Raw genomic sequence first — 144,179 nt, 5'->3', positions numbered from 1 at the left:
AGGTGGATGGATGTTTGACTAATCAAAAGGAGAGAATGAGAATGTGTTACAAACATAAAAGTAGAAAAGGTACAAGGACTGCCCTGTTTGATGGTGTCCATGTGCCATCTGGGATTTTTAAGGATGCCTGGCATAGAAAGGGCACTGCGCGGGCCATGGCCAGTCATAATGGTCTGCGGATTACAGTCCTTATTGTATGCTAGAGGAAAGTATTTGGGACAGAAAATTGTTTTTGTCTTTTTTTCTTTTTCTCTAGTATACAATTGTCCATTATTCCATTAGCATAGTACAGAACGATAATGGAAATGTTGGAGAATCTTATTGACTCTAATTACTTTACTGAACAATGTAAAGCAGATTGAGTCTCTAAGATTCTTTTTTTTAGTTCTATATTTTAACTGAAAGGTGTCTCCAAAAGGAAACTTTTTGTGGTGTTTTTTGATTTTGTACTCTTTTCTTTTTTCCAGGAGAGGCAAGGAAGTAAGGTGCGTAAGGGAAGTGGGGAAGGGACACCAACCACATATTTCGGAGGGGCAGGTGGACAGGAGAAGATGTTGGGAGTGCCTTAAATCTAAGGTATGGGGCAGCTCATGCTCCTTGGCTGCAGCCTCAAAAGGACGTCGAAATCCCCCCTGCAGAGAGGTGTGTCACAGTATATACAGAGTACTGTTGTCCTGGAAATATATGGATCAACAGCCTCTTTTATGTCCTGCAAGGCAGCTGGTGGGATCTTCTGTCCCACAAGAGTAGCCTGTGTTTTGGCATGATCAGTTGAGGAAGATGAGGTAGAGGAAGACCCACTACTACACCATGAGAAAGGAACAGCTTTTCTCAGAGCACCCGGGAGGTTTGAGATGTGTGGCGGTGCATGGAGGTGGTAGCAAAAGAGTACTGTCCATGTTGTCCACAAATGAGTATGATTCCACACTGAAATGCATTCAACATGGGCAGCCTGGGATTTCGCTACCGCTCGTACAGTCTTAAAGAACTGCCACACACATGAGTCTCTTTAAATGCTGGATGTAGGCATTTCCTTTATATCATCTTCCTGGTCCTGTTGTTCCTCCTCTGCTCCATCAAGCCTACTCCCCTGTCCAGGCATCTCCAAGTGGTGGTGTTGGCCCTTGGGGTGGAGGGATGGTCATGACTGCTGCCATTTTTTAAGTTAAATAGTAGGTGTGCCGATAGTTTTCGAAGCTGTAGAAGGGTGAACTTTCAACTTGAAACATCCTAGAACGGCCGAAAATGCAGCTTGAAAATGACAACCAAGCATGGACACATTCGTGGACACGTCGTCATGCCACATGCAGGCGGTCACGTCACGCTGACCGGGGAAGTCTGCGATGTCTTCAGACATTCACGAACATCAGTGAACAAAAAAACAGCGTAAAAAGTTGTTGAAAGTTGATAGAAGTGTTAAGAATGTTGCTAGGAGGTGGGGAATGGCACAGTTTTCACTTGAAACCTCCTGGATTGGCAAAAAACACAGTCTCAAAAAGTCAGTCAAGCATGGGACACATTTGCAGACAAGTCATTACACCTGACAGGCGCAGTCACATGATGGTGTCTGCGATGGAGTGATGACGTCTGCGGACCTCAGCGGCAGAAGATGCAGGTCGCATGCGCCGGATGGTGTACGCAATCGAGGGTGTTGTCCATGGACTTATTAACTACTTAACTGCAGAGGACGAGCTATCTTGTCCAGCGCAGTACTTACCTGTGGGGGGTGACCCCCAGGAGCTGCACTGATGCACCCAACTCCCAGGATTTGAAGGAGAAGACTTGCCCTTCCATGCCTCGGGTTTGGGGGTCATCAGGAAGGCTTCAGCATGCAAATATAGCACTCACGCTTTTTCAGGCTGCGCAGGCATTTCTAGCCTGATTTCCTTCGGTGAGGGCTTGTTGGAAAGGGGACTGTCCCCTTTCTAACGTTTCCTCACTCAAGGAAATTGCTTTTAGAGGATAGTTCGATCCTCAGCCAGCAATCACCATTGGACCACCAGAAAATAGATTTTGGGGGTGCCCCCCCCCCCCCACAGGCCAAAAATCCCCCCAACACATTTATTTTAAATGGGGCACAATGTTTTGCCTTCTTCTTTGGGGGCAGGTGGGTGCTGTTTTGCACCCATTTTCCCCCCAAGGAAGGCAAAACAAGCATTTGCCAGATTGGCCCATTTGGGATATTAGGGGGCTGGCCCTGTGCAAGAAATCCCCCAGGAAGGGGCAGAATTTTCCTGATTCCCTGGGGGGGGCAGAATTGAGGGTCTGACCCCATTTTGCCACCCCAGGAAAGCCGCAAGAACCACTAGGCCACCAGGGATATGATCTCAAGGTATGGGGGCCCATGTCAATCAGCCCCCACCCATACCCCTGAAAAATGCCGACCAGATGGCATAATGTTGTTTTTGCCTTTTTGGGAGGAAAATTGGTGCAGTTTCGCACCAATTTGCCCCAAGGAAGGCAAAACAACATTACACTCAACTTATAGTGAAGTGCTTGGGAGGTATCGGGGCGCTGGCCCCGTACTTGTCGGCCTGCCCCCTTAGCATTCCCCCCAAAAATAGGCAGACCCTTGCTGCTTCACTGGGGGGGGCATCATTGGGGTTATGGACCCATTTTGCCACCCCTGGGAAGCAGAAAGGACCACTAGGCCACCAGGGACATGCTTTTGGGAATGGGCCCCCTGGGTGGGCCAATCCTCGATCCACACTCACGCCCAGAAAATGCCAACAAGATGGCATAATGTCATTTTGCCTTCTTTGGGGGAAAGGTATTGCTGTTTTGCACCCATTTGCCCTCAAGGAAGGCAAAACAACATAGGGCAATTTGCCAGAGGCACACTTGGGGGCCTCCGGGGGCTGGCTGTATGCCTGTATGGCCAGTCCGCTCAGGAATCCCTCTATGGAGGGGCAGATCTTTTCTGCTTCCCTAGGATGGGGCAGAATGGAGGGTCTGCTCCCATTTTGCCAACCCTGGGAAGCATTAAGGAGCTCTAAGGCAGCAGGGAAAGGATTTTGGTGTTGGGGGCTGTTTTGCCCATTGCCAGTCGCAGTACATCCAGGATCTATGGCCGCGTCACGTTAGAGCTGTTCCATCCAGAGAGGGATATGGACCCTGTCGAGGCTCACTGGGACCATCGCCGGGATTGGAGATGGTCGACCAAATGGGAGACAGACACCCAAGGCTGGGGGCAGCATCCCCAGTCATCCTGGAGCTTTGGCTGGGCTGTGTTACAGCTTTACCTTCCGGGGAGGGATGGTCACCCTGCCGGGGCTCCCTGAGGCTGCCCCTTTACTTGGGGATGATCAGCCCACATGGGAGACAGATGCCCACGTCTGGGGACGTCATCCACAACCATCCTGGAGCTCTCGTTGGCTGCACTACAGATTTTCCCTCAGGTGGGGATAGGCACCCTGCCGGGGATCCCTGGGACCGTTGCTGGTCTTGGGGGCGGTTAACCCACATAGGAGATGGGCACCCAAGACTGGGCACATCACCCCCAGCCATCCTAGAGCTGTGGCTGAGCTGCATTACAGTTTTTCCCTCCAGGGAGGGATGGGGACCCTGCCGGGGCTCCCTGGGACCGCTGCTGTACTTGGGGACGGTCGACCCACATTGGAGACAGTCATCCAAGGCCAGGGGAAGCACCCCTGGCTGTCCTAGAGCTATGTCTGGACTGGGTTACAGCTTCTCCCTCCAGGGAGGGATGGGAACCCTGCCAGGGCTCCCTGGGACTGCCTCTGTGCTTGGGGACAGTCAACCCATATGGGAGACAGACACCCAAGGCCGGGGGCGGCACCCACGGCTGTCCTGGATCTCTGGCCATGCCGTGTTACAGATATTCCTTCTGGGGAGGGCTGGTGACCCTGCCAGGGCTCCCTGGGGCTGCCGCTGGACTTGACGACGGTTGATCCGCATGGGAGACAGGCACAAAGGACTAAGAAATCAAGCCTGACCATCCTGGAGCTCTGAACTGGCTACAATAGAGATTTCCCCTCCAGGGCGGGATGGGCACCCTGTTCGGGCTCCCTGCAGCTGCTGTTCAACTTGTGGATGGCCAACCCACATGGTAGACAGGCGCCAATGGCCGGGACAGCACACCTAGCCACCCTGGAGCTTGGTCTGTGCTGCATTACAGCTTTTCCCTGCGGTGAGGGATGGTGACCATGTAAGGCCTAGGACTGCCGCTGGACTTTGGGATGGTCGAACCACATGGGAGACAGGCGCATTAGGGCAGGGACATTACCCCGACCATCCTGGAGCTCTGGCCTGGCTGATTTACAGGTTTTCCCTACAGGTAGGGATGGGGAACCTGCCAGGGCTCCCTGTGACTACCGATGAACTTGAGGATGGTCGACCCACATGGGAGACAGGCACCGAAGGGCGGGGATATCACCCCGACCATCCTGGAGCTCTGGCCTGGCTCCTTTACAGGTTTTCCCTCAAAGAAGGAATTGGGACCCTGCCAGGGATTCCTGGGACCGCCTCTGGACTTGAGGATGGTCGACCCACATGGGAGACAGGCACCCAAGGCCAGGGGCAGCACTCCCGGCCGCCCTGGAGCTCTGGCTAGGCTGCATTACAGATTTTCACTCCAGGGAAGGATGGGGACCCTGCCGGGCCTCACTAGAACCGCCGCTGGACTTGGGGACCGTCGACCCACATGGGAAACAGGTGCCCAAGGCCAGAGGCAGCAACCCTGGCCGTCCTAGAGCTCTGGCCATGCTGTGTTACAGCTTTTCCCTCTGGGGAGGAATGGGGACCTGCAGGGTTGCCTCATGACTGCCACTGTACTTGGGGATGGTCGACCCACATGGGAGACAGTTGCCTTAGGCCAAGCACATCACCTGACCATCCTGAAGCTCTGGCCAGGCTGCTTTACAGGGTTTCCCTCCAGGGAGGGATGGGACCCTACAAGCGCTCCTTGGGACCGCCACTGGACTTGAGGATGGTAAACCCACATGGGAGACAGGCACCAAAGGCCGGGGACATCACGCCCAGTGGTCCTAGAGTTATAGTTGGGCTGCATAACAGCTTTTCCCTCTGGGGAGGGATGCAGATCTTGATGGGGCTCCCTTGGACTGCTGCTAGGCTTAGGAACGGTCAACCCACATAGGAGACAGGTGCCCAAGGCCAGGGGCAGCACCACCGCTGTCAGGGAGCTCTGGCTAGGATGCGTTACAGATTTTCACTTCAGGGAGGGATGGGGACCCTGCCCGGGCTCCCTAGAACCGGCACTGGACTTGTGGACAGTCAACCCACATGGGAAACAGGTGCCCAAGGCCGGAGGCAGCAACCCAACCATCCTGGTGCTCTAGCCATGCCACGTTACAGCTTGTCCCTTTGGGGAGGGATGGAGACCCACAGGGTCGCCCCATGACTGCCGCTGGACTTGGGGACGGTCAACCTACATCGGAGACAGGTGCCCAAGGCCGGAGGCAGCACTCTTATCCATCCAGGAGCTCTGGGGTGGGATGGGAACCCTGTCAGGGCTCCCTGGAACCACGACTGGACTTGTGGATGGTCAACCCACATTGTAGACAGGCGCCCAATGCTGGGGGCAGCATGACTGGCCGTCCTGGAGCTCTTGCCATGCCGTGTTACAGGTTTTCTCTGCAGGGACGGATGGTGACCCTGCAAGTTCTCCCAGGGACTGCTGCTGGACTTGGGGATGGTCGACCCACATGGAAAACAGGCACCCAAGGCCAGGGACATCACCCCCAGTGGTCCTAGATCTATAGTTGGCTGTTTTACAGTTTTTCCCTCCGGGGACCTATGGGGTCCCAGCCGGACTTCCTTGAAATCCCCACTGGACTAGTGGATGGTCTTCTCCCATGAGAGACAGGTGCCCAAGGCCAGGGGCTGCACCCCCACCCATCCTGGAGCTCTTTTCCCTTTGGGGGTGGATGGTGACCCTGCAAGGGCTCCCAGGGATTGCCACTGGACTTGGGGATAGTCCACCCACATGGGAGACAGGCACCCAAGGCTGGAGGCAGCACACTTAGCCATCCAGGAGCTCTGGCAGAGCTGCATTACACCTTTTCCCTCTGGTGTGTGATGTGAACCCTGCCAGGGCTCCCTGGGACCACAGCTGGACTTGTGGACGGTCGACCCACATTGTAGACAGGCACCCAGTGCTGGGGGCAGAACCCCCAGCCATCCCGGAGCTCTTGCCATGGTGTGTTACAGCTTTTCCCTACGGGGACGGATGTTGACCCTGCAAGGACTCCCAGGGACTGCTGCTGGACTTGGGGATGGTCTACCCACATGGAAGACAGGTGACCAAGGCTAGAGGCAGCATCCTCAGCTGTCCAGGAGCTCTGGCTGTGCTGTGTTATAGCTCTTCCCTTCGGCGTGTGAAGGTGATCCTGCCGGGGCTCCCTGGGACCACGGCCCCACATTGGAGACAGGGGCCCATGGCCAGGGGCAGGATTCCCCACCCATGCTGGAGCTCTGGTGGTGCCGGATTACATCTTTTCCCTCCGGGGAGGGATGGTGACTCTAACGGGGCTCCCTGGGACTGCCACTGGACTTGGAGATGGTTGACCCACATGGGAGACAAGCACCCAAGGCCATGGGCAGCACCCCCAGCTGTCCTGTAGATCTGGTTGGGCTGTGTTACAACCTTTTTCTCCAGTGAGGGATGGAGACCCTGCCGGGGATCACTGGGACCGCAGCTTGACTTGGGGATGATCGACCCACATTCTAGACAGGTGCCAAAGGATGGGTGCAGCACCACCGACCATCCTGGAGCTTTTGCCATGCTGTGTTACAGCCTTTCCCTGCGGGGAGTGATGGTGATCCTGCAAGGGCTCCCAGAAACTGCTGCTGGACTTGGGGACAGTCGACCCACATTAGAGACAGACGCCTTAAGCCAGGGACATCACCCCTGACCATCCTGGAGCTCTGGTCTGGCTGCTTTAAAGGTTTCCCCTCCAGGGAGGGATGGGGACTCTGCCAGGGCTCCTTGGGACCGCTGCTGGATTTGGGGATGGTCGACCCACATGGGAAGCAGGTGCCCAAGTCTGTGCACATCACCCCAAGTGGTCCTTTATCTATAGTTAGACTGTGTTACAGCTTTTCCTTCCAGGGCGCAATTGGACTAGTGGGTGGTCGACCCACATTGAAGACAGTCACCCAATGCCAGGGGCAGCACTGTGTCCGTTCTGGATCTCTGGCTACACTGAATTACAGGTTTTCCCTCCGGGAGGGATGTGGGCCTGGGTGAGGCTCCCTGGGACGGCCTCTGTGCTTAGGGACGGTCAACTCAATTGTGAGACAGGTGCCCAAGGTCAGTGGCAGCAACCCCGGCCATCCTCGAGCTCTGGCTATGCTGTGTTACAGATCTTCACTCAAGGGAGTGATGGGGACCCTTCCGGGGCTCCCAAGAACTGCAGCTGGACTTGAGGACAGTTGACCCACATGGGAGACAGGCGCCAAGGCTGGAGGTAACACCCCCACCATCCTGGAGCCCTGGCTGGGCTGCCTTATAGCTTTTCCCTCCAAGGAGGGATGGGACACTGCTGGGGTTCCCTGATACCGCCACTGGACTTGGTGATGGTCGACCCACATGGGAGAGAGGCACCCAAGGCCAGAGGGAGCACCCCCAGCCATCCTGGAGCTCTGGCCATACTGCATTAAAGCTTTTCCCTCCAGAGAGGGATGGGACAAGCAGAGTCACTCCATGACTGCCGCTGGACTTGGGGATGGTTGACCCACATGGGATACAGACGCCCAAAGCAGGAGGCAGCACTCTCGGCTATCCAGGAGCTCTGGATGGGCTGCGTTACAGCTTTTCCCTCCAGGTTGTGATGGGGACCCTTCTGGGCTCCCTGGGACAGCAGCTGGACTTGTGGATGGTCGATCCACATTGCAATCAGGTGGCCAGGGCCGGGAGCAGGACCCCCTGCTGTCCTGAAGCTTTGGCCATGCTGTATTACAGCTTTTCCCTCTGGGGAGGGATGGTGACACGGCTGGACTTGTGGATGGTCGACCCACATTGTAGACAGGCGCCTTAGACCGGGGACATCACCCCCGATCATCCTGGAGCTCTGGCCTTGGCTGCTTTACAGGTTTTTCCCTTCAGAGAGTGATGGGGACCCTGCCAGGACTGCCTCCAACCTCCACTGGACTTGGGTATGGTCGACCCACATGACAATTTGGCGCCCAAGGCTGGGGACATCAACCCCAGCGGTCCTAGAGTTTTAGCTGGGCTGCGTTAGAGCTTTCCCCTCTATGGAAGGATGGGGACTCTGCCAGGGCTACCTGAGACTGCCACTGGACTTGTGGACGGTGGGCCCACATTGGAGACAGGCACCCAAGACTGGGGCAGCACCCCCAGCCATCCTGGAGCTCTGGCTGCTCTGCATTACAGCTTTTCCCTCCGGGGAGCGATGTGGACCTAGCCAGGGCTCCCTGGGACTGCTGCTGGGCTTGGGGATGGTCAACCCACAAGGAAGGCAGGCGACCAAGATCAGGGGCAGCAGCCCCTACCTGTCTGGACCTCTGGCTGGGCTGTGTTACAGCTTTTCCATCCAGTGAGGAATGGGGACCCTGCTGGGGCTCCCTGGAACTGCTGCTTGACTTGGGTACGGTCAACCCACATGGGAGACAGACAGCCAAGGCCAGGGCCAGCACCTCGGCCATCCTGCAGCTGCGGCTGGGCTTTGTTACATATTTTCCGTCCGCAGAGGGATGGAGGCCCTGCAGGGGCTGCCTTGGACCGTGGCTGGACTTGGGGATGGTGTACCCATATTGGAGACAGTATCCCCTACCGTCCTGGAACTCTGGCCATGCAGCGTTACAACTTTTCCCTCGGGGAGGGAGGATGAAACTGCCGGGGCTCCCTGAGACCGCGGGGTCTGTCGACCCACATGGGAAACAGGCACCCAAGGTTGGGGACATCACTGCCAGCCATCCTAGAGCTCTGGCTGGGCTTCGTTGCACCTTTTCCCTCTGGGACAAGATGGGGACCCTGCCGGTGCTCCCTGGTACCATTTCTGGACTTGTGGACGGTGGACCCACATTGGATACAGGTACCCAAGGCCGGGGGAACCACCCCCAGCCACCCTGAAGCTCTGGCCGTGCCACACTATAGCTTTTCCCTCCAGGGAGGGACGGTGAACCTGCCAGGGCTCCATGGGACTGCTGCTGGACTTGGGGACAGGCCACCCTTTTTCATGTCCACCCAGGTAAGAACACCCACACATGTGAGGTATTATTTCCGGTGGGAAACCTTTGGGAAGGTAGGACATGTAGCCTTGTGGGTAATAAATTGCTGCGCGATTCATACAAGTGAGACATTGTTGGATTCCCACCCATGTCTTCTTTTCATAAATGCATGGGGTTCCCTGTTTTCTTAGTGGGTGCGACAGCACAGGACCAAATCTGTAGGTTGTCCACAATACCAAATACAGTAAATATGTGGTCTTCCCAGGCCCTTTGATCTACCAGTGGTTTTGCTGTTTCCCTTTCTCCCGAGGTAAGTCCACCCACACATGTGAGGTACTGTTTTCATCTGGACCCCTCTGAGAAAGTGAGAAGGTAGGACATGTATTGTTGCTGTGTGTTTCAGGGGGTTCCTGTTGGCAAATGTCTCAAAAATGTGTTTTTCCATGGATTTTGGAGTTTGCCTGGCCTCATGGGTAATAAATTGCCATGCGACCCACACAAGTGAGCCCTCGTTGAATTCCCACTGGTGTTTTCTTTTCAGAAATGCATGGTTTTCCCTGTTTTCCTTGGTGGCTGTGACACCCCAGGCCCAAATCTGTGGGTTGTCCACATGCCAAATACAGTAAACATGTTGTCTTCCCAGTGCGTTAGGTGTACCAGTGGTGTGCCTTTTCCCTTTGCAGCCATGTCAGTGCACCCACACATGTGAGGTACTGTTTTCATAGGGAGACCAGCGGGAAAGTGATAAAGTAGAACATGTGTTGTTGCCCACGTGTTTCGGTGGTTTCCTGATGGCAAAAGTCTAAAAATGGTGTGTTTTTCCCTACATTTTGGTCTTTGCTGTGCCTTCTAGGTAATACATTCTAGGGCGATTCACGCAAGTCCGACTTCTTTGGATTCCCACGGGTGTCTTCTTTTCAGAAATGCATGGGCTTCCCTGATTTCCTTGCTGGCTGTGACACCCCAGACCCAAATCTGAGGGTTGTCCACAGGGCCAAATACAGTGAAAATGTGGTCTTCCCGGCATATTTTGTGTACCAGTGGTTAAGCCTTTCCCCTTTGTGCCCAGGTCAGTGTACCCACACATTTGAGTAACTGTTTTCATGAGGACAACTGTGGGAACGTGGGAAGGTAGGACATGTGTTGTTGTCCATGGGTTTCCGTGGTTTCCTGGTGGCAAATGTCTCAAAATTGTGTTTTGTTCCCTACATTTTGGACTTTGCCGGGCCTTGTGGGTAATACAGTCTAGGGCGATTCACGCAAGTCAGACATCTTTGGATTCCCACGGGTATCTTCATTTTAGAAATGTATGGGGTTCTCTGATTTCCTTGGTGTCTGCGACCCCTCATGCACAAATCGTGCATTGTCCACAAATCCTGTCTTCCCTAGGACGTTTGATGTACCAGTGATTTAGACTTTTCCCTTTGTGCCCAGATCAGTTCACCCACACATGTGAGGTACTATTTTTATTGGGCCACCTGTGGGAACGTAGGGAGGTAGGACATTTGTTGTCGCCCGAGTGTTTCTGAGGTTTCCTGGTGGCAAATGTCTCAACATTGTGTTTTTTTCCCCTACATTTTGGACTTTGCTGGGCCTTGTGGGTAATACATTCTAGGGTGATTCACGCATGTCAGACCTCTTTGGATTCCCACAGGTGTCTTCATTTCAGAAATGTATGGGGTTTGCTGTTTTCCTTGGTGGCTACGACACCTCAGGCTCAAATCTGTGGATTTTCCACAAAGCTAAATCTATATTCCCTATGGCGTTAGATATACCGGGTGTTTAGCCTTTTCCCTTTGCACCCAGGTCAGTGCACCCAGACATGTGAGGCACGATTTTTATAGGGACACCGGTGGGAATGTTGGAAGGTAGGATATGTATTGCTTTCCCTCGGTTGTGATAACTCTTGTATATATTTCCTACTGCGGTTTTCTACACAACACTTTCATTTCCCAAATGTGACCTACATTTAGTCGCTGCTTTAGTCATTGTATGCTTTTGTAACCTATGCAAGTCACATATCACCTGTGCTCTTTATGTCCTTGGTGTTAGTCTTAGCCGTGCATGGTGGTGGCACATGTTATGCTTGCCTAGCTTCCCATAACTGGCAAATGTATAGCGTTTTTCGATTTTACTTGTAACCATAACGTCACTTTAACAAAGTTTTTTCACTGAATTTCATAGGTTTTTATTAGCGAAACTTAACCATAACATCCCTTAAACAAAGTTTTTTCACTTATATATTTGTACATTTATATGGACCTATATCTATGCATACAGGCAATCATGCTTAGAAGGTGTGGGTGTGGGTGTGTGTGCGTTTTTCATCCATTCATTTAATATATTACTGTTTTGCTCTGTCTGTATCTACAGATGTCATTCCAGACTTGTGCTGTTCTCAATTTGTTGTTCTGCACTTCAATGCTTTGTCGCATTGGTGTGTAGTGATGTTTTGTGCTTTGTTCATCTGCCAGATGCAGTCATGTGTTTGTGTTTTTTTCGTCCATTCATTTATCACATGCATATTTGTTACATCACGGCATACGTAAAAAACTGAAGAATGTCTTCCTGTCAAATAAAATTGTACTGTTTTGTTCCTCACGTTGTGTTTGTTCAGAGCTAGTAGTAAACTAGCTCTCTGGCAAGGCCATAGTGACCTCCTGTCAAGCTATTGGCTTGGGAAGCCTTTGACTCAACCCCCCTATATCTCTGATTACCAGTTCAAGGCAAGCACTATGCGTGTGCCAAAAAACTCAAAAATCAAATGGGCAATTCCGAGATATGAGTCCCAGCAAGCTGATTTTCTTCAACATTGTTCATCTACATTAAATGCGTTCCTATGATGGGTAATCAAATCCTTTCCGGATCAATTGCTTGCCACAGTTGGTGAACTTTCGTGGACAAGGTCAAATGTTGCAGAGGAAACTGTTCTTTATCCTATGTTAATGTGTCAGAGAAACGTACCTATGGTGAAGGGGTCTGCAACACGCTAGTGGCATTTTAAAAGGCCATGCAAAGAAAAGTGTTTTCAGTTTATGAAAGGGGAACAGAAATACTGAGGTGAGAAATGAAAGGAATAAATCACAGTTTATGAAAAAAGTGAATTGGGATAAAAACAGCCTTTACTTCCAGTGTGGTTGTAACAAGAATACATAAAACCACACAGTGCTCTGATTACACTCCAGACATGGACCAGACTCCTAACTCAAGCCTTTACTGGATATTGCTCCTTCGAAGCAGGCCCTAGAATGAAGAGATAATTCTATCAGTTTTCAACTTTTAATTTCTCTGGTGACATGCAGTTCGGATCATGCTGTACTTTTTGCGGACATAAAAGTTCTCCAAAGTCCCATTGTGTCTCCTGCATCAATATCAGCTTGGCTGTCTTTCTTCTTCCAATGGAATAAAGGACATGGGCCCTCATTCCAAGTTCGGAGGTAATCATGGCGCTATTTGCGCCATGACTGCCTCCAATACCTGTACCGAGTCCGCCCTGGTTCAATGGGGATTTACCGGTCTATTCCGACCTTTGCGGGACTGGTAAGTCCCCATTGAAAAAGCCATTCCCCATTCCCATTTCAGCCCCTATAGGGCTCAATGGGAAGGCGCTTATAACGGTACCGCAAATTGCGGTACCGTTATTAGATCTGAAGTCCCTTAACGGGCCCCGTCCATGATGCCTGGTAAAACCAGGCATTAAGGAAGGGACCCGCTAAGGGACCTCGGAATAGGGCCCAAAGGGATTACCAGCACCGATGTCCTTAACGGTGCTCGGTATCCCTTTGCGCCCTACTCGGAATGAGGGCCCTGGTGTTTTCGTTCCAAAGCCAATAGTTTTACATCTAGATATTATCTGCACAAGTGTGTTCTGTGTAAGCACAAGTAAGTTACATGTAATATTACAGCCCTTGGGGCTGATTTGCAAAAAAGGTTACATAGAGTAATTTTACACCTGGAGAGGGGTATTCGATTCACACAAGTTACTATAAGTAAGTGGGCCTTACTCTTCACTTCTGAAATTCCAAGTCAGGAGTAAGTCAGGGATCTGTCAGAGTTTCTCATAAAAAATTCTTTTGTGAATCCAAGAGTCTTCTCCAGGTGCGAGTCAAGGGTTACTCAGAGTTACTCTTGGTAATTTCTTTGTCAATCAGCCTTTATCATCAACGTGCATTTTGAAAGCCGCTCAGATGAAAATCGTCAAACGTCCCTGGAATTGCACGAGTTTCTGAATTAATTCAGAATAACTCCATTTTTAAAAACTAGCGATATGACGCACAAAGCTCTGAGAATATGGCTTCTCTGCAGCTGCGCTGTGTCCCCTTTCCACGCTCTGTAATGTGAATGTCAGGAAATGGTAGTACATTGTGGGGCCTGTCCACACATGGAGAACATTAGGGTACATTTCGTAAGAGGCATGGTGACCCTTTCATCTTCTACCCCAAGTTTAGCTAGTATTGAAAACAGTATCCACACCTGTATACTCACCCGCTTTTGGAGGATGACACCAGACATACAGTCAGGTCACTCACCCACCAATCCTCTCACCTGTCCATCAGCATAAATGGGCTCCCACCTGCCAACAACACGATCCTCTTTTTTTCACCTGCTTTGGCAACTCAAAAGATTGACAGGTATCGGCATGGATGTGTATCAGTTCTAGGGTAACCCAAGCGCTGGTGCTGTGCTATCTCAAAAAGGCAGCACAAGCCCAGTAGTCACTTGCTGGAAGGTCCAGGATGGCACTGCTGAGCTCACAAATATAAATAAAATCCCTGAGGGCAGTACTTTGATTAAGAATATTGCTGGCTCTACAACATTCAATTGCTCACGTGACCAAAAGAAAATACAGAGAGAAGAAAAAAAAAAAAGTTGAAAAAAGATGCCAGGGTGACCTAACCAAGATGGCAGTTTCTGTTTGAGCTATGCAATACATCCTAAATCTACATCATATATCCACTGACATCAAAGAAAGAACTCTGCTGGAAACCTCAGATTTTCAGGCCACCTTTCGCAGGGCTGGTGTCATTGCTAGACAGCCAGCAGCATTGGAGCATGGAGCACAGTATTCCTCAGCATAGGTTTGGTGGAGATGCTGGAGCCACCATGGGGTTGCTAGTAATTGGCTATTCTGCATTGCCAATGGTTGCTTTATGGTGGCCCACCGTTGGTTGTCCCTATAGGTTCCCCTCCGAGGCTGCTGCTGGGTGGGGGTGCCATGTTGCACCCGCAGGTCCCCAACGAGCTTGGAGCCGGGACTGCCTGGTGTTCTGGAATAAACTGCCAGAATGTCCATGGTTGAGGCCCGGGTCATGGATCCTGGACGCGCTATGTTTTCGTGGTCAGGCTGACTCTGCTGGCAAGCAGTGTGATAGACTGGTGAGGCCCAACTTGAGCTTGTTGTGCATTGTTTCTTTTGAGCTTGATGGCTGGTTGATTCTGACAGTTGTGATCGTGGTCCCGGCATGGTGGTGTGAGACTGAATTTACAGGGAAAAAATGTTTTTGCTTTTATTTCCCCTTTTCTTTAAAATTGGTAAATAGATCAACATCAGGCACAACTATCATTTAAAGCAGGAGGGCACCTTAAGAAAGATATGGCCTTGGTCCCTGATTCAATCATACAATCTGATCACTTGACAACCATTGTTCCTAATGCTGGTTTATTCATTAGAGGGATGTACCTCCAGCTGCAGACAGGCATTATTACTTGGCACCCCAAATTAGATTTGCCGACATGCAAAGTAGACCTTCTTAAGGAGAGACTGGGTAAAAATGTGGGAAGAGATTTGATGCAGCCGAAGAAACGTTTTCCAAAGTGGAGGACCTGTGATTACCACATCTTGAAGCGTTCCTACCATTTTGGCCACATTGAAGAATTGACTTTCCTAGAAAGAGGATTTGGAGAGCTGCTCTAGGGGAAATAATCTATGAATAGCTGGTGTGGCTGAATCATTCAGCATGATGCTTATGGAAACATTTGAGGACTCTCTTCTTAAGGATACAGTTGGAACAAAAAAGTTCTCATTGTGGTTTGGGGTTGAAAGGCCCACAGAGCATTAGCACTTAAAGCAAGACAAGCAGCTCCTCCTTAGCCCATGATTGCCAGAATGTTAAACTGGAGAGATTGTGGCACAGTCCTCCATCAGGCTGCAGAGAAAGGTAATCTGCAATACAAGGACAGTTAGATTCACATTTATATGGATCTTTCGAGATCAGTAAAGGTTTCCTGGTGATCCTTTGCTGATGACAAATTTGCGCTAGGATAAAAATGTAAAATATGATGCTGGTTTCTGCTTTGCTGCAAGTAATTTTTAAGTTAATATGCATTTTTTACATCCCTTGAAATGACAAGCAAAAGTTGTTAAAATGGTGTAGCCCATGCTGCAAGATGCAGTGTCCTTTAGCTCCCGCGGGGGACAAAGTGGCTGAGGTGGTGGCCACTCGTCAAGGATTGACTCATGACAGTTTAAATATTAATACATGGAAGAGACCCATGAACAGCTAAGCTTTGGTACATGCCAAATCTATAAAGGGGTTATTTCATTTATGATATTGCCTATGGGTTGCAACTGATTACTGAAAAGAAAGCGTTAGTGTTTTTGTTCCTAGCCTTCCTTACAGAAATCTTTGGATTATAGTCATGGGTCTGCTTATTACCATGGATGCACATTTATGGCACTAATATCTCTATAATATTCTTGCACGATGCCTTGTCCTGCAGGAAACATTCTGGTTCCTGAATGGCGTGGAGGCGTATATCTATGTTATTTCAGGGCTGCTTCGTCCCTTTATAATGGAGCCACATTGAGTAATTGGTGACCTTCAGTGTGGTATTCCTGGAAATATAGTGGACTCTAATTACTTATGCATGTCATTTGATTTGTATGATGTTATGGAGTTAAGCACAGCCTTCAAGGATTGTGGGGGGTGCAAGGTCCATCTGAGCGCAAATCATGTTTGACCCACAGTTTGTTTAGGAATTAAACCACAATGAAAGGGGGGGTATTACACAATAGGATGTTGTTATCAGTGAGGGCGGAGGAAAGTTCGGATTTTTTAATTTCTCAATTGAAGGGGTTTACATTGAACCTTACAAGAGATAAAGCGCTATACTAAAAGAAAACTACATCATGGGGTGATTTGCATACTGAGATCAGTCTTTGAGCAGGCAGCAATTGAGGATGGTCCTTTCTTCAATTTATTCAAGAGGTTTGTTTGATATCATGATGTGATACTTAGAGCACAGTATAGAAGAACATGTGTTATATGGTAGTCAGACCTAAGTTGCATGGATTTTCATGGTAGCAATCAGAAAATTAGCTATCCTGGAATATAAGAAACATTAACCGCCCTGTGAAAGCAAGAAAGGTCCTGATGTATCATGAGAGACACCAAATTAATGTAGTGGTTTTACAGGAGATACACATGTCCGAACAGCGTAATCTGGGTTTGTTAGTAAATGTGATGTCCTTTTCTACCCATACTAGAGGAGTCACTGTATGAATCCATCGTTCATTAGAGTTTAAATTACGGGAAGTGATACATGATCAAGACGGCATGGCCTTAATTGTCTATGGGGATATCCAGTGATGTAAAAACATTGAACTCACCAGAATATCACGATTGGATTGATAATCATTTGTAGGAATTCACAGTCACTGTGATGATATTGGGGGGATATTTTAATATTATACTGTACACGAAGTTCGATCGGTCACCCATGGTGGTTCGAGGGCAGTCTAAATTGGCTCGGAGGATTCTAAAGCTATCTGGGTTTGACGCATGTCTGGAAATTCAGGCTTCCTAGGGTTGAGGATTTCACATTCTATTCTTTCATGCACGACGCAGCCTCAAAAATACATTTTATTCTGGTATCTGATGCTGGGGCACTCTAGGATGCTCAGACTACAATTTTAGCACATACTCTGTCAGTTCACTCTACTGCGTTTGGGCAATTGATGATCCGTTCAAAAATAAATGATTCAGTATTTTTCTTGAGGTCACATGTGGGAAACATCAGGTGTTTTATAAGACAAATTTGTATTTATAAGGGATTTGTAGTCCTACAAGCCATTAATGCATACTTGGAAAAATGTGAAAAGATGCTCAAGAATCATGAAAAGGTATATAAAGCCATAATGGATGAATTGCAGCTTTCCCTTCAGGACACAGGTAGAAAGATTAAGTTCTTAGCCCGTCCAAGTGCAGTTCGGCAGTATGGTGAAGGACAGCATCCCAGTAGGACCCCAGCATGACTGGCCAGGTCAGAAAACAAAGCACACTTATATAAAGCACTATAAGTGAGGCCTGCACAATGCTTCGTGACAATTCGCTCAAGAGATCCTACGACAACCACCAATAAGCTTCACATGTCATAATACAAATAGGTACACAAAGCAATTGGGATTCCCAGTTTACCTGTATTAATTCCCTCAATCTTGAAGGGGTCTCTCACTTTCATAGCCCATGCTCCCTATTGCTACAGCCAGCATACCCCTATTCTCTAATTCTATCTCTTGACCTATGGAGGCCTAAAGGTCATAGCCTTTTCTATCTGACTCTGACTCCCTCAGAGAATTCCTACAGGACCTAGCAGGGTATCATGGCTGTCCTGGTGCCTTTCTCTCAATGGCATCTCTCAGCCTTCTTCTTGCTTGCCTGTCTCTCACACTCACTTCACACTCTCTCCACATTCCATCCCTTGGTCTTACCTCTCTCTTTTCTATCTCCTGACTCCACCTGCCAACTCCCTTCTTTGTCGTTCGCTCATCCACAACTCCCCAACTCCCCACTCCCAATGTTTTTACGTCTCTACTCTCCTCTTTCTTCTTACATCTCTCTCTCTCTCTCTCTCTCTCTCTCTCTCTCTCTCTCTCTCTCTCACTCTCTCTCTCTCGCTCTCTCTCTATCTCTCTCTCTCTTTCTCTCTCTATCTCTTTCACACACACACTCACACACACACAGCCTCTCTCATACCTGCTTTTAGTCTCCCCTTTCTACTATCCCTCCAGAACTGCCTTCACTTATCCGTTCATAAACTCATAACCAAATTGGGACCACCCTCTCAGTCCCGTTACCTTCACTTTCTCAAAGCCCTCCAATGGTCTCCTCTAACTCATCCTCCTCCTGATACACCCTCCTCGCTAGTCAGTTGTCCCACCTCTGCATCCAAACTCATCTGTTCATCCTTAACTAAACCTGTTGACCTCTTATAGCCCTCCTCTTCCTGCTTATGATCTCCCTTGGTTCCCATTGGTTCCTTTTTTCAGCCACTCCTCTAGGCCAACCTCTATCTTAGCTATACAAAGGCAGCTGGTTCTTCTCCTGAAAGTCTTAAAAGCCCCACACCCTGGTCAGTCTCTATTTTACTGCAGCCAGACATGTGGTCAGGATGGTTGTTTGCACTCAGATTGAATCCTTTCCTGAGTGAGTCTCTTTTCAAACCGAGTTTGGGAAATGTTCCTGGAAATCACATTTTGCCATTTAGTCCCTTGCCATTTCCAGTTTTTCTGATGAAGCACTGTGACTCCCCTGTAAAGCATCAGAGGTTGGTGCGATGAGTGTTTGATGTTCCATTCATATTAGGGAGAGAAAAAGGCCTGTTCATTTCCATTTGGTAAAGTAGCCCATTCCTCCTGCTCCGAGCTGAGTATTGTCCATTGAACCCAGGAGCGTTGTGGTACCTGTGGTCCCATTTTTATTTTGTTTTGCACTGCATCTCGGGTTTCCTGATAGATGGCAGGTTTCTTAGGAGTCCGGTGCATGATGGTCTTCCTATTCTCTGCAAGAATAAACAAATAATTCTGGCACGGTCCGAGCTTGATAGGAATTGGCTCAAAGAGAAGGGCACATGGCTACATACATACTGGGGAGCTGGGGCAGGGGTCCCCCTCGTGCAACCCCTCTCCCATGACAGGGTCATACCCATTTCCCAGTTGCAGCATTATGAGGAATTCAGTATTCATAAGCTATTCACACTGTACTACAATGCACAATATTCTTCCAAAATGTATAGAATGGAAGAAGAACATTGATACATTCTCAAATCAATTAGATGAGTACCGGTCTGAATATGATGATACAGATTACCATAGTAATCCCATGACTGTTACAGATATGTGCTGGGATACCAATGGCTTAGCTCAGGGAAAATCACCTGATATTTTTGGCATGTTTGCAAATTTTTCGAAGGCCTACTTCAACAATCTTGCCCATATCTTTTTCCAGTGTATCAAACAATCATTAAGAAAGGAGAATTACCAGAGCTAATGAGAGAGGCATAAATATTTTGTTATTGAAATCTGATAAGATCATGTTCAATTCTCCTAATATGGGCCCATCTCACTTATAAACCTTGATAATAACATATCGGCAAGCATAACAACTGATTGCCTTTTATATATAATTCCAGACAGTGTGATCGCAGATCAATCCGGTTTTATCACAGGCAGATCCACATCCTGCAGTCTCAGACAGGTTTTTTGTCCTGCTTAACCTTCTTAAACCTGACCATCAAGCGCTGAGAAGGCATTGGATTTTATTGAGTGGCTTGTTCTATTTTCAGTGCTCCGAAAGAAAGAGGTGGGATCAGAGTTTCTCTCCATGATTAAGCTATTATATAATAGACCCTACTGAAAGATCTGCATCAATGGCCAAATGTCCATAATGATGTTGAGGGGATTGGTATGCATTTTGTTCAATGCCCCCAGGTGAACATAGCACTTATTATGCAAGATATTCAGCTATTGAAATCGCTTTAGCTCAAGGGTAAATACTACTAAATACATAATTTGTCCTCTTACAAATGCTGTTACTATGCTCGATGATTGTCTAGGAGTTTTGTGGCAGTTAGGAAGGGTTAAATGGCTGGGTATTCCGATTGAACATGACCATGACTTTGAAATCAATTATCTGGCCGCACAAGCCCAATTCGTATTTTACAGGTATTCTCCCAGGCCAGATCGTCCTCATATATAAGTGGAGAAAGCAATTGCTCCACTGGCTGTCCTTATAAACAAGGTGAGGTTAACACTGCACCTAGAACATGTCTGACCTGCACCAAATTGTCAGAGGAATTGGGCATTAATACAATTTACTCATCAGCACTCGCAGCTGTTCATATACCCTTCAGAATGTGTTTAGATAAGTATGTTGAAGAAATTATGAATACGTACAGGACTTTTTCCCTTCAAACCAGTTCATCAGACCAAGTTAAGCAACTACAAGGAACATCCTCCTTAGATTTAGTTTTTTTATTTCAAGATAAGCAATACTTTTTAAATTATGTTTCTAACCTTTCCTATACAACCACCGACCCATGCAATATTGCAGAACGTTTTCAAGGCTCATGGGGAAGGAAAATAAGTCTCTACTATTTATAGTAAAATTACTACAGAGAAAACCTATTTGATTTCCTGTAATGGATGGGCAATGGACATATATCTGTGCTCAGAGAGAATTGTTATTGTTTAATGCTCGCTTTAAACCTTTGCATTATACATGTATACATTAGCTCCATTGCTCCCCTGACAAGCTGCACAGATACAATTTGAATGCTTCTCTTCGGGATGAATAGGTGAATATTGATCATCCAGTTGGGATGTGTCCAGGTGTGCAGAGATTCTGGAATGATTTTTGCATGTGATATTCTTGCTGTGGATATTGTGGCTTTCTAGGGAATGCTGCACCATACCTACATATTCCCAATGATGTCCACATTATTATTCATACTGACTCGTAGATCCCTGGCTAGACCTTGGTGGACAGACCTGACACCTACTGTGAAAATATGGCTGCAAGATGTTGCATATTGTTCTGACACAGAAGGGATGCATGTTATATCTGTAATTTTCACTATCAGGCCTAAGGACATTGAGATTCCATACAGGAAATCTTTCCCCCACTCCACCATTCTTTCACATTATCCCTTACCCCACACCCCCATCAATATATTAATACAAATGTACAAAAATCCCTAACTAATTCGATCAAAATAAGTAGTATTTCTCATTAGGTAATTTTGGATTCGATTATTTCTGCGAATACCGGATAATCTAGCGACAATGCTAAAATGTTAATGACTGAACTATGAGCAACACACACATTTGGCATATATGTCTTTAGGTTCTGGTATGGTAAGAATCCACTAGAAAAATGTTACATTACATTGATATTGTTTTCCCTCTGCTAGAATATATGTAGAGTTGGCAAGTATAGGGCTTCATTTCATGTGTTGAACAATTGTTATTTTGCAAAAAGTTAAATAGAAGTAAAACATCAATGCCAGGAAAAACAGCAGGAGAAAGTCTGAATTAACCTTTATCCTTATAAAATTCTTCAAGATATTTAGCAGGTTAAAAATGGTATGTGGATAATGTCTAAGGTATACATGCTATAACCAGTGAATGTGTACTAGATAGGCAGGTATGTAATACAAGCATAAACTGCGTAATTGACCTCAAACAAGACGATAGCCTTGCACTTTACCACCTGTCATGTTGACAGTGGTTGGGTTGTCAGTGTTGCGCCTTACCTTGGAACTGGTGGAGGTGCAATGTGTGTGCAAAGCAGATATTTCCCCTTGGCTAGCCCCTGCGGCCTAGTGGTGAAAACAAAAGGCCTTGATTCTACCCCGGAGGCACACAACCAAGGCAGGAAAAACCCTGCTCAGGTGAAACAATCTGTGAGATGATTCGGAGGTTTTCCAAGTACTTGGAGAAGGCAGAACTGAAGTGCAGATTCAACGCACAAAGGTAAGGAGGGAACTCAGGAGTCACAGGGATGTCATTTCACCAAAATACTAGAGGTAGCAGAAGTGACATCAGATAACCATTGACCTCTGATGACATCACAGGAAGTGATGACCCCGACCCCCAAGTGACCTCATGGGAAGTGATAATTCATGACCTTTCACCCCTTGACAAAACAGGAAGTAGCATTGTTCCTCACTACACTAAGAAATTAATAATGGCGTACATCATATCAAGCACAATATGGTTACAATATCACTGTAATAGGATATACATTTCATACAAGAATGGATCAACATATAGTGTTAATATAAGTGTGTATAGACCCATATTACCAAATTAATGTAAGTGTAAGCAAACATCTGACACAACAACCTGGACGATTGTACATCATCAGACTAAACCTTAAACAGACAAAGCTTCTTGGAGAGGCCTAAACCTCAAAGCGCAGACATCCAGTGCTTGCCAAGTGTCTGGCCCAGATTGGAAACAGCAATTGACCAACACAAGTCCAACCATTAAAAGGAGGGTCTGGAGGTTTTGCCCAGAACTTTGCCAGTGGTTATGAATGATTTGATGCATTCCAGCCATCACCTTTCTGTTTTGCTTATTTGGTAAGTAACCCACAGTTTGTTTTGTTTGATGGGAGATTGAGGGGAAGCATGTGTTGCAAGTCACAGTAATTGCAGTTTTTTTGTTTTTGTTTTTAATGTTAGCAGCAGCTCCACAACATCACCCCTAGAAAAGCCTGCTGGGCTGTGGAAACAGAGAAATTGACATGAGGCCGGGAAGCCCAAAAGGAAACACACCAACACAGGTTACAAAGGACATACAAAGCGCTTTATTTCAAAGTTACAAAGTTACCAAAGTCAATTGACATGCGAATAGCTATTCGGCCCTCTGACTAACACACGAACCTTCAACGTTAGGTTCGCACTGAAAGTGGGAGAGACCGATCATCGGGATGCTTGGGTTTTTATACATTTAGTACTGCATTGGCCAGCCCTCTTACAAGTTAACCATTTCTGGAACCATGGCTAGGGTTCGTAGCCAGGTCGAACACACAATTTCCATACATTAGATCAGTTCCGCTGATACGGTTACATATTTACACATAGGTTAAACAGAGGACAGGGTCTTAGTTCATGACCCTAACAAGTAGCCTGCGGACATATTATTCATTCACGTGTGCGGAGGTCACCATGGCCGAAGTCTTACTCGAAATGTCATTCGGCCTCCATTTTGTGATTCAGGGTGACTTCCACACTGCAAGAGCACCTAAAATGGCGGCTAGATCCAAGATGGCGGCTTACACGATACATTAAGGTCAAGACCTTGCCGCGGAACCTATGTACATAATATCCTTTAGACAGCTTGGCGTAGGCCAACATACATTTAAACGATGCGATTGGGGTCATAATATTATATCGATTTCCACAGACCCTCCTTTTGGCCTATGCCAAGTGCTAAAACATTATTTCCTGATACTTTTGAAAATACTTGAAGGCATTAGCATCCATAGGTTCCGCATCATTGTCTGAAATGTCAATAGCCATAAAGTTGTTCATAAGAACTTCTTGCAACATGAATTCTTTAGAAGCTGTCTTCGGGGTATATATTCTACGCCCTATTGCGCTCATAACTTGGGCACAACATCCCCCTATCATTCCGCATATACTCGGGAGGCATTGAAAACAGCAGCAAAGGAATAACAGAGTCCCTAAAATACCTAAAATAACAGAAAGCACCTTCCACCCCCAAAATCGTAGAGAATCCCAAAACCAAGTACTAAGGCTCCAGTCTCCTACAGGGATATGGACTTCAGAACTAAGAGTGTGTAAATTCTGAATTGCTTTGAATATTGTTGGTGAAGAATCTGGTACGAAAACACAGCAAGCGGACCCCACTAATTTACATACTCCACCTCGTTCAGCTAAAATGACATCTAATGCCATTCGATTTTGAAGTGCTACCAATCTTATCGCCTTTTGCTCTAAGGTCATATTGTAAAGTATGTCCGTGGTCCGGTTGATTGTTTTCTCCAACACCCTCGCTAATCCCCTGATGTTTTCTGAATTTGCTATTTGTCCCCAGAAGGGAACTACTGATTTGGCTATATCCCCGAACACTTGTCCAGGGGTATCTCCATCATTATCCCGTCGCGGGCGAGCCTTAGATACCTCTAAGGTACTGGCTATAAATACACCTGGTAACAATATCCCTAAATAACAAGTCCCCTGCCAATCCTTGGGCAACCAGGGAAAAGCTAAACTACCACACACAAAATAAACCGGTCCCCCTACATACAAAGGCCTATTTTCCCCAGTCAAATTTACAATATTTATACAAGGCTCGAAATCTCCCATTGGCCTAGTGCCGTTTCTTTGTACACAGAAAGGGACAGAATCAGGACTATGATTTACAGAATAAGAAGGAGGCATGGCATCCTTATTGCCTATCGGAGCCATCTTGAAAGAAACTAGATTTTGAAAAGGAAAAGAAAGTTTATCAGACGGCCTAATAGAAGCGATATTAGGTCTACTCCTATTTGCGAAAAGCGAGCATCCCAGGGGAGTCAATTCACGTTTTTCAAATTCATTCAAATTAGTCCCATCGAAGTTCCCTGAGATGCTATCATTCCATCGGCCAAAAAAGAGTGCTCTAAGAGAGGCATAGCAAGAGGTTGTTAGAGGTAAGGGATGTATATACCATCCCAGTCCCTTGTTCCCATGTTGTGGTAAGTGAGTGCAGACCCAACAATTACTCCTATTAAAAATAGCATGCGTAGCATTCATCACTATCATCAAAGTGTTATTATAATATTTCTGTCTATGCCGAGAGTCCCTAGGGGACAGAGTGTGAAGGTGTACAGAGGGAGTCAAAACAGTTGGTACAATTTTGGTCGGTAACAGAGGCTTCAAAGGATAAATTTCTTCAAAGTACCAAAGTCCCACAGCAGCAGTTGCAAAACTAACAATAATCAAAACGAGAACACAACAGTACGTTTTCGGGGCCCAGGCACATTGTCCATTGTTCGAATTGGTCACCTCCTTATCTAATAGTTCAATACGAGGAGCAGCGTTGAAGGCGGCAGGCATCATGGTTATCCCGATCGACGGCCCCAATGTTCGTTGCTGGCGGCACTTCGGCCGCGCGACTTCTTAGTCCTTCCCAACCCTGGCCAACAGAACCCCCCCTTTTCTTTGTTCCAAAAAAAAGGGAAGACAATAGTATTTCAATCACTCCTTTTTCTTCCAGATGCACGATACTCGTGCAGCGATTTTATTTGCGTGGTCGAAGGTTGTACCGGATGGTACCCAAGTTTGTTGAATCCAAAAGCAAAGTATCGTCGCTCCCTGAGGGGAGCGTCGTATCAGTAGCGACGGAAGTCGCAGAGCTCGAAACAAGGTTTTCCGGAAGTGATTGATCAAGGGAGTGCGGAGACAAAATGGACGGCTCCCCGAGCTCCTCAGGCTCAGAGAACTTCTCCGACGCACTCACAACGCTGCCTGCTACTCCGAGATCAGAGAGTGTAGCACCAGCGAGGGGTTCTGTTTCTTCTGTAACGTGTGGCGCCGGGTGAGGGATCTTCTTGATATGTGTTGCATGTATCCAGTTCTTCTTTCCTGCCACCCGCACTGCCGTCCTGGTGACCAATAAAACCTGGTAGGGTCCCCGCCAGCGAGGCGCGAGACAGGAAGACCTTTCGTAGGCCTTCACCAGGACCCAGCTGCCGGGCAATATATCGTGTCCTGGGCCCGTAAACCGTACAGGTAAGGCGGCATTCACCTGGTGGTATATGAAATACAGATTTTTAGTCAATTGATTACAATAGTCTATGAGCAATACATTCTCCACATCCCTCAGGGCTTTAGGTTTAGGGAGACCCCAAATATTAGCAGGCCTTCCCATTATTACCTCGAATGGAGAGAGCCCAGTTCTAGTCTGGGGTGTGGTGCGCATAGCTAACAACACAATAGGTAAAGCATCTGGCCATTTTAATTTAGTGTCGGCACATGTTTTTGCAAGTTTGTTTTTCAAAATACCATTGTGTCTTTCTACCAACCCCGCACTTTGAGGGTGCCTAGCTGAATGAAAACGTTTCTCTATCCCTAAGGCAACACATATTTGCAACATTACGGCTGCGATGAAGTGGGGGCTGTTGTCCGACCAAATTATCCTCGGGAGCCCAAATCGAGGAAAATAGTCTTTTACCAAGATCTTTGCGGTGGTCATGGCGGTAGCATCTTTGACTGGGAAAGCCTCGACCCATTTGCTAAAAGCACAAATGATAACAAGAACATATTTCAAGTTATTACATCGCTCCATTTCAATAAAATCAAGGTGAATGGTTTCAAAGGGGACAGAGGGGGGGCCGAAACTTCCCCTTGGAGTCACTGTCCCTTTACCCACATTGTGCTGCAGGCAAATCATACAGTTCTGGGTGTATCTTTTTGCAGTTTCCAAAATTTTATCATTCACCCAAACCTGCTGTAATATCTTCGCAATTTGCTGGGCACACACATGTGTTGGACCGTGTGCCATCGTGACCATTGCTAATACATAAGAATCAGGAAGCAACCATTTCCCGTCAGATGCGTCCACCCAACACCCTTCGTCATCCAATTTCCCCATGCCTTCAGCCCATTTCCTAGATTCTTCAACAGAGGCATCAGTCTGAATATCTCGCACAGACCCAATGCCTTCATCTATTATACAACCATCTCTCACTTCCCTCGAGGTGTACATGTCTGTGCTAAGGTCTGTAGCTGTTTGTCTAGCTATCAAATCTGCAAAAGCATTTCCTCTTCCCACATTGTCTATGACCTTGCGATGTGCTGCACATTTCATGATTGCTAATTGTTCAGGGAGTGAGAGCGCTAAAAGTAGTTGTACTATTAAGGGACCATGCTGAATCTTGGTCCCGTGTGAGTTCAGAAACCCTCTTTCCGACCACAGTTTTCCGAAATTGTGAGCCACCAAAGGCGTACTGACTATCCGTATAAATGTTAACTCTATGCCCTTGGGAGAGCTCACAAGCGCGGGTCAACGCTATAATCTCTGCGGCCTGCGCGGAGTTATGCGGAATCCTTTTAGTTTCTACGATCTTGTTCAAAGTAGTAACTGCATAAGCAGCTGTAGATGTGCCATTCGGAAGTTTAAAACAGGAGCCATCACAAAACAGCTCCCCTTCCGCATTCTCCAAAGGAGTATCTGAGAGGTCTATTCTGCCCTTTGTTTCTTGTTCGGTGGCATACAGGCAGTCATGTGATCCGTCATCGCCGCAAGCAGTAGTTTGCGGGAGAGGCAAAAGTTCAGCCGGATTGAGAACACAACACCTTTTAATTTGGATATGAGGAGCAAATAGAACTAATTCGTACCTGGTCAACCGGGCAGAAGTAAGGTGTTGTGTTTGAGTTTTATTCAATAGAATATCGACAGAATGAGGTACCATCAAAATTAAATCGTGGCCTAGGACCATCCCCTCACTCTGTTTTACAGACGCAGCGGCAGCAGCAACAGCGCGCAGACATCGCGGCAAAGCGCATGCAACAGGATCGAGGGCGGAGGAATAATAGCCGCACGGCCTATTCTTCCCTCCATGTTCCTGTGTTAACACAGACAAAGCACATCCATTACATTCATGCACAAACAACACAAAGGCCTTATCGTAATTTGGTGTACCCAGAACCGGTGCTGAACACAGCGCGGCTTTGAGAAGCTCAAATGATCGTTGATGTTCCGATTCCCATGGCAATGGCAGAGAAATGCCCTTCTTCGTCAAAGCCAACATCGGTTTTACCACTAGGGCAAAGTTCGGGATCCACAGTCTACAGTAGGACGCCATCCCTATCAGGGCTCTGACTTCCTTCTGTGTTTTTGGGACAGACATGCCAGAAATGTGTTTTATTCGTTCAGGTGTCAATCTTCTCCCCTCCTTTGACAGGAGGTAGCCTAGATAGGCAACCTCCTGACAACAATATTGAAATTTCTTAAGTGAAGCTTTGTGACCATTTTCAGCTAAATGAACAAGCAACAATATAGTGCCTTCTTTACAAGCTTTCTCAGAGTCTGCAGCCAGGAGCAAATCGTCTACATATTGAAGCAGCGTGCAAGTAGGTGGTAATTCAAGGGTGTCGAGCTGCTCTTTTAAGGCTCTACTATAGATACTAGGACTTTCAGTATACCCTTGAGGTGCCCTTGTGAATGTAAACGAGCGTCCCCCCAAGGTGAACGCAAACAAATACCTGCTCTCCTCATGTATCGGAATACTAAAGAAGGCGTTTTTTAAATCTACGACACTAAAGTGTGTAGCCGTAGCAGGGATCATTGTTAAGATCGTTGTTACATCAGGCACGATTGGAAATTGTGGGGCTACCACCCGGTTAATAGCACGAAGATCTATTATAAACCGGTACGGAATTGCATTGTCGCCTTTCTTATATACTGGCAAGATCGGGCTATTACATAAGCTACCTGTAATCTCTTCGATCACTCCACGATGTACAAAATCGGAGACAATGCATTTCAGAGCGCGCTCTCCTTCAATTGAAATTTTATATTGCGGAATGCGCGGTAGCTTAACCCCATGTTTCAATATTATCTTAACAGGATCGATGTGCAATATCCTGACATCATTATCGTCTATTGCCCACAAACATTCTGGGACAATGTCAAATTCGGGAGGTAAAGGTCGGGTCAAGTATTGGGAGTTAAAGGGTTGCTGTGGTGAAACTGTTAATCTTATTCCGTCAGGGGAACAATGAATCACTGCATTCAGTTTCTTCAACAAATTCAACCCCAGCAAATTTTCTCCACAGTTTGAAGTAAGAAGAAAAGGGCACTGGTCTGTAAAAGGACCCAAAGAAACAGATACCGGCGCAGAAACCGGACAAACAGTTGGTATGCCAGAGAACCCTATAGAGACGTTTGTTTGCCCTGACAGTGGGATGTTTGGAACCCTCGAATGGTCGATGGAGCACTTTTGTGCTCCAGTGTCGATCAAGAACTGATGTTTCCTATTCCCCACCAATAATTCAACATAGGGGCCCTTCTGAATAACGGGAATAGGTAAAGGTTCCAAACGCTGCTTCGGGCAATCCTAGTAAGGCAGAATTTCATCAAAGGGAAGTTCCTCAGAAAGATAGGCGGCGGAAGGGTGATCAAATATATTTCTCGAGTCCATACTCGGAGTCTGATTTTCCCGTGAAAAAGGTTGCTGGGGATCTTGTAGAAGCTGACCCCTATCAGGGCCCCCTGCTCCGGGGCGGCCCCTTGGTCGCCTACCCATACCTCCAAATGTGCCTCCTGACCTCTGACGAAGGGCAGGGCACTGTGCTCGCCAGTGACCTTCCTGGCGGCAATAAGCACACTGATTAATATTTATAGAATTTGGAGGAGTATTTCCTCTTGGAATGTACTGACCTCTAGTCTGTGTCGTACCTCCTCTGGGGTTTCTGACAATTTGCTGCAACAATACCTTAGTCTTTAGGTCACCCCTTCTTTTTTCGATTTTCTCTTTTTCATTATTAACCCGATTCTCGTAATACTGAGCCATATGCAAGACCTCTGACTGAGATTTTGCCTGCCAAGCGCTCTCTGAGGACATCATTTCTGACTGGATGTCGGGCAACAATCCACGCACAAATTTGTCCACAAACAACCTCTTCCCCGACTCTGTACCTAAATCCTGTCCACTGAAGTCGGAGAACACCTGTTCGAATCTATTAAAGAATTCAGTAGTACCTTCAGTTTTCCCTTGGACGCAGGCCGTAAGCTTGTCCCAAATAATCCTTTTTTCTGGGATTATAGTTTTTAATTTGGCAACTATTCTATCGGGTAAAGTGAGTATTACCTGGGGTGGTTTCTCACCAGCTGGTCGTTCCCCATCTATTCTAGTTAAGTTTACCCATGTATCCCCTAACCCCGGCACATCATCTATTGTTCGTACCTGTTTCCATACATCAACAGGTAAAAGCACTGGAAACAATAAATCCATGTCACTTAAGGTGAACACAGAAGACTGCAAGACGGATTCTATTTCTTTATAAAACCCTGTCGGGTTTTTCCTAATATCAGGGACTGATTGTCTAATCATGTTCACTTCCTGTCGGGAGAACGGGACGTGAACAAACTGCGATACGTAATGTGCAGGGATATCCACCGCGGCAGCACCAGTCGCCACGTTGGCGGGGATTTCTAATTTTGGGACAAGGGTCGGAGGGACCTCTCTCATAGGCAACTGAGATATAGGGACCTCCGACCGCTTACTGAGCAATAAGGCCAGATCGAGCGCTAAAGCAGCTGTAGAAGTGTCGGGCGAAAAAGCTCTTTTACAAATACCCAATAACTCTATGGGGCAACCAACCTTCTTCCTTATACATTCCTCCTGTAAGTGCTGTACCATCACTTGGATTACCTTCCTTTGCATCTCTACCGTGTATTGACTATATGTGTCATACACCTCATCTGGCGGTATCGATGAATCCGAGATCCATCGAATCGCATCTCTAGTACAAATCCGTACTTCCTCAGGTGCTGATCTTCGGCACGAAAGGAACCGTTTCTGTGCATACATCCTGTCGTCCTCATCATCCTCGTTTTGTAACCTTTCAAAATCCCTCCTAAACTCAAACAATCTGTCAACATGTCCATATACTTTCTGCTCTGTATCCCTTGAAAGTGCCAAGGCATTCAGATCTCTCACCCCTTGTGGGAGATCCGAAGTCTGCAATCTACCCCACATTACACCTAAATGAATCCCCAGTCCTTCAATAAAAACATTTTTCTCGGGAAAATTGTGCAAATTAGATAATGTTGAAAGTACATCAGTTTGATCACCTTTTTCCATGCAATGTTTAGCCCAAGCAAATAGTTCCTGTTTCCTGCCCGCAGGAACAGTACTACGAGTCACAATTTTCGACCCTGCACCGGGATCTGATTTAGTGAACACGGGACTCCCCAGAATCGGAGGTGTAGGTGAACCTAACAAGGGGGCAGGGGAAAGAGGTAATGTAATAGACGAAATAGACAGAGGAGCGACAACCAAAGAACTAGGGGCAGTAGGCTGCGCAGGAGGAGTAGGAATAACGATAGGAGCAATAGCAGGAACGGGCAAGGTGCCCACAACGGGAGCATACGGAGGTGGCGCTGAAGAATCAGGCCTCCGTTCGTTTAATATTTTCTCAATAAACTCCTCGGAAACATGGAAATCTTTAGAGGGGTAAATTTTCTGGACCCCGAGCGAGAAAGCTCTATCCATCTTCTGGGTTTCGTCTAATCGTTTTTCCTTGTCATACAACAATGCCTTTTCGGCATTCGTTTTATGACGTCGTGCATGTTTATCCCTACTTTTAAGCTGCTGTAATGCTTCCTTTTTCCAATTTTGTAACACATCAAAGGCTGCTGGCCTAGCCTTCTTTTTAAGCAAGATCGACTCTAAGTATTCAATACGGGGGATCTCAAAGCTACCATTGATTGGCCACTGAAATTCGGAGGCATTTCTGGTCTGTCTGTGCCAAATGTCATTAAATACAATACTACCAATGCCATACTTACAGTACATAGTACACGCCGGCGACCCCTCCTGTGGTGCCGGACGGCTAAATTCCAAAGATTGTCGATCGCTGCGGAACAGAAGCCTAAAGCAGCTAGACAATTTCCCAGGCATTTCTAAAAAAATTGGTGTTACCTGGTCCAATAATTGTGTCTGCAGATACAATACGCCAAATTCAAATTGTCAGGGTTAAATTAAGAGCCGGGTCACGACTGCACCTGACCAAACCTAAGGAGGACCGTACGGTTTACAAAGGACTTCAACTAACAAATTTTACCTGCGTTCGGTGGTTTCGGCAAATCTGCCCGCCTCGGAATTGGACCCTCGTCAAGATGCCGTGTCAGACCGCACGACTATCGCCCAAGGATCGGATCGTGCAGCGCTGCCGAGGTATCGCGTCTCGATCGGTCGGGCCCACAGAATCACACCGTCCGATCCCGATTCGATAGTCTGCGTCAACCTTCAATGATCCGGCATCAATCTTGAGGGTCCCTATTCGGGCGCCAACTGTGGAAACAGAGAAATTGACATGAGGCCGGGAAGCCCAAAAGGAAACACACCAACACAGGTTACAAAGGACATACAAAGCGCTTTATTTCAAAGTTACAAAGTTACCAAAGTCAATTGACATGCGAATAGCTATTCGGCCCTCTGACTAACACACGAACCTTCAACGTTAGGTTCGCACTGAAAGTGGGAGAGACCGATCATCGGGATGCTTGGGTTTTTATACATTTAGTACTGCATTGGCCAGCCCTCTTACAAGTTAACCATTTCTGGAACCATGGCTAGGGTTCGTAGCCAGGTCGAACACACAATTTCCATACATTAGATCAGTTCCGCTGATACGGTTACATATTTACACATAGGTTAAACAGAGGACAGGGTCTTAGTTCATGACCCTAACAAGTAGCCTGCGGACATATTATTCATTCACGTGTGCGGAGGTCACCATGGCCGAAGTCTTACTCGAAATGTCATTCGGCCTCCATTTTGTGATTCAGGGTGACTTCCACACTGCAAGAGCACCTAAAATGGCGGCTAGATCCAAGATGGCGGCTTACACGATACATTAAGGTCAAGACCTTGCCGCGGAACCTATGTACATAATATCCTTTAGACAGCTTGGCGTAGGCCAACATACATTTAAACGATGCGATTGGGGTCATAATATTATATCGATTTCCACAGGGCCTACAGACCTAGGCTACACATCACTGAAGACCCCAAATGAGGCTGAAACATGTCTGGGGATGCTTGTGGTCTTGTGCAGAAGGGATGTGACCAAGCAGTTTGGGTTGGACTGCCCCTTTTGGGGTGGGTCCATGTCTGATATATATGCATGTGGTCTTTTGCCTCCTGTAGTGGCTTGGCAGGCTGAAAAACGATAGTCTGAAGGGTTGTCCAGAGCTGTGCCAGTGGTTGTGAATGATTTGAAACCTTCCAGCTATCACCTTTCTGTTTTGCTTATTTGGTAAGTAACCCACATTTCTTTTTGTTAGATGGGAGCCAGATGGGATGTGTTGGATGATGTGTTGCAGATCACAGTAATTGCAGGGTTCTTTATTTTAACATGTAAGGAATAGCACCACAACATCGCCCCTAGAAAAGCCTGCTGGTGCTAGAGATGTAGGCTACTTCTCACTCATGATGCCCAATGAGTCTGGAACATGTCTGGGGATGCTTGGGTCTCATGCAGAAGAGATATAACCTAGCAGTTTGGCCTGGACTGCCCCTTTTGGGGTTAATCCAAGCATGATTTTCATATGTTCTTTATTTTTCTGTAGTGGCGTGGCAGGATGAAAAACGGTGGCCTGGAGGGTTGCCCAGTAGTGTGTGAGTGGTTATGAATGATGTGAAACCTTTCAGTCATCACCTTTCTGTTTTGCTTATTTGGTAAGTAACCCACCGTTTTGTTTGTTAGATGTGACATAGAGGGGAAGTGTGTGTTGCACGTCACAGTAATTGCAGGGTTTTTTCATTTTAAAAGGTAAACAGCAGCAGCTCCATGACATCACCCCCACAAAAGGGCCATTTTATTGTTTTCTTTGGTCTTTTATATCTTGTTTAATGTCAGCCTCCTCCTGCATCTAAGCACTGGAACAGGAACTACACCATTTTGCACTGCCTCCTCTTGTTCTCAAATCAAGCGTGTTGCCCCTCAGCTATCCTTCCAAATGTATATATTTCTTGCATTCCTGTTATTTCCAGGTGAAAAAAGTGGTGGCACATTTAACTGCATTTACAACCACCTTTTTGAGGTGCAACACAGATATCTGCTCTTGGCACTGCTTCTTTGTCCAGTGGCCATGGGGTCACAAGGACATGTCTACGGACAGTGGAGGGGGAGCCAGGGGCAGCAGCTGCTACCCCTGACAACCCCTAAATGATGGCTCTGTCAGGAGAGAGCGAATTCTGGGAGGAATCCAGTACAGGAGGGATTATTAAGAGGGTGCTAGGAAGGTCAGGAAGGACAAGGAAGCCCGGGGTAGAATAAGGCCAAGCAAGGAAAACTAGCAAGGAGGATTCCTATAGAAATGTTAAGTAGCATCAACAGAGCAGTTGCAATGCTCAAACTTACTGTAGTTTTATAGTTTTAAGCGGCTTGCAACCAGTGGTGTCCTTGGCGTCAACGTTCACCAGGTGATGTCATCACACCAGCGATGACCATCTACTTGCAGGCGTCATTGGGAACCTGTGGAGCCGCCATGTTGTGTAAAGTTGCTGCAGCCTCCAGCGCTGCCATAGAAACCAGGATGCCCATCTGCAGCAGTGAATTCTGACAGGGATAGTAGTCATGGCTAGAGCAAATACTAAAAGAGGGAGAGATCTCAGGCAGGCTGCCTCACCACTGGAGTTACTGCTCATCCTCATTTGTAAATGAAGCTATAAGGAAATTCATAGGTTCCTGGAGGGGAACGCACAAGTAGAGACGAAGAGAGGATTGAGTAACTCACATGTACACAGGCAAACTTGGCCAAAGCAGAACCTTGAACAATCATTAAGATCGGATGCAACTCACCCCTTTGTCTGTGTGTGAGGCCACCGTGGATTGAGCCCTGAAACTGTCAGTCGCGATGTTTGTTATATATCATTCACATTATCAGGGCGACTTCTTTCAAATTGATCTTTTCTTTCTATATGTGATAATTTAACATGCAGGGCAATACAGTACAGTTATGCCCCTATTACCAGAGCTACGTTTCCATTTCTGTTGAATTTTGCCAGAATGACGTTTTTAGTACTTTTTTTGCAGTGGGCTGCCAGGGCCAGCAATGCGATAATACGCTTCAAAGCGATAAGCTAGGGCATTGTTTGTCATTTACCCCAGCGCAGTAAAAAGATGCAAGTGGGCAGTTGTGCCCTTCTCAGAGATCAGCCAAGACGGTCTCCCTAATAGTGCATGATACCAGGATATTTCAGGGTTGCCTTTTACACTGAAATAATTTACAAAGTTGGGGCAGTTCTAAAATTCTGCCATGCTGGGACTACCTTTGCAATTAAGAAATATGGATGTCTATGCTAGGGTTTGCAATTCTGTCCTTCATGTGGCAGGGTCATTGACTCCTTTTCAGAAGTGCCCATCTGAGGCATGTGCCTGGACCACCTTTGTAATTGTGCCATATTTCCAGATGAGCAAGGGCTACTGGCAATCATGTGTTGAGGATGCCTTTCCAATTATGCTTGCTGACATACATTCTCTAGGGCATAGGTCTGCAACCTTTGGCTCTCCATCAGCCCCAGATAGCATATTCAATGGTGAGGGATCATGGGATTTGTCATCCAAAAGATCTGGAGAGCCAAAGGTTGCAGAACCCTGCTCCAGGACATCCTGCCCCTTCACAGACCTGCATTGGTGACATTTTTGCCATGATGTCATGTGCAGAGATGTGCCTGGACCCTCAATAAGCCTAACCATACTCATTGGCCACCTTTGCACATCTGGTCAACACATGCCTGTCAATGTCCCATCTTTTCAGTTCCATATTTTGTGTATAGATTTGTCAGGGTGAAGCTGTTGAGGCTTCCCTTGCAGCGATGTACCGTGGTGGCCCTTGGTAAACTCCCTCTCCCTACATATGCCAGGATTTCCAGTGGTCGAACCCCTCATACATGTCCTGGCCCACTACCACGTTTTAAATTAATTCCCGATATCAACCTATTCACCTCATCCATTTCAAGGCAAGGCCACCTTGTTTGAAATACACAATGGATTCAACGTAAAACCTGCTGAAATGTCAAGCGAACCAAAGTTAACAGAAGCAACCTCCAATTAAAAAGATTGTACACATTGAAATAACCCACAGGAAAGACGATTGGCACATCAAGAAAGATAACATGATGACATAAAAGAAACCATAATGAAGAGTGATGGGGACAGAGATTTGAATAGTGGCAGAAAAGAGTAACGGGGAGTGTCACGACATCCTGCATTACGTTATCTGTATTGTTATATACCTTTGTAAAGCGCTCTGTTGCTTCTCGACGCTAGGTCCCCGCTCAATAAATACAATAATAATAATAATAATAATAATAATAATAATAATAATAATAGAAAAAAGCAGGCAGTTTACTAAAAAACAAAGAAACCTCATTTCAGTGAGAGTGCGTGACTTGCATTGGCCTAAATAAAACATTGAGGGCCTGATTAATGGAACTTTAACATGGTGCAAAATCACTTTGCACTCCAGAAATACGCTTTGCACCACTCTGTGAATCAAGGGGCCTCATTACGACCCAGGCGTTAATCATGGCGCTATTAGCTAATAGCTATTAGCGCCATGGTTGACGCCGGTACCTTACCGTTTCTGCCATGGTGAATGGCGGAATTACCGCCCCATTCCAAGGTTGGTGGGATGGTAATTCCCCATTCATCATTGACCCTTCTCCATTCCCATTTTTGCCCCCACAGGGCTCAATGGAAATGGGGAAGGCAGTAATTACGGTACCGCAAATTGTGGTACCGTAATTACCTTCAAGTTCCCTTTGCGGGTCCCGTCCTAAATGGCTGGTAAAACCAGCCGATAAGGGAGGACATGCAAAGGGACCTCGGAATTGGGCGGTAAGGGATTACCGGCACCAGTGCCCCTACCAGTACCGGTAATCCCTTACCGCCCGGGTCGTAATGAGGCCCAAGGTGTTTGTTTGCAGTGTAAAGTGACTGTGCAAAGTCACTTTGCACCACGCTAAAAATTCCATAAATCAGGCCCTTAGATTTCTTCTTAAAAATGTGCAGTGCATTAAATGCGTTTTGCTTTTAGGCTTCAATTTAATGCTCCAGACCGGTTTCATGCAGTAAGGAGGTGGAGACTGTGCATGAAGCGCATTTTGTTTCACGACTGCATGAGAGTTCCATGCATCCTAGAGCAAATGCATGAAACTGAATCTACCTCGGGTTTGCACCTGCTCAAGACACTGCCTGCAAAGCGGATTTGCTGCTTTATATGTGGAAATGAAAGATTAATTTTGCCTCAGAACTCAAAATACGGCCAGATTCAGGGAAGATTTTGCACGGTTCAAAGTGACTTTTCACTGCTGAAAAGGGACTTTGCACTGCCAACACAAACCCTGATTCATGGAACTGAGCATGCAATATTAAGGACCCGATTCAATGAATTTATTGCACGGTTCAAAGTGACTTTGCACTGCCGACCCAAACCCTGATTCATGGAACTGTGCAAAGTGTATTTTTGCAGTGCAAAGTTCGTCACTAACCCTGATTCATGGAACTGTGCATGCAATATTAAGGACCTGATTCATGGAATTTATTGCATGGTTCAAAGTGACTTTGCACTGCCGGCACACACCCTAAGTCATGGAGCTGTGCAACGTGTATTTTTGCAGTGCAGTCAGTACAAAGTCATTTTTGCAGTACAAAATTAACTTTGCACTGCAAAAATACACTTTGCACAGCTCCATGAATCAGGGTTTGGTTCGGCAGTGCAAAGTCACTTTGAACGGTGCAATAAATTCCATGATTCAGGTCCTTAATATTGCATGCAAGTGTCCACAGCGTAAGTGCTAACGTTGGTGTTTCCCTGCATGAAATGAGGCTGTCCGTTTAAAGTGCTTTCATTGGAATGGCTGCATCGAGTTGGGCTTGCAGTGAAATCCCCTTGGATGTCTGCGTCCCCCTTTTCCCTTGTACATCACAAAAAGGCTGGTTACTCGCTCTTCTTAGCAGTGATCTGACAATCCCATATGTGGAATTGATTGTTACGCCACCCCTGCTTGTAGCTGTGCTTTCAAACCTGGAAGTATTGTTTTATAATCTACTATAACAGCCAGCACATTTATGGCTACTGCAATGGAAACGTCATGCCCGCGCTGAGCACAGGTTATTAATTGTTTTGTTCGATTGAGATGTGACTTCTGGAGAAACACACTGCTTTAGAATTTCTGAAGAAGTTCAGTATGATGTACCTTTGTGTGATTAAAATGGGATCTTTTTGTATGTTCTCAGGAGGATCCGTTCTAATTAATTGCTTTAGACTTTAAGAGAGTTGTAAAGTAAAGTAAAGTCAGGTGACCCAAAGAGAGAGCTTACATTGTAAGAAATGCTGGCAATTCGTCAGAGGGAGGGATTGTGAGGAATCAACTTTCGGGGCACCAGTGGTACAGGGATGAACATCGGTTTCTAAACCATCAATCAGCCCCAGACCTCTAGTACACCGGAAGGGATCCAAACAGATTGGAAACGCAAGTCAATTATAGACCTCCTTGAACAATTCTGGTAACGTGGATGGAACAGCAGGCTTATCTCTGCAAGGTTGTGGATCGTTGGTTATTTGCAGCACAGAGAAAATACACATTATTACCCAATGATAAAAGGGACTGTCCAGTCAAGGTTGTATAAACATATCTTCTTTATTATTATTACAACAAACAGTTCTAGCACACTACAAAATACAACCCACCCTGTAAAGGAACATAGAAGACTGACAATTTCACAAAGGAAAGGGAAGCACCCTGGATACTGACAGAAGGGTAGTCGGTAAAGCAATCAGTTTTAAGGGTATTTGGCTTCAGCACCAAGGGAGCAAGGGGTGTAAATTTCACCAGGGGCCTTCGGAGAATGACCAGAGGGACAGAACCACAATGAACCTGGTGCTTGAGATGTTCTTGATGCTCGCCAGCGTCGAGTCGGTTCCAGGATGCTTTGCAGCTCCTGCAAGAGAGTTCAAGATGGGAGACAGTTGCGGGTAGCCGGCAGCAGGCAGTTCGGGAAGTTAGGCTGGACAGAGGGCTGCAGGCTGGCCTACATGGCGGCTCCGGGTCAAGAATCGTCTGTGCTGGTTGGTGGATCTGGAACGCCAGTCGAGGCTCCTGGGACGGCTTGAGTGACTGCAGCGTCACAACAGACAGTGGTGCAGCCAGTTGGGGTTCAAGGGCTTGACTGCCTCAAAAATGTCCTTAAAAGATGGACGTTGGTTGATGCTCGTGTGGCACTCCTCCTAGCTTTTTCCCAGAGTTTGTGGCGTTCTTTCAAGGTGGACGGCCCAAAGCTGAGGAGACTTTTTGCAGGCAACACCCTTGTCCTTTGTTCAGCAACTCTCTGGCACTTCCCACCTAGGAAGCTTGCTGGCAAAACCTAGCAGGACATGCTGTTTGCTGGTTGGGTACCAGTTCTGGAGCTGCTGGACTGGTCCTCTGAGTCCGGTATCTCCCTATGTTCCCTGGCAGATGTTTAGGGGAGGGACCTTGCTTCCCTCTTGGAAATCTGGCCTTCCTTCACTGGCAGAAGTTGTAAAGTAGGATGTACCTTCAGCCAAGGTCCAATTGAGTCCTTCTTCTTACTCCTTTTGAAGTCATCAAATGATCTGCTAAGTGAGGGGTTCAACCCTCTTTTAAAACCAAATGGGCTCCAGTGATTGGTGCAGGCTAAGCCTACCTTAATGAACCAATCCTGGGTCCCCAACAAAACTCTTCTGTTATGTGTGAGGTCAGAACCAGAATGTTCTGCACCAGGAAATGTTAAAGAGTGACAACATATACTCCTAAGTCCCACCCATCTTCCTGTCTGTTGTAGATCAAAGTGTCTCTCTGGTTAACTTAGCCCTCTGTGACTCTTGATCAAAACGCAGGTCTCCCTTGAAGTTTGTGAGAAGAGGAGACTTCCTGTCTCCCTTAAATCACAATCTTCTCCCCTCTGAAAGGGGTCCGCTCTGCAGTAAATAATGGACCCAGACATGCCATTCACTGCATTTCATACTGAGGAGTGGGAACTAGTTTCAAGTTTACACATTGCATATCTAAGGGGTGTTATCCCTGCCTTCCTGTTTTCTGTTCTGTGACCAAGCCCCTTCACTGGATTGCCTTAATTATTTTTCATTAGTATGCACTGCCACTAGCAGTTAAGACACTAGGAATGCAGATCCATGGAGCCTTTGATATTTTAATTAGGTGTGCCTTCCCCCTTCTTGAGATGCTTTGATGTACCTGTGACTTTCACATTCCAGCTGAACATGACAGGGGAGGATGGCACCTGTACGCTGTGTCCTCCCGGAGTACATGTGATAATGTGTTTCGTGCGGTGAGCAGGGAAAATTTGTGCAAATAGTCTCACACATTTTCAGAGGTTGAACTCCCATCATTCATTTTCGGTTTGGAAAAAAAATCAAGAAAGCCCAGGGGAGCACATACACCCCGTGTGGATGGTCGAATTCCTCACAAGGATGACCCTTCACTGGCTTAAAGCAAAGAAATACTATAGGATTCAGAACACTCATAATGGTTCACTGGGCTTACGTAGGATGCACCCCTCTTACATCTGAAAACAATCCCACCAACACAGAAAGTAATTGGAAACGTGAAATCAAGGTGCACTCTTTTGTGATTGTTGCATTTTAATGGCTGTCCCTGTCCCCACCGGACATAAATTGAACTGGTTCAGGATAGGTGCTTGGAATTACTGAAGGGAGTCCTCTGCATCACATGACCCCATCAGAGGTTATTTCATTGTTTCCAGGGTTGTTCCATGTCTGATGACAACTTCTTATAAAAGCAGTTGGAACATTCTGCTTGGAACCGAGGAGACATCCGAGTATGACTGCCTGCCCTGCATGCCAGGGTCACCTTGAGGCTGTCAAAAGGGTATCCAGTGGTAATGTAACCAAGGTAAATGTGGCCTGGTCACGGTGTTTACCCAGATTTGCACTCTGAATTTTTCTCTAAATGTTCTAGGACTTGAGTTTAGAATAGTAAATAAAGCTAGTCCAAGAATATTCCTGGGAAGTCTATTTAGGGTGCAGGAAAAACACACTCTGGCCAGCACATTTCAGAGCTTGCCTACAATGTAATTCATGATCTCCAGATACCTGAAAACAATACTCGTTGGATCGGCTTCTAGTTACACCTCCACTGTGTTGCACTCAAACACTAAGCCAAACCAAGCTCAGCAGGTTAAACAACTAGAATCAACTTCCAACGTGCCTCCAGCTGCTCAGCAGTTCGTGCTGGAATGCCCCTTTTGGGGTGGGACCCAGCCTGATTTCCATATGGCCTTCCTCCTTCCTGTAATGGCTTGGAGGACTGCCAAGAGCGATGTCAGAGGTTAAGATTAATTCTAAACCTTCCAGCCATAACCTCTTTTTATTGTTACACACAATCACTAAGCCATATCAAACGCAGCTGCTTTTACAACTACTGCCAACATGCCTCCAGCTTCTCAACTAGGCTACTGCCCTAGAATTAAAAGCTATGCTCAATTTTCACATGCTACACCTCAAATTTATCGCAGCCTTAGGAATTCCTTAGTGCCCTGTCATTGGAGGCATTTTCGTGATTTATCCTGAACACCCACAATAACATTTCCAGACAGTGGCCCTCATTACGACCCTGGCGGAAAGGGGTTTACGCCGGCGTAAACCATGGCGCCCCTTTCCGCCTGAGTACGAGTTCCCGTAGCGCCATGGTGATTTTTACGCCTGCTTTTTGCAGGCGGAAAAATCCATGGCGCTACGGGACTTGTTGTTAATTACGCCACCGTAATTTACGGTGGCGTAATTAACGCCTTCCCCACTCCCATTATACCCTATGGGGCAAAAATGGGAATGGGGAAGGGTAAATGGGGATTGGGGACTTACCGCCCCGCCAAGGTCGGAATGGGGCGGTAAGTCCGCCAACCACCATGGCGGAGTTGGCAGCTTAGCGCCATGGACCATGGTGCAAATAGCACCATGGTCCTCCGCCAGGGTCGTAATGAGGGCCAGTGTATTTACCACCTCAACCTATTTACTTGCACTGCACTGACGGATCGCTGATCTGGAACTATATGTTGAATATGTAAGATGGCTCAGAGGTCAAGCGCTTGTTGCTGTGCTCTGTGTTTGATCTGCAGGTTGCAGGTTCAAATCCTGGTAAGGTAGACTCAGTCTTTCATCCCTCCCAGATCAATAATGTGAGTACCAGTTTCGATTGGGTAACAATAATAATGTATGTAAATATGTGCTATGTAAAGCGCTTTGGATAATGCGCTATATAAATATCAAATTATTATTATTAATATCACACACTGTGACTCCCACAGCTAAGACTGAAAATTGATCATATGCTGTCCTGAAACCGAAGATTCATCCAAATGGAACCAATATTTCTGACTTACTCTAGAAATCTCTATAGACCGCTATTTAGCCAAATCGTTCACAGGGCACTGGAAAGCCACTGTCAGTGGCATAGGATACATTGAGAAATGGAATTCTCAAACTGATTATCCTTACAGAAAATGACTCCCAATGAAAGAAATGGAAGTGGCTATGGAAAGAAAACAAAATGGAGACACCACAAAAGCCCACCATGTAGAGGGCCCCAAAAAACAGGCAATATATATCTCTACCTCGTAAAACATCAAGTTTTGAGGGAGAAGCAGACAACTAAAATGAAAAGCATCCCTATTACAGAGTCCCCCTAATCCGCTACTTTGACCCCTTCTCGCTGAAACCCCTTGCTTGCTTCCTCCAACATCCTTCAAAACTTGAACAAAATCAAATCTGACAACATTCCTGCCTCCACCTCCCGCTTGCTATTTATCATTCCCCTAAGCCTGAATCAAACCGTAAATCAAAAGTGAATTATCTGATTGTGAAGGAGCTCACATGGATGTCCAGTTTGGGAAAGTGGAAGTCTCAGAAATTTGAATTGCTCCATGATGATTAAAACCATTAAATAAGGTCATGTAATTCAAAACCCCCATCTTTTTTTGGGGGGGGGGGATAAAGGTGAAAATGCATGAGAAGAATATGGGTTCAATTTGTCATCTGTAGTTGCTGGTATTGCATTTATGTTCAATTAGGTTCAGTAAAAAGTTACAATTTAATTACCCTTGAAAAGTTCCAAAACACCTGTCGGCTGTAGCTGTACAAATAAATTAACCTTTGTGATGAACTCGATATAGTCATCACTGATTTCCCGGCAGTGACCTCTTCCCATGTGGACGGGATGGCAGCCAATACCTGATCCTGACCCTGGGGCAGCTATATGAGGGAGGATCACATGGGGGGAGATGAACTCTGGTAATATGTCATGGCTTCATCAGATGAGACATGGTATCCTGCATATTCTTATGAAAATTACCCTCCCATATCTAATACCCTCAGGGCCTATTGTTCTATGTCCACTCCTTCTCCCAAGAAGAATAGGGAAATCACTCTCTCCAATTCCACCTACCATTTATCCAAGAATCATTTACCATTTAAGACTACGAAAAATATCTATTCTTCATGACCAGGGTGGAGAGGGTGCACTGATTTGACTAGATCTATCAGCTGCATGAGATACTATCGACCATTTCACCCTGCTCAATCGTGTATCAAGAGGAGGCCTTACAGGCACAGTGCTATCATGGTTTTGGTCCTTTCTTACGGATCATACCCAGTCTCTTTCACTGCATCCTTTTTGATCTGGTTCAGTCCCTCTGACATTGGGGTGCCCCTGTCCTCTGTTATGTTCAATGTTACATTCATCCGTTGGTCACCCTTATCCACTCCCACGGCCTCTGGTGTTACTCTAACGCTGATGACATGTAAATCATTGTGCAGTTAAATCTTCTGAATCATGATATTGCGTTACACCTGAGGGGTTGCCTGGGGGTGATGGGTTGTTGGATGGGCGACAATTGGCAAAAGATGGAGATGATGGCGGTCAGCCCCTTGTCAGCATCAGCCTTGTGGTACCTGGCCTTTTGGTTCTCCTCTATTGGTCCTTTGCCCACTCCTTAGTTGTGGTTTGCCAGTCTGGACACTTTCCAGTTGCCAAACCAATTAATTTCAAATCCCTCTGTATCGTACACTGAGCTTTCTATGGCCTGGGTGCGGAATACCTGCAACATAAATTCCGTCCCTATGTTCCTGTGTGCTCCTCCTCTCGAAGGACACTGGCCTTCTTCAAGTTCCCAGATGCAACCTATACCGAGTGGGTGGGCAAGCTTTTTCCATTGCTGCCGCCAAGCTCTGGAACTCTCTTCCTCGTCATCTTAGGGTTACTGAGAACCATTTGATTTTTCGCAAATCACTGAAAACTGTTTTGTTTTAGTTAACTTTTTTGTTTATATCTAGTTTTTCTCCCTGTGTCTTGTCTTGGTAGCACTAAAATACCTTCAGTCAATTATTCCGCATATACAATTTTGGAACATGAAATAACATAACAAGTCTTCCGAAACAATTCCAAAACCTGGATTTCATGTCCCCGAATGACCAAAGTACTGGGATGAAGAAGAATCGAGCAATGCAGAATGAGGAAAGCCGCACGCACAGTGAGCATTTTGTGTCAGGATCAGGTCCGCCTCTAGTAACCCCAGTCGAGTATGACAACCTGGGTCTCCTTTCACAGGGAGACTTTCCTCCCAAGAGCGCAGCCTGTAGAAAACAATAAGGGAACTGACAGACCAGTCACCCAGGTGAAAAGGCAGGAGCAACAGAAGAGCGAAAAGGAGGTAAAAGACACATACATTACATTACTGTAGATATTCAGTGGCTGTGTGTGTTCATTAAGTAACACCTCCCTCAGACAATACCCAACTCCTACTTGTTCTGGTGAAGGTGAAGATGATGAACCTACCTAGCAAGCTACTGCCAGGAAGTCCAGATAGCCAGGATGTCCAGAAAGGAAATCACCAGGAAGAACTCTGAAAATGTCTTTGTCCCACAAGTAATACCTGACCCGTATGGAATGAGGGCACAATCTAGGAAGCAAGATTGTAGTCCAGAATCCACAGGAGAAGGTCCAAAAAAAGAGTCTCTGAGTCAAGGACAAAAAAAGCCAAAAGAAAACCAAGAATAATATAATTTTTAATCAAACAAGTTTAGGCACAAAATCCAGAAAACAAGAGCAATCCAGGGCAAAAGCAAACTTGAGAATCCTTAGGGCAGATGACTGGAGAATCTGTGAGGGTCGAGGCAGAGGGGTCCCAGCCAACCACAAAAAGAGTAAGCAGTCCAAAGAGAATAGCGGAGTTCGAGCGGAGCCGGGAGATCTGTCCAAGGAACCAAAGCACAGGAAGCAGGCAAGGAGAAGGCACAATCAGAGTACAGGTAAGCGGAAGCCAAAGGAGGTCAGGAAACCAGGAAGAAGGAAATTGTAGAGCAAAGAAGCACAGAAGGCAGTGTAAACGTGATGGCAGATGCCACTGTTGGGATAGTTTTCAAATTGCGGGACCTGGAATACGTGGCCGGTGAGCGGACCCTGACAGCACCCCTCCCCAAAGGACCCTGTGCCCCAGAAGAATGCATATAAGAGGTACAGAATGCTCGGAGAAGTCTAGAGGCATGCAAATGAGCAGCAGGATCCAGGTCCTATCTTCTGGACCATAACCCTTCCAGTCTATCAGGTAGTATTGAATACCTCTTATAACCAGGGTGTCAAGAATGGCCGGTACCTCATACTCGTCTTCCCCAAGCACTGTAACAGGAGCAGGTTTAGCAGGCAACCTGGTGCTGGCCACACACGGCTTCAACAGGGCAAAGGGAAAAAACAGATGCACATGCCAGTTCGAAGGCTTCTTGATGTGGAAAGAAGAAGGGTTGATGCACTTGTCAATGAGATTTGGCCCTATATACTGCGGAAGAAGCTTGCGTTTCCCTCAGATGTGCTGCTTAGTGGCCAACCAGGCTCTGTCCCCAGGCTGCTAAGAAGGGGACAGTCGTCAGTGCTTATCGGCCTGTCGTTTGGTGCCTTCCTGAGCCTTGTGTAGATTTAAGGCAACCGCTGTATGTATGTTGGATAATGAGCACACCACAATACTGGCAGCTAGCACGTGCACTGAGTTAGACAGTATGCGCGGCAGGAACCGGGGATGTTGACCATACAGGGCAAAGAAAGGGGTACAACCAACCAAGGAGTGCTGAGAGTTATTATAAGTGAATTCCGCTGCCCCTAACACTGTAACCCAGTCTGATTGATATTTCAAACAGAGGCATCGCAGGTATTGTTCCATGGTGGCATTACTTCTCTCTGTTTAGCTGTCTGTTTGAGGATGGTATAATGAGGAAAAGCATGCATCGACGCCCAAAGACCTAGTCAGAGCCAGCCAAAAGCATGATGTGAATTGCGATGCACAGTCCGTGACAAGAATGGAAGGCAGACCAAAGAACCAGACAACATGTCATAAAACAAGGTAGCCGGTTCAGAGGCCGTGGGCAAGCCTTGGCAGGGGATAAAGCATGCCATCTTCGTGAACACATTGACCACCACTGGGATGGTGGTCAGACCTTGTACAAGAACATGGCCATAAAACAAGGTAGCCAGTTCAGAGGCGGTGGGCAAGCTTCGGCAGGGGATAAAGCGTGCCAACCTAGTGACATCTCTTTTTAGATGTGGCCACCAACACCACCTTTGTAGATGTTCGAGGGTCTTCTGTTAACCTGGATGGGTGACTGATTTGGCATTGTGGGGCCATTTGAGCACCAAGAGACACCTACTGTCATCGGGAATATATAAGCGATCATGCATGTATGGCAAACCATCGACCAGCTGTGCGTTTCGGGAACTAATGTCCGAGGGATGCACTTTCACCCAACTCCGGACATCATTACTTAAAGAAGGAGAGGCTGAACAAACACAGACTACTGAATCCATTGGCAATAAAAGGGTTTTGACGTAGAGTACCTCCGGGTCCCCCCAATCCTGGATAGTGCATTGGCCTTGCCATGGAGAGAGCCAGGGTGATAAATAACCACAAAATCGAACATGGCAAAAAACAAATGCCAACGTATCTGGTGTGCAAAGATGTGTTTGCCACATGACAGAGCCTGCATGTTGCAGTGATCAGAATAAACCGTTATTGGATGCCGAGCCCCTAATAGATGGTGTTGCCACTCCATGAAAAGCGCCTCTGATCGCTAACAGCTCCCTCTCCATGGTCATATAATTCATTTCACATATTGACAGGGTCCAGGAGAAATAGGCCAATGGATGTAAACTGTGCGTGGTGGGACAATTCTGTGAAAGGATGGCGCTGATAGCGACGGCTGAATGACATGGAAGGATCCAGGTGTTGCAGGACCAGAGCTGATGTAAAAGCATGCTTCAAGGACTGAAACGCTGCTTGTGCCTCTGTTTTTCAAACAAACGGGACAGAGGGACTGGTGAGACGAGTCAGAGGAACTGCTATTTCCGAAAATGAGGTGATAATTTGCCTATAAAAATTGCCAAAGCCCAAGAATGATTATAGAACCATTACGGTGGTAGGCACAGGCCAGTTGAGAACTGCTCGAACTTTAGCTTCACTCATTTGAATCCCCTGTGGGGAAAGAACGATTCCCAAGCACTTGACTGAAGAGTCATAGTAGACACACTTCTCTAACTTGGCGAATAGTGCACTTTCTCTCAGTCTTTGTAGTACAATGCACACATGGTTGACATGTTTTTTGTGGGATTCGTAGAAGATCAAGATATCATCTAGGTATACCAGAACAAAGCAATCGAGTATATCCCGAAGACAGACATTTCTCAAGGCTGCCAGACAACTTCAAGACAAAGAAAATATTCTGGGCAGAAACACTTGCATTTGGGCTAATTTACACACCCACAATGAGTGGCGCTGAACTGGAGGTGAACTTCCAGCGATGACTACTAGGTAGTGTTGTGGTATGAGTGTGATGATGCAGATGAGAGTTGCACCGGGTGTGGCCATGTCCCCACTCGTTCCCGAGCATGAATGTAAGCACAAGCTGAGAAACATTCAGTAAAACATCAATGGCCACTCGGCCACCTTGAAGAGTAGAATAGGTTGTGTAAAACAAGTAGGGCAAGAAGTAGTTTGCATTTACAGAAGTGAAAGGTTGCAGAATACCCAGACAGGGTTATACAGGGTTTTACAGTTAGTTTAGAGGTGGGCAGGTAGGGAGAAGTTGCAGCATACGGAGGCAGGGAATAATGAATGGCTGTATGTAAGGCACAGAAAACACTGAAATACTGCATCCTAATCCTCATAATGCCCAGAAAGTAGCCCACCACCAAGGTCAGTGTGCAAAAGGAAGTTCTGCCTAATAGTTGAAACAGAACCAGATAAAAATTCCCAGGACACAGCACACAATTATGAAGTTAATCAGTTTCTATTGGTATCAGCAAGAAAATAGATGCGTCCTTGAATGCCAGGTGTAATTAGCTTAGCTACAGTGCCAATTGATCTCATAAAGAATGAACACACACTGCCCCAAGTGGCGTACAAATGAAAGAAGTCAAACGTTAGGACAATATGAACTCCAATAAATGAGTGAAATTGGTTTTAGCACAGCGGTCACACATTACGTGTTTTGAACAATGACCATTTATTCCATGCTCAATTACATAGCAAACTTGCTAGGCTCATTGTGTATATAGGTAGGGGGATGACATGCCAAGGCCACAAGCATGTCTTGAAGAGAGAACCTTGACATTGGAACAAGATGGGAGTAACTTTCAAGGCCGGCTCACAGCGGTTCTCCCATCTCTCCTTCCCCACCCTGTACCTTTGCACTGTATAACAAGCCCAGGGCTGGTTGACCAAACAATTAACCAATCAGAACCTTCCTCACCTTATCGACTAGTGTAGTAGAATGCCAACCATTGCCAAATTAGTTTGAAATGTATCATTTTTAGAAGAATGACCCTAGGAGGCGTTATTAGTTGTGAAAGTACCAATATTAGAAGTTTTACTTGTAGACAACTATATGTTCTATACTCTACTAACCAATTGAACAAGCAAATAGAAGTCTGTGATACTTACTAACCATGACATCAGTTCTGATGTTTTTCTAACTTAAAACTTTATTGATCCTAATGCCATTTTGAGATTGTCTTTTGCATGCTCTCCTGACGGCCGTTTATATCCGAATAAAGCTGGGTTTCCTCTTGCACTTGGAGTTACTCCGTCATTGCGTTTTCTCTTTATTGGTATATTTGGGCCTATCTTAACATTTGGAAGTACTGCTGAGATCCCCAGAAACTGCTGTAGAGTCTAGGACTCCTTGCCACGTCCCCATTTAACGGTGGTGTTAGCATGCTGGGAACGGTCTACATGTACACCTAAGAAAATGTTGGCAGAAGCCTAGTTTCTCAAGACCTGCCCGGTCTTAGAGGTGGCACGCTGGGCATAGAGGGTGGAGCAAGCAGATATAGGAGGAGCGACACCAATGGACCTCGGGGTCCTATAGCATAAGTATACTTGTGTGCAACAAAATCTGCAGAGTGAATATTGAGGAGGGAATTGATTGAATTTTAGCTTAATTAAAGAGTATTGAAGAGAGAGAGAGAAAAGAGATTCTTCTGACAGTAGTTTGGGAAGGCCGCTCGGTAGGGCGTAAAGCCCAACCTCCTTTGGGGGAAATAAAATAAATAAAAGAGGAGATATTCCATGAAAAGGGAAGACAGCTGTGTAGAATAGATGTTAATTGATGTTGATTATTTGTAGGTATTGTCTTGGTGGTTCTATGTCAATTGATCCCTGAATTTGTTTTCGCTGAGTTTTTTGCAGACATTTTTTAATCATAAAATCTCATCAAAATTACTTTTTTTGTATTTGGCGGGTTACCCCAAAGCCCTCTTCCCTTTTATTTATTCTCTATCCTCCCACCATCCCTACCCCTTATATGCCCTTACCTACCCCCACCAAATTGTGTATGAGTTTCTTTTGGCAGAAATGTTTTGGCAAAAAACTCAGCAAAAGAAACGGGTGATGAATGAACATCGTACCATATTGGTATATAATAGGACTGTCAAAGTGTTTTTTGCGTTGCTAGAATAGCAGCTAGGATTGTTTGGAGGTAAGTATGGAATAGATTGAGGTTGTGCATTGTTGGTGTGATTTAGGATGGACATTGTGTTGACATTGTGAAGAACTGCGAGGAGGGGGTGAGAAAAGGAAAGGGAGAGGGAGAGTGTGTTGAAATGATGATTGTTGAATGTTATGGTATGTTGAGTTATATATTATTATAATGACGGACACCCCATGTGTTCATTTGGGTAAGGCACCTCCCCAATATAAAAGAAAGATACTTAAATATCATGTACAATTCATCAACTACACGGCCGTCAAGATGTATTGGCCATGGCCTCAAGAAAGGACACATTTGAAAGATCTGCTGCAACATATGTAGACATACTTACACGCCACACACAAGAGAAGGAAATTACAAATCAGGTTGAGCATGCTCGAATTATAGAAGATGTTTGAGGCGGAGGAGCAGGTTAAAAAGCACATGTAAGTAAAAGAGAAGACAACGGGCGTGTACAGCCCACAGTGCCTCCTCCCCCTCAATCATGTACTCCGTTCTACTCTGTGCCAGGATTATATTCATTACAAACAGCCGTCACAGGCTACAGTAATGCCTGATTTGTGCCCTCAGAGGAGGAAGGTGATATTTGGGACAAAGAAACAAAAGGTGGCACAAAAAGCACATTAGCAATATGAGTAGAAAATGATGAATGGCACAGTTAGGCGCACATCTAAAGGAAGCGAAAGAAGAGTTGACAAGGGTGAAAAGCACAAAGGGAGGGGAACAAGAAGCAGCAGTTACACGAGACAAATGGGTGGGAGGACAGATATTATTCAAACTAGATAGAAAATCTACAATGACAACGTCAAGGCCTTGGAAAGAGGGGATATGCAGGAGAGAAGAGTATAGGAAGACGGTTAATGCTTGCATTAGTAGAAGGGTGATAGAGGACTGTGAAGAAGAGAGCATGAGGGAGGTTGCTGACAGTGTAGGCAGACACATAATAGAGGAGATAATAAGATGAGTGTATGTGAGAGGAGGTCTTGGAGACATCAGCAATGAGATGATGGAAGAGATAGAGCAAGAGGAAGAAGAGTGCGACAATGAAGAAGAGGAAGAGTAAGTAAAGGCAACACAAGCTCCTCAAGCAAGTGAGCCAGAAACACAAGAATATCCACAAATAGTTTTCTGGGATATTGAGATAGCCCAGAGTAGTCATCCATCACTCCCAGAACTTCTGACAATAAACTCCGGAAGAAAAACACCATATATAACCAGATTAAGGAATTTGCCAGCCCATTGAACAGGCCGCATGATGATAGCGCCAAAAGGGAAGAAGGGTGTGGTTGCACCTGTTTGCAAGGTAGGGATGATGCAATTGCCCTTGTTTCAAAAGGGGTGGGGACTAGTTCAGTATATATTGTGTTCAAAAACCGATAAGAACAATGACACTGCTAATTTACAATCAGTGACACCAGGGGCAGGAAAATGGATTCATGGCTTGGAGAGAAGGACAAAAACAATGGGGGTTCTGGGAGTTTCTCTACTACCGGCCTATGTCCCGGGTTAGAGTCTCAACCAGTCTTTAGCTCACCATCCTTTCACAGAAGAGACATTTCCACTACATACCAGTCTTTGTCCTGCCCAAGGGCAGCCCAGCACTGAAATGCCTGGCAATTCTCTTCTGAACAAGAATACCAACAGCAACCCCAGACTCGTGTTTCGGGCTGGTTGGGCCTCGTCAGTGAGGTGGAACTGGGGATTACTAGGGTAATCCAGACGTGGAACCCTTGCTCACTGTTCTTAGAGAGGCACAGAGAACGACCTCTGGGTCGAAACACGTGCCGGCTGACCAAACCAGGACTAAATTGGAACTTTGAGATTTTCTACAACAAATATTTCAATTAATTTCAATCATGGGACCATTTGGGAATTTTTAGGAAAGCAGTGCGGGAGTCACCATTTTCCAACTCAACTTTCTGCTATTACCTTTTCAAGGCCCTGGTTTGGGTGGGCTTTGTGGAAGGGTGAATGCTGCATGCCAGTAATTTGATTACTATAGAGTGCTCATAAGCGCACAGGTATATTCTCGAACCCATTCCCGTTACTCATTTAATGGTAGAAGGAGCAATGAAAATGAATGTTGGGGAGAAAATTATGAGCAAGAATATCAACAGCAGGGGGCAAGTGGATATTTGGGAGAAAGAGGAGATAGTAACTATTACCCAGGTGAGGGGGGCTATGTACTGAGGGGAAGGGGGTATGGGTTTGGAGGTGGATATGGAGGAGGTTATGATGGGGTGAGACCAAGATTTGGAGGATTTGGGTATTTTGGGGGAAAATGTTGGAAATAGGGGAGGACAGGGCATTATGCACAAGTGTGTTGGAGCAGAGGGGCAATGAAGGAAGGATGGCAATAACCTGGTCCAAGAGGTGGGCCTGCATTTCCCTGAGCCATATTACACAGAGACAAGCAAGAGCAGGGCGCATTCCAATACATGCAATAGCAACCATTTCCACAACATAAATCGCAGCCACAGACACAGCTGCAGATGCAGCAGACACCACAGTAGCAGGCACCCTAGGCACTGCAGCTGCAGCAACTGCAAGTACAACAACAATCATTGAATCCATTACAAATGCAAACACAACAGTCCGGAGTGTGGGACAGGAATATATTTCCACAAGCTCCAGTGTCCAAGACAGGGGGTGAGACAGTGGTGGGAGGGAATCCCTTTACAGGAATAGGGATGAACATCTACCCCTAATAGGACAGCCCACAGAGAGGCTTGATGTGTCCAATGCTGGACATTCTATTTCTTGGTTGACACAAGGGTGACGAGAACTTGTGCCAGGGAAGGAGGATGTCCACTGTCACAAATAACAATGGACACAGAGGGGTTCTCTGGAGCTATGCCAAAGGTTTAATTCACAGAAGTGCTACTGATAACAGTGGGAGAAGATATGATGGCTGCATCATTGCTGTATTCTCGAAAGACACTGGTTGACATATTGGGAAGAGATTTGATGAGTAAATTAAACAGGACAATTTAATATTCTGAGGAAGGGATAATATGCTCAGCACCAGGCATTCAATATGAACATGCAAGGGAGTTTATACAAGCATTCTATATGTTCAGAAAGCATTACGAGGGATGCCCTTAATTTCAGAATTATTCCTTTATGTAGTACAGTATTCGCTAGGATGGCTTCTGTGAATACTGGAAAATTGTTACAGTTGCCAACAGAGTTTTTGCTCAGAGCAGAAGTACCCATGGATGTGACAGAAAGGGAGACAATAACAATACATTTAGAAGCAGCGGTGGTGTGAGAGGACAGAGTAGTGTTACACGGGACAGACAAGGGAGGTGTTCATTGGTGCACAGCAATAGCACTTGACTCAACTCAGCGGTAGAGTGGCATGACAGATGGTGAGCTATTCAAAGATGATGATACAGATCATGAAGCAATTTTCAAAATGTCTTTTCCATACCAAATGCAAATACAGTACAGGGAAACACCTCAGATAATACCGCTGGCTGAAAAGGTACCTTATTTTCTGCAACAAGATCTGGCAAAGGTACCAACTGTACATTAGAGTAGCGGCCCTTTTGATGTAGGTCTGCTGAAAGGGATTGGAGCAGTACAAATATAATTGAAGGAAGGAGCAATCTTGCCCTAACTTAAACAGTATCGCATGTCAAGCAAGGCAGATGAAGGCCTTTATGGAATGATTGCTGCTTTGATGCGAAAGGTTATCATTGTTCCATCTGAATTCCCATGTAACAAGGCAGTGTACCCAGTGAAAAAAGCAAAAGGAGGATATTGGAGATGTATACGCGATTGGTTCCCCTTAAACCATATTACAGAGGTGGAATGGACAGTTGTGCTCATCCCAGCTTCAATTTTGTGTAAGTTACCACCTAATGCTACACATCATTGACCTAAAGGGTGCTTTGTTTTTTATTCCATTGCTCATAGAGTCCCAATATCTCACAGTGTTTGCGTATCATGTGATTAGGCTCAAACACACATGTCTTGAACAGGGGTACTGTGAGTCCCCCAGTGTCTTCAATATGGTGCTGTAGACAGACTTGGGGAATACACAGGTAACCGGTGCAAACATACAGCACGTTGAAAATGTTGTAGTGTGTAGCACCACAGAGAAAGAGTGCAGAACAGACTCAGTGATGTAAACATTATTGAATGAGAAGTGATACAAGATGGACAAGGATACATTTCACTATTGTGAGGAAGAAGTACTATATTTAGGCCACATAATAACAAAGGAATGGAGGAGGGTGACACCCGACAGAGCAACCGCAATTGAAAATACACCCAGCCCAGAGACAGTGAATGGATTACAGCAATTCCTGAGGCTATGCAACTATTGCCGTGTGTGGGTCTTTGGCTAAAGCACATATATTTGTCCCCTTTTAGAAGGATTGAAGGAAGCACAGAAAGACAGCCCCATAATGTGGACAGACAAGATGATTCATGTATTTGAGGAACTTAAAGAAGTGCTAAGCACAGCCCCCGTATTGGGATTACCAGTATACAAGGAAGAATATGATCTATTCTCACATTCAAATGGATACCTGCTGAAGGCTGGTCTCACGTAAAAAATCTTGAATGGGACACAAACCATTGGTATATTAAAGTGGCATCATAGATACCGTGAAGAGAGGGCATTTCCCATGTGAACGAGCACTGGCAGCAGTAGCCTTTGCAATAAAGAAATCATCCACAATAACGTTGGGCTGTGCAGTAACACAATACGTAGAGCATGCCCTGTTTGCTTTTCTTGAAAAAACAAAGTTCATGTTCAATGCACAGAAAGCAATCAGCATATGAGGGCACACTGTCCGGTCCATCTGTAAAGATTGTCCGATGTCGCACAGTGAATCTTGGTATCTTGCAAAATTGATTGGTCAACCCGTGGAGGGAGGAGAGTGGCCTAAAGACCGTTCTACATAAACTGACATACATGATGATGTACCCCCAATAAAAGAAGCTAAGTTAGAGGATAGAGAGGTGGTCTTCATTGACGGTTCATCAACGATAGATCAGAGAACTGGAATGACGCATACAGGAGCAGCAGCTGTAAGGAGGAATGGGTGATGACTTTGAGATTGTAACAATTGCCAGATTACCAGCTCATTTTTCTGCACAGGCTGCTGAGTAAGTAGCAATGCTATTAGCATTCAAACAGCACGAGGATAAAACAGTGATGATATATTCTGACTCCACCTATGTGACATATTCATGACACTCAGGAATGTGACGGTGGAGGAGGAGGAGCTTGCAGTGCACAGAAGGCACACCAGTATAGCATGCCCATTATTAGGAAGATTACTAGATGCTCTGACATATCCCACATCGACTGCAGTGGTAAAGTGCTCAATTCACACTAGGGACACATTATTAATTTCCTGTGGTAAGAAAGCAGCAGACACAGAAGCAAAAAGGGCAGCACTTTTCCCACAAATACCAGAGATAATAGTTGCGCCACACAAAATTATGCTCAACATGAAGATAAAAGAGGACTATAATGCATTACCCTTGACACAAACAGTGGAACTGCAGGGATGCGCACCACAGATGGAACAGGTTCTGTGCATAAAGGGGGAATGTTCATAATCCCCCGCCAAACTGGTGTGGTGGGAAAAAAGCACAGGGAAACCTGTAATGCCACTTGAGTTACTTACAGTAGCACTAGAACAAATGCACTACCCAGCACACAGCACTAGGAAATATGTGGCAGCAGATATTTCAGAAGAATGGTATGTCCCCATCCTACAAGAACATGTTGTGAGCTGTATGGTTAACTGAGCCACGAGCCAGAAATATGCTGCTGGACATAGCTTGAGAATGTCGAGAGGAGTAATACCCCACCCTAAGGGCCCATTTCGTCATTTGCATGTAGACTATGTCAATATGCTCCAAGGTTGTAATTGATACCAATACATGATGGTGGTAGTATGCCCCTTTTCACACTGGATAGAAGCCGAACACATGGCCATGCAGATGCTAAGTCAGCTGCTAATTTCCTGTGTAGGGTGTTTGCCTGATGAGGAGTGTACAAAGTGTTGAGGTCAGATAACGAACAATACTTTGTAAATTAGTTATTTTCAGAAATAACATCCCTGCTTGGCATTAAGCACACGCTTTGTTCTGCTTATCATCCTCAGCCAATGGTTTTTGTAGAACATCTTAATGGCCTATTGAGGAGCGCATTGCAAAATTGCGAGATATGTTAAACAATAACTGGTTCCACTGCCTTCCACTGGATCTCTGCGGCATATGCAATCAGCCAGGCTCAGATAGCCACTGCACACCCTATAAAATAGTGACTGGCAGAGAATGCATATCCCCATTGTTCTTCCAATGCATGCTTGATTGTATGCAGAGAGTTCTGCGACTGCGTTAGTAGGTAAAATACATGATTTTTTAACCGCCATGATAAAATATTTAAAATGAATTTTGTTAAAATGTTCCAGAAGTGTTTTGGTGTGGCCTGCTTCATTGTTGTAAGCAGACTGAAGGTGTGCCTTTCATTCTTGTCTCAGACCCGGAAAGGAGTGGTGCCTTTAAGGACTAGCACATAAAAAAGCACTTACTACATGAAGCATAACAAAGTGTTGCAGAAGTGTTTCGGTGTTCGGGCTGGGCCATGTTGCCTGTGCGGCCGCATGACAGGTCATAGTGCAATTTCCGTCGAGGACGTTAGCGGTCTGCAGACTACTATAAGAGGAGTGGAGTCTACCATTTCCATCAAACAGACAAATACGGTGAGCAAAAGATTGAAGGTCTGGTTTTGGCTGAATGAAGATTTCTTTAACTCTGCATTGTTTTGATGGACACTTGGCACTCTGGGAATCCTCCATTTAGGGGCTTGGTGAATGTAGTGAAATATTTCTTGAGGTCGCCTGCTTTTATTAAAGGTGAGGTCATTATGGGAAAACTAAACCATTCTAAACCTAAGCCTTCTTCGAGGAGGATAGAGTCCAGAACATCTAGAGCATCAAAATGGGGGGGATGCATTCCCATGCAAGCGGTTTCCTCCAAACTATTAAACCACCCTTCAAAGAAACCTAAGCAGGCTTTGAGTATCTCTTTAGCACCACCCCAAAAGAAATGAACACACTTTGAAAACAAAACCTCCAAAATAAGTGTACAACAGGTACAAGGAGGGCCTAAGATCTTTGGTAACTGTGACATATACCTGGTTAATATATTACATAGTTTATTTCTCATTGACAATAATGAGTCTTCATTGAACCACTGTCTAAATTTGAATAGCAATTCACTCACACCCATAAACTCTAGCCCCACAAATATGAGGTGCACTAATCTATCTGCAACCCCAAACCTAGAAAAAATTGCCCATGCCTGAATTCTCCTACTATTCAGACAGTGAAGATGGTGAATCAGAATATTCCCATAAAGGCAACATTAAGTGCCTTATGGGTCGGGACCATGTTACTTTAGAATCCTGTCTGGATGTGGTAGTGACAAAAATAGAGACACTATTTGTCTTATACTCTAAACTTGTGCTGGATGATTTGGCATATAAACAAGATATGTCAGAGATTCGTGAAGGCATGAAAGTACTTTTGAAATCAACCATGCGGCCTGCAGACATCAACGCACCTTCCCCCATAAATACCTCATTGGGGAAAACTCATTATCAGGGAAGGAAGACAGAGGCCATGAATAGAGCCTCAACAAAAGAAGGTCGGAACCCGAAGGATCAGTTTGACATGCCCAGTAACAAGCCACACACAGTGGTACTCCAGTGGCCTACGATGAGGGTCACAGCGGGTTCCAGAGAGCAAGCAAGGGAGGCCCTAGACATGGAACAATCCTTGCTAAACAGTCCAAAAGAGTCCCCGAGAAGCATAAAACGATGCCACATTAAATCAGGGCAGGAGCAAATGGTCCATAAGAGGAAAATTATTACCTCAATCATCTCCGGAGCTTTGAAACAACATGATCAGCACAGGGATGATTTAAAGGATGGCAAATATTTGATTACTAACACTCAAATGAAAGGAGTTACAAGAAAAGTAGTTTTGCATGGCCCTCTTGATAAATGGACTACCTCTGTGTCCCCTGTGAGGGGCAAAACCATTCTCCAACCCAGGGGAACCGGCAACCTTGAAAAGATCTCCAAGGATGTTTTCCTAGGGGCAAACTTGGAATGTGTACACAGCAGCCAATTCCCAGTACAATCTAATTTATGGTCCCCTGCCGAACAGGAAGGAGACTCACAACCCCAAGAAACACAATGGCCACTGGGCCCTGGCAATCTTATGTGAATTCAGTGAATATGTCATCTAGAAACGAAATACGACTCCATGATCCCAGGGTGCTAAGTGCCCTTTCGAAATGTATCAAGCTTGTAGGACGGGACCCCACACAATCCAGCCCCTTTTTTAATCATACCTGGTTATTTCACCTATTATATTCAATACCAGAATTACGTGGGCTTACCTTTGAGGACATCTCCAGCTTGGAACTTCCGGCTTATGACAGACCTCTGGATTGGGTAATTCTGACCACAGTTTCTCCCCTGATTATGGACCGGATCTGTCTGAACACTAAAGCTTTGTATGATCTAGGCTTAGATGTACATGTATTTCAACCAACTTCCAAAGTGTTACCAATTGTGAATCAAGTGCAGGATATACCCCAGGGTGTAAGGGACTTTTTATCATCAACAAAGGGTTATTAGGATGGGAAATGGAGACTCCCAGGCATTTGATCACAAGCTCTCTGCAACTCAGCCTGAATCTCTGAAAGTTCTCCTCAACTGTTCTCCCTGTTATGCTGGAACACCTGAAGTTATCGTTACTTTTTGGCTAATCAATTAGATCTACAAGAATTAATATCCTCTCTGGTTTTCTGCCTCCAGGAAACTTGGCTTACTTCCACTTTCTTCCTTGATGGGTAAAGGCTGTTTCATCGCCTAGCCCCTGTTCCTCTCTCAGGTCACCCTAAAGGAGGAAATTGTATAGTGGCCAGGAGTGAAATTTCTCCATGCCTCCGGAAGAGTCTCAGGGAGGTTGACCACTTTTTCACTTTTAGCCTTTTGTACTGACTATGTTCTTGCCTATGTGTGGGGGCACTTAGGTAGCAAAATTGTATGACCCCCCTCCCCCAGTAGGCAATGAAATAAAAAAAATCTTATGAAAACAGTATATGATACTAGGCAAGCATGGTTATTAAAAAGTAAAGAGGGGGATAATACTGTCAGGAGATTTTATTGTGGATTGTATGTTAAAGCACCCCAGCTTTTGGATGCCTTTGATTTAACTCCCCTTATGACTAGATCCAAGGATCCCCAGTTCACATGGACAAATGTTACCAATAGTAGCAGAATTGATTTTATGTATATAAATGCTACGATTAGGAATCTTGTGCCTACAATGAGAACAAAATATGTGAATACTAGTGACCACATGACCATGAGATTAACTTGTAATAAGGAAAATATACATACTGTGACATATTTAACCTTCTGGGAAAACAGTTAATTTGGACAACCAGCAGCATGGGTGATTTTAATAGGGCAGTGATAGTGGTGATCACTCGATTGCTACTACTTTAGAAATGTGTCATGGGGATACTGGAAGACTGATGGAGGTCTTTTTTCGATTGGAGAGGCGGTATTTGGTTAAGTGTAATAAATCTCGAAAATTGAATGTCCCCTATGACATGGCCATCGCCATGAAGAAAAGAGAAGTAGGGGCTGCCCTTTGCTTTACAAAATGCAACCCATCCTCTGAGCCCTCTAACGCCTGGGCAAGGATTAAAACAATCAAAAACCAATACCATGCATGGCTTGAGGCCCGTAAGGCCAGCTATGCCTCTCTCAAATGGTGACTAATCCATGTTTGGATCAGAACCAGTGATTCCAAAATATTTAAACAGTTCTGTGTGAGTCCAGAGGTACACAAAGTGGCAACCATTACAGAAACTGCATGGGGTATCTATATTAAAAAACATTACTGGTCAAAAAATGAGATCGGGGTCACGGACCAGTTCATCAAATGATGAATACTCTACTCCATTCTTATATAGGCGGGTCCGACCTTGAAGGAATGATAAGATAAAGTACATGTCTCAGGCCAATCGGACTGGACAGCCTTTGTAATGCAATCCTTAAAATTGATTCCTTGGTTTTTGGCAGCCCTGCTTCAGAGCCATTTTCTACATATATGTAGACTGGGTCTAGTGCCTTGGTCCTGGCAAGAGTCAGTTCTGGTACCGGTGTTTAAGCACAGACTCAGATCTGACCCAGCATGCTATGGACTTTTGGCAATGTTAGCCTGCAGTTCTGAACTGTGTGTGGGACTACTTCTGCAACTTTTGTCAAATTGGTCCAAAGAGACCAATCTGTTATTTTCTCATCAATCGGGATTTCCTGAGGGTTTGAACAACTCCCATTCTATATGATACTACAGATCCTAATCTCGGATGCTTACCATTATTCAGAAGCACCCCTGTACCTCTGCTTTGTGGATTATAGCTCAGCGTTTGACAGTGTTATTCACTAGTGCTTATGGGAGAAATTGATGGCATGGGGAATAGATGATTCTCTGTTATATTATTTCTTTGAAATTACTTTATGGAGACACACGAGTAAGAGTATCCCAGAAGGGGGCTCTGTCAGGACACTATGAGACAACTGTCGGTTTGAAACAACGTTGTACACTAGCACTGTTGTTTTACAACATCTATGTATCTGACTTAACCCAGGCATTAAACACAGTTTCACATTTTCCTCCCAAATTTGGAAAAACTAAAACTGTATGCTCAATGTATGCAGATGATGACACTGTGATTATGGATAAAACAGAAATAGGCTTCCAACGATCATTGAATGCTTTGACTATTTGCTCTGAACTAAATGGGTTTAAAATCAATATTTCAAAATAAAAATAATGTCCTGTGGGAGGAAATATAAGGGCAAGAATCCCTTTATCTGGACCCTAGATAACACTCAAGTAGAGACGGTTGCATCATATCAATATCTCAGCGTGCATTTACGGGCTTTTGCGTTAGTGGTACATATTGAAGAACAGGTTGTGACATCAGTTTTGAAGAAATGTCTTACTTTTAGGAGGGTCATCTCCCAAAATAGGGGCATATCAATTGAAGCTCTAGTAACTGCCGATAAGATGGCTATAGTCCCTACAATCATGTATGCATTAGAAGTTTATCCCCTAAGAGCAGTACTTTGGTTGCCTAAGCTGGAGGCAAACATTCTTTACTCCTTGTTAAACATGCAGAGCTCCGTTCCGGTAGAGGCCTTGAGACTGGAGCTAGGCCTTGTGGAAAATTGCAGCTTGCAGATTTTGGTCTGAAATAACATTTAACTGGAGCTGTGTTGATTTGTTTGATTTGTTGGGTTATAATGTTCCTGACCATAATGACCGGTTATCAAGGAGTACCTGGTTTAGTGATCTCAAACACATGGTGACTAGACAGCCACTTACCTTGCATAGGGTCACCTGATATTGCATTGTTTCTAAGCAAGATAAATGTAAAAACACACACATTTGATTGCTTTGTTTCTATAGAAAAGCTGGTGGAAAAACGCAAATACTTTGTATACACCCACCATTGTCATTTAGAGGAGTCCCCAAGGAAATATTTAACTACCCAGTGCCTACCTACGCAAATTTGCTTTAGCTTTGCCTACATTTTGATATTCTTCCAGTACTAGCCAATACAGGGGCCTGGAGGGGTATCATAAGAGAGGAGCACATTGTTGAAATGTGGAAAGTGACGCTTAATAACAAAATGAAACCTTTGACATCGCAAATGAAAATTATCATGCAGAAATACAGTAAGTTCTCTCTGTTACCACTTATACACTTTTATTTTGTATGCCCTAGATATCTGTCTAAATGTAGTGGACGCCTTTCTTGACATAGTATAAGGCAGACTCTGGAAAACAGTACTCGGACTAGCATGTTCAATATCTATTGTTGTGATCTGCTATGAGCTCTGCATCTTAGCTCTTTCTGCAAAATGGAATTGGCGGAGAATGAACCATTACGCCAAATTCCTAGAGCCGCCTCGGAACTCAATGTATGAGGATCTTAACTATATGGGGAATGATGAAAAGGTTTCCTCAATCGTAAAAATGACAAACAATATCAATACTGTGTTAGAAAATATTCTGGCAACTAGAGAGGAATTATGATTACCCTGTTGCAAGCGTACATTTCAGAGATATCAATGGTGTACTATGACATATAAAGTGTGGGGTTACAAGTTTTTCTCCGAATTTAGACAATATAGTAGGAAATGGGGAGAAAGACCAATATATATTATGAAATTTCCATGCGATTAGGCAAGAAAATTGTATATGCGTTTTAAAGTAAACCAACTCCCCACAAATGAAAGAATTCAAAATGGGGAGAACAAATCAGGTAACACCAGCACGGGAACATGTCACTTTTGCAGTAGCATAGAAGAGAAGGAATCACTAAAACATCTGGTGATGTACTGTGCTCACTTTGCGGATATCAGAGAATTTTTGATGCTGGTGACGAAGTCGGTTCTGTCACGGGAATCAACATGGAGTCGATGTATGTGGGGTCACAAACAAATACTCATCTTAAAACTTGTGATGATTCTGGGTATCATTTAGGAGAAACTCCTAAAGATGATGGAGATTAAGGTTTGAGTTCAATGAACAGTGTTATTTTATATGAACTTTAACGTAGTGACGGTTATAATCTTAGAACTTTGAAAACAATCAGTAATGAATTATATTAAAGATGATGAATAGGATTTTATATATATGATTGTAGATTTGATGTTATTAGCTCATTTTAAAACTACAGTGGTAATTGGGCCTATTTTACAAACAGCTCCCAGGTAAGACATTTGTTATGTGTCATTAATTGCATGATTTAAATAATATAAACACATGTGATGTTACTAAATGAATGTTCAAATTGCCAAAATATGTAATGAGCAGGGTTTAGCGGGTGACAAATCCTCTTGGCAACATGGCTTTGATAGTTTATGTTTTATATATCTTAATGTTCGTTTTTACATCAAATGATTAAGCTGATGTATTGTGATTAGGTGTTTATTGTAATAGTAATTGTGCGAAAGATAAATGTATTTTAATGCTTTGTAAAGGTTTGTTTAAATCAAATACAAATAAAAAAAAAGAGAGGAGCGCATTTGTTGAATCTGTTCAACAAATGTGGAAACTGCTCGTCATGTGCTGGCAGATTGTCCCTCTCTCCGGGGACATATATATTAGGGGATATTACAAATTTGGCAATTATTGTTCTGATAAGTTTTTGAATGCGGTTTTTGCAGCAGAGTCTTATGTAATTACTGCTTCCTTCCATGTTTGGCTCAAAGTAACTTCACTATATACTTTTTATGAATGAATAGTGCTACTATGCTATTTTAGAATTCATTATGTATGGATAATCTTTTCATCAAGTGATTTTAAAGGTTGATTTTAATTATTTTTTGAATTGCAATTCATATATGTGATTGTTCATTGTATTTTGAGTATGTTTTTAATATGAGTTTTACTTTTTGTATTCTGTATTTAGAGGTGTTTGAAAAGAAGCTAAATGACTCGTAAAAGCACTTTGGGCCTGATTCATGGAAGTGTTTTATAATGGTGTAATCCCATAGGAAAACATTCTGTGAATCGGGCCCTATAACTCAATAAAAAAAAATAATAATTTCTCGACAGATCAAGGTGCGGCATGGGGGCCAAGAAGCAATCAACAACAAAAGAGAGAGAATTGTAGATATAAATACTGTAAAACAACTCATACAGTTATTCCCAGCTGATTTGGTATTTCTGTGGAATTTTGCCCGCAATTGGCGCAAGACACAATTTGAGGGCCCATATTCTGTCGAGTATACAACCCCCACCTTGGTGAAAGTGCACAGACGAAAGTGTGGGTGTATATAGGTGACATGATGAAGAGGAGCAAGTAGAAGAATAAGAAGTGACAAGACCCCAGACGAGGTCGGGAGTGAGAGCTGACCAGAAACATGACACATGACTACACACTTCAGGAAAATGTATTTTTCAAGGGCAAAGGATACTGTCCAGCTGATATCTCAACATGTGCAGAGGAAGAGATATATGGAGAAAATCGACTCTATAACTATAATTATTGCTGCTTTTTTCTTTTCTTTTAGTTTTTTTTGGGTTTCCTTATACAATGGCAATAAGATTTTCTGGTGATAAGAGTATCCATGTAGCTTTTAAAATGAGTGAAGGGATGACACGAGTTTGGAAGGATGTAATTAATTATGAAAATCTCCTGAGGCAACACTTTGAATGTTATGCTCAAAACATGTATAACCTATGGTATAGGCATATGATTAAGGTGGGAAGGGAGAAATCAGATGAAAACTGCTTTGTATGCTCTCTCCTTCTGCATGCTTTGAGTGTCTCCAGATCTTTAGTGGCCGAGGAAATACCAGTAAACAGGGCACATTGCTTAACTAACAATGCATTATGCAAAACAAGGGGACAATTCCTGGAAAGGTTGGCTTATTTTAGGGCCACAAAGGGGTGGTATAACAGTAAGTGAACATCCATTGTCCAAAAACACTGACCACCAAGGCAAGGAGATACCCTTTTTCTGCGACAGACCACATACACATAATGGGAGAGATGTTTACCTCTTGAGGTTGGGTGGAAGGGATGATGGGATGTAGAGCAAAAAAACTTAGAGGATTCTCATGGGGACCTGTAGAAAATTCTAATAAGCTATGCCTAGAGAAGAATGCCAACAAATATACCAGACTGTTATCATCGGCGGAGGAAGAAGAAGGGCCAGTGCATAATAATACAAAATCCTTTGCTGTGTTTCAGAAATAATGGCACAGTGCAGATAAGGGACAATGTAGGATGCAAGCACACCATGGATATGGCAGGCATGAACATAGTCACAGCAGTACTAATGGACCACTATTGGACCTGTGGTTCACAGGCCTATATGCAGCTCCTGCCAAATTAGGGTGGCATGCACTGGCAATGGTGTTGCCTCAAAGTCATGTGGTGCAAATTGGAGATTACCCAATGGTTAAAAGTGAACAGAAAGAAAATGGATACAAAAGACTAAAATGCACAAAAAGAAATAATTATTTTTCTAAGACATCTAACAACACAATGGGCGCTACCCCATCTGAACACAGGTTCTTTAGCAAGGAATCAAAGTTATTTTCCTCTTTTCTTGCCCCTGGCTTGCACATGGCAGTAAATGCTAAGTAGTTGCAGATTACTGGATGGGGAATACTGCAGATTTTAAATGCCACTGAGAAGGGGCTCAATGCCATTAAGGGGAGGGGCATCTATCAGATTGATGACTCTCCAAAGTAGGCATGTCCTTGACCTCCTCACTGCCATGGAAGGAGGTGTTTGTGAGAAATTGGCTCAAGTTGCTGCATGTTCAATCCAGCATATAATGAGTATAATGAGATGTTGACGGAAGCAATAACTTCCCTGCAAAATGTGCACACATAAATAGTGTTAGGAAAGATTTCGTAATTGTAGGGAATTTTCCTTCCATGTGGCAACCCCTAAACTTTTTGCTATTGTTTTTAACCTTGTTCTTGACTTTGCCAGAGAAGTACAGCCTTCTGCTGCACTTCTCTGGGCTTTCGCTCCTTTCTTACGGGGAAACTGACATGCCCTTAAGACAGTCAGTACCGGGGAACGTGGTTTCCCGTAGTTTCTTTTATCGTGTCGCAGCTTTAGTGCAACACGACACAAGAGGGCACTGTAAGCTAAGTTACAGCTCTCTTGGGTCTCTAGCCTTCTACAGGCCCTAGATACTCTTTTAGGATGGTATTTGATCGGTGCAAGTCATTCAGGGACTCGAATGGTGGCAGCGATCGTTTTGTTTATTTTGAGCTCCTTTTGGCGTTCTGAGCACGTTTTTGCACTGAACCCAAAATGGTGGCCTGGCTCCCAAAATGGCCAGGCCGCGAGGCTCCTTTGTCTTGTCCACTGACCGTCTTGCTCCCTTCACCTTCCCCAGGTCCGGCGACCCGGGGCCTTCCTTATTTGGGCATGTACTTTCCCGCGAAACGTGGTTGCTTTCGCGGGCTTCTACGTGTCGTTTGTGTGCCTCCAGGGTGTGGGCTGGGATGTCTGGTCCCAATACACATCCTGGGTGCCAGAGAGTCTAGGGTGGTGTGAATGCCTGGGACCACCGTGGTCCGTGATTGGTCCACGTATGGTATGTGTTTTGATGAGCGGATCTCCCATTGGCTCCCCTCCGTTTTGGCGCGAAGGGAACCGTGGATAAGAGGGGGCTGGAAACACCACTACCATGTCGATCTCCTGAGTTCTCACGAACGAAGGAATACAGGAGCCAAGTATCCTGCAACTACGAGGCTGGACCGAGGAATCGCTGGTGACCCGCTGAAGGAATCCTCCTTTGCACTGCTGTCGTCCGGAGAGCCCCTGTCCTCCTTTGATCGAACCAGAAGGCCTGTACTGGTGCTTCGACCTTTGGAATAGCAGGAACAGCTATTCCCGGCATCTTCAACCATCTCCTGCCAAGTAAGCCTTCGGAAGCGTCTCTGGGCCATCCAGTTGACTGACCAGCTTACAAAGGAGTTTGGCTCTGCAACCGCCGCCAGGTTGTGTTGTATTGCGAGTCCGTGTCCCTCTCCCACGCTTCGTACGCTTGGCGTTCCCAGGTCTGAAGGGAGGAGGGTTCATTTGGCTCGAATACACACGGCCGCTCCGTTGTCCTGTGCGGCAACAAAACTGTGCCGGTTTCGTCGATTGGGACGTCTTTTTGCTCTACACGACTACAAAGCGTTCCCTGCTCTTCTGAACCTGCCAGCTGCTGAAACTATCGTGGAGAAGCCTGGGTCTGCTTGCTTCGGGGACCGGTGAGTAGTATATCTAGGATCTGGTCGCCCTCCTGCAGTATCCCATTGCTTTTCCCTGCTGTGTAAAAACAGCACCCTGTTGCCGCGCTCGCGCTCTGCTTCTGCCCGCTGTGGAGGCTGCGCTTGAGTTGCGGAACCTGTTCTTCTTCTGCTGTGCACTAACGTGAACCGCCTGACTTCCTCCGAAGAGCTTCCCCTTGTGCCCGTCGGCACCGGCGTGGCAGGTACTTTGAGCACAAGGCTCCACTCTTCGCAGGGCTCGGACTTCCATCTAGTTAGGTGCCTATGAAGGCGAACTGAGTCGAAAGCATTATCGCACTGCCTGTTTTCCTTCCCTGGCAGGTGGACTACATATTTCGTGCTTTAAAAGCTTGCTACTGTGTATTTGTATATATATTGTGTTGATATGGTATGTGTTGGTTTAATATTGTGATATTGTGATTTTCTCGCTACGGTCATTATTTTAAAGGCCTTAAAATAAATGTGTATCTATTTTTGATATAACAACTGTTTGGAGTAGTTTGTTAGCGCTCTTGCTTTGTGTGCTCATTGCGGGCCTTCAGTCACCCTCACCCCTCTTGAGACCTAGTCTTGACCGCCGCGATCGCTACCTTGATTGGTCTGGCTTGTCCAGAGGTTACCCTGTTCCAAGTAATTAGGTTGGCCTTCTGAACTTCTGCGCCACCAGGACAGAGTTCAGAAATCCGTCTTAACAAATAGTCCACGAAAGTAGTGGAGGTGAAGATGAGGACTGGTTTAATGCTCTGTTCTCAAGGGTGCCGGCCTGGCTAGGTGACATATTTAAAATAATAATAGCAGCTCTGGTATCGGTACTAACAGGTCTACACATCTTGCAAATAATATTAGCACAGTGTAGTAAAATGGGGTAAATGGTAGTAGAGCAGCACATGGTGTCAGTAGTATTGGGCAACGATAATGTGGTACACATCCACATTCAAACAAAAGGAAAACCTTAAATGCACGTAATTGAAAGACCTATTGGACCCCCTGGCACCATGTTCACGCCCCCTTTCAACCATGAAAATTACACATAGCACTGGGTTGATTGTAAAGGAGATGGGGATTGTTGCTTTATGACGTGGGCCAGAGGGGTACATAGTACAAGGAGGTAGCTTGAGGGGGTGGGGTGTAAAGTATGGATATCTAAGTATGGGTACAGACAGATGAAGGAGAATGGAGGTGTGGACAATGCATTTCCCAGAGGAGGGAGTGTGATTGTGCAGATGACAGTTGCACCGGGTCTGGTCACGCCTCCACCTATATCCGAGAAATAATGAAAGGACAAGATGTGAAGCTTTCAGCAAAACACCAATGGTCCGCAGCCGCCATGAAGATTCGAACAGGTTGTGCGACACAAATAGGGCGAGAAGTAGTTTGCATTTACAGAAGTAGGGAAAGGTTGCAGAATACCCAGACAGGGAATAGGGTTATACAAGTAGTTTAGAGATGGGCAAGTAGGGAGAGGTTACAGAATACACGAGCAGAGAGTGATGAATGGAGGCATGCAAGACATGAAGAACACTAGAATGGCAGAGAAACAGCAGAAGTACCCCCATTTCCTAGACCCTGCCAGGCCTCAATTCTAAAATACTGCATCCTGATATAAAATTGTTTAATATAAAATTCCAACCCTCACAAATCCCAGACAGTAATCCAAGCACCAAGTTCAGTTTGCAGAAGGTAGTTTTGCCTAATAATTGAAACAGCACCAGATAACGTTTACCAGGACACAGCGTGCAATTATTAAGCTAATTTGTTTTCTATTGGTCGCAGCAAGAAAATAGATATACCCTTGAATGCCAGATGCAAGTAGCCACCGTGCCAATTGATCTCATAAAGAATGAACACACAACGCCCCAAGTGGCTGCCAAACAAAAGCACACACACACACGTTCAGACATTAGGAAATCCAGTAAATGAGAGAAATTGGTTTTAGCACAGTGGTCCCACATCACATGGTCAGAACCGTGACCATTTATTCCATCCCCAAATAGATAATGCACCTGCTCGGCTTATTGTGTATCTAGGGTGGGGGAACCTCGGCACAGGAACGAGATGGTGGAAACTGTCAAGGCCGGCTCACAGCAGTTCGCACATCTCTCCTTCTCCACCATGTACCTTGGCACTGTATAATAATCCCAAGGCTGGATTACCAAACAATGAAACAATCAGAACCTTTCTCACCTTATCGACGAGTGTAGTGGAATGCCAACCAAGGGCAAGTTGGATTGAAATGTATAATTTTCAGAAGGATGAACCTAGGAGGAGTTAATAGTTGTGAAAGAACCAATAGTAGACGTTTTACTTAAAGATAACTATGTTCTATACTCTACTAACAAATTGAACAAGCAAATACACATTTTATGATAATTACTAACCATGACATCAGATGTGGCCTTTTTAAAACTTAAAACCTTATTGTTCTTAACGCCATTTTGAGATTGTCTTTTGTCTTGGTTTTCTTCTGCACTCGGAGTTACACTGTCATTGAGTTTTCCTTTTATTTGTGTACTTGGGCCTATTTTAACAGGTGAGTTGGTTTAAATGGATTTTTCTACTTTCACATTTCAGGTGAAAGGTTTTTCTTCAAGCCTTTTTAAAATCCCATAAATGTATTGGTGTTTTATAAACCTTCCCCAATGCTCCAACAACAAGGTTGTCAGGCCTTTACTGCACTGATGTGCACTAATAAGGGTGATCCAGGTATGTAGTTGTCTTTCCTAGAACCAACATTGTCTGGCAAACTCTTGCAACCCTGTAACTGTATAGTCACAACTTATTTTGCAGTCACTAATTCTATGTATTACCTTCATGTTCACGGCTGAATGTACTTCAAGTACATCACTTTCACTGCCAAAGTGTCCATTCTAATATCGTTTTCCTACACTACTGCAAATGCTTTTAAACTGCCCTTTGTTGTGTGGCCACCTGTGCCTCGGGCCAGCCTGCATGCACTTGTGCACTCACTCACACATGCAGGAACACACGGGACACGGTGTTGGCCGGTTCGCGTCTCGTCGGCAACTGCCGGCACGGGCGCACTTTATTATTCACTGCGCATGCGCGTAGCCAGAACGAGGCTCGCGCATGCGCATGCCGTGACTCGCACGTCACATCCCTTTTTTTCTTTAACGAAAACACAACCCAACATACCTTGAAATAACAGTTAAAACTTCGAACACCCAAACATTTTCTTGCTCTCAAAGAACGCCTCCCCCCGCCTCGGCTCAGTCTCCCGAGTCCAGGACGTAGTCCTTGAGGTATGAGGGCGGTCTGCGACCCCTCCGCACAGGGTACCTTGACATCTCTGGCGCAGTTCCACTGAGACCATCCTCAGCTGGGCCGGCATCCCTCTGGACGTCTTTCACTCGACCCTCAGGGGTTCCCTCGGAAGCCCTGCTCTCGCTCGGCTCACTCGTCTCCGATGAAGTGTCGACTTTCTTAAAGAAGGACCTGTTGCGAGTGACTGTGCCTCGTGCACAGGCTGCCGTCACCATGGTCCCTTTTACGTGTGTGACCTTCCACGGGTGAGGTTCATAGGGCAGTGATAGCTTGCCTTCAGGGTGGCGGTTACGGACTAGCACCGCGTCCCCTACACATACTTCTTTGTCTTGCAGACCCTTCCTTTCACTTTCTCGCTGGTTCCGTGCTATGCGATCCTCTCTTACTTTCTCATTGTCAATGACGCCTGGCCCGCGGCCATCCATTTCCGGTATCATGCCTCTGGGGCAGCGTCCAAACAGTGCTTCTGCGGGGGCTACCCCCGTTGACTGGTGCGGGGTGGTCCGGTACTCTGTTAGGAATTCTACTAGCTTCTTTGGAAGGTCTTCCCCCCCATGAGCGGAAATTCTTAGCACTTTGTTCAATGTGCGCATTAACCTTTCGGCTTCCCCATTGGCGCGAGGCCACAGAGGTGATACTCTCCGGTGGTGGATGCCTCTGTCCTTGAGGTACTGGGCGAAAACACTGCCAGTGAACGGGGGTCCATTATCAGAGCATATTATTTCCAGGAACCCATGTGTCGCAAACATTTTGTCCAGGGCCCTAGTGGTGTAGTCAGTCGCCGTGTGTTCCACCACCTCCACCTCCGGGTATCGCGACCATTGGTCCATGGCTACTAAGAAAAACATGCCCCGACAAGTCGACCCATATTCCACGTGGACAGTTCCCCAGGGCTTTTCGCTCCGTTCCATCGACCTAATCGGTGGGGCCTTGTCCCCTGGAGCCACTGCTTGACACGGCAGACATCTTCCCACAAAGCGCTCAACCATCCCTTCAAGATCAGGGAACCACACCTTTGGACGGAGCCTCGCTTTGGTCTTGACGACCCCTTGGTGCCCAATGTGTGCTAATTCCAGGACGCGATTCCTCAGAGCTTGCGGGATCACAATTTGTCTCCCTCTCCGTAGCAGTCCATCATCCGAAATAGACAACTCATCCTTCACCTTCCAGAGCGCCTGAAGGTCCTTTTGTGCTTCTAACTGCCGCCTGGAGTTGTCCCTTAGCACAGCTTTCCAGTCACCACTCCTCACTGCCGCCTTGATGATGTGGAACACCTCATCCTTGGATGACTCTGTTGCGATGGTGAGTCTCGATAGCGCCACTGGCAATGCACCTTCCACGACGTGGCAGAGTAGTCCCTGGCAGTCCGACACTTTCTCATTCATGTCCCCACTCACCCTGTTGGGGTGACGCGTCAGGTAGTCCGCCGGGTTGTTGGTGCCTGGCCTGTACACGAGCCTCACCCCATACTTCATCAGGGCCAGCATCCAACACTCAATTCTGGGAGGCGGCTTGGACGACACTCCCGCCAGGATGGGCAGTAACGGCTTATGATCAGTCACGACCACTACGGGCTTGCCCAGAATGTAAAGCCGAAAGTGACGACAGCCCCATAGGATAGCTAGAGCCTCTCTTTCAATTTGCGAGTAGCGCCTCTCAGTGTCAGAGAGCGCTTTGCTCGCGTAAGCGATGGGTCGCATGTCCCCTCTTTTGTCTGGCTGTAGTAGTACTGCTCCAACACCCACAGGACTAGCATCTACAACAATTTCAGATTCAACTGATGGGTTGAAATACGCCATGGTGTCACTATCTGACAGGGCATTCTTGAGGAGTTGAAAGGCCTCTTGCTCCTTCCTCTCCCATGCCCACACAGCTTTGTTCCTGGTCAACGCTCTGAGGGGTTCCGACAAGGAGGCCAACCCTCTGATGAAGCGCCCACAGTAATTTACCATCCCCAAGAAACTCCTCACCTCGGTAGGGGATTGGGGCGCAGCGGCCTCACAAATGTCCTTAATCTTCGCCGGATCCGGTGACACACCACTGGCATGAAAGATGAATCCAAAGAACCCAATTCTATCTTTGAAAAATTCGATTCGCATTTTACGCGATGTAAGGTGAGTCCCAAATCATCCAACCTCTTTAGTGTGCACTCCAAACTCTTCATGTGCTCAGACTCAGATTCTGCGAACACTAGAATGTCATCACTCATGTTCAAAACGCCTTTAAGGCCCGCCAGCGCCCCCCTGATGGTGTTCTGGAAGACTTCGGCGGCAGATGAAATGCCGAAGCTCAGGCGCTTAAACTGGTATAGGCCTTCATGCGTCGTGAACGTCGTAATAAATCTGGAGTCTGGGTGGAGTTCAAGCTGATGGTAGCCTGCTCGCAAATCTAACTTCGAGAACACTCTTGCGCCCTGCAGTTCCCCTATGATGTCGTCAAGAGTGGGTGTGATGTGTCTCTCCCTCTTGATAGCAGCGTTGGGGAGGCGCATATCTACGCATATACGTACCGCTCCAGGCTGCTCCGGCTTGGGGGCTACCACAATGGGCGAGACCCAGGGCGTAGGGCCTTCCACCCTCTCGATGATGTCCATCTGCACAAGCGAACGAAGCTCCTCTTCAACCTTTTCCCAGAGGTGGAACGGGATTCTACGATGCTTGAGCGCTGTAGGCCTGATGGTGTCATCTATGTGCAGACGTACCGGAGGAGCCTTCAATTTCCCCACCCCTTTGAAAATACCTGGGAATTTGCCCAGTAACTGCTCAATGTCCACTTGGTAAACTTCCCACGCAAAATGCACCAGGTCGAGGGCCTCAGAAGCCGCACAACTGAGTAGAGAGTGAGGGCTCACGTCTGTGACAAAAAAACGGGCTTTGATGGTCTTGCCTCCTCTGGACACAGGCGCCACGAAAACGCTCTTGATAGGGAGCGGTGTATCTCCGCCGAACGTGAATATTTTCACCGTTGAAACGTCCATCGCCGGTGGACCCTGTATGGACTGGTAGTGATCAGACTCCAGTACACACACCGAGGCTCCCGTATCCACCAGTACCTGTGTCGGCACCCCTTGAATGTCCACAGCACACTTCGGTTGCCTCTTCTTTTTCGCCCCCGTGGCCAAGCTTGAAATGAAGAACACCTCCTCCTCCTCATCTTCTTCTTCCTCGGCCATGTTGAGCCTCTGCATTTCCTGCTCTAACACGGCAACGCTCCTTTGTCTCCTTGAATTTCCGCCAAGCGCCCTGGCGGGGCCCCTCTGTACAGTCACCGGGGCGGGAGCACGACACATCCGGGCGTAATGACCAGGACTGTTGCATCTGCCGCATGTTCTCGACTTAGCCGGACATTCTTCAGAGTGTGGTAGGTCATATCCACAGTATTGGCACACAGACATCGCCCCTTGCACCGACCCAGTGTCCTCGCATTTGGCCCCACTTAGCTTTCGACGCCACCTGTTTCCCAACGACAAATGCCTCTTCTGATTTTCCCAGGCGCACTGCTGCATCCATTTTGGCGGCCCTTGATTCCGCCAGCTCATAAGTCCTGCCGCTGTCCAAGATCTGTTGTAGAGTCCAACCCGGCTCCCTCAAAACTTGCCTGCGTAACTTGCCTGAGCCACAGCCTTGGAGGACCTGATTCCGGATCATGGATTCCTCGTTGTCCCACCGACAAGTTGCAGCCATTTGACGCAGGCGAGCGCAGAATTGGTCGAGTGACTCCTCTTCCCGCTGCTTTTCACCGCAAAACAGGAATCTCTCGTAGTCCATGTTGGACAACGGAATGAAGTAGTTCTCAAGAGCAGCTTTGACGGCGTCATAGGTGGTTACCTGTAGATTCAGGGACTCATAGATGCGTAATACGTCCATGCCCGCCGAGTACAAAAGGGTGGCTCTCTTTGCGTCGTCGTTGGTTTCCCCCGTTGCATTAAAGTACATGTCTAATTTCTTGATCCACAACAGCCACCTCAGGCCTAGTTTGGAAGGGGGGCCCGTCGTGTCAAATTCTTGCATGGGTAGTAACGCCCCTTGTTGCCTCCTTACCACCACTCTCGCTGTTTCTAGTTCGCTGTCGCTATCTGCCATGTTCGCAGGTCGCACAGGCACCTCGTGGTGGATTCGAGGCCGCAAACCTGATTTAGGTGACTAGTGGACGTACCTTGGATCACTGCGCAGTCCTTGAACCTCCAGGTTGACGAGGGTCTTCCCTTGTGCCTGTATTTTCTACCAGCTGCCCCTTGTGTGGTGGCAGCTAGTTCAGGTGCAGTCCTCCTGTCTGGTGGAGACTGCAGATTTTCCAAACATTATTGTTCTGAGAGGATTTTCAGGTAAAAGCAGCGCACGAGCACCTTTTCAGGCCGCTACTGCTGTCTACCAAGCGTGAAAACACCTCCGTTGTGTTCGCGCCGGGTTCATAACGTACCGCTGTACGGCGTTATGAAGATGAAAGCATTCGGCGGCATGTTACTCCACGCCCCGCTTGCATCCCGCCTCGTCGCCACGATGTTGTGTGGCCGCCCGTGCCTCGGGCCAGCCTGCATGCACTTGTGCACTCACTCACACATGCAGGAACACATGGGGCACGGTGTTGGCCGGTTCGCGTCCCGGCGGCAACTGCCGGCACGGGCACACTTTATTATTCACTGCGCATGCGCGTAGCCAGAACGAGGCTCACGCATGCGCATGCCGTGACTCGCACGTCACACCCTTTATCTGCTCCAAAATCTTTCCTAGAACCTACAAAAACATTGTCTAATCCCATAATAACGTCCTTGTTACGCCGGAGAAAATGGTATATGGAAACTTAATGGTACAAACAGCGAAAAAGGATGTGCAGACATATACACAGGACACACATTTCTGCCTTGTCCAAAAATAGAGAATATTGTACAAATTGTTAATTGTAAATTGCTCCATACTAACATGGCCGCTTGCATTCTGTACAACCGCAAAGACATAATATCCCCTTTTTGCTGTCGATGCCATTTTCCACCACGTTCTGCACGTGACCTGTCACGTGACAGCGAGGTAACGAAGACTTGTTCATTCATTTATAGAATCGCTGTGTGGCCGCATACTAGACTCCGGATGGCATGGCAGCAGTAACCACAGTGTTTCTGCTCTGAAAAGGTTTCCCTGGGAATACTAGAGGTGAATCTGTAGCGGACTCACCTGCCTACGCGCCCTGATGCATTAACTTACTCGTACTCACTCGTTGTGAGATGGATTATCTATGGAGCATTAAAGGGCACTGACTGCCGACACAGGGCGGGATAGACACTTTCAAAGGTGTCCTCTTGAAATGTAGGATCTCTGACAACCCGTAGTCCCCCCTAGGGTGGGCATAAGAGTTACCAATTTTTCTGATGTATATCATAAGGCCAAACTCGTGATCAAGATGACCTTAATTGACAAATGTTTAGCTAGCATTTTTTAACTACTGCAAATCGATGCAGCGTGCCGGGAGGCACAGTGTGTTCCCTGAAGTACCTTTCCTGGAACTCAGAGATATAATGTTTTATCTCTAGGTTTCCAGGAATGCACTTCTGAAATACCACATCGGGAAAGAAAAAATACCTACGCCCATGCGTGTGCTGATCTAGGACTGTTACACATGGAGAATCCATCCGAAAGGCTAAGACAGAGATTGTATAGCATTAATGGTATCCCAGCTTGTAGGGAACCATCAGAACCACTATTGCATTCTACACAGAAGAAATAAGACCACTCACCACTAAGTGTTGGTCTGCACTAGCCCTGATGAAAGTGGTTTAAACAACCTTTATCCACTGAAACCGGAAAGCTTTTTGTTTTGTGCCCTGACACATGGAAACGGACAGATGAGGTCCGTGAGTCAGGCCACAAATTCATCCTCTCCCAAAGAATTACAAGGAACGACCATGTATTGACCACGCGGAACCGAGCCTTAACAAGATATACAACTCCGTACCTCAAAGAATAGGAGTTTTCTTTGATCCACTTCGGTCCAGTTAATCCAGTTACTTCTTCTTTTTTAAGAATTACGTTATAGCAATAGACTTTGGCCCTCATTACGACCCTGGCGGAATTCGGAAAACGATGGCGGAAATGCAATACCGCCATCGAATAGCGCTCGGTGCGACTATGACCCGTCACCGCAAAGTACGATGCCATTAGCGACACCGTAGTGAACGCCAACGCTAACTGCACCAAGCACGCGCGCGCGCGCCATGCCAAACCGTAAACACCACCATGGCGCAAGGGTACACCAATTCCGACCCTAGCGGACATGTACCTAACGCCATCAAGCATGGCGGAATGCACCATTCCGCCATGGTGAGAAGTACGGCATCGCGAATCAACCGTAAACGGCCCCACTGAGTGCCCGTACACCGCTCCCTGCCCACAAAGTACAACTCCCCGTAGGTGCAATGAAGTCACAATGCAACCAGTGAAATGTACAAGTCACCCATGCATGCCAACGAACAAAAGAAACACAACAGGGGCCAATGGGAGCTGCAGGGCACAGATGGCACGAATACAGAAGCCATCCCAATGGACATGACCACAGTCCCCCACCAAGAAACGCACGCAAACACAGGCACCTGTGACCAGCAATATTCCGAAAATCACATCATTCCACCAGTCCACCTGGCTGACCGGCATCTGTTACACAAAACCCAATCCCCCGCCCCTGAGCATGACAACATTCAAACTGTCATATTGGCAGCCCCCATCCCTGACCTCACAGGCTTCGTAGGCAAACGCGCCCAGTACAGTACCACGCAACTAAACTCCGAAGCTGGAACCCAGTGCAGATCTCCTCACAATACATCGCCCCCCAAATAGGCATATGCCACATCACTTGCAAAGAAGAACGCTACACGGGCCAAATCAGAATAGAAATTTAATGCACATCAAAATCACCAAGCCCATACAGCCATCAGGCCATGAACTCCAAAACACATTTCACCATTGTGGGCTGCATCCGCAAGAAATGACCAGCCACTACTTGTGTGGCGCCCTGTTCCCTCATGGTACACAGAGCCACATTCACGTACGAAAAGGCAACATGGAAGCGCACAGAACCGCAGGGCCGTCCCAATGGGGAGGCACTAGTCCAGCTGAAAGGCCGAAATGTTGCTCCGAGCCACCAGTACTGCGTAAGGGCATGTGGCCCATTGGCGATCGTCCCATAAGATCGTAATGCTGCTCCACTGATTAACACGAAGCAGCAGGTGTCGGGAGTAAAACCCATCTGCAGGAGTGGCATACAGATGGCAGTGGCAAAAGGGGAGGAGATACCTGTCAACCAAAAGAAAAGAAAAAGAACAGAATGGCCATCAGTACTACATTCCAACAACTCACTGCAATGATCACACTAAATCCACAGCCATATGCATGCTAGCCCACTCCAAAGGTCCATCACCACCCAAAAACCACTTGCGACTCATAACTATCGATATCGAGGTGTAAACACCATCACAAACGAGTGTACCTGTGCATGCGCCTGTGAAAACAGAATCCATCTGATGGGATTGGTAACGTGCATGGACACAAGTGTCTGAGGGCGCGTCGAGACAGGGAGGGCTCAACAAGGCCAGATAGACGATGGTCCCACTATGGCAGCCCTGCATCACATAGCGTAGGGGAGGCGGATAGATCCCAAGAAGCCCTGTACATGGCAAACTCTGTATCAAATCACCTGCCCATGCATCCATTCATCATTCCCTCATCCCGGGATTAAAACGCCTGAATATTTACTCACATAACATTAGAAATATCCATTGAGTCTGTGCGTTATGCAGCCTGCAAAATCCACAGTGCCCCAGCCCGTAATTCCAGTGTAGTGAAGTAACATGTATTTGGGAACGTCCGGCCTCATCGCCCACGTCGCTATTGCGCATCCCAAACCATTCATATCAATCATTGCATTCTCGCCATGGCCCCTGTCCCAAGGACATTGAACAATAGAACGTTATATTTGCAGTCAGACCTGTGGGCATCTCCTCGCCGCTAGCTGAAAACCGAAAGCGCCGCCCTTCGAATTCCTCATTTGCAACATCACGTCGAAGAGGCATCTGTGGCCGTTTGAATACACTAATTAATCCATCGAGTGCGGCTGTGTGTGAAAATGGCAACTGCCTTCACCCACGAATGGGACGCCCCGCCCGTCGTTGCAACTCGGTACAGTGATGAATGAGGGCCCACCGTTACTCGAGTACTACGTTCCACTGACCCTTCACAACTCTGTTCGCGACTGCACAGATAGTATGTGAAACAATGGGACCACAGCAGAATGAACATATCAACCAATGTTACACGGCCATCGGGTACAAATACATGATTGCAATAGCAAGATGCCATTCCACGAATTGCAGCGTTGTGCGCGGGACGTGCTCGGCCAAAGGGGAGAGCAGTTTGCACAGGTGGAATGAATCACCACAGGTGGAGGCCATTCAGCCTGAAAACACATAAATTGCACAGCCAGTCTCCTCCCACAACCACACCAAAATGCTACCGGCAGGACTCGCGATGTTGGCCCTGGGGGACCTGATAGCACTGCAAGTACTCCAACTCCAAGAAGAAGACGAACACCAACTACAATCGGCCGCACGGAGGAGACGCAGGAGGAGGAGGAGGCCAAGGCAGGGCCAGCAAGGGCCGCCAGCACAGCCACTACCACCACGCAGGCAGCCCACAATCCCACGCCTCCGAGCACATCCGTTCAACCTCACTGATGAGCAGATCCACACCCTCTACCCTCTGGACCGGGACACCATAGCCGCCATTGTGGACATGACACAGGCTGACCTTGTCAGCATGATAGATAGCCCAACCGCCATCCCATCCCTACTGAAGGTGGTGTCTGTACTCCACTTCCTGGCCACAGGCACCTACCAGCACACAGTCGGACAGTTGCATGGCATTTCTCAGCCACTGTTCTCACGGACACTATTGCAAGTGCTCGATGCCCTCCTGCAGCACGCAGACGACTACATCTCCCTACCACGCTCGGAGCAGGAAATTACCAACACAAAAGTGGGATTCCATGCACTTGCCGGCATACCGGGTTGCATTTGTGCCATCGACTGCACCCATGTGGAATTGGTCGTCCCACATGCCATGGAGGCCCAGTACCGCAACCGAAAACAATTTCATTCTCTGAATGTACAAATGGTGTGTGACTCCAACAGGATCATTACACATTGTTGTGCCCGATTCCCTGGATCAACCCATGATTCTATGGTCTTGAGGAACTCTACAATACCACGCTACATGGAGCGACACGCAGGGAACAGATCCTGGCTACTCGGTGAGTCTCATTACATGCATGATAATGTGGGGTATGTGATTCGGCAATGACCTGGCAGGAAGGGGGGGGGGGTGTGCGTACGTAGCAATGGCATTCCACATCATACGTTTCTCGTCCACATACAGGTGATGCTGGATATCCACTGAAGAGATGGCTCCTCACACCAGTCCGGAACCCACGGGACCAGCATGAGGAGGACTACAACCATGGCCACTCACGTACCCGTGTAGTCATTGAACAGGCATTCGGCCTACTGAAGGGTCGTTTCCGCTGCCTCAGCAGGTCTGGCGGGGCACTCCTGTACCGCCATGAGAAGGTTGCAAAGATGGTGATGGCATGTGTCATGCTCCACAACATGTGCGTACGTAGAAATGTGCCCATGCCCCCTGACGCAGAACTGCAAGCACCTGATGATGGTCATGATGAGGGTGGGGATGTGGCAGCACCTCAAGGAGTCTGCGAGGCACCGGAGGGCCGTGACATTCGTCAGCATCTCATTGATGTATGCTTCTAGCACTCACGCCTGGTGGCTGATACATGGACACGGGACTCGTGGCACTGTGTGTGTCTGGGACATGCACAATATGGACTGTACGCCTATGATGGCCTAGTACACAAAGATCAATGTCCACACATCTCATTGGTTGATCGTGCACTTTTTATGGCATATGTGATATCATGTTGTACACCCTATCGACCCGCCACCCAAGTGAGCCCAACACACCCCCTCCACCCTCCTACCTCCCCCCCGAACACCAGTGTCCAAAGATGCTCATTGTCAGTGGGCAGTCGCTATTGCAAGCCCCCTCTGCGGGTATCAGGGGCACCCCTGCCTGTGGAGCGCAGGTTCCTCCCAGATCTACGTTGGGGGCTGCCCTGGACGGAACTTGCAACGGATGATGTCTCTGCCTGCTCACGTCCATGCATGTCCCTAAGGGTTTGCGAGAGCTCAGTGAGCACACGGCGCACTGCGGCAAGTTCGGCACATACGTCCTTGGACGTCGCATGCAGTTCCCCCCTCAGGCTCTCGGTGCTTCTCTCCATTTGTGCCGTTAGTGTCTCTGTACCTCTCTCCATTTCTGCCCTAAGTTTCTCAGTTGATGTTTCTATGTCTGCCTTAGTGCCCCCACATTCATCGGCATGGTCCTTGAGGAGCGTGGCCAGTTGCTGCTGTTGCACGATTAACTGGTCGAGGGACTGTTGCCTCTGCTGGGCCATGGCCTTTTGCGGGGGTGTCACAGAGGGGCTGTTGTCCTCATGTTGCCTTGCCACAGGGCTTGTGGGGGATGGCCAGTCGTCGTCTTGTGGGTGCCCCTGCGTGGTATCCTCATGTTGTACGGGATGGGACAGACAGGGGGATTGGGACAGGTCATGGATGGATCTGACTTCGACATCCCCGTCTTCTGTGTCGGAGCATGCTGCCATCAATGGGGTGTCACCTATGGTGCTGCTGCCACCGGAGGCAGTGCCTTCTGTGGCATCCATTGGGGGGACCTGTGGTGGTGGTGTTGTGGGCATGCTGGCTGCTGGGGTGCCTGTTGATGTTCCCTCCTCTGTGCTGCCACCTGATTTGTGCTGCTGCCGTGTCTTGATGCGTGCAGCTGAGGTGGAGGGTCTTTGGCCGTTGGTCTTGGCCCTCTTTGCAGGTGTGCTGGTAGGGGTGTCCTGAAGCTCGTCGTTTGGATCGGACCCTGTGGTGGAGTAAAGGAGGGCGAGGGTTATTGATGGGTCTGTGGGAATTGGAATGGCATTGTATCACATGCATTGGGGTGGTACCTGAGGGTGATTTGGGTCGGGGCCTTGGAGGTGCTTTCATTTGTGTGTGGGGTGAGGGTGCAGTTGTTTGGCAGCCTGCAGTTAGGGTGTGCCTGCTGCACGTGTAGTGCGTGTTTTAGGGGTTTTTAATTATTTATGTATTTATTGTGGGTTTTAACGTGCGCTATCAGGCCGATGTGTGTGGACGTTCTCCTGGACATGTGTTTCTGTTGCACTATGTGGACGCATGGTGCTTCACATGGATGGACTTTGTGGATTTGGCATTGTTTTATTTGGGCCACCTACCTGAATCTTCGGATGTCTGCACTCCTTTCTCCATCCCTCCGACTCCCTCTATGCTCTCCATTCCGATGGTGGAGGCACAGATTTCTTCCCAGGGGGTCAACTTGATGGGTGATTCAGGACCTCCCCCGGTGGCTGTGGCAATGTTGCGGTTGGCAGAGAGTATGCTGCGGACGCGTATCCGCAGGTCGTCCCATCGCTTACGGCATTGCTGTGGGGTGCGGGGTGCGGTCCCCACCGCACTTACCCGCTGTGCCACCAGAGCCCATATGGCCTTCTTGTTTGCAAGTGCCGTCCTGGTCATTTGCGTGCAGAAGACGACGGCAGCATTCTCCTGGAGGGTCTCTGTTAGCACGGTGAGTTCCTCACGGGAGAAGTGGACCTGCTGCTTGCGGTCGCACGCTTTCTTCGCTACTTTTCCCATTTTTCTTGGATTCGCTAGGGTGGATGACGGGTTGGGGTGTGTCTCAGGGTAGTGATTTTAGTGGTTGTGTGGTTTTAGTGGTTTTATAGGTGTACGGCGGGATGTTTCCCGTTCCGGGCCCATGTTTTAACTTCCGTTTCCGTATATTTCCGGTCACCGTACTTTCCGGTAGGCGCACACTGCGGTGTCCGCTGTGATGGGTGGCGGTATTGCACCTAGGGCGCCGTACGGCGGCGGTGTGGGCCGTTTTGGGGTCATTTCCGCCATCGCGGACTTTGCACTTCCGCCATGCCGTGGTGCTCGTGCCCGATGGGTCGGAATGAGCCGCACTTTGCTCCTTCGTGCAATGGCGGAAACGCTATTTACGCTGTGGCGGTCCGGTCAGTCACTTTCCGCCAGGGTCGTAATGAGGGCCTTTGTCTCTTGACCTATTTTTTCCCCCTGAGCTCTGACACATATTTAGCTGGCCCAGAAACAGTAAAAGAAGAGAATGAATTTAAGGGTGAGAGAGACCCCAGAGTGGGAGACGCCAGGCATACTGAATGATGAGGAACAAGTGAGCAGAGGTGAGAGAGAGAAAGAGAGAGTGAGAGAGAACAAGGGAGAGAGTGAGAAACAGGAAGACAGAACCACACAGATAAGCAGGATGGACAGAGAAGTGACAGGAGGGATGAAACAAGATTTCGAAAAGACACAATGGGAGACAGAAATAAGAGACAACAAAAGGGGAAGAGTGAAAGGTTGCAGAGCAGAATGAGTGAGAAAGCAGAATGGGAGATAAAGTAAAAGGGACATAATTGAATGAGAAAGGAGAACAAATGGGAGGGAGGGCTAAGAATAGAATGGAGAGCAAGTGGAGAGACAGATCAAGAGAGTGAAAGGGAGCCAAGTGACAGTATGGAGTGGAGGCAAACAAAATGAGAGATTGGGTGTGAAGGAGACGAGATACAGACTTGCCGAAGTGGAGAGGAAGAAAACAAGAGTGGAAAAGAATGGAGAGCCCTCAGAAGTTGTAGGATAGAAGGGAGAACTGAGAGACACAAAAGAAGATTGCAACAAGTAGAGTGAAAAGGCAGAATTTGAGGGGACAAGAAGAAAGAGGGTGTCAGGCAGGAAGGTGGGAGACGAGGACAAAGAGGGAGGACAGCAGTTGGTACAGAATAGGAAGAAGGGGCTAGACAAGTGCAAGGAGGTAAAGGCGGGGAACTAAGAACAAGGGAGAAAGAGCTAAGAGTTGGAGAGCTTGGGGAAGGTAGGAGGTCATGACAGGGGGGGTAATATACAAGTCGGAAGTGACAATGAATTAAAACATATATGTTTTTGATAGAAGTGTGAGGGACTCTGTGGCTGCACTACAAAGTGTAATCCTCATCCTTAACAGCTAAAATTGTATTGCTGGCTGATTGAGAACATTAACTACAATAGAATCTCCTTACAAAAAAAACTCTGGTTTCACTCTCTTTGAAGACCCCACAGATTAACAGGTTTGCATGAGTGTGAGAGCAAGTGGACTCCTAGAATGCCACATGCTTCCATCTGTGTAGTCTCTGGAAAGCTGTGCTCCACCCCTCCCCAGAGACATCAATAACAAGGGAGGGGCTGACTTGGTGTAAAAAAGCTTGCAGACCACTAGCCTACAATTTAGCCCTGTCTAGTCGATTCCAAGCACATCTTCAAACAAAGGCCAAAGTGGAAAACTTGCTAGGTCATCCCACACAGGCCACAATGGAACACTTGCTAGGTTGACCCACACAGGCCACAGTAGAAAACCCGCTAGGTCGTCCCACACAGGCCAGAGTGGAACACTCGCTAGGTTAACCCACACAGGCCACAGTGGAACACTTGTTAGGTCATCCCATACAGCCTACAATGGAACACTCGCTAGGTCATCCCACACAAGCCACAGTGGAACACTCGCAAGGTCATCCCACGCAGGCCACAGTGCAACACTCGCTAGATCATCCCAGACAGGCCACAGTGGAACACTCGTTAGGTTATCCCACACAGGCCACAGTGGAACACTCTCTAGGTCATCCCACACAGGCCACAGTGGAACACTCGCTAGGTCATCCCACACAATCCCACACAGGCCACAATGGAACACTCACTAGGCCATCCCACATAGGCCACAGTGGAACACTCGCTAGGTCATCCCACACAGGTCACAGTGGAAAACTCGCTAGGTCATCCTACACAGGGCATAGTGGAACACTCTAATGGAACACTCGTTAGGTCATCCCACACAGGCCACAGTGGAACATTCGCAAGGTCATCCTACACAGGCCACAGTGGAACACTGGCTCAGTCATCCCACACAGGCCACAGTGGAACACTCGCTCGGTCATCCCACACAGGCCATAATGGAACACTTGCTAGGTTGACCCACACAGGCCACAGTAGAAAACTCGCTAGGTCGTCCCACACAGGGCACAGTGGAACACTTACTGGGTTATCCCACACAGGCCACAGTAGGACACTTGCTAGGTCATCCCATGCAGGCTACAATGGAAAACTCGCTAAGTCATCCCACACAGGCCACAGTGGAACACTCGCTAAGTCATCCCACACAGACCACAGTGCAACACTCGCTAGGTCATCCCGCACAGGCCACAGTGGAACACTCGCTCGGTCATCCCACACAGGCCACAGTGGAACAATCGCTAGGTCATCCCACACAGGCCACAGTGGAACACTCGCTCGGTCATCCCACACAGGCAATAGTGGAACACTTGCTAAGTCATCCCACACAGGCCACAGTCGAACACTCGCTGGGTTATCCCACACAGGCCACAGTGGAACACTCACTAGCTCATCCCATACAGGCTACAATGGAACACTTGCTAGGTCATCCCACACAGGCCACAGTGGAACACTTGCTAGGTCATCCCACACAGTCCACAGTGGAACACTCGCTAGGTCATCCCAAACAGGCCACAGTGGAACAATCTTTAGGTCATTCCCAGGCAGGCCACAGTGGAACACTCGCACGGTCATTGCACACAGGGCACAGTGGAACACTTGCTAGGTCAAAAACAAAGGCAATGCGGCAATCCTACTCCTCCTAGACCTTTCATCGGCCTTCGACCTGGTCAACCACAAAATCCTCTGCAGCCACCTAACCACCGCAGCCCACTTCTTTTCCTCTGCCGTGACATGGATACAATCCTTTCTAGCAAACAGAACCATGAGGGTTTTCTCTACAACTGCTGCAGCAGATCCCATCCCCATCTCATGTGGGGTCCCACCTGTGTCTCCCCCACTTTATATAACATATTTACAAAGCCACTATTTGACCAACTGGACTGTCTGGGTTTCACCTACACGAATTATGCACATGACACCCAGATACTCCTCACAATTACAGGCAATTTCCAGGAAGACGTCACCCGGATTAACTAAATATTCTCTATCCTTCAGGCATGGATGGCCTATCATGGCCTTTGCCTGAATGATGAGAAGACGGAGCTCCTCCTTGTCGGCTCTCCTAGTAACTTGTCCAAACTCAATCCCAATTACAACAAAATTGTTATTGATGGTCACACCATTCCTATTGCCAAAAGTGTGAAAACTCTTGGCTTCTACATTGATGCCAACTCTAACCTCTCCATACAAAATAACATGATCGCCTCAGCCTCCGCCTACACTGGCAAGCCCATTAGGGCCAGTAGACCCTTCTTATCATCGAATAGCTGCCTCACTCTTGCTAGAGCCCTCATAAATCCAAACTGGACTATTGCAATAGCCTGTATCTAGGTGCGTGCCAATCTATAACAAACTACAGGTACTTCAAAATAACGCACTACTTGCAGCGCTTAACATCCCCAGGAGAGACCACATCTCCATAGCTAGGAAATCATGCAAATGGCTCTGCATATGACAAAAAATTGATTTGAAAACCATTTGACACACCTACAAGGCATAAAACCACCTAGCCCCACCATATCTCACTAATAAATTTACCATGAAACCTACCACCAGAACCACTAGATCCTCCAACACTCTATGTTTGACAGTACCTAGATTCTCACTAAAAAGGGCTGGAGGGGCCATCTTCACAGTACACGCCTCCCAACTCTGGAACACCCTACCACTTAACATTAGAGTCCTTCCAGATCTTCAGGAAACAAGTTATTGGCTGGCTCCTGAACAATGAGCAGCACCACAGATATGGGTGTACACCACCGTCTGCTTAAATTATGTATGTGATCTTTGCAAACTGTTGTATTTGAAATTGTAGTACCCCAGTTATGTGTGTACACCCCCCACTGCTCAACTAAGTATGTATACTCTGTAACTTGTCGTACATTGAAATTGTACCTATCACTCTATGTAACTGTCTTCTTTAAGTGCCCTTCTACCTCTGGGTTTGGAGCGCTATAGAAATAAATAAAACAAACAAACAAACTTGCTAGGTCATCCCACACAGGCCACAGTGGAATACTCACTTGGTCATCCCACACAGGCCACAGTGGAAAACCCGCTCGGTCATCCCACACAGGCCACAGTGGAATACTCACTCGGTCATCCCACACAGGCCACAGTGGAAAACCCGCTCGGTCATCCCACACAGGCCACAGTGGAATACTCGCTAGGTCATCCCACACAGGCCACAATGGAACACTCGCTAGGTGTTCCCATTGAGGCTGTTAGGGAGAATTCTCTGTTTAGGCTGAATTTCCTAACGTAGTGAGTCCCCCAGCAGCTTTGCTGGATTTCTGGAGTTTTTTGTTTTCATCCTGCCAAGAGTGAGACTCTTTTTCTCCCACTCTTGGACATGATTTGTGGTATTTCTTTGAATGTTAATGTGTTCTATGGGCTATGGGGTCTTTTACTCCATAGGGTCTCATGTGTTTTGCTATGTGTGTTACACAGCACCCTCTGTGCCGTAACACTGGGGTGTCCTAGGTGGCCCCCACCATAGACTCCATACCCTGGGACTGACTACTGTCTCCCAGGGCATGTAAAGTCACCATTGGCTTTACTAGACCTAAATTTACTAACAGAACCAGTACAAACCATCCTATTGTGGACGTACTGGTAGGGGTAATTCGATTACCCATGGGTCTGTTGTTCGAGGGGGCACTGTCCCATCCCCCCTCGTCGAGTTTTGGCTGGTGGCAGTGGATACTACTTTTTATATTCGACCGCGAATATATTCCTATGGGATTTTCCCATTGTACGAGGCTAATACTTTTTCTATGTAGCCTCGGTCATACCGCCGGTTTATTAAATTAAAATAAATTCACCAGTTGGTATTTTCTGCCAGAACTCGGTTTTTAAATGGCGTATGTGTTCGCCTCTGTAACTCCAAACCAAAGGTTGAGCCCTTTGTTCCACTTTTGGCGGGCTTCTGCACAGAAGCCCTCCAGAGTAGTGCCATTCTGTCTGGGTACCACAGAGGGTGTGGGAGGGGGTTTAGGCACCCTGGACTGAGCTGCCTTTCCAACTCAAGTCGCACTCTGGTGTGATTGGCCCAAGTGGTGAGCCGCCCCGCTCACCACTTAGCATGTTTGATTGACAGCTAGGCTGAATGAATGGGGGTTTTCTGCATAAAAGCAGGGCTTTGGGGACTGGAACTTCAGAAGTCACCACAGGACCTAAGAATCCGATGAGGGAGAAGCTGAGCTGACCTGCAACGACGACACCACCGGTGGAGCCCTGCTGAACCGACTCACCACTTCCCAACGATAGAGGAGATCTCCCTGCTGGAGAGTCTTCTTCCGTTTGACTGGTGGGAACAACCAGTCCCTTGCTTTTTCTTTGCTTCTAGGATGTCTAGTGGTCGAATTGTCCGTGCTGGGCACCCCGGAAACCGGATAGCCACTAACCACTGTACCGCGACCAAAAGGTGGTGCCTTGTGACTGAGCACTCCGCGGCTGGTCTCTTCCCTGGTGGTGCAACGATCTTCAACTTTCCTCTACGACGAGATCATCTCTTCTTCTGGCAAAGCCCCGACTTGCATCCACCACCAGGAACAACTGCCCCCGCCGGAGCTGTCTCTCCACTTTCAAGGTACTGTGTCCGCCTGGCTTCCCTTGAAACGGTTAGCGTGAGGTGTCTTAAATCCTTACCTTTCCACTGGGTCGCCTCCAGACCTTCTTAACTTTTGTTCTAAAACTGGTCCAACCTTTCTATGACATTTTGCTACAAAGACTTGAAGTGATTTCCACTGTGGTATTTTTGGGATATACCGCCTTGCCTCTCTCCGAGTGAGCCTGGCCTCTGAATTTTGTGAGCTACAGCAGACCCTGCCTTGCTTGCCTTGCATTTGCTTCGTAAAAGTGTTGGTACTGAGTTGGTTTCATACCCTGCCTTTTTCTCTCCCTTTCTAACGAATACTAGAGTGCCATCTAGGTTAAGCACTCACCTCTGTCTGCAAATAAGTGGTGTCTTTGAACCTAGACTTGTCAAAATATTCTTATGGGATTGATATATACTTATAGTGACTGTGATTGAAGTTGTTTGCCATATTAGTGCCAGTGTGTTTTTCATAGATGTGTTTTTAAATAAATAATTATGTATCTTTACACCCAAGCTCTGATCCGTGTCTGCTTGTTCTACTGTATAAATTGTCCTATCTTGTATACTCTATATACTACCTAACTCGTCTTGAGAGAAGTCTGACTGCTCAGCCACAGCTACCAGGTAAATCTGGGTGATGCAGACTGCTACCAATTGGGTTTACTGCTAACTCCTGTAGTCTTAAACTTTTTGCAGTGGTCCCAGAGGGAACTGCAGAGGTTTCTGCCTAACACAGGCCACAGTGGAATACTCGCTAGGTCATCCCACACAGGCCACAGAGGAAAACTCGCTAGGTGTTCCCACACAGGCCACAGTACAGCACTCGCTAGGTCATCCCACACAGGCCACAGTGGAATACTCGCTAGGTCATCCCACACAGGCCACAGTGGAACACTCGCTAGGTGTTCCCACACAGGCCACAGTGCAGCACTCGCTAGGTCATCCCACACAGGCCACAGTGGAATACTCGCTAGGTCATCCCACACAGGCCACAGTGGAACACTCGCTAGGTGTTCCAACACAGGCCACAGAGGAACACTTGCTAGGTCATCCCACACAGGCCACAGTGCAACAGTCGCTAGGTCATCCCACACAGGCCACAGTGGAATACTCGCTAGGTCATCCCACACAGGCCACAGAGGAACACTCGCTAGGTTTTCCCAAACAGGCCACATTGCAACACTCGCTGGGTCATCCCACACAGGCCACAGTGGAATACTCGCTAGGTCATCCCCCACAGGCCACAGTGGAACACTTGCTAGGTCATCCCACACAGGCACCAGAGGACCACTCGCTAGGTGTTCCCAGACAGGCCACAGTGCAACACTCGCTAGGTCATCCCACACAGGCCACAGTGCAACACTCTCTAGGTCATCCCACACAGGCCACAATGTACACCTTTCAAACCTGTTTCGCAGAGCGAATAGAGATGGAGCAACACAAGGCACACACATGAAGTGAAACAAAGGAACGACTAGTTACAAGATTGCACCGAATCAGGAAAAATGCAACATAATACTTCAGCAACCCCAACAGAATCACTTCTTGTTGGTAATAGTTACCGTCTCAGCCTGGTTTCTCTTTCCAGTTTAGACAATTAATTCTCAGGCACTTACAGTCCTCGGGGTCTTAATTGTTGCTCTTATTTCTGATCTGTTTGATTCCTGGCCTCTGGCCCATGTCGTTTCATCACCCTTTCTGGGGCTCCTCTCTTACAGTGTCTCTGGGACGCATGCGCACCCACACGTCAGTCACGTCACGAGCATAAGTTAGCAAACAGAACCACAAAACCTGCACCACAAAGTGCGCAATTTACGTAAGCCTGGAGACTTTTGTAGTATTCTCTCGCCACGTCCCTGCCCCAGTGCCCAATCCTCACGTTCCTCCTCGACAGCTCACCATGCTCCTGTTCCTCCCATGCCCTCATTTAACGCCCATCTATCTTGTGGCGTTGCCCTTTAAGGGTACGCACGCGACGGAGTGACGTGCACTCCGTCGCGTGCGCTGTTAAATAAACGGGGCGTTCCCGGTGACATCACAATCACCGGGGAGCCCACACTGGAAGCACTCCTGTCTCCGTGTCTCTCTGTCACGGGGGGTGGGGGGCTCACGGACGGCGGCAACCGGAGGCCGCCAACAGTGGCGACGAAGCCGGGATTGCTTCCTGGAACAGGCGGAGACGTTCGTTGGGAGCGGAGATGATCATACGTGACCGCCCCAGCGAATTCTGACCGCGGAGAAGGAAGCGACACACGCGGCTGGCGGCCATTTTGATAAATAGGCCTCGGAGACTCACGGCTTCATAACGAAGCGTCGGTGAGCCATCCGGACTCAATTTTTGGAAATTCCAGCGGCGGACGATCGCTGGAGACAATAAATGTCATTTTCAGAATGAATCATTGACACTTTCACTGTTTCTCACCGAGGAGATGGGTGAGACTCCATGGGAAACCTGCTGAACGTATTGGGGGTCTTTTCCCCTGCTCAATTTTTGGACACTTCATGGTCTATTGGCTGGCTGGAGTGGAAAATTCTGCGGAGAGCGCGCCTGGTGAGAGGCAGACTTCGAACCTGACTGCTGGTGGTGAGTTGCGGCCCCATTCATCATAACTTCTGGGGTGCCTGTGCGCTGTCCACCATGAGTCAAGCTGCTGCAGCTGCTGCTGCTGCTCCTGCGCCTCCGCCTGTACCCTCGCCGAAACCACCTGGGTCCCTACAGCCAATGCCTGAGTTTGATATCTCGGGTGCTCCTTCAAGTCTGGGACAGAGGTGGAAGATGTGGATGGATAGACTGGAGATGTACTTCAGGGCCACGATGGAGACAAGTGATGACGGCAAGCTGGCCACTCTCCTGTACTCCGCTGGTCCAGCAGTGCATGAGGTGTTTCTGTCCCTGCAGCCGGTGGATGGGTCATTTGCGGCGGCTAAGGAGGCTCTCCATAATCATTTTCTGCCAATGGCCAATGCGGACTATGAACGTTTTCTCATGGGAACGGCTCGACAAAAGGATGACGAGACTCTGGATGTGTTCTATGGGCGGCTGCGGAGATTGGCAGCGTCATGTGCGTGGAACGACCCTGAGGTGATGATTCGCAACCAACTCATTCAGGGGTGTGTCTCTGGGAAACTGAGGCGCCAGATACTGCGCGAGCCTGGTATCACCCTTCCCCGCATCCTAGAATTGGGAAGGTGCCACGAAGTATCGGAACTGCGGGCGACCAGGATGGAAGCTAGTGCCCGCCCAGGCAGGGTGGAAGAGGTCTGCGCGGTCGGCAGAGGCCGCGGATCGAGGCGCCCCATGAACACTCAGAGCCCGCGCCCGCCAGGGACTAATTCCTCGTGCCCGAACTGTGGATATGATCTCCCGCACCCAGCTGAATGCCCGGCGACTGGGGTTAAGTGCGGTAGATGCGGAGGCGCTGACCACTTCGCCAGAATGTGCAGGTCGGCAGCTCCCAAGATAGTGCCGAGGGGGCCAGTTCGAGCCGGCTTCTTCCGACCCCAAAGGACGTCCAACGTTGCTCAGGTAGACCAGGGTGGAGAAGGGACTCCTCAGGAAGGAGAGGAAGAGGAAGAGGACGAGGAAAATGTGTTTTTCGTGTCCAGTGTGAGCATGCTGAAATCCCGCTCCAAGAGACAGCCCAGGTGCAATGTACTTGTCAATGGAGACTCTGTCCCGATGCTAGTGGACACTGGTGCGTCCGTGAATGTGATGGCCAGACAGCATTATGATACCATGCAGGCCCCACCCACGCTGACCGCGCCGAGAGCACTTATATTCGCATTCGGCGGGGATCAGCCCTTGCCTCTGGATGGAGTATTCGTGGCTGATGTTCAGTATGGTGACTCAGACATTCGGGCCAGATTCTATGTCACACCAGTGAGCGACAACACCTTGCTCTGCTGTGCCGCGGCTGAGGCACTGGGAATTGTCACATTCGCCTACTCAGTATACTTAGAAGACATTCAGGTACTCCTGGCCAAACATGGCGCACTGTTTGAAGGCATTGGTCAGCTGGTGGGTGAGCCGGTACGACTCCACATCGATGAATCGATCCAACCTGTGGCGCTGAAACACCGACGAGTGCCGTTTCACCTGAGGGATCTGGTGGATCGAGAGTTGGACAGTCTGGTGGGGCTAGACATCATTGAAAAGGTTGAGGGCCCCACCCCTTGGGTGTCTCCCATTGTCATTGCGCGCAAGCCCAAACAGCCAGAGGCGGTGAGGATCTGTGTGGACATGCGGCTTCCCAATAAGGCCATAAAGAGGGAGCGACACCTAACCCCTACCATCGATGACATTATAGCGGAACTGCAAGGGGCGAAGTTCTTTTCCAAACTAGACTTGAGAGTGGGCTATCATCAGGTGGTCCTGCACCCCGAGTCCCGCTACATAACAACATTTACTACTCATCGGGGGCTTTACCGCTACAAGAGGTTGAGTTTCGGGGTGTCCTCCGCGGCGGAGGTCTTCCAAAACATCATAAGAGGGGCATTAGCGGATCTGGATGGAGTCCTTAACATCAGTGACGACATTTTGGTGTATGCGAAATCGGAGACGGAGCATCTGGCACGCCTGGCCAAGACCTTTGAACGACTACGCTCGCTGGGCCTCACCCTGCACAAGGACAAGTGCGAGTTTCTGAAAACAACGATCGAATTCTTTGGGTTCGTTTTCAAGGCGGATGGGGTGTCGCCGGATCCCCGCAAAGTGAAGGACATAAAAGAGGCGCGTCCTCCAGAGAATGTCGCAGAGGTGAGGAGTTTTCTGGGCATGGTTACTTACTGTGGCCGTTTCATTAGGAACCTGGCATCCCGCTCAGAGCCATTGAGATCGCTCACGAAGAAGGACGTCACCTGGCACTGGGGCCCCCTTGAGCAGGCGGCATTCGACGACATAAAAGGGGCGTTGGCGGCGGAAGACACCATGGCGTTCTTCGACCCGAGCCTGCAGACGGAGATCGTGGTGGACGCCAGCCCGTACGGACTGGGGGCGGTTCTCACACAAGTGGGGAATGATCAGGAAGTTCGACCCATAGCATATGCCAGTAAAGCGCTTTCCGACACCGAGCAAAGATACTCTCAGATTGAGAGGGAAGCCCTGGCGGTGCTGTGGTGTTGCCGACATTTCCGCCTCTACATTCTGGGGCGCCCAGTGACTGTGGTCACGGACCACAAGCCGTTGTGCCGATCATGGCGGGCTCATTATCCCGTCCACCAGTGAGAATTGAGCGCTGGATGCTCGCTTTGCTCGAGTTCGTCCCGGGGCTAACAACGCGGCGGACTATCTCTCTCGACACCCCAGAGGGGACTCGCAGGACTCTGCATCCGCGGAGCACGTCCGCCTAGTCGTGGAGACGGCCACCCCAAACTCCATGCCGGTGGCGGAGCTCGAGGTCGCATCAAAAGGCGACGAATGTTTCGCGATTCTGAAGGAAGCCATGCAGAGGGGCACCTGGAAGACGGTGCTGGAGGCTGTGGAACGCAGGACATGTGAAGCCAGAGTGGCCCTCGAGCAGTTGTGGAGAGTGAGAGAAGAACTGACATTCTCGGAGTCGGGGCTGCTACTGAGGGGTGAGAGAATCGTGATACCCCAGGCCAAAGTTGCACAGGTCATCGCACTGGCGCACCAGGGTCACCAAGGCGCGCCCAAAACCAAAGCTCGCCTCCGTCAGAAAGTGTGGTTCCCGGAACTCGAACGGAAGGTGGAAGCGTTTGTGGCGTCGTGCGTATGGTGTCAGGCTGCAGCACCGGCCCAATGAGAACCATCCATCGAAGCGATGCCCAGGGGGACTCGGCCATGGGAAGTGGTGCACGCAGACTCCGGGTCCACGTCGAGGGGCACTAATTTCCTGGTTGTGGTGGACGAGTGGTCTCGATACCCAGAGGTCGAGTTCATAGAGTCTGTCGCATTTGAGAACGTGGTGGTGGCGCTGGAGAAGATCTTTGCCACCCATGGCCTACCCTCTGTGCTGTGCTCTGACAACGGGGCACCATTCCAGGGCGAGAGCTTTGCCGAGCTCATGAGGGAATATGGCATTCAACACCGGCGGGTCACCCCACTGTGGCCTCGGGCCAACCGGGGAGGCCGAGCGCATGATGCGCACCCTCAACAAGGTATTCAGGATCGCCCATGGCAAGGGCGAGTGCTTGCAGAGGGCCCTATACGTTTTCCTGCGGGGATACCGGACCACACCTCACACGTCCACTGGTGTGGCCCCGGCGGAGGCGCTGTTCCAGAGGTGCCCGAGAGACGTCATACCGGAGGTGGGGGACAGGGACCCTGCCGTCATTGACAATGAACAGGTCGAAGAGGAAAGACGAATCAGGACACAGATGGAAAACATCCGGAGGGGCCTCAGACCCCCACACATCGCACTGGGAGATGAGGTGCTGGTGAGGAATCGCCACCCACATGGAAAGCTGTCCCTCACGTATGAACCCGCTCTCTTAGATGTCGTGGCGGTCAAGGGTTCTATGGTAACAGCCTCTGACGGGACATCGTCTGTAACCAGGAATGCCTCGTTCTTCAGGAGAATTGGCGACCCCAGGGTGGACAGCCCGGACGACCGAGAGGGTGAAGGTGCCTTGGATGAAGGTGGGGGAGAAGGACCCGCGGTGGATTCTCCCGCTCGAGGCAGACCCGGTCAAGAGACACCGGCCAGGGACGCTGGCAGGAGGTACCCCCTGAGAACAGGGCGTGGGAAACCTGCCCGTCTCACAGACTATATTACGGACTGAGCTGGCATGGCTGACCGGGGTTAAATGGTCAGGTCAAGACAGGTACCCGCGGGGGATCCAGGGTGGCTGTGAATAAATGGGGGTTCGTTTGGGGAACTGATAGAGTGGTGTGTTTATAAATGTGTGATAGTTTAGTCCCTCCTGTTTCCAATTTGTTGTTATGGAAAAGGAGGAGTGTGGCGTTGCCCTTTAAGGGTACGCACGCGACGGAGTGACGTGCACTCCGTCGCTTGCGCTGTTAAATAAACGGGGCGTTCCCGGTGACATCACAATCAACGGGGAGCCCACACTGGAAGCACTCCTGTCTCCGTGTCTCTCTGTCACGGGGGGTGGGGGGCTCACGGACGGCGGCAACCGGAGGCCGCCAACATATCTCACCTCCTCGACGCGTAAAGAAATATTTACTACAAAATCATTTTTTTAATGTAACGTTTTATTGACTTTGAAGAGAAAACATAACCAGCTTAAACGCATTGCTTAAAATGGCAGCATAAGAGCTGACAAGAAAATCATGACATCATCAATCATTACTGTGAAGCAAAAGAACCCACCAAACTCTCCATCCCGCTGCTACACTCCCTTCAACAACCTTCCCCCGCCCCTCCCATTTGCCCCATATTTTCTCGAATTTCCGCAGAAAGGCCGGCACATTGTATACTCGTCTCTCCAGGGCCATACACATGTCGGCATTGAAACACTTGTGCATAGGCGTGTTATAAATGCCATATCACATCCTATCATATCATATCACCTCTGCTGTCCTTCTGCCCATTCAAGGCCGTTCCTACGCTCCCCAGAGTGATACAATGACTTTCTGAATCTGCCCCAGGGCAACAGATAGGAACTGCTTCTCATATTTGGTGAACCCCACCTCCCTCCATATACCCAACATCACACATTCTTACTCACGTATAACATACTCACATTAGAAATGGTTCTTATTTTGTTAACTCTTTTTACACCCTAAAAATCATTGTACTACCTACTTTAAAAAACAAGGGGAGTAAAATACTTTAAAATCGGATCTAAAGTGCTGTTTCCACCACTATCAAGCTCTGCCTTTTCAGGGGTCAGGTGGTCTGGCACCTGCTCTTCCACAAACTCTCCTTAAGCGGTTCTCCTAACCTCTTTCCAATACCTTCTTCCCCCTCCTCGTGGAGGACTCTTTTCAAGCACTCTCCTTTCTCCAATATTACCTTCCAACCTCCTTCCTTTCTCTTACAACTCCTCCAAGTGCCTTCTGATGTTTCCCTTCAACCTCCTCTCTTATTCAATCTCGACACCCACCTCCACATTCTGGTCTTTCCGTCCAATTTGCTCCTTCTCGCAGATGTCTCCAACCTCATTCCACTTTCTCCTCTCTCCCTCCTTCCTCGTGCAACTCTTGCTTGCCTTCTGGTTTCTTCCACGTGCCTTTTCTTATGTGTTTTCCTTCCTCCCATGTCTTCTTCTCCTTCCACATTCCTCCTTATCTCGAACCCCTACCCCAAACTGATCTTACTCTCTTCTTTCCTCTTTGATCAATTCCCCTCCTTTGTTCTAGGGACCATCAAGAGGGTGACGCAGGGGGCGGTGTGCACCCCAAGCCAGTGGTTTTTGGGCTGAGAGTTCGCAAAAAGAGGATACCGTGGTCAACCGCCCTTGGTCCCCCATTACATGGCAGAAGTCAATTCATTGCAAGCCAGACCTGGGGTAACTTGACCCTCTCCACTCCCCCAGCAAGTTTTGCCCGGTCAGTTCTGAAAGACTTTTAGCATCCTCAATTACCTAGAAAGGCCTTTCAGGACAGTGGTAAGGCACCCCCTCCCCAAACAAGAGAGCCTGACGCTCTTAGTAAGCATACTCAAGACATGGAAGCTCGAAAATCTACCTGCCGGTTCAACAGGAGTCAGTGTCATTCTCCCAGCATTAAAAGGGAGGGTTTTGACATTGTTAAAAGCAAACTGGGAGAATACAGGAAGCAATTTCAGAGTTCATAGGGACATATGATGAACCAGGGAGTCCTGTCGATGCAAAGTTACAAGAGTACAGTTTCCCAACCACAGATTATATCACGCTGGAAAGAAAGTTATCAATGCAATGTCCCCTGACAGAGCATTCTGTCACTGAACATACAACGTTGTGACTTCACCACGCACACACAGGGCCTCATTACGAACATGGAGGTAAGCAAAGAAGGAAGGCGGAATGGTAATACCAGCATCGAGTACCGGTCCGGGCCATTACGAGCCGCAAATCCAGCAATAGCGCCACTGCCTGTACCGTGCCCCTTCATACCGGCATGCGCGCATACATGCGCCCTTCGTGGCGGCAATACAGGATGCCGCTAACAGGAGGACATCACAAGTCACGCGGCCATGCACCTACCGGCATCCCGGAGGTGGTAAATAGGGGCTGGACGATGGCGTTATTACAGGCATCGCGGATCACCCGTAAATAGAAACCTGTTGTGTACCCAACAGCCACAGGTGCACACAATCACCACGGGTGGAGGCAATGGAGCCTGTCCCAGGACAAAAGGAGCACACCCACACACCACACCCCTTCCTACACCAAAATGATCCCACTTGCTGTTGCAATCCTGGGGCTGGAGGATCTGCCTGTACTGCTACACCAGCAATAACAACAACAGGCAGCACAGAGGAGACACAGGAGGGGAAGGAGGGTGAGACAGGCCCAGCAAGTTCCACCAGTGCAGGCAGTGGTACCACATAGGCAGCCACCAATTCCTCGCATCAGAGTCAGTCCATTCAACCTAACCCCTGGCAGATCCACACCCTTTACCAGTTGGACCGTGACACCATCACCACCATAGTGGACTTGATACACAACAACATAGTCAGCCTGATGGAAATCCGCACTGCCATCCCCCCTCTAATGAAGGTAGTGTATGTGCTCCACTTCCTGGCCATAGGCACCTATCAGCACACAGTGAGCCAGCTGCATGGCATATCACAACCTCTCTTCTCACACATGCTGACCCAAGTGCTGGATGCCCTCTTAAAGCATGCAAGCAACCACATATCCGTACCACGGACTGGCCAGGAGCTCGCTGACACTAAAGTTGGCTTCCATGCAGTGGCAGGCATGCCCAATTGCATCGGTGCCCTCGACTGCACCCATGTAGAATTGGTGGTCCCTCATGCCATGGAGGTGGTGTACCGCAATCATGAGCAATACCACTCCATCAATGTGCAGATGGTATGTGACTCCAGCAAGATCATCACACATTGTTGTGCCCGATTTCCCGATCCACACATGATGCCATGGTGCTGCGGAACTCCTCGCAACCCCGCTTCATGGAGCGACATGCTGGACGACATGCCTGGATGCTCGGTAAGTTGCCTGACAGGCCCATGGCAGTGCAGTGGGGGGGATGCATACCCCAGGTGGGTGAGATGGGGGGGATGCATACCCCAGCTGGATGAGATTGGGGAGGCAGGCTGCATACCCCAGCTGGGTGACATTGGCGGGGTATGCATACTGCAGCTGGGTGTGATTGGGGGGAATGCATACCCCAGCTGTGTGAGAGTGTGTGGTGAGTGGACAATGCTCATGCAGCAAAACCCTGGGGCCCTGAACATCCCGACCTGAACATGACACAGCAATGCCATACATAAGACCAATGCTGCACACCAATGACAATATGCCAGACGTACAAGCAGGCCACATCCCTCAACGCGTCGACTGCACATCAAATTAGCATACCCTCTGCGACACAATCCAGCAACTTGCAGTGATTATGCGTAACAGACATGACTGCAGCAAAGCACAACACAGGACATGCACCCATGAGTGGTAACAAAGAATTCCCACTGAGGGTATACACTGATTGTCACTGGCCCACCTGGTCATACTGCATGCCACCATGGGAATGTCAAGCGATGGATGACAACACATGAATACACACACCTGTGCAAATGCTGCTAGTGGGAATACATACAGAGTACTATACATAACCAATATGGGTGCAAAAACATTGTTCCGCATCCACAGTACATTTCATCAGCATGCAAGTGAACACCTTGCACCATCTGGACAACGCAATCCACACCTGCAGATCATAGTACAGCACACATTGCGTCAAATGAACCTGTGTGCATACATCCAGGGACATGTGCATGTCAACACCAAATGGCTGCAGCCATGACAGTGATTTCTAAAGGTGTCATGTGAGATAATGGCTCACACATACCTCATTGTGCTCCCATGCAGGTGATGGTGGCTATCCCTTGAAGCCGTGGCTACTTACCCCTGTACGGAACCCGCAGAACAGGCATGAAGAGGAGTACAATCGTGCTCATACCTGTACCTGTGATGTGATCGAGCAGACCTTTGGCCTGTTGAAGTCACGTTTCCGCTGCCTCAGCAGGTCTGGTGGAGCACTCCTTTACGGGCCTGAGAAGGTGGGAAAGATCACCATGGACTGTGCCATGCTGCACAACATGTGCATCTGGTGAAATGTACCACTGCCACCTGACATTGACCTGCATGCACCGGGTGATGATGATGATGGAGGAGAAGCAGCACCCCTGCCAGTTTGCGAGACACAAGATGGCCGTGCTGCGCGACAATCAGTGATTGACGTTTTCTTCTGAACCACTGGGATGCTGATGGTTCTGTGTTAGTACTACACTGGGCACTGGGATCATGTGCATATGGACACAGGGTGTGTCGGGAGTTGGGCACTGTGTGCTGTCATGATTTGAATAAACACACACAAAATGAACAATGTCCAGTCATGATGTAATTTTGAATACAGCGGGTGTATTGTATATTTAACATTATTGTGGTTGAACCCTCCACCTCATACACCCCTCCCCCCTCCCCCAACACCCCCAACACCCCATACCCCCATCCCCAACATCCCCAACACCACTTCCCCCCTCCCCACAACACCCCAATACCACCTCCCTCCACCCCGATTGACATCCCACACATGATGTGCCAATCATGGTTTTCCCCAGGATGCAGTTAGCAGAAGCAGGGTGGCCCTGCTAGTGGCGGCCTCTCTTTGGGTCTGGGGGCAGCATGTCTGTGTGGCGTGCATTGCGCCTGGTCTGCCGCACAGGGCTTGTTGGAGCCGAGCTGGCAGGTGTGGTGGATGGGGTAGAGGTGGCTACCTGTGCAACCGATGGTGCAGGTCGTTGCTGCTGCAATTGTTCAACAATCTTGCCAAGACCTGGCTTACTGCAGCTAAACTGTCACGGAAGACCATAGTGTTAGTGTTCATGGCTATGATGTTAACTGCATTTGCTTCTCGTATTTCCCTATGGGTCAGTTCACCCTCCGCCACGTACTGCTGGACCAGCTCTATCATGCTATCCTGGCGTGTCTCAATCCTTGTCAAGCGGGCCTCCATGTTAGTGGTGGCTGTGGAGGTGGTCGGTGCAGTGGCACGGCGGGCCAATGCTGGACTGCCCTCTGATGGACTCCCCAGTACTCCGGAATGTTCTTGCATGGGGCTGACTGGTGTGCCAAGTGTGGAGTGCTGGGGGGTGGGCTGGGGGCTCGGGGTATGAGGACATACCACATGAAGGTTGTCGTCCATGTCGACATTTTCTTCGACGTGGCCCTCCACATCGCTGAGGGGGGCTGAGGCAGCTACCTCCCCAATAGAACTGGTGGCAGCAGACTGTGTGCCATCATCTTCTGCCTCTACAACAGTGGACAACTCCGTTGTGGCTGTGTCATCGGGTGGTGTCTCACATGTTTTTTCCTTCTCTGCTGACCTGCACTGTACTGCTGGTGCTGGCCTGTGTTGCAGTCTGGGCGTTGGTGTTGCCCTGGAGGTAGAAGGTCCTGTGCCTTCTTGACTGGCCCTGGATCCCTTGGAGGATGTTGCGGCCTGTGTAGCAGGTTCCTGGCCTTCATTGTCAGCATCTGTGCCTGTGGGGGACCAAGAGAAGCAGGGCATCAGTGATGGTGGTACGTACAAGATGCATACATTGGTGTTGTTCAGTAGTTCACGTTTCATGCATTGCATACTTGTAGGTGTGATGCACAGGGTATTTGAAAAGGGGGGACATATTGGCATACGTCGTGGACTCTCCTTTTTGGACTGATGTGTGCTATGTGGCATACCTTTGTATTGCAGTTAGCGTGATGTGTGACATGTGAGGTTTTTCTGTGTGTTGGGTGTCTGTTGGTAATGGGATTGGCACGCAGCATGCATATCAATGTGCCAGGGTTTGGGCCATCATCTGGACATGGATCTGTTTATGTGTGTAGGTTGGGCGATGTATTGACTTGGTTCACTTTCATATCATTTGTACTACGTCATGCTTTGGTTCTCTGTGGTTTGTGGGGACACTCACCTCCATCTGCCGATGACGGCGCACCGGCCTCCATGTCTCCGAATCTCTCTATGGACTCCATGCTGATGGTTGCGCTGCATGTCTCCTCCCACCTTGTGAATTTGGTAGGAGAGTGGTCCCTGCCGCCTGTTGCCATGGCCTCCCTGCGGTTGGCAGATATGATGTTGCGTACCCTGAGACATAGATCATCCCACCTTTTTTTTAACATCCTTCACCGTGCGTTTTAGGTCATTAGCAAAGACCTCATCGGCATTGGCTACCAGCGTGTCCGCTAACATATTCAGCTCCTCGTCCGAGAACCTCTTCTTGCGCATGCGGGGGATGGACTTCCTAGTAGCCTTGGACATTATTACTTGATTCGGCCTGCTCTCCACTATGTACCAGTGCTGTGTTCGGAGGATTGCAATGGATTGTGTTTTTTAAGATGGCCGCCAGCGCATTTCCCGTTCCAGCGCGATGACGTTACTTCCGGGTCCAGTATTGCGAACCCAGTATTTACATGATGGTATTGCCGGGTCCGTTATTAAGGGGTTGCTCCTGGGCGGAGGCGGTATCAGCGGGTTCCGTGATGGCGCTATCAGGAGTTTGGGGGGTCTTTAGCAGCATGGCGGTGCAGTCATTACCGGCATGCGCGTTCACACGTGCTCGTGCTCTCGTAATCAGCCACTATTAGCAGTGTCGAGGGAACACGGACGCGCTACTAACACCATGCTGGTAATGACTATGTTTTTACTGTGATACTGTGATTCTCGTAATGAGGCCCACAGTCTTTTTACAAACAAAGGATTTAAACATCTTACCCAGTGGTTCCAGAGCATTTAAATCATATGCCAGAGGAAAACGAGACCTAGGCAACACCAGAAAAGATTAGAAAGGAGAGTTTAACTTCTAAGGTAGTGAGGAAGCCAGTTATAGACTTAGTCCGGCCCCCTCAGCCCAAAGCAGCCCAAGGAGTCCTCATGTACATTAACCAAACACAACCCTGTTCCAATTACAAGTCACACGTTTAGACCATTATCTTGAGTCACACCCAGAGAAAGAGGTAGGAGAGTATAATCAAACAACGTGGTCTGGAGGTTCAGGAAGCTGAAATTTGATGGTGGCAGTAGACTGGAAAGAATTGGAGAGCGCGGAAGCAGGAAGAATGGAGTAACTTAGAGAAGAAGCAGTAGTGGAGAGCAGGAGGAACTGCTGAGTGTTAAGAGGGTCAAGGGGCAGGTGGTAACATCAGAAGGAGAGGGGTTGCAGGAGAACCCAACTAATGAGGCACAGGTAGTGGGGTGAGGAGTTAACCAGAGGATGCATGAGGTACCCTCCGTTAAAACAACAGAAACATGGTGGAGATTGTAGTGAAGATCAGTCCATCTCCGGCACAAGGTCCGAACACATTATCAAACTTTGTGTTCAAAACTAACCCAGAAGTCTGGCCGGTAACCCTTAATATCCTGCTCAGGAGTGTGGTATCCTCAGACATCTGTCCGGCCCCGTGGTCTAAGGCACATATCGTACCAATTTATAAGAGAGGAGCGAGAATCTGCCCTCTGAACTACAGGCCGATCTCGCTTCTGGATGCAGACAGCAAGGTCTTTGCTTCAATCTTGCTGTCCCACCTAGAGGTGTGGGAAATAGCGACCGGTCGCCTGTCTAAATGGCAAACTGGCTTTCCTAGGAACATCTCTTAATGGGGTAATTGTGAAAACAATTCACCAGCTGGCTTGTTAGGGACAATATGATTCTGTCTTTTTTGCCTCAATAGACCTAACTACTACTTTCGATGCTGTTGACCGTGAAAATCTGTGGCCCAAGCTCTATCAGTGGGGTGCTCATTTGGGATTTTGAGATTAATCATCAGCCTGTATTCCCATTCAGACATTCAAGTGTGCCTAAATTATTATTCGGGCAATCTTTTACGCCAATCCAAATGTTCAAGTGGTGTCAGGCATGGTTGCGTTCTCACTGTCTGCCTGTTCAACCTCTACTTATCTGATATTGGTGAACATTTAAAAACAGCAGCATTTGTTACGACAGCAATACATAAATTAAGGCCTTTTGGTTGTCCTACATAGACGATTTTGTCATCATTGAGTGTATGCTGGTGGGACTACAAAGGCTGATAGATGTTTTTGCCCAATATATGAACAAGCAAGCACTACAGATTAATCCCAATAGGACAAAAATATTATAATTCGCAAAGGACCAAAAGGAAGCGACCTTCAGAAGGCGTGTAGGCTCAGAACCCATGGGAAAGGTGAACTAGGTAATATATCTGGGATTTCTTATACAGGCTAACCCGGCGTTGAGCAGGCTGAAAGAGTGGCTTAAAAACCGTACTATGCCAGTAATCAACCAATTGATGGGAGTGGACTCCTGTTACGGCACCTATTCTTTAAAAAGCTTGTTTAAAATTCTATGTAGAGATCTTTTACGGGATGGACATATACCCCTTTTCATTATTGGAAGTACTGCCAACTCTCAAAGCCTTGGTCTGGAGAAGGGTCCTGCAAGTCCCCAACTCAGTTCCCATACATGCAATTCGTTACGAGCTAGATATCATTTCTTTGCATATGCAATCTCAATGGAAAATCCTATAATTGGTTAGGAAGATCTTGTGCCCAGAACCCGGCTCTCTGTTTGTGGACTTGAAAGTAATTCTCGAGGCTAGGACGTGTAGGTGGCTGAATGAGATGGTGGATAATGGTAACACCCTTTTATTAGAGGTATCCAGTTATAACATAGAGTTTAGCAAGAATCCTTGCAGAGTAAAGAAACTCTTATTTGATCGAGATTGGACTAACGCAATTGAGAAAATGCATGGTTATCCCTCATTATTTCATTTGAAGAGGGTTCACAAGGAGCATGGCACGCTAGCCGTGTGCTTAGCTATGTATCTAGCTCAGTTGGTTAGGCTCGCCTTTCTCTGCTTTTGTTGGAATTTGTATCCAACAAAACAGATTTTGGTCAGACTTGGCCATTTGGAAGTTGATCAGCTGGGTAGTCGTTTTTGCAAAATCCTGGGTGAGGGTGAAACTCGTCAACATCCAATGAGAGCTTGCTCCGCTACTAGGCAGAGATGGACTCACTTAAACAAAATTTGATCAGGCTTTGAAGTGTGACTGGGTGTTTATCAGGTCACACAACCTCCACCGTTTTTGCAGTAACTACTTTTCAAAAACGCTTAAGTTAGAAGAATATGAAAAATCAGGTGTAATTGAAGTATAGTCTGTAGGCTTGTTAAGTGGATAGTTTTTCTAGTTTTGCCCGATGGGGAATTCAAGTGTATTTCTTTCTTTTTGCTTTTGTCTTAAATCTGATTAATATTTTTGAATTTGTTTTATATCTTGTGAATATTTCTTTTATTTTGTGTATAATGTTGATCAAATGGTTTTATGTTCTCTTTTTAATATTTTGCATTTGTTAAAGGTTAATTTGTTTAACCCATAAAACAAAAAACAAAAAAAAAACAAAAAAAATAACAGGCAGCTGAGGTTTATGGGAGACCCTCCATTAAAGAAAGGAAAGCATAGCCTAAATTGGTGTTTAAAATCAACATACCTCACATTTGTTGAACACATATAGATCCATTTATTTCACTAGACCAGTGCTGCTCAACCTGTGCCACTCCAGATGATTTGCACTGTGACGCCCATGATGCTTCATCAATGTTTCTACTGGCAAGGGATGATGGGAATTGTAATCCAAAACATCTGAAGAGAGAAAGCTTTTCAAGGCCCATGAACTAGATAGACAAGGGGTCTGCAAATATTGGCTAACCAGAGATTTTAAAATACAACTCCCATCAGCCCTAGTCAGGATTGTAAAACAAAGTCAGTAATCTGACCTTGTCACAAGCGGGTGGGAACCTCTTTTGGCCTGGGGTTGGAGGCCTACCAGTGTGGAAATCAGATCCAGTCCTACCCCAGAGTGGATGACGAGAGATGGGAGAGTCCCAATTTCGAGGCCCCTCCCAAGTGCCTGTTTGTATCTGAATCGTATCATTTTGTATACCCCATACCTCTGCAAACAAATACTTGCCAGTATTATTTAATTGTTTGCAGGTAACCTCACGCCCCAGAAATCTGGGTGAGCCACTCACATGAAAAATAACACACCAGATCCTCTGCACCAATCATTCCAGCAGTGGAGCTGCCCGTGCAGGAGAAACAGGAGCACCAGTAAACAGGAAGACAGAGGATCTGCATGGCTGTGAGGAATGCTGTGCACCACCAGGAAGCAGCACATGACACTTTCCAGCAGTGGCAATGGATCCCACTCACAGAGACAGAAATCACTGTGCTGCAGAGTGGCTTGCTAAGACTTATCAATTCCTCACTATTTATCAGGTAATTTGCTGTAATGCAGCCCCCTAACATGAACTGGGACACTTGCCTATGCAGGCCGCCATTGTTGCAACATGGTAAACCCGACCCAGTAGACAATAGAGGGGCTTGGCCCCCTTTTTGTAAACGCTGATCCTTGTAATACCTCCTTGGCGGGGAAGGCAGATTCAGATGTGTTAGAGGCAGAAGTACAATGGGAGAAGGAGATGGAGGTTAAGAAGGTTGACAGGAAGCAGAAGATGTGGGTTATTTGGGTGAGGTCACAGGAGAAGGAGGTGGCGGAGCAAAGATCTGCAGAAGGAAAGGATGGTTGACTGGAATGGAGAGGCATGTTGAGAAAAAGGTGAGGCATTGGTTGGTGAGAGCAAGATTGGCAAGTGAGACTGCCAGAGGGAGTGTAGAGAGTGAATTGTAAAGTTTGAGAGAGTGAAAGGAGAGTCACTGGGAAGAAGGATGGGTGTAGAGAAGTACTGTGGAGAGTTGTATTAGTGTGGAGAGTGAAGAGTAATAGTAGAGTGAATTTGAGGGAGCGGTAGTAGAGTAGAGGGGAGAGAGTGGTGGGAGTTAGTAGGTGGAGATAACATACGAGCGAAAGAGAAGGAAGCCGTAGGTCAAGAGAAGAAAAAAGGTCAGAGCAGTTGAAGAGAAGAGAATGGCTAGATATAGGGAGACAAATACAGAGACATAGGGAGAGGAACATCAGGATGTGAAAGGAAGAGGTCCAAGTGGAGCTTGAATGTCGATAAAGAAAATACCTACAAACCCTTTTTTACTAACCCAAACATCAGAGCAGGTCTAGCCTAGGAAGTCCCTGGGGGAGTTTAGAAAGACAAGGGTATTTCTTTTAGGCTTTCACTATCAGGCAAGTAGTGTTTAGCTAGTAAGGGTTATATAAGTGCAGAGGTAGGGATGGCTGGGCTATGTTGGAGACTGCTTATTTTACAGGAGAGAGCCAGAGACAGCAATAAGTGACCTGGGAAAGGCCACGAAAAAATAATGTAAACCATATGTAGGAGTTGGCATATTTTTTTGCCCATCTATGACACCAGTCAAGGGTGAGGGATCATGGGAGTCGTAGTCCAAAACGTGTTGAGCTGGAGGTTGCAGGCCCATGCAGTAGACTAAGACTAATGTCAAAGTTGTAGTAATAATAGACAGGATCTTGAGTGAGGTACTGGTTAGTGAAGTAGTCCTATATATGTGGGAACATGTGGTGAGTTGAACGCATATGGGATCTAGTCTCCCCCCTACCTTTGGCTACTTTTGGTTACAAGGATATAAGTCCCAAAGATGCTCTGTGATCATATAAAAGAACGAGGTCTGATGTCTCTAGAATATCACAGAATGGAGGGGACTTGCACTGCCACAACGTTCCCCCTCACTTGCCCAATCCCACACAGAAATACCCTCCAGAGATGCCCTTACCCTCACCATCAAGCTACACTGCTGGTGCCACAGGACACAGTCTGGCTTGTGTGTGACATTTCTACACACTTTATTCCTCGTAATTTGCTAATTGTAAAAAGAAAAAGGCCTTGCGAGCAGCCCGGACCATCTGGTAATGGCCCACCACGCCCCGCTGCAGAAGTGCCCATGCTATTGCCAGTCTGGTAAGCCAGTACCAAAAATTGCAGCCCTTCCCCAAAGAGAATATGGCCTAAGTATATATGATTAATTATGTCACAACTAGATTGTAATGGAAACATTATGTGCAGGTTTTGTAGCCCTATTGGTGGCATCCGTGCATAATTGGGGTGGGGGGATTGGATGAAACTGGTGTTGGTGCACGCTTTACTACCTCCCTTCTCATTTGCCGAAGAGAGGATAATGGGAGACTCCGAATATCAAGCAAGATGGACTCATCAGCATTGCTTGATTTGGTGTGGGCCCTAAATCAGTTAAATGACTGCAAACATCTATGGGAGTGCGCAAAGTGGGGTGGGGGTTGCTGCAATGAGGCCTGTGTAAAGAATGGGTGAGACCTAGTCCTGGCTGAAAATCCTAATGTCCCAGGTTTGATACCATCTATTATTAAACAAACTGAAAATGAAATCACAAAATGGTGCAAGGTATGAGCTTTTCCACATATTAGAAAATGGCGGATGCCATGCGCATACTGCTCGGGCATGGACAGCGCTCTCATCCAGCCCAGCTCCCCTGGGAGCCTCCGCCACAGAGCATGGAGAGGTTTGGCGATGGTATGGGAATGGGTCAAGGCACATGTGGTCATACGATGGACACGGGTTCTGAATGGAGAATGCTTGTGTGGGGGAGGGGGAGACAGATGGCCGGGGAAGGGCATGGCTGATGGGATTCAGAGGAGGAAGGGATCACGAAGAGCGGCAAGAATGGGACTGAGGCCCCAATTGACCATTTACTGTACACAAGCCAATGCCTGCATCCAGGGCTGGACTGCCCCACCGGGACACCGGGACATCCCCTGGTAGGCCTCTGGGCATAGGGCCTCTTTGTCATGTGAATCTGTCTGGGTGGGTTGCGTGAATTGGCTGCCTGCAGTGCTGGATGCCACCACTGATGCCACGCTGGCGCTGCCTGTGTATTTTTTTATTCCCAGGGCTCGGCTGGGAAGCTAGGCTGCATGCCTGTACATGAGGGAATGGGCTGCCTCCTGGCACCGGGGAACCAAAACCGCACCTCCCCTGCCTGCCCCTGCACACATATTGTGCAGCAGCACAGGAAAGGGGCAGGTAGTGCGGGCTGGGCAAAGAGGTGTTTGGTGATGGTGTGCACTGCCAGGGCAGCGGAGGCCACAGTGAGGGGCCTTCTTCGCTGTGGCGTGATCAAGGTAAGCAGATACCGAAGGAAAACCATGAATGAAATGTATGCTTTCTATTTGTCAGTGCTAAAGCCAAAACCAGACCAAGACAAGGGGTACAGAGGGGCATGGTGGGGGCTGTGATGCTTAGACAGGGCGTACGAGCTGTGTCTAGAAAGTTGTACCCATTTAAATGGTTGCTGTGCCCCTTCTGCAGAAAAGCAGCCTTAAAAGACTACATTTCCCAGCAGAAGCAGTCTCCTGCCTACAACTCCCAGCATGCCCGGGGCCGCTGCGGGCCAATCAGGAGCCCAGCAGGGTGTGGCTCGTCAATGCGCATGCGCAAGCCCCGAGGCACGGGGCTTGCGCTTGAGACTTCGGAAGGAGAGGACGTGCAGAGCCCAGCTCCACCAGAATCATTCGCGAGGGGCCCAGCCCCACCGGAGAAGCAGTCCGGCCCCTCGCTCCCACAAGATAAGTCAATTTACCCATCTTGGGAATCAGAGGGATCGGGGGAGAAGTCCAGGGGGCCTTAGCTCGCCCATTCCTAGCCCCTGCGCCTACCGAAAAGATAAGTGGGCGTGTATTCTTGGCGCGTCGCCAATCCGCGCTTGTATTGTTGTGGGGAAGTGAAGTGTACGGAAATATCCGTACCCAACGTGTGCGTGTGTTCCCGCCTCCTGGGACCAGGGAGAACAAGGCGCACGGGAGGCGAAAACACATGTGGCAACTTTCCGCGGCGGTCTGAAGGAAGACCCCTGTGGAGGTTAACACTGGCAATTTTCCACATCAGGAACTAGTGGAAAAGCCCCAGAGAAGTGGCGTAACTTTGGCACACTCAAAAGCCTGTGAACAGAGCTTGGGTGGCAGCAATGAACGTTGTGTGGTTTGAATGCGTATGAGGAATGAATGTGAAGGTTACCAGAATTCAGAGACAAAACTTAACTCGTGTTATTTCTTTTAGCTTGGACCAGCACAGAACACTACGGACCTGCCACAAGACTTGACGGCTCCACCACGGACAGGACACTGAAAACCAGAGCTAAGTTTGCATGCTGGAAAATAATGCTATTTGGTTGTGGACTGATCTAGGTGCTTGGGTTAGACTTTGTACATAAGATTAACCAGTGAAGGGGCCTAAGTCTGGCTATGTGGAATTGGGGTGCGAATAGCTACTTGGTACCAAGTACATCTAAAGTGTGCAACAATCAGCCCTTTCCCTAAAAATTCCCCGTCCTATCCACAACCTCTACCCAACCCTCAATCCGGTTTCCCTAAAACCCCCCAACCTATCCAACCAGCGAGACCCTAACCCTCCTTGCCTGCTCTGGTCCGGGTAGCCTGTGTAAGCTTCGACTTGCAGGCTCCACGACCATAATGGTGGTGGTTGGTATTGCGTCGCTCCTGCGCCTAGGACCAGAGTGCCTTGACAGAAGCGCAAGCCCACGTATTTTCCAGGCGCCTGAGTGGCACAGCCAACCCCAACAGCAGTCATGGAAGAAATTGCTAGGATTTGCAAGGGGAGTTGGCCGCATCCAGGCAAGATTACGCTACTTTGTCCGCGCAAGTGCGGAGTCTAGCTGCCCAAGCATCGCCCTTACCTGGTCAACCGTCTACCCCGTTACAGGTACATGTAACCCCGGAAGCCATAGTTCCCCTCGCACCTCCAGAGCGATATGCAGGGGATCCGCAAAAATTCTCTACGTTTTTAACCCAATGTCGTCTCCACTTTCTCACCAAGGCGTCAGCCTTTCGGTCTGCTCAAGCACGTACTTCCTTTGTGATATCGTACCTTACAGGGGACGCCGCCTCTTGGGCGAATCCTTTGGTTCAAAAGGACGATGCCGTCCTGTATGACTGGGATGAGTTTCTAGGGGAATTTGAGAAAATCTTTAATCGACAGGCAGCCACCCTCTGTAAAGATCGGGAATTGTTGAGTTTAAGACAAGGCAATAGGGAGCTGGTGACTTATGTCACGCAGTTCAATCGGCTAGTGGCAGAAGCCGAATGGCCTAGGGAAAAAAGGATGTCTCTATTCTATCAGGGATTGAAAGATGAGTTAAAGGATCTTATAGCCCAGGTTGACCCACAGCCAAGAGAGTGCTCGGATATGATAAACCTGGCCTTGCATCTCGACCACCGCATGGCCGAAAGGCGAGGCGATAAGAGAAGAGGAGAATCCCGTCCTGTACCACGGTTAGACCAATGTAAAGGATCTCGTGGGACGGTGGACAAATCTGAGGGGGATGAGCCGATGCAAATCGGTTCAATCCGGGGCCCCTTAACAAAAGAAGAGAAAGAGCAGAGAAGAAAAGACGGGGTCTGTATGTATTGCGGTAAGGCTGGGCATTTCGTTCGCGAATGCCCCTCCAAACCAAAAACCCAGGGAAACGCCTCGGCTCGCCGGTAGTGGGGGTCACCCGGTCGAGCCTAGTAGATAGCAGGGCCCCAAATGCAGGCTATTCAAATTATGCCCCATACATCACTCTGAGAGGTTGCCTAGAGTTCTTGACAAAAAAGAAACAGGTTACCCTGTTAGTCGACTCGGGTGCGACTGGAAATTTCATTGATGCCCAGTTCGTGGGTACTTTAGGAATTCCGGTGCTATGTAAACCTAAGTCAGAACTGATACACGCAGTGGATGGTACCCCCTTTAGTTCGGGTCCCGTTACTCATAGTACCTGTGTTATGACCCTTCAGTGTGGAGATGGGCATACAGAAAAGATTGCCTTTGACATTATTGCCGCCCCGCAATTTGGGCTTATCCTGGGATTGCCGTGGTTAGAGAAGCATGATCCTCACATTCAATGGACCACAGGGTCGATAAACCTGAATTCTCCATATTGCAGAGAACATTGTTTAAAAAAGGCTTTGCCTGACATACGCACCATCAGCATTGTTAATAGTCAACCAGAGGTACGTCCTGAAGATCTGCCCCAAGAGTATGCCGACTTCGTAGATGTGTTTAATAAACAGGCTGCTGAGTCTTTACCTCCACACCGGCCCTTCGATTGCTGGATACACCTGGAGCCAGGAGCGGTATTGCCATGCAGCCGCATCTACGCTTTGACCGAGGCTGAAAATGACCACCTCCGGGAATATATAGCATCCAACCTCAAGAGTGGCTTTATTCGGCACTCCAATTCTCCGTTTTCGTCACCTCTGTTCTTCGTACCGAAGAAGTCTGGGGAGCACCGGACTTGCATAGATTACCGCGGAGTGAACCGGATAACCATTAAAAACCATTATCAGCTCCCTTTAATCCCTGTACTTCTTGACCAAGTTAGGGATGCGGTCATCTATACCAAGTTGGACCTTCGAGGCGCATACCACTTAGTACGGGTACGTGAAGGAGACGAGTGGAAGACCGCCTTCCGAACCAAGTTCGGATTGTATGAATATCAGGTCAGGCCATTCGGCCTCTGTAACGCCCCTGCCGCCTTCCAACATTTCCTGGATGAGGTACTCAGAGAATATCTAGACGTATGTGCCGTTGTGTACATTGACGACATCCTGATTTATTCCGGCAGCCTCCAGTAACATGTCCAACATGTACGTGCAGTGTTGCAGAAATTGCGAGAACATCATCTCTACGCAAAGCTGGAAAAGTGCGAATTTCATCGTACCACTGTGGAGTTCTTAGGTTATTTCCTAACCCCAACCGGCGTACAAATGGATACTAAAAAGGTGCAGGCGATTTTAGATTGGGCGCCTCCGGCTAATGTAAAAGAAATACAATCCTTTTTAGGGTTTGCAAACTTTTACAGACGCTTTGTTAAGAATTTTTCAGCATTGGTTACTCCAATCACGAAGCTTCTCCGTAAAGGTTGCCCGTTTGTTTGGGATGCCTCAACCGAGCAGGGATTTCAACAGCTCAAAAAGGCCTTTACCGACACTCCGGTACTAAAACACCCAGATTTGTCCAGACCATTTGTGGTTGAAACGGATGCCTCCAGTTATGCTTTGGGGGCCGTCCTGTCCCAAAGAGATCACACGACAGGTTTGTTACATCCGGTGGCCTATTATTCAAGGAAGCTGCTGCCAGCTGAGGTGAATTATATCATCGCCGATCGAGAACTGTTGGCAATAAAAGCAGCATTTAGTGAATGGCAGCACTATCTGATGGGAGCACGCCATACGATAACGGTAATCACAGATCACCGTAACCTACAATTTATCAAGACCGCCAAGACCCTGAGCCCGCGTCAGTTACGTTGGGCCTTGTATTTCACGGAGTTTGATTTTATCATCACATATAGGCCCGGAACCAGCAACCAGAAAGCTGACATCTTATCACGCTACCCTGAGTCGACAATTCGAGAGGCGAACCCTACGCCCCAGTCAATAATCCCTTCCACTCACATAATTGGTGCGATCTCCGACTTCTTTGAAGCAATTCAGAAGGAAATCTCTATGCAGGAACTGCACCATTGGTGCAAACAAGACCCTCGGAACGTAGTTATTGCAGGGCTTCCCTACCATGCTCATGCTCTGTACTTGCCTACTACGGCACTCCAGGAGAATGCCATGTCATGGTGTCATGATTCATCCCTTGTGGGTCATCCGGGAAGATCAAAAACACAAGAACTGGTGGCTAGATATTTTTGGTGGCCAAAGTGGCAACGAGATGTTCAACAACACGTATTGAAGTGTGAAGTCTGTGCCCGCAATAAGGCCAGTCACCAAAAACCTGCAGGTCTTCTGCATCCCTTACCAACTCTGGACGTACCATGGCATACTGTAACCATGGACCTCATTGTGGATCTCCCGCCAATACAAGGTCACACTTCAATACTGGTGATAGTAGATACATTTTCAAAGATGGCCCATTTTATTCCTTGCAAGGGAGTCCCAACCGCAATTGCGGAACTCTTCCTACAAAATGTCATTCGCCTACACGGGCTTCCACACCGTATTATTACTGACAGAGGCCCACAATTTACCTCACGATTTTGGCGTGAATTTTGTAGGATTATTGGGATGGAAATCCATTTGTCATCTGGGTACCATCTCGAGACTGACGGCCAAACCGAGCGTGTGAATCAGGGGCTCGAGCAATACCTGTGTTGCTTTGCTGCAAGCAGAGAGACCACTTGGGTCCAGCATACTTGATTAGCTGAGCTGGCCTACAATAATGCCGTACACACGTCCACCAGAAAGACTCCCTTTTACTGTCTCTATGGACGACATCCACGTATTCTCCCCGTAGATGTCCCGTCCTTAGGTGTGGAATTGCCCACACTAGCGGGACAGCGAATTGAAATTGAGCAAGTATGGAAGGAGGTACAAGGTAATCTTGTTAGAGCAAAAAATTCTTATAAGCATTATGCAGACAAGCATCGCCGTGCCAGTCCTCCCTATTGTGTGGGTGATAAAGTGTGGCTATCCACCCGCAATATTCGGTTGCATGGTCCCAAAAAGTTATAGCCCCGTTACTTAGGCCCATTCGCAATAGCAAGAATCATAAATCCTGTTGCAGTTCGATTGGAATTACCATCCCAAATGAAAATTCACCCCACGTTCCACACATCCCTGCTAAAACCTGCCCCGTATGGAACTCCCGTCAAACCCCCCCACCCCCGATAATTGTTCACGGAGAACCTGAATATGAAGTACGTGCAATTTTGAACTCTAAAAAAGGCACTAACGACCAATTATACTATTTAGTGGACTGGGTGGGGTATGGACCTGAAGAGCGCTCGTGGGAGCCCTCACATCACGTTCATGCTCCAAGATTATTGCGCACTTTCCATAAGAACTATCCAGATAAACCCGGAGGGCCTACCTTCTGTGGGAGGGGGAGTGCTGTCAGGGCTAAAGCCAAAACCAGACCAAGACAAGGGGTACAGAGGGGCATGGTGGGGGCTGTGATGCTTAGACAGGGCGTACAAGCTGTGTCTAGAAAGTTGTACCCATTTAAAAGGTTGCTGTGCCCCTTCTGCAGAAAAGCAGCCCTAAAACACTACATTTCCCAGCAGAAGCAGTCTCCTGCCTACAACTCCCAGCATGCCCGGCGCCGCTGCGGGCCAATCAGGAGCCCAGCAGGGTGTGGCTCGTCAACGCGCATGCGCAAGCCCCGAGGCACGGGGCTTGCGCTTGAGACTTCGGAAGGAGAGGACGTGCAGAGCCCCACTCCACCAGAATCATTCGCGAGGGGCCCAGCCCCACTGGAGAAGCAGTCCGGCCCCTCGCTCCCACAAGATAAGTCCATTTACCCATCTTGGGAATCAGAGTGATCGGGGGAGAAGCGCAGGGGGCCTTAGCTCGCCCATTCCTAGCCCCTGCGCCTACCGAAAAGATAAGTGGGCGTGTATTCTTGGCGCGTCGCCAATCCGCGCTTGTATTGTTGTGGGGAAGTGAAGTGTACGGAAATATCCGTACCCAACGTGTGAGTGTGTTCCCGCCTCCTGGGACCAGGGAGAACAAGGCGCACGGGAGGCGAAAACACATGTGGCAACTTTCCGCGGCGGTCTGAAGGAAGACCCCTGTGGAGGTTAACACTGGCAATTTTCCACATCAGGAACTAGTGGAAAAGCCCCAGAGAAGTGGCGTCACTTTGGCACACTCAAAAGCCCATGAACAGAGCTCGGGTGGCAGCAATGTACGTTGTGTGGTTTGAATGCGTATGAGGAATGAATGTGAAGGTTACCAGAATTCAGAGACAAAACTTAACTCGTGTTATTTCTTTTAGCTTGGACCAGCACAGAACACTACGGACCTGCCACAAGACTTGACGGCTCCACCACGGACAGGACACTGAAAACCAGAGCTAAGTTTGCATGCTGGAAAATAATGCTATTTGGTTGTGGACTGATCTAGGTGCTTGGGTTAGACTTTGTATGTAAGATTAACCAGTGAGGGGGCCTAAGTCTGGCTATGTGGAATTTGGGTGCGAATAGCTACTTGGTACAAAGTACATCTAAAGTGTGCAACAATCAGCCCTTTCCCTAAAAATTCCCCGTCTTATCCACAACCTCTACCCAACCCTCAATCCGGTTTCCCTAAAACCCCCCAACCTATCCAACCAGCGAGACCCTAACCCTCCTTCCCTGCTCTGGTCCGGGTAGCCTGTGTAAGCTTCGACTTGCAGGCTCCACGACCATAGTGGGGGTGGTTGGTATTGCGTCGCTCCTGCGCCTAGGACCAGAATGCCTTGACAATTGGCACACAATGAAATCGATTTTTTTTAAATGTAGCTATCAATTGAAGTGGGAAAATGGGACAACACCCTTCCCCCCATTCTCATTCAGAACCTGGCCTAGAGGATCACGGCCCAAGCACCCCCCGCGAGATGAGTTTGACCCATTCACTTGTGGGATGTTTTTACCCATGCATCCAAGCCCTATCACAGAACTGTGCATTACTGGCATTGAAAACATCATGATGGCCAAAACTCACTAGAAAATGCACAGGGAAAACATGAAAAATAGGTTGCCATCCATTTTGCCTCTGTCAATGTTAATACAAGAGACCATTGCCACGCCCTATCCTTTGGCTACACACAGAGCAAAAACCAGTGCAAAGAGAGATGGTTCTATTCAAAATCTGTTTTTATTAATGTCAAAAATTGCTAAGATCATGGGCACGAAACCACCAAACAAAAATCCAACTCTGGTTGAGTGTTCTACTTTACTCTCCTGCAGATCCAGATCAATGCCATGTTAAGCAAGGATCTTATACTATCAAGTAAAATCCCCTTTTTGAAATGGATTAATTCAAGACAGCTCCCAAAAATGGGTGCAGTACCGGCGCTCGACACTAACCGGCGCTAGTGGTCTAAACTCTGACTGGGGACCTGTATTTCGGAAGCTAAACAGCATCCTGAGCTAGCTTGGACTTCAAAGGTTGTTGATTAGTGAGAATTCTCAACACCTACTGTTCCCAGGCCCAATACTAGAAGGCAGTCTGATTCAATTAACAGTTCAAGAGGCCTCTGTTCATGGGAAGTCTTCACACCTGCTCTTACCACCAACAGTACAGGATATCGCCTTGACATGTAAATTAGGAGGGGAGGAGAGCTTCCTGCAGCCTGGAAGAAAGGAACAATGGCCTCTATCAATTGAACAGGATATGCTGATTTGAGGTGTAATTGTCAACAGTTGCTCTGGCAGGAAAGCATGTGACATCTGACTCAGCCAGCTAGAGGCGGGCCAGACTGGGTTGTGGATTTCATATTGCACCAAATGTATGTTTTATCAAATTGCTTATAAGATATTGTATTAAGCTGGCAGAAATGTACAATTTGGAGATTCTTAATATGAAAAATGTACCTACAATTTGAGACTAAACTCCACTCTGTGTGACGTTCTAAGACCGAACCCTGCTATTTATTAATATTGCAGACACTGTGCTTACACTAGATAATTGAAAACTTATTGTAATGTGCTCAGGGAGGGGGTGTACCTCTGTGTAAATTTTGAGGAAAAACCAATGTTGCAAAAGCTACTAAAAAGCGCAAAATGTTGCCATTTCTGAACCCAAGCTCGCAGGAACATGGGGCTTGATCAGAGACCTGTCTTAATTCATCCATCATGTGTACATGTATTTTCAACAACTTGCGTATCTAGGAAATATGTGTTTTGGGTAAAGTTGATTTTTCAGTAAAAGAAAAGGGGCGTTTCTTCAATAGATTGTAAAATGGTAGCACTGGATGACTTACAACTCGGTTCTCCAGTGAGAGCACAGAAAATCTGCGAACCTATCAGGATCTTCAGAGGGTTGGGCATAGAAAGTCAACCTTCCCACCCACTTTCAAAAGACATAAAAAGGACCACTGAAATCCAGGTAGGGACATTCACTTCTCACTTCAAACTGATCTCAAAATATTTTGCAACCTAACTAAACTTCAACAGCCGGGCTGAGCTGTGTGATTCTGGCTAGAACCGTGTGCCAAGAAATTTTGCCAGAACCAGAGACCAGACCGCTGTGCAGTGCCAGAACTTTTGCCAGAACCAGAGATTCAGACCAGCAGAGCAGAGAGAACCGCAGCTAAACCTGTTGACGAGGCCCATTCCTTCCAAAATTAGGAGTGAGTATCCAGCCAGAGCTGTGCAAACCAATCTCTTAGTTTAAAATAATCTAATTCAAACCATTTCCACCTATTTAGAACTGCATAGAAATCGTGTGTCCATTCTTTGATTTCAAAACTGTGAAAGTGTCATTTGCCATTTGAATCTTACTTTATTTCTGAAAATCTACCTCCACAAAATCATCCGTATCTTTTGAACCGCATGTGCTAGGAACGATATTTAACTATTAATTTAAAGCTAAGATCCTCAGCTTTCCCACAAGCCCTTTCAACTTTCTACTCCTTAAAGTTGTTCCGTAATCGCGCTCGACGCACTCTGAAAAAGTGCAGCGAATTGCAATTTGAATAAAATTTCTCCACCTGTCAAAAATCGCTGTCTTTTGCTTGCAACTGCTGAAATCTGTTTTCAACCTGATAATCCCTCATGAATCACTGATAGTGTTGACCTGAACCAATCTTAAGTAGCTATCACCTACCCTGAATCTCCTATAGGGAATTAAAATCATTTTTAGCATATTTTCACTTCTTTGCAAATCACATTTAAGTATTTTTGCATGTGTTTTAAAATCATCCCTGTTGCTCTAAGCTTGCTAGGGGGGAACTGAATTGGTATTGCATTTGATTGTATTCCTGAAATTGTGTGCTCCCCTTACATCTCCTTATATTGCATAGGGGGGAGTGAATGGTCAAAAGAAAAAGTGATCATATTATCTCCTGTTGAAACCATATCAGTTTATTCCTGCGCTGCATTCTTTTCCATCATTGCATTTCCTTGAAACCATAAAAGTATTCTCAGCTACCTTATCCTTTCTCTACCAACTCCTAAGTAATTAAAAAAGTGTGCTACTGTGAGATTATCCATTGTTGATCACTGTCATATTCATAAGTGTGCTATCAAATATTAATGTATTCATAAAAGTGTGATATATATATATTGTTTAATTTTTCAAATAAATCTTTTAATTTGCAAAACAAACCTACTTCTTGGCTCAGTGAGGTCAGGGGATTCAAAGAGAGGGGCGTTATACAAGGGTTTATCATCCAGATCTATGAACTTGTCATAAAAATATATAAATAAGGGCTTTCATTGGGCATCCCAGACTAGGCACTGACTTAGTTGGAGTACTGAATTGAAGTCGCTTAACACAATTCATTACCTGACAACATGGTACATTGTGTTCACGTTGCCCACAAACGAGGAGCAGGCCCAATAGCAGGCCCTGGTCAAGCCGACCTCTGCAACATTGAAAAGCTCGACTAACGCAACAACCACGAAAAAACCCAACATCGTTAGAGATGCCATGACGACATAGCCAACTGACAAGAACACACGTGCCACCAAGCACACTGGTCACTCACACACCAACCTACACGAAGAACAAACTCAGTGCTATGATGCAGCAGACTGGCACACCCACAAATGTGCATCGTTGTTATTTTTCACATAGGCCTCCTACCGCACCGCAGAAACGCAAGATGCCTGAAGAGCTCGTGTATACGCTTGCCGATGCTTTGCCACCCCATCCCCATAGAGACGCCATCATATATGTCTGCTGCTGCTTGTGACACTGTCATCCTGCGACACCCACATTATGCATCATGTAACACCACCCAGAAGCTAGGCCTGAGTAGGCCACAAGCAAGAGTCCCCAGGCTTCTCAGACAAAATCCTCCCAAGGCGAAAAGCAAAGCGCTGATCATGCAGAACGAGCCCTAACGAGAGATCACCGCTAAGGCCGCAATGTTGCAACCCACATGTCGAGCTCTCAGTGCCAAGGTTACACCTGCCACCGCCAAGCGCCCCTCAGAGCCGAAATACAAATCAAATGCTCATAATTATGCTCCAGCTATGGTCCCTCCACACGTGACCAAGCCGAACTGACAAAATGCCAAACTCAAGAGACAGAAAGTCGCCAGGGCCCCAAGTCTGGGACACAGGTTGCAACAATGAAGCGACAAGTTGGACACCTACACCGATGGGAAAGGCATGATCATCAGCCACTAGCAAGACCTGTCCATTGTCCACCGTTAACACATAGTTACACATTGTTGCCACCATCAGGTACATCACGACCTGGGAATGGCGATGGTCTCAGACTTGGGGGCTCGTGAGGGAACCAATCAGAATACAAGGGGCACCTCACTGACGCCGTTTCAGCTAGCCAATCACCAAGGGTCCCCTTGTAACCAATTTGTTGTAGCAACTTTTAGGGACAGCCCAAGTGTACCACCTGACCCGTCTTTATCCACTAATATTCCTTCATATAGGCAGCCATACTAACCCTCCCACTCGGGAGCCAACCTGAAGTGGCGATAGGTTTTGTGACGATTTTTCCCAGGTGACATGACTAGCGCGTCATACTACGGTAAAAAGGGCCTGCAAGCCCACTAACGATGAGAGCGTCTCCCTGGATGCATACGGTCTGAGAACAATCCCTGCCGTTATCCTAATAAACAGCAGTAATTACTTTGCTCTTGTGTGTGCCTCATACTCCTTTTGGGATGCGGGAGGAGTTGGGGCCTCTCCATCCTCGGAAGTCTGTGGACGGCTCTGCCGGCCCCCGGGAAATCACCCCGACAAGCTGGAGGCACTGCTGAGATCTGTTTGTGGTCTACCTAACCTCAGGGCATCACTACCAGGCCTCTTGCAATGAGGCAGCCGGGCAGCGCGGCTCCCCTCTGCCGTTGCCCCCTTTTGAGAACTGCAGGACCATCGCGGAACTGCCAGAAGACCGGACAGCGCAATCTGGACATTGGCCATCGAAAGCCGACATGAAAAGTATCCCACCCGCGGTTGGCGAGTGTCCAGACATGGTCCAGACGAGGGGAGGTGGCGAGCGGCTGTGGAGGGGTGCCCGCAGTCGAGTGGCCCTGGCTCACGAGGACTTGGTGAGTATGGCACACCCAACCAGCAACGTAATGTTGTGTGGGAGGGGGGAGGATTTGTATAAGGGGAGGCGGGTGGTTGTAGCAGTTTGTGGAAATTGATTTGACTAAAAAGCAGTGACTGAGGTGTGAGGCGTAGCGGGACAGGCACGAGGGCCGTCCCCTACAGCATCATGGAGCGAGTTGGGTGGGGTCCTAGGCACCCACGTACGACTGTTGGAGGGCTCGGATTGGTTTGAGATCGCGGACATCTGTGTAAGAGGGGGTGTGGCTTTCCTAAGAGTTGACGTTGTAGATCAATGAATAGATGAGAATCCCTACTATTTGAGTATTGAAGCTCGTTAAGTAGATGACATTTTCCTGCAAGGGGTAGCTAGGTGGTTTACAGAGTGAGGAAGATAATTGGCTATTTAAGCTCCTCTGGAGAGGGGGCGTATCACACGTGAGGCGACGCAGAGTGCGCAGTCTGATTATAAAAGTGTATTGTTGATTACCTTGCTCCAGATGAGGCGAGAAGACAGCTGTGGGTTAATGGGGGATAAAAGTGTGAGAAATAGCGCGTATTTGTAAGGGTTTGGAAATTGTACATACTTACAGGATATTGTAGAGGTTGGTGACGTCACGCGTAAGGCTTGTATAGAACACCGCGACCATCTCGCGTCCATTAGGGGGCAAAAAGGGGTACGGGGAAAGGCGGCCGGGCACGGAGAACGCCGGCAGTGCTTGAAGAAAAAGAAAAGGGGGGTGGGTGGCCGCGCATGAAGAATGCCGGCTGTGCTAGACAAGGAGTTGCATGAGAGGTGGAGCGACCTGGACAGACAGCGGGGACGGGAAAAGTAGGAGCTGGGCGGGAGGTGTGTTGAGTAAAGGAGGAGAAGGAAGGTGGGGCAGCCTAGAGGCACGCCGCACAGGACACAGAGCCGCAGGGGGCTCTGTGCACCACGGCCGAAAGGAATAACAGAACTATATTCTTGTAACATTAGAATTGCCTTTCCTTACAGCGGACAGTCTGAAGTCCCCAGTTGACGGGGCCAGGTAAAGCTTAACGATTGAGAAAATAGGAGTGTAAAATGGCAACATATTATGGGTCGGGGGCAGGAGCAGGATTAGGGTTCAGAGCAAGAGCTTTAACCACACCACTCCAACACATTTGCGTGACATTGTCACCGCACAGAGAAAAGAACATAAAGTATAGTATAGAATGAACCCAAGGAACTGACAACAAAAATAAGGGTACCATGCCTGCCCAACGGCAGCTTCGATACATACACACAACACTATTTGCTGACATATTTGAATAATACTTAAAAAGGGAAAAGGTTAGCAAATCATCTAGCAGTTTTCGATCTCTGGAAGATGTTTCAGGGAGGTACACTGGGGGCCCCAGGAGTGTACGCAGTAAAGGAGGTGAAAGAAGAGAAGATGGAAGGAGGGGTTGTGGGTAAAACAACACAGAAACAACTCAGCACTGTAGACAGTGAGGGGGAGGCAGAAGGATCATTTGCGGTGGTAGAGGCGAAAGTTAAAAAAGAAGGGGCAGAGGACGTGCCAATGGCTAAGGTAGTGAAGAAGGAGGAAGGGGGGTTGTACCCACTAACAGAACTCAGAGAAGCGGCACAGCAGCAACTAACGGCTGCTGGGGATACTCCAACCCTGCTTACAGCCCCCCACCATAAGCACCCCCAGACGAGTGTCAAAAATGAATGGGGGCGGCAGGTCTGGTAGATTCCACCACCACACCGGTAGGAACGGGGGCCGACAAGAACGCCCTGGGAAGCTTTGCAAACATAGGGCAAGATGAGTGGATAGCGGCACAGGTACTCCTGAAGCTACAGGGAACACTAACAAAGGAAGAGGAGGATACAGTGAGGAAGGCAAATAAGGAAGAGAAGGACGACACACAAAAGGAGCACGAGGTAAGTAAAGAGGGAGAAGGGCGGCTCTCGCAGGAAGAGAAAGAGAGGTACTAGAGGAAAGGTTGGTGGAATTGAGGAGCGTACGAAGCACACTGATCAGACAGTTCGAGAAGGAAACACAGAAGAGACAGGAAGAAAAGAAGGAAAATAAACAAGAGGTGGCGAGAATGAAGGAACAGGCGGAGGGAAGGAAGAAGGAAGAAGAGCGCATACAAGCAATAGCAGGAGGAACAGCACGCGCAAAAATATAGGGAGATGAGAAGGAAAGAGGAGGAGAGGGAAGAGAATGATAGGGAAATGGGAATGTGGAAAAAGAAGATAATATCTGAAAGCGCACGAAAATATGAAGAAAGTAAGGTTATAGAAAGCATACTAAAAAGGGAAGGGAAAACATGGGGGAGAAAGGAAGAAGAGGAACGGATAATAGCAAGGGTGAGTGAGGAGGTATTGGAAGAGCTCCACCGGAAACAAGCGAAATTAGGTGGCGAAGTATTGGAGAAGAAGAAAGAGGAGAGAGGAGACAGGAGGATGGAGAGTGGAGAAAGGAAGCACACGTGCAAGGACAAGGAGGTGGCATCAACATCAACACAGGGGGCTGAGGTTGAAGAAGGTGAGTACGCAGATGTGGATTTAATAGATTTAATTACAGTGACCATAGGGGGGAAAAGCACAGAGTGGGGATTGGACTTTTCAGATGGATTTTGCAGCGAGGAAGAGGACGGTTTGAACACCAGTGGGAGAGATGGCAATAGGGAAAGTTTAGACAAATTGTACATAACGCGCACTAACTGCGAGTCATCATGGGCATGCGAGAGGCGGGGAAAACAAAGCACAGGAGAAACAAAGGTGAGGGTGGCAACCAGGAAAACACCGCGCCCACTAACACCAACACCTGCACCAACACCGCGCCCGCTGACACCAACCCCCGTGCACACCCCATACGTTGGCAGACTTAGGGACCTCCCAGGGACGCAGGCAGGAAGAACGAGTGAACACACCAATGATAGGACAAGAAGGTAATAAGAAGGGCAGGAAGGATGTAGGAGGTGCAAGGACAACCCCCGGTAACATTGACAGTATTGAAGAATTACCAGATGTGGAGGAAGATGATGAATATACTAACATAACCACACGTAGGAGGGTAGGGGGAGAAGAGAGGGAGTACAATTTAATGCCACTATTAGAGAGAGGAGGAGCCAGAACACAATATATCCCCTGGAAAATTGCCGATTAGGAAAATATAAAATGTAGGCTTCTGTCATTGAGCGCTGGAGCTGGGAAGTGGATATATGAGATGGAAAAACAAACTGCGGGGCAAACGTTAGCAGTGGGTGACATGAAGGGCCTCCTGATTTCCATACTGGGGGATGCTGCTGATGACATTTGGAAAAGGGCGGGATTCCCAGGGGTGACAATACACGACACGGCACATGACGGGGCCCCATTCACCAACTGCAGGCATGCACTCTGGCAGGCATTGAGGGTCCAATATCCAGACACATCAGACATAGGAGCAATAACGTCACGCAAGATGCGTGAGAATGAAGATCCTTTTGATTGCATCCAGGAGATTCAGGAGAAGTGGCGCTTGGAAACGTGGGAACAGTGGGATAAAACACCAGCAATTTTCTACCACATACTAGTACAGGTGCTCCCGGAGCAAGTACAGCAACAATTGAAGAAGTTGGTGGGAATAGAAGCAAAAGCATGGCCAGAAATACAATTGACAATTGTGCACTACTGTAGGATGTGGCAGGAAAAGATTAAACAAAAATAGGAAGATAGGACGGTAGAAGAAGCGAAACTGGTCCAAAAGAAGTTATCAAAATATGCCATGGAGGGAGCAATGATAACAGCACCCGCCCCCACACAGGCCACAGTGACACAAAACACAACACAACAACAGGTATCGCTGATGATGGAAGTACAAGTAATGACACAGCAAATGCCTCCACCACCAACATATACGGGAGGGGGATATATGAAAATGGGAAATGGGTACTAGAATAACTACAGAGGGAGGAGCAGGCAAATGAGAGGGAGAAGATATGGCCCACCCATCCAACAACAAGGGGGAGGATTACGGGGTTATGGTCAACCAGGACAACAGGGGTGCCAAGACAATATAGGGGGACTTCAATGGCAAGCACGGGAACCGCGGACACACTGGATATGTGGGCTGGTGGGACACATGTCATGCACATGCAGACTGAGACCGGCACAGACAGCTTGGGGGGAGCAAGGACAGCAAGGATCAATCGGGGAACAGCAAGTTTACCAACACCAGGGGACACAGCAACAACTGCCACCACAACAAGCACCGATGCACCAACAACAACAACATGCACTGCAACCACAACAACAACAACAACCACACATGTAAACGTACATGCAAACGTACCAGCAGCCAATTGCAAACCAACAACAGCAGGTCCAAACGGTGCAGCAGCTCACACAAATACAGGACAATGCAATTACATCCACTGACACACCTGTAGCACAAACACAGCTAGGGAAGGTGACAATAATGGGTCACAACCCATACACAGGAATTGGCCAGTCACTGTACCCACAATAGGACAGCCCACAGATGTCTTTGATGTGTCCCATCCTACCAGTAACACCTAACCCTGTGGAGGTACCACGCATACAGGTGACGATAGGTGACAAAAAATGTTCCGTCTTAGTTGACACCGGGGCCACTAGGTCATGCATAAAGGAGGGAAAGTTTCAACTGTCAGGCGAGGCCATGAACACTCAAGGATTCTCTGGGGCTCGAGGGTTGGTTCCCTTCTCTGATAACATCAACTTATTTGTAGGCGATTATATGTCCCTCCCGTTGCTATACTCAAAGCAGTCACCAGTAAACATACTAGGTAGGGACATCATGAGCAGATTGAATATGACTATCTCCTTTACTGACAAGGGGATAATATACTCCACACCAGGCATAAACATGCTCACAGCATGACAAATACTACAGGCTTACTGTGGCACAACAGTAACCAGAGCAGAGGCAGTAGATGGGGAACTTTTCCAATACGGGACAGACATGGCAATAGCATGGTTACCAGGGATTGAAGGGAAAATATGGAGGAGGCCAGCAACTTACCTTTTCAGACCCGAGACACCAGCCAGTGAAATGGAAGGGACAAGGATGTCACTGAGCATTGAGAGCATTGTAGCAACACAAGACTACATTGCAGTACACGCCCGAGACAGGGAAGGGAGAGCATGGAGAGCGGTAATAGCACTGGCAGAGAGGTGCCGACTAACCCAGGTATCTGATTAGGAGCTCTTCTCAGATGATAAAGGTGAGGGGGTGATGGTGTTTGAGATGAACGTTGACATATGGGCAACAGTGACATACAGAGACGCAGCACAGAAGATGGCATTGGCACTAGAGGCACAGGCCACTACCACTGTACCATTTTTTTAGGAGGATTTGGCAGCAGTTCCTGCATCTCTATGGACCACTAGTCCATATGACGTGGGCTGAATAAAGAGCATTGGAGGGGTGAAAATAAAGTTGAAAAAAAGGAGCTATACTGCCAAGGGTAAAGCAATACCCCTTATCAAAAGAGGCAGATGAGGGGATATACGAAACAATAACAGCACTAATAAACAGAGGCATATTAGTACCATCAAAGTCTATATACAACACTGTTGTGTACTCTGTGCGCAAGGCTAAAGGAGGGTCTTGGCATTTCATCCAGGATTTAAGACCTCTCAACCACATAGTGGAAGCAGAATACCCTATAGCAGCTAACCCGGCCAAGATACTATGTGGGATACCAGCAGAGGCGTCATGGTTTACTGTGATTGACCTCAAAAACGCATACTTCTCAATACCTTTACACCTTGATTCACAAGACTTGACAAGTTTTACATACCGCAATAAAAAATGGAAACACACCAGGTTGCCCCAGGGGTACTGCGAGTCACCATCCATCTTCAACAGGGTGATACAAATGGACTTAGGTAACATTGAAATGGAAAGCACGGTGCTGCAATTTGTAGATGACATAATCATCTGCAGCACCACAGAAGAGAAGTGCAGGAGAGACTCCATCAAAATGCTTACAGTACTAGCAGAACAGGGGTACAAAGTAGACAAGCAGAAGCTGCAGTACTGCAAAGAACAAGTGCTAAACATGGGCCAGCTCATTTCGCAAAATGGAAGGAACATTGCATCACAAGGGGCACAGGCTATAACCAACACACCCCAGCCACAGACAGTGACAGAACTACAGCAGTTCTTGGGCCTATGCAACTACTGCAGGGCTTGGGTTTTTGACTACAGCTCGTACACAAGACCACTGCTTGAGGCACTCAAAGAAGCCAGGAGGGGGGAGAAGAAGTTAACGTGGACCATAGAAATGACAGAGGCATTCCAAGAACTAAAAAATGCCATATCAACAGCACCTCAAATTATGAAGCACAATTTTTCATCTTCTCACATTGTAGTTCAGAAGTAATGAGGGCAGTGCTGACACAATAAACTAGTATGGGACACAAACCAGTAGCCTTCTACAGTGGACACCTGGACCCCATAACGTTAGGTCACTTCCCATGTGAACAGAGCCTGGCTGCCTCTGCCTTTGCGGTAGAAAAATCATCATCAATAATAATGGGCTGTCAGATAACACTGTATGTAGAGCATGCCCTTTTTGCAATACAGAACAAACCAAAATCAACCTTGACCACTCAGAGGGCATCAGGGTATGCAGTTATCTAGTTATCTTGTCCAGGCCTGAGTTAACAATTGTAATGTGCAACAAAGTCAACCCAGCGAGGTTCAGAACAGAGGTAGTGGAAGATGACAAATACTCTCATGATTGCCCACAGGCCATTGACACTTACTGCAGCCCAAGAAAGGTTGAGGAAAACGCCCTAGAGGGGGGAGAGATACTGTACATTGATGGGTCTTCAACAATTGACCAAGGTGATGGGATACGCAGAACAGGAGCAGCAGTGGTGAGACTGACAGAGGATTTAATATATGTTCCAGTGAAATGTGTTCAGTTACCCCAACACTACTCTGCCCAAGCAGCAGAATTAGTGGCCCTAATTTTAGCACTAAAAGAAAGCATTGACAAGAGAGTAACCATATATTCCGATAGCACGTACGTCACATCAACTGTACATTCTGGGCAAATAAAATGGCAGCGAAGAGGGTTCAGAAGAGCAGATGGCACAACAGTGCAACTTGCTCTACTACTTGCTGAATTAATTGAAGTAATTGAAGATCCCAAAGAGATAGCCTTGTTGAAGTGTCAGGTGCATACAAACGGGGGTGACCCTATTTCCAAAGGTAAAGAAACAACAGCCGCACATGCTAAACATGCTGCGCATTTCGGTGAGATTTGGACCCCCCCCCAGAAAAAGAAAAAGAAAAGGGGAGGGCGGGGCAAGACAGATGTTGTTGAAGGATGGGTACACTCACATCCCTGAAAATCAAATTATGGAATTACAGGCAGCAGCACCCATGGCAGAGAAGGAGCTATGGGTAAAAAGGGGATGCACAACATCCCCCACAGATGCATTATGGCAACAAAACAATACAGGCAAAATAGTGATGCCCCTGGCCCTATTGAAAACAGCCCTGGTCCACCTACACCATCCCGCACACACAGGAAAAGAAGTGATTGCAGCAAGGATAAAGGAAGGGTGGTTCTGTCCCGAGCTAAACTTGCATGTTGCAAACTTCATCAGTAATCGTTTTACTTGTCAACAATTTACGGCCGGTCAGACGCTGCAAGTGGTCAAAGGTGTTATAACCCGGCCGGAAGGTCCCTTCCTACACCTCCACATTGACTATGTTGACATGATCAATGTATGTCAAAGATACAGGTACATGATTGTGGTAGTATGCCCATTCTCAAGGTGGATTGAGGCCGGCCCATGCTCCCATGCTGATGCCTTCAGAGCTGCAAAGTTCTTAGTGAGGGAAGTTTTCCCAAGGTGGGGGATATGCAAAGTGTTGCGGTCTGACAATGGTCTGCACTTTGCCAATGAAATGTTCCAACACATCACTGCCCTCCTTAGCATAAAGCACAAGTTTGCATGTGCGTATCACCCACAGGCGAATGGCGTTTGTGAACGCCTCAATGGCCTCCTAAAAGAAGAAATAGCAAAAATTCAGCAATCTACCAAGAAAAGCTGGCTGTACCATCTCCCCTTGGCCCTATTTGAGTTAAGAAACAGGGCAGGGTCGGAACACCACCTCACACCCCATGAGGTGGTGACCGGATGCCAAATGCACCTCCCATTGACACCTCCATAAAGGGCTATAACAGACAGTGATTTGTCTCAAAATGTTTCTGGTGATGAAATGTACAAATATGTATCTTCCTTGATTACTAGTGTAGCCTTTATCTCTCAACAGCTCGAGCGGACGCGGGGCGGGTCGAAGAACATCCAGCAAGAAGAAGGAGAAAATGAACAACAGGAACAAGCGACAAAGTGGACAGTAAGTGAAGGGGATAGGGTGCTGCTGAGGAACTATAAACGCTGGTGTAACAGCCCCCGATTCACGGGGCCCCATCTGGTGGAAAAAGCAGCTCTTAGAGCGCTCAAGCTCCAAGACAAGAACGTATGGACACATCTGCATGACATCAAGCCCTACAAAGATAAGACCCGCCCTTGCGTCAACGACAGGGCCAACACAACAGCAACAGCAACAAGCGACAACGGCAGCACAGCCCCTGACCCCTCCCAAACCCCAGACACCTCCAAGGACTCAAGTGGACAATTGCCCCTAGCTCACCCCATGGTCACGAGATCGCAAAATAAGAAGAACACTGCCTGATAAGCCCCGTCCAAACAAGCCCCCCCTAGTACCACCTAAATGAAGGAGATTGCCTAACAAATTGAAGAATTACACCACACTTGTAGACACTTGCATGTTCTCTTTTTCTTTTTTGTCTCGCACATGCAGGTACCGTAAAAGTACTGTTTCAGTGTAAAGATAAGTGCAATAATTAAAAGCTTACATTTTGCCCGGGAGTAAATGCTGCCCACAGATGACGATACCCCTGAAGACCTGTCACATCAATTTGTGTACGCCATAAAGAGACCAAAATATTTAAAGAAAAGGAAAATACATTTTGTATTATAACACGTTCATTTTGGCCATAGAGCAATCAATTCCACATCTCCATGAGCACTTACCAGCCCAGAGAGATAGGACATTAAGGTACGTGTGGGAACAGCATTTCCCGTGGGCATTAAACGATTACTTGATAGGTAGAGCTTGAATAATAAAGACTAACAAATGAATGCGCATTTTCTGGACATTTTCAGTCGGGCATCTATATCATCAAAGGTATAAAGCTGCAGGACCGTAGCAAAGGTAAGAGAAACATGCCAGTGATATTAGCTATTGTAATAAAATGTATATGTCTATTGTTTATCACTTGTCTACTTCGCTGCCACTGTCTGGCAGGCACACCATGCTTCTGATGTCATGGCTGCACCACCTACTAATAAACCACCTACCATGGCTGCGAGAGGTACGGTATCAGATGGTACAAGTAATGCAGGAGTAAAAGGGAAGAGGGTTAAACATAGCACAGATATTGATAATAATGGGGTAGACACATATCTTACAGAGTCTGCACACGTCTCAAACAACATGTGGTACCAGCACATGTCCAAAATTGGTAGAGGGACAACTAAGGACAACGCCTATGTGTGGTCGCTGATCCCATACGCTATGAGCGCGTCCAGAACATTTGTGGCCACTGAAGTTCCTGCCGCATCAGTAGAGTGCCTGATATACCTGGCCCTGTTCCAAACAAAAGGATGATTTCAAGGAAGAATGGCACTAATACAGTGGAAGACGAGGGATACATACCCGTATGAAAATCACTTCATCAAAACACTGCCCATGTGCAATCACTACTGGCAACTAACACAGGGGCTCCAGTATGTGACGGATGGACCAGAAAAAGGGGAAAGAAAGGAAGTAACATTGAATTACCTACCATGTGAATGGCGTGCAAAAGAAGTTTCTGGAGTACTTGGGTGCTGGGAGAGACCTCTGCTAGTAATGTATGGAAAGGTGTACACAAAGGAAGTGTGGACGGATGGAGTAGTGGGGAGTAATATGGTAACATTTACAAAGGCAATGATGGAGAAGATGGATGGAGTAAATAACAAGTGCTACGACGGATGGATTAAGAGCGCAGGACTGGTTACATGGCTAGAGAAGGATGAGGATCCAGTAACAATACCCCCACTAACTGCATCTAAACTATGTTATCCACACAATGGAGAGGTTCATGTTGGAAGGAACAGCAACTGCAAAAGAATAGTAATGAGAAATGAGAAGGGTGTCGGTACAGCAGTATTAATGGATCACTATTGGGCTTGCGGAGAAAAAGAATACCACAGCTTGCCGCCATCGTGCGATGGAATATGCACTATGGTACACATAAATGTACCATCCCTAGTAGTGCCACAGAAACATGTTAACATGGGGAGCTTCCCTAAGATGGACGAAGGGAATAAGAAGAAGAAAAGATCGGTGAAAATTGGAGAAAGACAGAGGAAAAATGACACAATAATATTGCCAAGAGTAAAAAGACAAAGAGAACCACTGACGGGGAACTATCGGTGGGGAAGATCGGAAACTGCACTTAGTGACATTCCACCGGGACACAGACTATTTAGCAGAACAGCAATGTTCTTTTCCTCTATAATACATCCAGGACTGCAGGCGTATGCAAAAGCGAAGTGGCTCCAGATAACAAGATGGGCGCTAATGATGACAATACACTCAACCGTCAATGGGTTCAATGCGATAAAAGAAGAACTGAAGGCAGTACGAATGGTGGCACTCCAGAATAGATATGTGCTGGATCTCCTTACAGCAATTGAAGGAGGTGTTTGTGCAAAAATTGGAAGATCATGTTGCACATTTGTTCCTGCCAACGACGCAGATAATGGTACACTTTCTGAGGCAGTATCACAACTGACCAAGATGCACGCCAAGGTGGAAGAAGAAGCTAAGGGTGTGGAGAGAGATGGTAGCTGGTTTTCATACCTATGGTCATGGATGCCATCTTGGATGTCAGATGGGCTCAAGATAGTAGCTGGGTGCATAATATAGGGAATGCCCACCCTGTTAGGTCTGATTGTGGAGGGCAAGGACAGCACGCACAACTGACAAAATGATGGAAATGATTGGTATGCACGCCCTAATGCCAGCGGAAGATGACAAAAACACAGAGATCATCTTAAAAGAAAGGGCGAGATTGCACAAGCAAATATTGAAAGCAGACTCACAGCCGCCATCAGTGAAGGTGGAGAACCCAAGGAACCCAAACATTTTTGTTGAGAAGTGGGTCTACTGCAAACCCGGGGGTGGATGTGTGTATATGTACTGGTCATTGGAAGACCATGTGAACCAGCATGGACACCTAGCTGGAATAACAAAGGTTTGGAGACCACACAGAAAAAAGAGAGATCATTTTGTGGTTGACAAGTCGACCAGAGGGGGGACTGAAGTGGGAAAATGGAACAACACCCTTCCCCCATTCTCATCCAGACCCTGGCCTAGAGGATCACGGCCCAAGCACCCCCCGCGAGATGAGTTTGACCCATTCACTTCATTACCTGACAACATGGTACCATATGTCCATGGTGCCCACAAACGAGGAGCATGCCCAATAGCAGGCCCTGGTCAAGCCGACCTCTGCAACATGGACCAGCTCGACTAACGCAACAACCACAAAAAAAAACAGCATCGTTAGAGATGCCATGACGACATAGCCAACTGACAAGAACACACGTGCCACCAAGCACACTGGTCACTCACACACCAACCTACATGAAGAACATACTCAGTGCTATGATGTAGCCGAGTGGCACACCCACAGATGTGCATCGTTGTTATTTTTCACATAGGCCTCCTACCGCACCGCAGAAACGCAAGATGCCTGAAGAGCTCGGTGCTTTGCCACCACATCCCCATAGAGACGCCATCATATATGTCCTCTGCTGCTTGTGACACTCTGTCATCCTGTGACACCCACATTATGGATCATGTACCACCACCCAGAAGCTAGGCCTGAGTAGGCCATAAGCAAGAGTCCCCAGGCAGGAGCCTCTCCGACAAAATCCTCCCAAGGTGAAAAGCAAAGCGCTGATCATGAAGAACGAGCCCTAACGAGAGCTCACCGCCAAGGCCGCAATGTTGCAACCCACATGTCGCTCTCTCAGAGCCAAGGTTACACCTGCCACCACCAAGCGCCCCTCAGAGCCGAAATACAAATCAAATGCTCATAATTATGCTCAAGCTACGGTCCCTCCATACGTGACCAAGCCGAACTGACAAAATGCCAAGCTCAAGAGACAGAAAATCACCGGGGTCGCAGGTTGCAACAATGGAGCGACAAGTTGGACAACTACACCTATGGGAAAGGCGTGATCATCAGCCACTAGCAAGACCTGTCCATTGTCCACCATTAATACATAGTTACACATTGTTGCCACCATCAGGTACATCGCGAGCTGGGAACGGCGATAGTCCCAGGGATGGAGGCTCACGAGGGAACCAAGCAGAATACAAGGGGCACCTCACTGATGCCATTTCAGCTAGCCAATCACCAAGGGTCCCCTTGTAACCAATTTGTTGTAGCAACTTTTAGGGACAACTCAAGTGTACCACCTGACCCGTCCTTATCCAGTAATATTCCTTCATATAGTTAGCCATACTAACCCTAACACTCGGGGAGCCAACCCGAAGTGGCGATAGCTTATGTTACGATTTTTCCCAGGTGACATGAGTAGCGCGTCATACTATGGTAAAAAGGGCCTGCGAGCCCACTAACGACGAGAGCGTCTCCCTGGATGCATACGGGCTGAGAACAATCCCTGCCGTTATCCTAATAAACAGCAGTAATTACTTTGCTCTTGTGTGTGCCTCATACTCCTTTTGGGACGCGGGAGGAGTTGGTGTTACACTCACCTGGCTCCCACGGGGGCATCGATCTGAACTGGCCAGCTGTTGTTTCCACCAGTGAGACGCGTAGTTCCGAGATGATGGACTGGACTGGCCCACCCAGCTTCGTTTGTTTGACTCGTAGGAATATCCTTCTGTAATGGAGAAAGGGAATTAACCACATGTGGAGTTCGAGCGCTAACCCCACCTTCCCCTCTCCCATAGTTCTTCCCACAGGTCACTTTTGGATTCCCTCTATGCTCTCACCTGATGGTTTGGAAAGATGAGCTCTCCATCCTGCTTCGAGCGCAGGGGCGCTTAGATAACCAGTTTCCTCACTGGCGTGGAGGAGTTGGGGAGTTCCAGAACGGTATTGACTCAAAGAATGCCGGCGAGACGCCGTAAGTCTGTAGTTCGTAAGAGTTCAAAAAACGTCTGACCTTCACTCTGTCCAATTCCTTTTAGGTTGCGGAATTGCCCTTATGAAGAGTTCCACGTGGCAACCGGTAAGATGCAGGTAAGGGTTTATATAATCCGGATCAGTTCAATAAAATGGTGTCAATGTATAACATGTGGCTTTTCCCCCATTCAGGCGCTGATGTGGTATGAGGTCTTGGGGATTGATGCCTCCAGCGGTAAAACCAGGTAAGTCTATTATCAGTCTTTTATCAGTTTCCCCTTATTGCGCCTTGCTGTTCTGTTGTTTCCCCATAGGGCCGGGGCACGGCGGAGATGCAGCGGAGGCTGCACCGACCCGAAATGAGGTAAGTACCCCCTGTGGTAAATCAGGTAAGTCTTGGGGGGTAGCTTGTACAGTCTTAGAGTATCCCCTTGGCTCACCTTGCTGTTTTTGTCTCCTTAAGTGTCGGAGAGCGGCCGCGAGATGGAGAAGAGCGTGATGGAATGCTGAAGTGCTGCAAGGCAGGTGAGTACAGCGCGGTGCTGCAGGATGCAAAGTAAGGCGTTTTTAAAGACTTCTTCTCCAGTTCCGTGGTGTGATGGATCAGGATTCAGGTAAGGATTAAAGGTAAAACTCCTGTTCTGACCTTTCCTCCTTCTTTCTTCTTGTTTCCAGGAGCTCCGGACTCGAGGCGGGCGTGGCTGAAGACTGGAAGCTGCTGCAGGCACGGTGAGCGTTACGCTGCTGGATGCAGAATAACGCGAAGCGTGTGCTGCTGTCCGGGCGTGGTTTAAATAGCCTTGGAAGTAGTCCCAGGTAAGTATTCTTCCACAGCCCCACCCGAGTAAAAAGTAGTTCCTTAGGTAAAATAGTCCCTCCTAAGCCTCATTTGGCTTGTGGCTTCTTGCAGCATGGTCTGCATCAGGTAAGTTTGCAGCATGGTCTGCATCAGGTAGGTTTTCTACTATAAGCCTGGCGCCCATGGCGCCAGGACTGACTCTATTCTTATGAGCCTGGCGCCATAGGTGCCAGGACTGCACCCAAACAGCCCCTAGCTGGGGTTTTTGGGCTTGCTCCAAATGGCATGATGCCTGCTTCTGGGGTTGCTGGGCCTGGTCTGGTTTCCCGGGGGCAGGCATCATGACAGCACTCCCCCTCAAGGCCCCTCCTAAAGTCGTTCTTCCCCTTAGGCTTTGGTTTGTTTGGGAAATCTCGGTGGAATCTCTTCACCAATTGAGGTGCATGCACGTGGTCACTAGGTTCCCAAGACCCTTCCTGTGGTCCGTAACCTTTCCAGTCAATTAGATAGAAGAGTTTTGACCTCACCCTTTTTGAGTCCAAGATGTTCTTAACTTCAAATTCGGGTTCCCCGTCTACGAGGATGGGATCTGGTGGTTTGGTTAGCCTTGTTCCTGGTTGCACTGGCTACAAAAGTGACACGTGAAAGACGGGATGAATTTGCATATGAGCAGGTAGGTCCAACTTGACGGCCACCAGGTTGATAATGGCCTTGATAGAGTAAGGTCCCAAATACCTATGGTTAAAGGTCCGTGTTCCCTTGAGTGGTATGTGCTTAGTGGCCAACCATACTTGGTCCCCTATCTGGTATTGCGGTGCTTCACTTCTGTGCTGATCAGCATCTTTCTTGTATTTTTCCTTAGCTTTTCGTAAATGTGCAGTTGCTTCTTTAAAGGCTTGTGTAATAACCGCGTGGAGATGGTCCACCGCGGGCATCTCTAAGTGTTGGGGCAAATCAAGGTCCGAGGTTCGAGGATGGTGTCCATATATAGTATAAAAAGGACTTTGTCCAGTTCCTGAGTGTTCAGAATTATTGTACGCATACTCGACGATCCAAAGAATGTCTTTCCAATTACCCTCAGACTGATGTAGCATACAACGCAGGTATTGTTCAAGAGTCTGGTTGGTCCTCTCTGTTTGGCCGTCAGTCTGAGGGTGGTGACTGGTCGAAAGCCTAACATCTATCTGCGCCAGCTGGCAACATTTTCTCCAAAAATGTGAAATGAATTGACTGCCCGGTCCAAAATCAACACGGATGGAAAGCCGTGTAGGCGAACTATGTTTTCAAGGAACTCTTTGGCCAGGGCTGAAGCTGAAGGTATTCCCTTTAAAGGAATAAAGTGGGCCATTTTGGAAAAAAGATCCACAATAACTAAAATGGTGTTAAAACCATTTTACAGGGGTAGATCTGTGATAAAGTCTAATGACAAGGTGTGCCAAGGAGTAGGTGGGATGTCCAAAGGTTGTAATAGTCCAGCTGGTTTTTTCTTTTGACTTTTGTTTTGGGCGCAAATGCCACAAGACATGACAAATAACTTAATGTCTTTTCGCCAGGTGGGCCACCAGAATTGTTTCTTGATTTTTGCTTCAGTTTTTGCAATACCAGGGTGTCCCTCCATTAAGGTATCATGGTAACGGGAAATGACTAGCTCTTGTAGTTCCTTTTGTGGCAGAAATAGCCGCCCTTGGTAATAAGGCAAATCATTGGTGACAGAGTATTCCGGGCCTTTCCTTGCCCAGTCTTGTAAGGCAATAGGATCAAAGAGTTGTTGGATCTTCCCCTGAATGTCCTCCAGTCTCTGTACAGTTGTCATGCCAAGAATCCTCTGTTCGGGAATTATGGGTACGGGTTCTAGGGTCATTTCTGCTTCTCCCATCCCAATTTGGGACAAGGCGTCTCCTTTACCATTCTTACAACCTGGTCGATAGGTTATCACGAAATCAAACTTGGCGAAGAACAATGCCCAACGGAGTTGGCGCAAAGATTGGGCCTTGGCTGTCTTTAGATATTGCAAGTTTCGGTGATCGGTGATGACCGTAATGGTATGCCTGGCACCAAGTAGATAGTGCCGCCAAGCCTTGAAGGCGGACTTGATGGCTAACAGCTCCTTGTCGGTAATGGCATAGTTTAATTCGGGAGCTGAAAACTTTCTAGACCAAAACGCCACTGGGTGAAGCTGGTTAGTTTCGGGGTCCTTTTGATATAGGACAGCTCCCATGGCTAGACTGGATGCCTCAGTTTCCACTATGTATGGGAGATCAGGACGCGGGTGCTTTAATACAGGGGCAGATGTGAATTTCGCTTTTAATTCTTGGAAGTCGTTTTCGGCTTCTTCTGTCCACACAAAGCGTTTATTTTTTCGCAAGAGTGCTGTAATGGGATGTACAATGTGTGAAAAGTCTGGGATAAACCTGCGGTAGAAATTGGCAAAGCCAAGCATGCTTTGTACTCCTTTGACTGAACTTGGCGAAGGCCATTTAAGAATTGCGTCCACCTTACGCGTATCCATCCTGATCCCTCTCGGGGTCAGAATAAACCCAAGAAATTCCACTTCTGTGGCGTGTAAGACACACTTTTCCAGTTTAGCATATAGTTTGTGCTGGCGTAACTTCTCTAGGACTGCTCAAACGTGTTTCACATTATCAGATTCTGATAAGGAATATACTAGGATATCATTGATATAAACGACAACACAAACGTCGATAAGTTCTCGAAGGACATTATTCATGAAGAATTGGAAGGCTGCTGGTGCATTGCATAGTCCGAAAGGCATCACTTGGTACTCAAATAACCCGTACTTGGTGCGAAAAGCAGTTTTCCATTCATCGCCCTCTTTGACACGTACCAGATGATATGCCCCCCGAAGGTCCAGTTTAGTGTATATGCAAGCGTCCTTCATCTGGTCTAGTAGTTCAGGGATCAACGGCAATGGGTATCGATTCTTAATGGTTATCTGGTTCAGTGCGCGGTAGTCTATGCACGTTCTGAGGTCACCTTCCTTTTTGGGCACGAAGAACAAAGCTGAAGATGCAGGGGACTTGGACGGGCGAATGAAGCCATTAGCAAGGTACTGGTCTAAGTATTGGCGCAGGTGAAGGTTTTCATGCTCCGTAAGGGCGTAGATCCTGCTGCAAGGGGGTTGTGCGCCGGGTATGAGATCTATTTGACAATCATACGATCTGTGAGGTGGTAAGGTGTTTGCCTGTTCTTTTTGGAAGACGTCCTGAAAGTCTTGGTATTCTGCAGGTAATTGCACGGCGGCTGGAGTTACTGGGGACAGGACTGCGTTTAGTGTTTTCTTTGGGTAACAGATGTGCGCACATTCTGGGAAGGTTATTCTCTTCTCTCGCCAATCGATACAGGGATTATGTTTTTCCAACCAAGGTATCCCAAAGTTTACTTGGAACTGTGGGGCCTTGATTAAATCAAACACCATAGCCTCTCAGTGCCCATCCTGACCCAGCAATGCCATCTCTGCGGTGGAATGAGTTACGGGCCCAGAGGCAATTTCCGTTCCATCTACTGTGGTGATGACATCTGAGGTGGTCTTTCGGGTGAGAGGTAGATTCATCCTGGAAGCCAATTCATGGTCCACATAGTTTCCTATGTCTCCGCTATCAACGTATGCTTTTACCGCGTGCATACATGATGGCTGCTCTGGATCTACAAGGACCATTGGTATGATGAAATGCGAGGTCTGAGTGTCCTTCTTCAAGCTCGGCAAGCGGACCTCTACGCTTGTCGGGCGTGGTCGTTTCTCGAGCCAGGTTCCAAATGGTTTTTATCTGCTGCTCCTACAATCTTCTTGGGTGGTTTTACAGGCCAGTTCCATAGAAAATGACCAGTAGTCCCGCAATATAGACACAATTGCATTTGCCGTCTTCTTTCTCTTTCTTTCTGGGTTAAGGGTCCTCTAACCCCTCTGATTTGCATGGGTTCTGAGGCATCTGCTCCCTTGGGACTAACGTGGGTTTTGACCAACACCCTCTTCTCAAACTTGGCTCGATCAGCCTTTCTGTTTTGAAGTCTGTGATCTAAGTGGACCACTAAGTCTATGTATTCTGCACAGTCTTGAGGGGCGGGTTCACGATTTGGGCCAAGACATCTTTGAGTTCTCCCCGAAGCCCTCGATGGAATAATGTGATTCGCTTTACTTCAGGCCATCCGGTTTCCACTATTAATCTGTTAAAGGTTGCAATGTAAGATAGAAGATCCTGATTACCCTGCCGCAAGGACAAAAGTTCGTTATCCAGGGCCTGTCCCTGGGAGTGTCGGGCGAATAGTCTTTCCATGCTTGTTTGAAAACCCTGGAAATCCCAAAGAATTGGGTCATCCTGATTGACTAGTGGAATGGACCAATCCGCTGCCCTGCCGCTGAGATATGACAGTACAAAGGCTACCTTGGCTTGATCATTTGGGAAAGCTCCAGGTCTGCATAAAAAGTGCAAGTGGCATTGATTCATAAATACGGCGAACCTTTAAGGGTCTCCGGCAAAACGTTTGGGCGGAGCCAATGGAACGGTTCCTGGTAGGTTTATGTGCACCGGGGTACTCGATGATACAGGAGTTGGATTTGCCCCGAGTCCTGGTAGGGGTGTTTGCCCAGCCTGGCTTTGCAATAGTTGTCTGGCCAGATCATCTGTTCGTTCTTTTGATACAATCAGTTCTCTCCTGAGGGCATTGGTTTCTTGGCGGGCGGAATGCACTTCGGCCCTCAGTTCCCCTAATAATTGGGCCAACTGATCAGTTTCCGAGGTCTCCATAACGCCCAGGTGGGTATTTGTGGGTAGGCTTTGCGTTCTGTTACGCTCACCTGGCTCCCACGGGGGCGTCGATCTGAACTGGCCAGCTGTTGTTTCCGCCAGTGAGACGCGTAGTTCCGAGATGATGGACTGGACTGGCCCACCCAGCTTCGTTTGTTTGACTCGTAGGAATATCCTTCTGTAATGGAGAAAGGGAATTAACCACCTGTGGAGTTCGAGCGCTAACCCCACCTTCCCCTCTCCCATAGTTATTCCCACAGGTCACTTTTGGATTCCCTCTATGCTCTCACCTGATGGTTTGGAAAGATGAGCTCTCCATCCTGCTTCAAGCGCAGGGGCGCTTAGATAACCAGTTTCCTCACTGGCGTGGAGGAGTTGGGGAGTTCCAGAACGGTATTGACTCAAAGAATGCCGGCGAGACGCCGTAAGTCTGTAGTTCGTAAGAGTTCAAAAAACGTCTGACCTTCACTCTGTCCAATTCCTTTTAGGTTGCTGAATTGCCCTTATGAAGAGTTCCATGTGGTAACCGGTAAGATGCAGGTAAGGGTTTATATTATCCGGCCGAATGGTGTCAATGTATAACATGTGGCTTTTCCCCCATTCAGGCGCTGATGTGGTATGAGGTAAAACCAGGTAAGTCTATTGGGAAAAAATCGGTTTCCCCTTATTGCGCCTTGCTGTTCTGTTGTTTCCCCGTAGGGGCCGGGGCACGGCGAAGATGCAGCGGAGGTTGCACCGACCCGAAATGAGGTAAGTACCCCCTGTGGTAAATCAGGTAAGTCTTGGGGGGTAGCTTGTACAGTCTTAGAGTATCCCCTTGGCTCACCTTGCTGTTTTTGTCTCCTTAGGTGTCGGAGAGCGGCCGCGAGATGGAGAAGAGCGTGATGGAATGCTGAAGTGCTGCAAGGCAGGTGAGTAAAGCGCGGCGCTGCAGGATGCAAAGTAAGGCGTTTTTAAAGACTTCTTCTCCAGCTCCGTGGCGTGATGGATCAGGATTCAGGTAAGGATTAAAGGTAAAACTCCTGTTCTGACCTTTCCTCCTTCTTTCTTCTTGTTTCCAGGAGCTCCGGACTCGAGGCGGGCGTGGCTGAAGACTGGAAGCTGCTGCAGGCACGGTGAGCATTACGCTGCTGGATGCAGAATAACGCGAAGCGTGTGCTGCTGTCCGGGCGTGCTTTAAAAAGCCTTGGAAGTAGTCCCAGGTAAGTATTCTTCCACAGCCCCACCCGAGTAAAAAGTAGTCCCTTAGGTAAAATAGTCCCTCCTAAGCCTCATTTGGCTTGTGGCTTCTTGCAGCATGGTCTGCATCAGGTAAGTTTGCAGCATGGTCTGCATCAGGTAGGTTTTCTACTATGAGCCTGGCGCCCATGGCCCCAGGACTGCACCGAAACAGCACCTAGCTGGCGTTTTTGAGCTTGCTCCAAATGGCATGATGCCTGCTTCTGGGGTTGCTGGGCCTGGTCTGGTTTCCCGGGGGCAGGCATCATGACAGCTGGGGCCTCCCCAGCCCCGGAGGGCAGCAGGCGGCTCTGCCGGCCCTCGGGAAATCTCCCCAACACAATAATATGACTGAACACTAGCTCAGAATACGGGAGCCGTGTCTTTGTGCAGTGGCACTAGTACAATAATCCTTTGGGCCCACTTGGCCCTCTTGGCCAGCCTGGTTGTCATCCACTCCTCCTGGGTCTGCTCAGTCGGCAGCTCCCCACTCCCCCCACCCTTGCCCGCTCCCTGTTGCTGTCAAACCTCCGCTATACTTGTGTCAGTCAACTTAAGCGTGTGTACCCTGTGTTAGAGTTTACACGTTTTGCGATTGCCTTGCGTGTCGAAGCCATGGCGGATTTCTGGAGAAATCCCTCCTTCAGTAATGAAAAGCGCAACGCCTTTGCTTAAAGCCACTTTAAAAGCACCCCCTTTTTCTTCATGGGTGCTGCACATTTTCCTACCAGCCGCCGCTGCAAAGCTTTGGTTAGACACGTATAGCCTTAAAAATAGGCGTTGGGTGGTGGCTTTGCAACGTCAGCAATGGCATCCAAAACTCCCACTTTCACCTCATGCCCGGCCGCCCCCCCTTCCCACCCTCCGAGGAATGGCAGCCGATTGTTGCGTAGCGTTCCTGCACCTGGGAACCCACCCACAACGCTCTGCCTCGTGGCTTTGTTTTATTGGAAACCATCAAAGATCAACTGCTCCACATGTGAAGTGTTATTTTGGCATATGGGGTTGCAGCATGCCATAATCCCATTCATTCAAGGAGATATATATGATAATGATATATATGAAAATGTGCAGGTGTCCTTTGAAAACAGGACCACGTGTCAGAGCTGCTTTGATTTTTAATGAACATGTGTTAATAAAAACAATGCAGGATGCGTTACAGATGTACGCTTTTCTTAAAAATATAATTATTCCCTTTTTTTCACAGAGTAGGAATTATTCTGTTAAATTTAACATTTGGATGTGTGAGAACAAAGCTGTGATATTTATATGACTGGTTGATGGATTGGCAGGTACACACACATGACTGAACTGTTGCATCAAAATGCTTACAAAAAAGTTTTGTACAAGGTTTTCCACCAGCAACGATAACCGGCAGAACACAAAGCACTCCAGTGCTGTGAATGTATCAGGTCTGCACTGTCAGGGCTTTAAGTGGACTGGCCTATAGGGCAACAGGGCAAGGCCTGAACCAAAAACAGAAAATGCTAGTGTGGGCCAGTTTTATAGGTCAAAGTGGGCCAGTTTTCTGGACCATGTGGGAGTTTGATAAGCTACTTCACCATGCAGCTAATAGTTGTGACCAGTGTTACTGAATACATATTCTTTAAAATGCACACTTTGCATCACATTTTATCAAAAACCTCCCCCTTGGGAAGTACTCAAATAGTATGTCACCAAAGGAATGACTTGCCATTTGCAACTGTGGGGCAGTTTTTCTTTGGTGCTCAAGGTAGAGTCCCAGCAGTCTCCAAAAAGTGCTCCTGACTCAGGGCTCCCTCACCAGCCGATTGGCACCCAAACCTGTGTGGGCAGGTCTCAGCTCAGGTGGAGAGGGGGGCATATTGTCATAGTATCTCCTGCTGTACCTGCCTCTGCATTTGCTTCTTAATTCTAGCAACCAAAACCAGAAGGCATCACTTACACTGCACAATACTGGTCATCTGTGTTGGGTGGGGAAGGGTGAAGGGTGATATTTGGGCACATGGTGAAAGGCCTGCCTGCAGGAGTCTGCTCAACAGATTAGGAGACAAATGGAGAGGTGGGTGCAGCAAAATCACTGTTAGCAATGCACCCTCCTCTCCCATCGACATTGTAACAAATAAAAGGAAATGCTACCTCTTGTCCACCCCCTGCCAAGTACTTATGTCCCTGTCCCCTTGCTAGAATGCCCCCACGCTTTCTCGTCCCACTTAAACCACTGCTGCCTGCATGCTGGAGGTCAAATGTCTGTAGGTAAAACGATGGAAGGACGAGGCCAGCATGTAAAGTGCCACCGTTCCAGAAACACAGCGAGAATGCTGCATTCGAACCCGCGCACTGCCAGTGACAAGCCAGTTTCACATTGCACTGTGCTAGTTCATTTGTGCTCAATGTCTTGTTTCATTCAATAGACAGTTTGACACATAATGCTGTATCAATCAGTCTATTAACAGAAACGATGAAGTTGAGCACACATGAAATATCAGAGTGCAATGCAACAGAGAGCTCGGGTTTGAAACCCCAGCGTGGGACACAAAACATTTCTTTTTTGTCTCGTGCTGAGAACACTTCAGGCCACGCCCATCATTTAGGATGCACCCCCATGATTTCTCACTCCACGTAAAGCTCTCAGAGGAAGCTAGAGGTGTGGAGGGCCGAGGTAGGTGGTTTGGTGAATAGGACAATAAAGCGATGTGTGGCAGGGCATGGAATGTGGATCTCTGGATTTTGAATGCCCTAAATTTGGATTTTTTAATGTCCTGACTCTCCCCATGCCTCCTCCTTTTATAAGCAGGTTGACATTAGAGGATTTTTACTATGTGGTCGGAAATAACTTGGTGTTACCTCTAAAATGGGATAAATCAGGCTGTGGATGTCGCCGCCTCCCTGTAAAAAGATTGGACCCAGGGAAGTGACAACAGTTTTAATGTGGGTGTTTCATGGTGTGCTTTGTTCCACCACAGTTACTTTTGCCAAAATCAGTTATGAAACAAAACCCTTATATTTACAATTGCTATCCTCCTAAAAATTAGATGGGCAGACTCCATATTTTACAAGGAATATGGCATTCCAAACCCCAAGTTTGTGCAATACTGTTTTCTCCTTCGGGTAATCTTTTGGCATTTCTATGGAAACATTTCCCCTAAAATTCCACAAATGGCTACACATAAGCCTAAAAGTGCAGGGCATATTCCCATTAAATTTTACATCTGTGTCATCTATGCTTTCCCCAGAAATGTCTCTTTAATGCCATGTGCATCCCACACATGCTAGGAAGACCCAAATAGTCTAATCTTGCTGATACAAAAATTACATTAAAAACCATCATAATTTCACATTACTGCCTATTCAGATTACTGAAATAAATGTCTTAATGTAAACATTCTTTTAAATAAAATGGGCTGGCTTTTTTCCCAAAAGTGGGCAGTCTTTCCAATCCCCAGCCAAATGTCTTTCCCTGTTCAACTTTGCACAGAGGTGGCCATGGTTTCTCCTTTGAAGTCCTTCAGTTTGAATGCAGGGAATTTCACACTTCTGAGGCAAGCACATGGGTTGAACCCCCCCCCCCTTTGTTCTTGGGAGCATCTCTGCCATGCAGTCTGAGGCACCCTGTAATGATCACACCTGTCTGCCCAAAGAACAGGGTCCCTGCCAAATCATGGGGAGGAACAACTTTTGGCCTTTAAGCCAAACTGGTCTAACAGGAATGCCTGCCTCAGTTAGGCTACTGAAGTTCTTTCTGTGAAGAAAAATAAAATACACAGAGTTAAATATACCTATATTTTTGCAGCTATTCTTCCCCAAATGTACAGTTGTGTTTCTGGGCATTTGACAGTATTATATCCCATTTAGCTTTCATAATGTTATTTAATTTCTATGCAAGTCAAAGTAACACGGGTTCATTTTACTTTTATGTTTATTTAACAAAATGCGATTTCCCTTGCATTTGTCTACCTGAAAGCTTTCATAACCCTGGACAATTTCTGTGAACAGGTATATGTTCAAGAAATCGGTTTTTGAAACTGACAGCAAGCAGAGGAAGAGAGAGCTTCTTTTGAAGAACTTGGTGTCTGTTAATTTGTTGCAAAAGTGAACGCTGGTGGTGCAGACTGAAATATTTTCTCTGCTCTTCACAGATTTTACTTAACACAACAATGCTGTTCAGGGGGGAATGGCCTTCATTTGATGGTGTCCATCCTGAATATAAATGGGCACGGCTGTGTTTTACTGGAACCAAACTGTGTGATGTTTAAAGATGGAAATAGCACCAGTGCAAAGTCATTTTAAATGCAGGTCTATTCTGGGTGCAGCTTTGAGTTTTCAAGATGACAGTACCGCAGTGCAGAGACATTCTGCATTTAATTTATTTTCTTTGGATTGACATGAAGAA

This window comes from Ambystoma mexicanum, chromosome 11, assembly GCF_040938575.1.
Source record: "Ambystoma mexicanum isolate Mex_15411 chromosome 11, UKY_AmexF1_1, whole genome shotgun sequence".
Taxonomy (NCBI): domain Eukaryota; kingdom Metazoa; phylum Chordata; class Amphibia; order Caudata; family Ambystomatidae; genus Ambystoma; species Ambystoma mexicanum.
This window is presented reverse-complemented; position numbering follows the sequence as displayed.